This window comes from Solanum lycopersicum, chromosome 7 (assembly GCF_036512215.1).
Source record: "Solanum lycopersicum chromosome 7, SLM_r2.1".
In the NCBI taxonomy this organism is placed as follows: Eukaryota; Viridiplantae; Streptophyta; class Magnoliopsida; order Solanales; family Solanaceae; genus Solanum; species Solanum lycopersicum.
This window is the reverse complement of record NC_090806.1, coordinates 59,772,153-59,895,997: the sequence shown is the minus strand read 5'-3', so window position 1 is coordinate 59,895,997 and position 123,845 is coordinate 59,772,153. Positions and strand designations below refer to the sequence as shown.

Sequence of the window (123,845 nt, the reverse complement as noted above, 5' to 3'; positions counted from 1 at the left end):
CCAAAATTTGATCACGTTATTGCGGCTATCAAATAATCTAAGGATCTGTCAGTTTTTTCCTTTGATGAATTATGGGATCTCTACAAGCTTATGAGGTGAGAATCAATTGATCAGTAGAGAAGAACGAAGAAAAGACATTTCAAGTGAAAGAAGCAACCACTAAATATGGAGATAATAATGGTCCATCAAGTAGAGGATTTCGTGGTGGTCGAGATCGTGGTAATGGAAGAGGCAGAGGAATAAATAACGGCATAGACAGTCCAATTGTCACGACCCAAAATCACGAGTCGTGATGGCACCTATATTCCCAACCAATAGGTAAGCCAACCAACATATTTTAACAAACTTAACTAACAAAGAAGTGAAAAGACAACAATTTCCAAATCTCCAACACTGAGTTCTTATAAGTACGAATGCGGAAAACTGAAAAAAAGTACTACCCAAGAAATGGTGTCATGAGTACAAGAGCTTCTAAAATACGATGCAAGTCTGAAACTAAAAAGGCAAATCTAACATAAGGGATATCCTGTCTGAATACTGAATAACAGAATAAGTAAAAGATAGAGGGAGGTGTGGGCCACGGAACAGCCAAGCAGCTCACCACAACTCCAAGAACTTCAAGCCGGACTCAATTTGCTCCACGAGATGTGCTCCTACTCGGAATCGAATCTGCACCACAAAGAGTGCAACAAGCGTAGTATGAGTACGAAACCACGTGTACCCAGTATGTCTCATTGACCGACAACGAAGAAGTAGTGACGGGAGTTTATATAAGAAAATAAGTTCTTAAATTATACAAGTATATATATATATATTACACTCACTATTTAAGTTTCGTCAATAAAGGTAATCAAACATCAAGTATTTTCCAAACACCAAACAAAACACATAATCATCAAAATAAATGATGTGATGAAATGCAATGCAATATAACACCATGTAATGAATTGTCTCAGAATACCCAGTACACACTCAACCGTATATACATGATACTCCACGGAAATACATCGAGAGTTCATGACCCATGGTGGACTCGCGAGGTCCATATACCGACACAGACGATCTCCACGTGTCTGTGCGGGCGATCTCAACGCACTATCATAATATCAACAATTTTCGCACGGACGGTCTCCACGTGCCCAAATTACAATCTTAACATCTCACCATCCCCAGCACGGACGATCTCCACGTGCCCAACTTATACTCAGTCTCATGTCTATGCATGTGCACAATATTATTTCAATAGAGGGAATGATGATGCATCTCAATCAATCAATATGAATATAATACATAACCACCTCAATTATCTCAACTATACAGGTGAAATAAATAAAACACAATCACACGAGGAATTCAAGTCAATAATATATCAGCTAATGCCCATATGCTTTGGCATTCTCAAATTTCAATCCACATTCTATAATAGTATTTTCCTTTTTATAACACCGGTACTCGTACCAATGCCCGTCACACCATTGATACGAGACCACCATCTTTCCCCCTTACCCCTTTGTCTATTTTCATTTTTAATTTTTAATTAGGAAAACGTCCTTCAACAAGTCTAAAAAGTCTTAACATACCTTAGATGCCGAACTTGTGCCACGAATCTTTTAAGATTTTTCCTTTCCTTTTCGCAAGGTTTCGGAACGTTTCCAATCTACCAATTTTGCAATATTCGTAAGTAAGCAATTTTTGTAGACATTCAAATTATTATATGTCTATCATAGACGCTAAAACCCACTCATATTTTCAACCAAACTCCAAATCTTGATATAATTTATATGCCAATTTGTCAAATTTCAAGCCAAGAATTTAACCTTAATTTCTTAAATACACTAAATTTCAATGTTAGATCATATAATATATATCTAATAATTAATTACCTATCTCAATATATCAAAAACTAGTAAATTAATTTTGTAAATAAATAAAATAAGAATAATTTCACCCTAACGATGCACGACATCAGTCGCAAGCAGCCTGCAATTCTCCTCTAATTTGTCATTCTGTACAGTTGACAATTTGGCCTGTTTGTCACATGCCAATCATTGACAATCATTGCCCAATGATTGGATCAACATTCTTTCCCATCATTCTTATGCAACAATTAATTATACGGGAGGGAAATTTGCAGATCAAATTCCCAGATTTTCACAATACGTCTAGCGATTAGGATTTTATTAGACTATCACCTAATAACCACACTAACGTCCCTAGAAATCCCAATCCGTGATAATAAATAAATTCTCAACTCACTATACACTACATCTTACCCATGAAAAAAAACACCCTTAATAAACAACCTAAGAATATAATAATAACAACAATCTAATGCCCTCTGACAACCTATTTTAATATGTAGAACTGAGAAAGAATGAAAATTTCTTGCATTTACCTAAGCAATTCTTATTGTTTTTCCTCTCGTTCGTCGCTTACAGTAAGTTTCTGCCTCCACCCCTTTTATTTTCTGAACAAGAGTTTGTTAACCGTGAAACCCCACTAATCTATTATCTATATTACTTATTTAATAAAAGTTTCATCAATTGGGTACTCATAGTTATCTGATAGTTTAAAAATAACCCTTTAAATTTTCAAAAGGAGTCAAACTAGTCCTAGTTCTCAAAACGACCTAGCGGGTCGTTACATCACCTACCACTTAAACAAATGTTCGTCCTCGAACGTAAAAAGAAAAGAGCTAACCTGAACGCTCAAAAAGATGAGGATATTTACTCCTCATGTCTGCCTCTGTCTCCCATGTAGCCTCCTCCACTGGACGATGCTTCCACTGAACCTTTACTGAAGCAATCTCTTTGGACCTTAGCTTCCGAATTTGCCTATCCAAAATGGTGATCGGCTCCTCCTCAAAAATCAAATTCTGATCAAGTAACACTGAATCCCATTGAATCACGTGATCACCACCCTGATGATACTTCTTAAGCATTGAAATATGAAATACAGGATGGACACCTGACAACCCAGGTGGCAAAGTCAACTGATAGGCCACCTCACCAATACGCTCCACAACCTCGAAGGGACCAATGTACCTTGGACTCAACTTGCCCTTCTTTCCAAATCTCATCACACCCTTCATGGGTGAAACCTTAAGTAAAACCCTCTCTCCAATCATAAACTCCTAATCACGAACCTTCCTATCTGCGTAACTCTTTTGCCTACTCTGAGCCATGAGAAGTCTATCTTGGATCAACTTGACCTTGTCCAAGGACTCCCTCAACAAATCTGTCGATAATAACCTGCAAGGCCCAAGAAACTCCGAATCTCAGTAACTGAAGCAGGTCTGACCCAATCTCTAACCGCCTCAATCTTCTTAGGATCCACCATGATACCCTCCTTGGACACTACATGTCCCAAGAATGCTACCGAACTAAGCCAAAACTCACACTTTGAAAACTTTGCATAAAGATTCTTCTCCTTTAGAATCCCAAGAACAATCCTCAAATGATGCTCGTGTTCCTCCTTACTGCGTGAGTATATCAATATATCATCTATGAAGACAATAACAAAGGAATCTAAATATGGTCTGAACACTCCATTCATCAAGTCCATAAAAGCTGCTGGGGCATTAGTCAATCCGAAAGACATCACCAAAAACTCGTAATGACCATAACGTGTTCGAAAAGCCGTCTTAGGGATATCCTCCGCCCTAACCTTCAGCTGATGATAGCCAGATCTCAAGTCAATTTTGGAGAAAACTGAAGCACCCTGTAACTGATCAAATAAATCATCAATACGAGGTATCGGATACTTATTTCAATTGGTAAGAGGCGATCTCCTTGGGAGGGATGTAAAGGAGCCATAGGTCACGGGTTCGATTCTCCCTTGAGGCTGCGAGCCAATAAGAGGGGATTAAAAGAGCGAATGGCCGCCCATGGCAGAGACAATACCTGAGTATGTGGATCCCGAGGGGGTTGTCACACCAATAAGCAAGGCAACACAAAGAATGACATTCAATGTCATCACTGCCACCGCTATGAGCATATAAAGGATGATTGTTGGTTTAAAGACCAAAAAATGAATTTTGCAGCAGAACAAAAGGAGGAAGAAAATTATCTTTTGATGGCTTGCATTGATACAAACCATAAGCCAAGTGATATATGGTTCGTAGATAGTGATTGTTCAAATAATATGACAAGGGTCAAATTTATGTTCAAAGAGGTTGATGAGAAACAAAATAAGAAGGTGCAACTTGATAACATAAAAAAGATGTAAGTTGAAAGAAACGACAAGGTGACTGTAGACACTAGACACAACAAAGTAAAAATGTTGGATGATTTTCAATTCGTACTAGATTTAGGATTCAATCTATTTAGTGTTGGACAATTAATGGCTGACATATACTCTTTTGTTTAATGATGATGCTTGTGTCATTATAAACAAGAAGTCGGGCAAAAAGTTTCACATCACTAAGACACCAAACAATATGTTTTTGTTGGACGTCTCTAACATAGAAAAGTTTGCTCTCGCTGCAAGTGCAAAGGAAGACTCAAAGTTATGGCATTTGAGATATGGTCATCTCAATATAAAGGGTCTGAAATTGCTAGGTAATAAAGGTATTATTCTTTGATTACCAAAAATTAGCTCTCTTGATTTATGTGAATGGTGCATTTATTGGAAACAAACCAGGAAATCTTTTCCTATTAGAAAAGCATGGAGAGCTTCTAAATGTTTAAAATTAATATATGCCGACTTATGTGGTCCTATGTAGACTAAGTCCTTAGGTGGAATTCTTTTTTTGTTATTTACTGACGATTATAGTTGCATGAATTAGGGGTATTTTTTGGAAAAAAAGTCAGAAACTTTTGAAAAGTTTCAGGTGTTTAAAGTTTTGGTTGAGAATCAAAGTAGTTGCAGTATCATTGTTCTTCGCACATATAGAGGAAGAGAGTTCGTGTCCGACGAATTCAATTTGTTTTGTGAATAAAATGACATCCATAGGGATTTAACAACTCCATATACCTCATAGCAAAATGGTGTCGCTGAATGGAAGAACCAGACTGTGATGGAGATGGCAAGAAGCATAATACAAGCAAAGAAACTCACAAATCATTTCTGGGTAGAAGTTGTGGCACCACCTATTTACTTGCTGAATCTTTCACCAACAAAAGTTGTTATGAATAAAACTCGTTATGAAGCTGGACATTGTAGGAAACCAAATGTAAGTCATTTACGGGTTCTTAGATGTGCTACTTATGCGTTGGTAAACTCACAAGCTCGTCAAAAGCTTAACAACTACATTTTTCTTAGGTATTGTACTCAATCCAAAGTATATAGATTGTATAATAACTATTAATGAAAAGTGTTGAATGCTTTGAATCGGACCCGTTACAACAGAAAGGACGGGGGTCTCGCTGTATTGGGCCCTTAATTATCTGTCAATTCTGTATGTTGGGCCCAAGCCTGTTAGGGCTTAGCTTAGCACTATATATAGACGCTATGGCAAACCCTATTCTGTATTCTGTTTTTGCCTCTCTATAATAAAACTGCTCCCTCTCTTCCCCGTGGACGTAGCCAATTTATTGGTGAACCACGTAAATCTGTTGTCTTGTTTTTCGCATTTATATTTTCTCGTATTATCTCGAATTACGCACAACAGAAAGATCTCAGTCAGTCAGATGGAATGTAATATTTGATGAAAATACAAGCAGGAAATGTCGTAAAAAGTTGGTCCGACAAGATATTCCTATGCCTCTTGGAATCACTGAAGAAGAAGAAAAGGGTCAACCCCTACAAGTTCACTTTCACGCTCTTCTATGGAGTTACCAACCTCACCAATTTCAGCAACTCATGAAGAGTCTTCGGATGAGGTAGTTTCATTAAGAAGATCAACAAGACTTAGAACGTCAAATCCCAAATATGCTAATAAGCTTTATGCGACTTGTCAATTTGTTTTTTCTGTTTCAGGTCCCTTAGATTATAAAGAAGCTGCAGAAAAAGAAGAATGGAATAAATCAATAGTGGAGGAAATGAAATCAATTGAAAAGAATTAAACATGGGAAATGATCAAAAGGGAAAAACACAATTTGTTTGAAGTGGGTGTTTAAAATAAAATTTGTTGTAGATGGTAGCGTACAAAATCACAAAGCTCGTCTTATGGTAAAAGTCTATGCACAACAATTTGGTGTTGATTTTGAAGAAACATTTTCACTGGTAGCTCAATTTAAAACATTGAGGCTGGTTCTAGCATTGGCTGCATAGTTGCAATGGAAGTTTATAAATTTGATGTCAAGTAGGCATTCGTCAATGGAGACTTACAAGAAGAAGTCTATGTCATATAACCCGAAGGTTTCACAAAAGAAGGCGATGAAACAAAGGTGTACAAGCTTTTGACAAAGGAAGGTGATGAAAGAAAGGTGTACAAGCTGAAAAAGACGTTGTATGGCTTGAAGCAAGCCCCTCGAGCGTGGTATAGCAATATTGATGGATACTTACATAAAAATGGATACATAAGAAGTAAGAACGAACCCACCTTATATGTAAAGAAGGAATGTAACTGTCACATCTAAAAACCACAACCTAGAAGATATGACATTCTCGAAATGCAACCGACGAACTTGACCTCTCTGAGGTTTTGTACAAGCCCTTCCGTACATCGCATATAAACATATGGAAAGTAGTGCGGAATTAAATCTTTTCATAAACATTCTATTAAGTCTTTAAAAACTCTTTCATATAAAACTCATAAGGAATACTAAGTCTCATTTCATCAAATCTTAGACATGAGAATATTTTTGGACACGGCCCATACAATACGAATATAGAAATACTTAGTGTATTACAATACTTCAAAGGAAATAGAAGACATCTGTGTCCTCGAGTCAAATGAGGACATACTTCAACTTCACTTGAATGATGCTACGATTTAAGTCTTGCTTCCCAAATGCTCCTCACCTACAAACCACTATAGAGATAGATAAAAGAAAATTAACTCAGTCAAACCCTCTGTGGTTTATACATATGGTTTAAATAGTTTTTTTAATTTTTTTTTATATATAGTAGATGTTGAACCTTCGTGTTTTTAGTTCTTCATATTTTGAATCTTTTTAGTGAAAATCTTAGTTCCGTCACTGTTTTATTTGATATACTTTTCTCACTATTGATTCTATTATTAATGTCTAAAAATTATATTTTATATGTTTAGTTTTGTACTAAATGTCTCATGGTTCATGTTGACTATTTGTTGCAACTTAGTAAACTTTTACACAGAAATTTATGCTCAATATTTGAAGTTAACATGAATCAATCCTTGTTTGGATACACGTGCAATGCACGTACCCAAAAACTAGTTTATTAGAAATATGCATATTTTTCATTTAGATATCATATCATAATCATAAAAATAACATTTAACACATTAGAAACACATAAGATAACATTTAAGCAATTTAGTACATTTTTAAGGTCACTGTACAGTGAAGTGCCTTATCTTCACTTTAGACTGTTTCTAGCATGTAATTTCCTCACTAAAAGCTATCCTAAGATTCACTTAAGTAATATAAAGAGAGACCGCTCATACAACCTCTATAGGCACACCTAAATGATCTTTAAGACCATCTATAACGAGATCAATACAAACTTACAATGACATCGTACATATGAACATGAGATCCTTCTACCAAAGATGATTCTAAGTCTCATTTGAGTGAGTTCTGAAGCGACTACCCATACAATCCCTTACACACACATTTAAGAGATCCTATAGACTACCTAAGATAGAATCATTCTCACTTAATACATCAACATATAGATAAAAAGACATTCTCCTTCCAAAGGTTATTAAAAGACTTACTTAAGTAAATCAAGAAGATAACATCCATGATTGACCTGTTCAAGATTACCTAAATAATCCTTAAGACTACCTAAGGCTTAGATTATGTACACATAATCAACATCTTCCCTAACTAGAGTCATTCTTAAGACTTATCTAGGTAAGATACGAAGTGACCATTCCTATGCCCCCTTCACACCTTAACTAGACAACCCCCAACTACTCTAGATAAGTACTTATTCATTTAACATGCTTTCTTAACTTAAGTCATTACATTCATTAGTTCATTTAAGACTCATTCATCACACAAGGGCATTCAAGGAATGATCTTAGACAAGACCCAGGGACTCTAACTAACACCTTCAAAGCCTATTGTGCAATGTCTAGATAGCGTCCCATACCACCACCTAAACCTCATAGAACTTCTCTAATGCTAGTAGGTGTCCCAGATGATGAGAATAGGCAATAAATGACATAGACCATGATAGATAGACATGGAATTCGGAGTTCTAACCTACTCCGATGAGGGTATTCTACTTGCCATGAGTAGAACTAGGACACATCCCATGTAGGCACATGGTTAAGGAATATGAAGGGCTTTTATGCACTATAGTCTCATTCTCAAGTAGAGATACATCCTTCTCAAGTAGAGCTATTTCCCATGACATAGTCACTCAGTGCTAGACTTTGTTCTCATAGAGTAATTAACACTAAAGGTTCATATAAAGGGGTTACATATCTAGTTCATAACTCAATCACATTCACCCTACCAAAGAGGTCCACTGGGGCTACCTTTCAATGGCGACTAAGATAGCACATCATGAATTTACTAAGGATGATGTGATGCCGTTCCTGCCAATCAAACCTAAGTTCATCATCCTTTACATGAAGGATACCATTTCGGCTCTCGACTTCAAAGTTCATAACCTTACCACTAGGTTTAAAGTTCCACGTACATGACCTTCTTAACATCATATAAGGTCTCACATATCATTCATTCATACATGAAAATGGTTCACTAAGCCTAGTCAAGACATCTCGTATTCATATATCATCCATACATATATCAAGTAAGGACACAAGTCTACCAAAGCAAGACACAACATACTTTACTTTATTAGATATAACATATCATTCTTTGAAGCACTTAGGAATATGACCTTTATCATCTTTATGTCATCCTATAATTTACCATATCATCATTAATATAACATCATAACTCATATAGTCAAGTAGGAAAAATCATGCATCAACATCTAAGACTACACACATAAGCACATAAGTCATAGTCTAACATGATCTCCTAATATACATAGAAAGAACACATACTTTCACATTATTTAACATGTAGATAGATATGCTCATACTTCTCATAAATCAACTACACAAATCACCGTAATACTTCAAGTAGTGTCGACGAGGAAATGATCATCATAATGCATAAAGTAACGTCGATAAGGCCACATCAATTGCAAGTAAAACACATAGCACCACCACCATAAGTATACCATACCAATCACAATATAAATAAAGTTTAATTAACATAAAATAAAGAGAATTAGGGCAGCGTACCACCAATCCATTCTCTCAAATTCAATCCATGTCTAAATCATCCAATTCAATACCACAAGGCCCTTACCCATGGCCATAACCAATAATTCAATACATAAACTATGATATTCAATGAAACTAGGTCAATTCAAATAGATTAATCAATATAAGACAACCTATATATTAATTCAATACAATTATCTCATCAATCAATATCACATACAAAACTACACTAGAATTCATAAGCATTAGATCTATATCACTTAACCCATAGAGTAGTCAAAAACTAGGATTCATCAATTACATGGGTTCATAGGTTAATTGAGTTAAAATCATATAATTAACAACAATATATCAATATACAATGCTTTAAAACCTTTAATGTAAGAATCCATGGATAGATTAAAATTGGACAATTCATCTTTGAAAACATTAGAAAACGATGAATAGAGTTTCAAGGATCAGAAACCATACCTAAATAAATCTAATCCTCAAATTTTATGAAGAATATGCACTCAATTCTCCAATCCAAGCTCTTTCTTTGAGTTTTGGCTCCAATGGAGTTCTAGAGAATTTCTAAGGGACTTTGGGTTTTGATTTTTGAAGAATGAAATCTTCTAAGTGTTAAAGGCTTATAAACATGTTTAAAATACAGAAAAAAAATCTAATCAATCTCCCTTTATCTTATTTGTAAATGTGTTGAATTTAAAACTTCACCCCTAACTTAACAGTGAACTACACGCAGGAGACCAGTATTATCGATGACTAGCAGTTGACGGACTGTTTGTCCACAAATGGACCGTCCTGTCCTCTTGTCGTTTGGTTTAGTGACTTGCCTTTGGGAGCTTGATCTCCCTAGGATAAGTAATGACCCACGACACCCATCGATGGGGCTTCGATTGGTCCACAAGCGGTCGTTTGGGGCCTGGTCTAGACAGCCTTGGCTCTTGAGAAGGGTCCTTTCCTGAGGACCCTTGGTTGGTCCTTGGGGACTTTCACCCAGATGTTTCCAACATGAATATGTTTGTATACGAGATTAGGACCTTTCACGTGAATTTCATCCAAAACGAACATGTAAAACTCGATGAAACATGCCAAAATACACAAGTTCGTTTCAAGGGAAACCTTTCGAACGTCAAGGATGTTCTTGGATGTTTGACCTTTAATCTTCACAAAACTTGACACACTGCATATAAACACTATAGTAACTCATATAATGACCTTATTAACTCATAAAACACATATATAAGCATATAACCACATATGAGGCACATAGTTGACTTAGTCGTCGAACGTCTTGATCGTCCCTTGACGTTTGACTTCCAATGCACCTAAAGCTCTAGACACTGCCTCAATACCACATTTTAGATGACCTTATACTATAATGACAACTATGTTAGGCTCTAGATTCACCTAAGTCATTTTGAGGGGTGTTATAGTGATGATTTCATTATGGTTTGCCTTTATGTTGATAATATCATTTACACTAGTTCTTCACGTTCTCTTCTGGAAGAGTTTAAGTTTCAAATATTGAATGAGTTTGAGATTTCAGATATGGTTTATTACATTACTTATTCAATTCCATCAAACTGAAGAGGGAATATTTCTTTCACAAAGAAATATGCTAGAGACCTACTCAATAAATTTGGCATGCTTAATTGAAAGAATGTGGCTACTCTAATGAATATCAATGAGAATCGCAACAGGTAAGTGAAGAAGAATTGACAGATGCAAAGACGTTCAAAAGCTTAGTTGGAGGTTTAATCTATTTGACGCATATTAGACCCGATATTGCATATCATATTGGTGTTATATCTAGGTTTATGCACTAACCTTCAAAGGTACACTATGGGGAAGCAAAAAGAGTCTTGCGATACATTGTTGGAACTTTGACTTTGGTATTTGGTACTCCAACACTGATAATTTCAGATTGTGCGGGTACACAGATAGTGATTGGGAAAGTTCATTGGACGATAGACAGAGTGTTTCGGCAAATGTTTTTACTCTAGGTTCAGGTGTGGTGACTTGGAGTTCAACCAAGCAAGCTACAACATCATTGTCAACTTCAAAAGATGAGTACATTGCAACAACTTCAGCAGATTGTCAAGCCGTCTGACTAAGGAGAGTGTTAGCTGATCTTCAACAGGAGCAAAGAGGAGCAACAAAGATATTTTGTGACAATAAAACAAATATCTCCATGACAAAGAACCCAACATTTCACAGCAGGACAAAGCATATTGATATTCGTTATCATTTCATCTGTGACTTGGTAGCTAGGGAGGAAATATTATTGGAATATTGTAACACACAAGAGCAGTTGGATGATGTATTGACAAAGGCTTCATCGAAGGAGAAATCTGTTACTTCAGAGGATTGTTTGGTGTTTGTAGTTTTGAATCAAGAGGGAATGTTAAAAAGTAATTCCTCTGTACTTCTCTGTACTTCTTTTCCAACAATACGAAGGTAAAGTTGTGTGACTTTTGGTTAAAAAAATTGTTTAGTGATTTTCATAATAAGTTGAGTGTATCTCTTTTATTTCGTTCTAATGACTTTATGTGATACTTAGGTAAAGTTGTGTGACTTTTGGTTAGAAAAAATTGCTTAGTGACTTTCATAACAAATTGAATGATATTTTCATTTTAAAAAGTAATGAAGTGACTTCAGTGCAATAAAGTGAATGAAAAAAGGATAATTATTTTCTCGTATTATCGTAAATGATATTTAAGTATTCTTCGTTATATTTTTAGGATTCTAATGTACTTACCATCCAAGTTTTGTGGTTTATGTATCCTTTCTACTAACGATGGAATACATATCACAATATTAAACACCTGTGACCTATCCGATATTTATTTAGTTTTTATCCATGATTAAAAGACTCACCCGAATTAACTAAAATACCCACTCAAATAGAAGACTTGTTTTATTTTTTTCTATTTTTTCTCATAAAGACCATCTTTTGAAGGTTGCTATGAACATGAGAGACTAATAACCTTGTTTGGGTTATGATAATTGCTTGAATATTTTTGTATGAAATTAGAAATAGATTGTTTTGGTATCTATTGTCGTGCTATGGCTTATGTGGTTGTTTATTTAATCTTATGTGTAGTTATTCTTATAATGACCTGATCGGTCATTTTTGAAAATTTTAACAAAATTACTGTTTAACCCCTTTCAATATTGATCCCGAGTCGTTTTGAGTGAGTTTGTAATTAGTTTCAAGTTTTAAGTTAAAAAGTTATGAATTTTGAAATTTGAAAGGCTAATGTTGTTAAAAAGTGTTTTTTGATGTCTAATGAAATTTCGAGTGTCGAAATGAAATTTCATTGATTCCGTCAGTTTTTAGATGTGAGAATTGGTCCAAGAGAGTTGTAAGTTTCAAATTGGGAGTTTTTTTGGATTTTTGGTCCAAGTTAGAAGATTGTGGAGTTTTAGCTTTGGGTTGACTTTGGTCAACATTTGGGATTCGAATGCTCGGATCAAATTTTCAAGTGCTCCATTGAATTTGGGAATTATTTTAAGGCTCAAAAGAGGTCTTGGTTGAATTTTCAGAAGTCTTGAGCTTGTTTTAGATTTTTTAGACGTTATATTGGTTTCTTTTGACTTTCACGGATGTTGGGTCATGGAGACCTTCCTTAAATTTGTATTTTGATGGATCCATTGAATTTGAAACTTCGAGATTAGTCAAAGTGCATATATAGTTTCTGTGTATGAAGTTTCGAACAAATCCCAATGGTCTATTTGATGATTTTTGTGTTGATTGAATTGGGTTGAGGTCTGAGTTTGCTACACTTCGCGATCACGATAGGTTGTTTAGTTTCGTGAACCTCGTGATTGCGAGATACTAATCGCAAAAGTGAGGGAGGTGAGACCCCAGACCTTTGCGATAGTGTCTGGCCTTTTTGCGATGGTGACCTTCGTGTCAATGAAGGGTAGTTCGTAAAGTACAGGCCGAAATTTTTCGGGGTTTGCTTTTGCAAACCATAGGTCACTTTTGCTACATCTGAGACCCCCTTTGCCTGACACCCTTGGGGTTTTCTCCATTTTGAGCTTTGTAAAACCCTCGGAGGCGAGTTTGAAAAGAATTTTTCTGCTAAATCATTTTGGTAAGCTTTTGTGACCCTAAAATTTCAATTCCATTTGAATACTTATGAATTTTAACTACAAAACTTAGGATTTTGATTGACAAATGACAAGGTTTTTTAAGAATTTGAGTTCCAAAACAAAAATGGTAAATGTGAATTTTTCCTACATTTTCGAAGTTGTTTTCGCCAACGAGTTTTGAATGACCTAAGAAATACTTTTTAGTTAAGATTTTAAGATTTTCAGTTCAAACCTCATTTCAGAATTGAGGTTTTAAGTTGAGTTCATTTTAGAGAATGTATGATATATTTGTTGTTAATTCTGGAATCTTGTACAATTACCTAATTGGATTAGATTGCGTGACTCTGAAAATTGTTCGGATAGAAAAGACTCAAGTCTTGAATTGACTTTTGATTTAACATGAGGCAAGTGATCTTTTAAACCTTATAAAACTTGTAGATTCTTGTATTTCCATTCATTGCGATGTTGGGGAGTAATGAAAATGAGGTGATGAGTTCAATTAGCCCACTTAATTGTTAGGATCGAATTCACGCACACACACTAGATGAATGAAGAATACAAGAACTTTCAAGAGAAAAGAGATGAGAGATCTAGAGAGAGAAAGAGAAAACCCAATATTTTGTGGTAACACCCCGTGAGTAAACTTCCACGGCGGTGAAGTATATTTATATTAATAAATCAGAGTATTTTTGGTTACATATATTAATCAGGATCCACTACCTAACAATTCTCCCACTTGGAGACTGACTCAGTCATCCAAAAAATACATTCTAAAAAAAAAAATCTCTTCATCATCAACATCTTTACCGCACCGCATCATCTGTAGCAACAACTACAATTACCAACCGAGGTTTTACATAACCCCAGTTTCCCAACATCAAAACATTTCGTCAACATGTCTGCCGGGTTCTTTGCACCCTCTATCTTCTCCATGCACATATCACCATCCTCCACTGCCCTGCGAGTGAAATGGTATCGCCTTCTGATGTGCTTTGTCTTCGAATGATAGACTGGATTTTTCACCAACTGTATGACACTCTGGCTATCTGAGTAAAGAATCTTGTCGCTCTGCTTCTTGCCCAATTCCTCAAGATAATCTGCCAGCCATATCATCTCTTTCCCATCTTCAGCTATTGCCACATACTCAGCTTCAGTAGATGAAAGAGAAACACACTTCTGAAGCCTGGACATCCAACTCACTGCTGTTTCAACTATGGTGTAAATGTACCCGGATGTACTCTTGCTCGAGTCAACATCCCCACCAAGATCAGCATCCACAAAACTCTGTAGAGTCACATTGCCTTTGCCAAAACAAAGTGAAGTACTGGATGTACCTCTCAGATATCTCAGAAGCCACTTCACATCTTCCTAATGCTCTTTCCCAGGGTTCGCCATGTACCTGCTAACAACTCCCACTGCATGTGCTATATCAGGTCTAGTGCAGACCATATCATACATCAAAACTACCAACTGCTGAAGCATATGGAACAAGTGCCATGTGATCACGCTCCTCTGCAGTCATGGGTGACTGCTCCTTAGACAATTTAAAATTATTTGCCAATGGAGTAGTCCTGGGTTTAGCATCATTAACCCTGAATCTGCTCAGCACCTTCTCAATGTACAACTCCTGAGATAGATTTAAAGCGCCAACAAATCTATTCAGAGAAATCTTCATCCCCAAAATCTGCTTCGCTGGACCCAAATCTTTCATCTCAAATGCTGCAGACAACCTTGTCTTCAGATTGTTAATCTCCCTCATACTAGATCTTGCAATCAACATATCATCCACATACAAGAGTAGAAAGACATATGAATCAATGTATTTCTTGAAGTGACAACAAGGATCCTTTTCAGCTTTGCAGAATCCATTCTTGGTCATGAAGGAGTCAAACTTCTTGTACCACTGCCTTGGTGCTTGCTTTAGTCCATACAAGCTACTGGTGAGCTTGCACACCATGTGTTCTTTGCCTGGAACCAAAAATCCTTCCGGTTGCTGCATATAGATCTCTTTGTCCAGATCTCCATGTAAAAATGCTGTTTTTACATCCATTTGCTCTAGATGCAAATTTTCCGATGCAACAACACTCAACAGAATTTGAATAGAGGTTAAATTCACAACAGGAGAGAATATTTCAGCATAATCAATACCTTTCCTTTGTGAATATCCTTTAACCACTAAACGAGCCTTGAACCTTCTTTTGCCATCTGGTTCATCCTTGATTCTGAACACCCACTTGTTCAGCAAAGCTCTCTTCTCTGCAGGTAACTCAGTCAACACCCATGTGTCATTCTTCTCAAGTGACCTCATCTCATCATCCATGGCTTGCTTCCACTTGATCGAATCCTCCACCTGTAGGGCCTCATCAAAAGACTCTAGTTCCCCCTTATCAGTCAGCAATAGATAGTGTAATGAAGGTGAATACCTATCTTGTGCCCTGATGGATCTGGATGATCTCCTTAACACCTGCTCAGGTGTAACTTGATCCACTTCAGATTCTTCATTAGGAGTTGGTTGAGTATCTGCTTCGACATCTCTAGGGTTACTCTTCTCCAACTCAACCTCAACTCCCACTTGCTTTGTAATCCGCAGAACCTTCTGCTCTCTGTCCTTGTACAGGACAGACTCATCAAATGTCACGTCACAATGTCTTAGGATCTTTCTGTTCTTGTCATCCCAAAAAATCTGTAACCAAACAAATCAGAACCATAGCCTATGAAGTAACACTTCACAGCCTTGGCATCAAGTTTGTCTCTCTTTTCTAGATCAACATGAACATAAGCAGTGCAACCAAAAGTCCTCAAGTGTGAGTACTTGAGTTCTTTTCTTGTCCACACCTCCTCTGGAATCTTGAACCCTAAAGGATCTGATGGTCCCCTGTTGATCAAGTATGCAACTGTGCTCACAGCATCCGCCCAAAGTGTTTTGGGCAGCCCACAGTGTATCCTCATACTCCTTGCACACTCATTCAATGTTCTGTTCATCCTCTCAGTAATTCCATTCGGCCTTGCCTTACCAGGAACTGTTCTCATCAATCTGATTCCGTCAGCTGCACCGAATGTCTTGAACTCTGATTTTTCATACTCTCCTCCATTGTCAGACCTTAGGCATTTGACTTTCAAACTGGTCTGATTCTCAACTTCAGCTTTCCACTTCTTGAAAGTTGCAAACACATCTGACTTATGCTTCAAGAACTAAACCCATACCTTCCTGCTGAAATCATCAATGAAGGTAACATAGAATCTGGATCCTCCAAGTGATGATACTGGAGATGGTCCCCAAACATCTGTATGGACCATTTCCAACTGCACTTTCTTTGTCTCTCTAGGAGTCTTTGTGAAGCTTACTCTTTTCTGTTTGCCCATAACACAACTCTCGCAAAGACCCATGTCAACAGACGTCAGACCTCTAATGCTCCTTTTGCAACCAGCATCTTCATTCCTTTAGTACTCATGTGTCTAAGTCTTTTGTGCCACAGACATGAACCGGAAGCACCTTCAGCAACAACGACCATGTTTATACACCCTGCAGTGGTGTACAAGGTTCCAGATTTGGCGCCACGAGCTACTACCATAGCACCTTTCACGATTTTCCATGAACCTTTCCCAAACTCTGCTGCATATCCCGTGCTATCCAACTGACCAACAAAGATAAAAATTTTCTTGATCCGAGGAATATATCTGACATCCTCCAATGTCCACTGGTTTCCCGAGGTGGTCTTTATGCAAACATCCCCCTTTTCTTTAATCTCTAACGCTTTATTGTCAGCAAGATATACTCTTTCAATATTTCCAGATTTGAAATTTTTGAACAACTCTTGCTTGGAGACGAATGGAAATATGCACCAGAATCCAAAATCCATGATTTAACCGGGCTGTTCACAGTAAGGATTAGAGCATCCCCAATGTCCTTTGCTGAATTTACAAAATCATTGTCATATCCAAATTTCTGATTCTGTTTCTTCTTTGGCTTTGTACAGTTCGTCCGAAAGTTCCCTTTTTCTCCACAATTCCAACAAGTCACGTTTGATCTGTTCAGGGATTTTCCTCGATTCTTTATTTTGATCGACCATGTTGATTTTGGCCTTTCGTCTTACTTCTCCCCCTTCGATCAACGCTGACAGCACTGCCCGATGAATCTCCCATTTCTCGTTTGCGAATACTTTCGCTAAGAACAACATCATGAATCTCATCAAACTTCAGTTTCTCAGGTCCACGGGAACTGCTAATCGCAGCAACAACAATATCCCAAGACTCGGGCAGATATGACATCAAAATCAACACCTTAATTTCATCTTCGAAATTAATATCCACAAAATTGAGTTGACTCACAATCATATTGAACTCGTTTATATGATCAGAAACGGATCCATTCTCAGACATCTGTAAATTGAACAATCTACGCATCAAATATACCTTGTTCATAGCCGGTGATTTTTCATACATGTTTGACAGTGCCTTCAACAGGCCGGACGTAGTCTTCTCCTTCACGATGTTGAACGCCACGTTTTTTGACAAAGTAAACCAGATCAACCCTAGAGCCTGGCGATCCTCGAGTTTCCACTTCTCCTCCGTCATGGATTTCAACTTCACCCCGGTCAATGGTTCGTGAAGATCTTTCTGGTACAAGCTTTTCAAACTATCCATCTTCAGTGATCGTGTTGAATCTCCTTAGCTCTGATACCAGTTGTTAGGATCGAATTCACGCACACACACTAGATGAATGAAGAACACAAGAACTTTCAAGAGAAAAGAGATGAGAGATCTAGAGAGAGAAAGAGAAAACCTAATATTTCGTGGGAACACCCCGTGAGTAAACTTCCACGGCGGTGAGGTATATTTATATTAATAAATCAAAGTATTTTTTGTTACAGAGAATAAATAGAGAATAAATAGGAAAGCCTAAAATTTAGGTCGAGGCGCTGCCCCGAACCCCGCCTTCGGATGGGGGGATCCCGCCCCCCATAACCCCCTGGCAACCTCACCGCAGGGCTTAAACCGCGTAAACAATTATAAATATTAATCAGGCTCCACTACCTAACATTAATTAATCTTAATTATTGAAAATAAGATTACCAAAAAAGGCAACACATTGATTATAATGCTTTGTGAATTGCCTTGTTATGGACCCGTTACAATCCAAAAATGGACATCGATGTCACTTCTGTTTTTTCACCAAAACAAGTCATCCTCAACCAACGAAAACGAAAGAAAATCAAAATATAAAGCAAGAAAAAGACAAAGACAAAAAAAAAACTTATGCACTCTAAAAAATACCCCAAAACTTGATTGTCACGTGTACAAGCCACTATAGAAATATAAAATTTGAAAAATAAATACACTAATAACGTAAAAAAATATCGTCAAAATATTGCTGATAATTTAAATAGTCCTTCATCAAACTATTAAATATCCACTAGTAACTTGTGTTGCTGCACTAATTTTAGATAAAATAAGGTATGTTGTGGCAATAAACAATTTCCATTCAAATCTCCTTAAGTTTGCAGAAATCTCAGCTAATTTCCAATGAAAGGAATTTAATCTACTATTTACCAAATCAACAGTTTTTATTCTTTCAAGAAAAGCGTGACACATTTTTTTTTGTTTTAGAAACAAAACTGTCTATTTAAATAGTTTGTCCAAGAACATTTATGTATTATATAGTAAAACACTATAGAAAAGGGATTGGGTGGGGAGTGGAATGATCAAGAGATGGAATATCACTTATAATTTTTTTTTTTCAGTAGAAAATCAATTTTCCTCATTTTAAGAAATTCAAGCCAAGTGACATATAATTAATGTGGGGTACCAGTGTTCAAGGGCGTCATGGCCAAGTGTAAGGGGCTGATCTAAGAACATAAATAGTTCATTGATTTAACCCACTTTGGCAGCCATCAACTTTGTCTATTTCAGGCTTTCAACACTTAGCCAAATTTAGGACTATTTTGGTGTTTGATTGAAAAATAGGCAGCAACGTTTGTGAGACTAAATCTTGGACATTTTAAACAACATAAAACAGTAGACAACAATATGATTAATACACCAAAATATAAACTGAGACAAAGGCAACCAGCGTTATAGAAAACTTAATTTTCAACTTGTATTAATAAAGTGAATACAAGAACACTCCCATATCGTACCATCCTTGGCACTATAAGATTACCCTAGACCTTAACTTAGATTTGACACTCTAATTAGTATTGCCTAATACATAGAACAATCAAACCATAATTACACCATAAGGCAGCCTGCACATTTGTAATACTATGTGCAACAAACTACCGAAAGTGTCGTAATAAGAATGAAACACTTGTTGGATTTAGCCTAATCTTATCCTATGTATTTTACACCCCCACAACTACTTGATATATTCGAAATAATTCAAACAAGGCGCCAAAAACAAGTTCCATATGAAATGAGATAATGCTGCACTTTTTGTAACCGTCGGTCAGCTTTGACTTTGCTTGCCTTTTGGACAAGCTGCTTCCATGTTTAGCACTTCCATACTCATAATTTTCAGCCCTGAACTGCTACCACTCAATGCTTCGACGCCACAGTCATAAATCTATGTCATTGCTTCATCCCACGCTGGAATCAATATCCTTTCATTGTTGCCTTAGCCTTGCTGGTCGTTTGCCCTTGTTTTTTTCTTTGAATATCAATACTATGTCCATACAACATTGTTAAGCTTTCATCTGGTCAAGTCCTCACCAAGCTGCCTTGCCTTCAAGTTCTTGGTCCTCACTTGTTGCTTCAAAATCAGGCCATGGTGCCACTGTGCACACCTTAGCTTCGTCAATAGTCCGTCGTCAACTAAGCCTTGTATGTTTGTTTCCTTGGCTTATACAAGTGAAAATGTTAACATGCTTAATACATTGTCCATGCTGTCATTTAATTGAGTGACTTAGATCAGGGGTCTAACACCGAGCCACCGTTAATGGTCTGGTGGACACTCTTTCCTAAAAAATTATATGAGGTAAAAGATTAACTTTTAATTATCATAAATGCATATTTTGTTTTGCACATCATTCATTAACTTAATAACTCGAACCGCGAGTGACATATAATTGTGATAATAACTCACATCATATTTGGTCTGCAAAATATATAAATTCTATTTCTTTTTTAGTTAAGCAATGAGAATGTTTTTAAGTGTAAATAAATATCATCAAAATACGATTGATTATACACTAGTCCTCCATTACACTATTAAATTTCTCAAGGCGCGTTGCTAGACTAATTAGGAAAAATAGCTTTCCTCTTAAAAGTCCATATATGAAACTATTTTTTGAATAGAATAATGTATGTTGAGGCTATTAAATAACTGTTTTGATTGGCTTGATGTAATTAAGATCTTACAACTCTACTCTTAGAATGTGAATAGTTCATTGTGAATATATAAGTTTGAACTGCGTGATATATGTCCTTCTTTCTCACGTGTTTTAAGATCCTTTACATATTATAGCAACCGAACGTGATTTAGGGTCATAAGGAACCTATAACACCAAGCAAGCTTTAAAACCTTCCTATCACCTAATTTTTCATATTATTTCATGCAATGGTCAACGTTAAACAAACATATCTCTTAGCATATCATGAATTAGGGGACTCGTGGACTATTAAACTAAAGGTCTATATGACTTTGTTTCCAATGCCACTAAGTTTGCATCAATTATCCAGGATTTAGGGGTAAAAAGTTATGCCCACTTTACTAGACACTGTCTTGCCGCATGCACAAGGAATTTTCTAAGCACTAGCGCACGAACCGAGGCAAAAACTACTACCTTTTTCGTAGTTGAGCGCCTCTGGGTCTTTTAGTAACAATCAAAGACGTATTCACTCCCCTAGTTCATAATCTATCCTAAAAAAAGAAGTTTTCAAGAAACTAACTTCCTCCAAGGCCCATCCATCATCCAAGGGAAGATTTGACCATAGAACCTTGTAATTTCTTCTTCTTAACACAAATCAATATCTCCTACTTATGAAATTCATAGATTTTCAAGAAAGCTCCTCAAGAACTCATCTCCAAGTTTCAAGAAAAGTTTTGTCACTCTCTTTCTTCCAAGATCACACTTCTGTAATTAGATCGATTAACATATTTACGACTCTAATGAAGAATTCCTTTCATCTTTATGTATAAATTTCCTAAATTTTCAAGAATTCAATATTATGGTTAGGATTTATAAGTCCACTTTCAGATTCACTCTTTTTATTATTCAATTGCATGATTTCTTGAACTTATTCATGATTATAGATTTTGACTGTTATGTTTTTTTTTTATTTTTTATGTTGAGCAAGATTTTTTTCATTGTCATTCTTATTAGTTCTTGACATGATTTTTTCCATGATTCTTGAAGCTTATATATTAAAGCATGATTTTAGAGTCCTTAAATCATTATGAAAGCTCTTTTTGAAAATCCTCAAGTTCTACATTTTTTTCTCATGTTTCCAAAGATATGTTTCAAAAAGGGATTTCAACATATGATTTTAGAAAGAAAGATTTGAGGTCCGTCTCACAGATTTGAGCATAGTCACAAAGTCATATATGTTTTAGAAAAATATTTTAGAGCAAGATTCATTATAAGCTACTAGATTTGTTAATAGACGTGTTATGAACTACGTAAATAGTATGTTTTTGGAGTAGTATTTAGCATCAAGTGAATGAGGGTTTTAGATAGCTCAAAATTTCAAAACTATGGGCCATCGTAGAATTATGTTTCGCCGCTTTGGTAATTGACCATTTAGCCATTAGAGGCTCAGATTAGTGGATCACATTAGATAGACAAAATCTATATATTGACAAGGTATATGAAAACCCTCCCCCATTGGGATTGTAAGTTGATGCATCGTGAGCTCACACGATGTATGTCGGGCACGCTCTTACATAAAAGATTTACTTCATTTATTTTATGTCTTCTTGATATTATCATTATAAGATTTTAAGATAACATGATTTTTTAGATATGCATCCTTATAGACATAATTTCAGGAAATATGGTCTCAAATATACATTTTTGTTACTGTAATTTTATGTCATATGTCACAGTTTTGACTCTCACCTCTTTAGTTATGGTTGTGTATAGCTAATGTTCATATTTATAGTTCTTCCAATTTCTTGTATAATTGTTGATCTCACTCTTTACCTTACATACCAATACATTTTTTTTCTTGATGCTATTTTGCGCTACATCATTTTATAATGTAGATTTTAGCACCTTAATTTTGGATTTACTTGAAAGACATTCCACTAATTGAGTTCCTCTACCTTTAGCATTGTGGTGAGTCATCGTCGCATTCAGAGGACTTCAGTTATGAGTCACTATATTTTATTTACTTCAATTGTGTTAGTTTTCAAGCAATCCGGGGTCTTTACCAGGCTAATCGTTTTATTCAGTTTATAAACTTTACATTAATTAGAATTCAATTGTAAAAGACTTATTCTTGAACTTTACTTTATTTGTTCTTTCAGTTTCCAACATCCGCTTCAATTTTTTATATCATATGATATGTCAAGGTTTAGCTTGGGGACCACTCGTGATTTTAAATATTGTGTCTCGATTGGATTCTAGACTCGGATCATGACACTTGACATTGTTTCAAGAATTATGGATCCATCTTTAACCTTCTATATTTTTTAATTATCGTAAATGGTATCTCAATAATATTCTCTGTTATATTTCTAGGACATCGATGTCCTTACTGTCCACGTTTTGGGGTGTATATACCATTTCTATTAACGGTGCACACATGTCTCAATCTTAAATACATATTCAATATTTATTTAATTAGATCTACCCATAATTAAAAGACCCACTTGAATCAATTAAAAAACCCACTCAAATAATTTGTTAGACCTTTGTAGCATATAACTATCTTTTGAATGTTGCTATGAATATGAGAGGCTAATACCCTTGTTTTGTAGTAATTGCATGAATGTTGTTTTGGAATTTGATAAACTGTAAAATCAAGTTGCCATGAGATCAATATCTGACTACAAATCATTATATTATTTGGAGATCATATATACTTGCATATATGTTTTGGAACAAATAACTATATACTTTGTTGTATGTTACTAATAACAAAAAACAAGTTATACAAAGACACTTTCACGAGACGACACTGATCGTAGTGCCTTTTAACGTTCACTTGGTTGAGATGAGAATAGCTGGAATTTTTCATATTTTCCTCTCCACCTGTTAATTATTAGATCAAATATATGCAAGATTAATGGATATTAAATAATAATAATATATATATTGCAAAATCTATTGTTGGATAAAATGCAACTGATATATGATCACTCCAATATTCAAACCTGTATAATTCTTCTCCATCAACAGGAATTTGAAGTTCCAAGTCATGATTTTCAAATGGCTTGAATATTAAGTCAAGTTGATCATCATGCACTTTGTCAAGAGTTGAAGGGTTCCACTATATAAAAATGAAAGAGAAATATTTTGATAATAAAGCACATTATTAAATATTGATACATACTAAGTATTACTTATATACTAAGAAAAAAAGATGCATACCTTTGGAGACTTATCCTTGTCAATTATCTGAGCCCTTATGCCCTTCATATGTGAAAAATATTTCATGAACTTTAAATTAGTAATCGCAAATTAAGTGTGCTTCTACATATGATGTACATGATAAGATTGAGTTTACTAAAACGAATTTGTAAACTAATTACCTCATAAAAGTCACCAGATATTATGGTTCGTTGTATGTTCATTGAAATTCTAAATTCTCTCTTCAAACATTCAGATATAGTTTGTGTTCTTCCTTCTCGTATCTAAAAAAACATAGGAATAAAGGTAAGGTTATTTTTGTATGCTTATAAAGTTTTGAGCGCTTGATAAAGTTATTTTTCTAGTTCAATAAGCATAATAAAAGATTTATTACCGATCTCAATGTTATTTTTAATGATGTTGGAGATGCTCTCTTTAGTCTTTTAAGTACTGGCATAATCCAATCATTTCCTTTTTTGCTTGTCTCAGCTTCCTGTAAAGTTAGTGCACAAAATACATTAAAAAAAATTAAATATTTTTTCACTTAGCATGCAATGTGGTACAAAAATTTTAAAATCATGTAATTAGAAAAATGAATTCTTACAAATGACTCAATAATTTCCTCCACAGAATCCTTGGAGAAACACTCATTGATTATGGACAACCTACACATAAATTGGAAAAATAAAAATGTTACTCTCAATATTTCATTTTAAAGCAAAATTTCAAAATAATAATTTAATTATATGATACATTACTTGTTCAAGATACTTCTTTCATCAATGTGAATATTTGAGGAAAATTCATTGATGACTGATCTAATTGTATCCTCATCACCATTTTTTAGGCTCACCAAACGCTTCTCCAACTGAAATAATTTCTGGCATTTGAAAAAAAAAAATATGAGCAAAAGAGATAATTAAAGGCAGTAAACTATTTAGTGGCAATATAATATTTACGGTAATTCATGAGTCATATAAAGTGTTGGTTATAAATATATTCATATTATATTATTACCGCTAAATATAAATATTTCTGTATTTTTGTAGTGTATGGTGAATTTCTGAAGAAAAGGAAAAGCTTGGACTAACCTGTGAAGGAACAAAATGAGTGGCTAGTCCAGCAGCAACCACTTCTTTACCCCTTAGTTTTTCTCCTGTTAAGCCCAAGTATTCCCCTACATACATACATACATGTAATTAATTAATTAACATATTTTTAGAGAGGTACTTTCTCTTTAACATATATATTATTATTCGGTATTAATATACAAGGTAGGAGTCAAGTCTAGCGCTTATAATTACCTAGTCGGCCTGGAAGACGCGGAAGCATATATGAGAAGCCACAGTCTGGATGGAACCCTATATTTATTTCAGGAGTAGAACTAAACTGTAAAGTTACATCAACAAAAAGGTTAGACAACTTTAAATTAAATATCGATTGAATTCGTACAATCAAATCATCATTTTATAAGATAAGTATACCATATATGTACTGACCGCTTTCTCAGTAACGACAGAGAATTTCATTGGAGCCATCAAGGATGCACCCCCACCCACTGACATTCCATGAACAAGAGCAATATGTGGTTTCTTGTAAGTATGAATGTGGTAGCAAAGCCAATACATTCTATAAGTACCTTCAATGCAAGAATCCCCTAATTCAAACAATTAACATACTCATTAGTTTAAATGAATTGAACATGTAGTAATTAATTAATAATTTCAATAGTATAGTTCTAACATATATATAGTAACAAATGAAAAAAAATAGTTACTTGTGTTCCGTCCATCATAGAACATATGTAAGTCTCCACCACCAGAAAAAGTACGACCAGCCCCCTATATATGTGCAAATTAATGAGAATTAAATTGGCAAAACCAAAAGATATAATACATATAAATGTCTTTTAACTTGTCCTTATAACAGACAGTTATTGTCTTACAACAATTAAACAAATAGACATCTATGCACGTCGATCCTACATGATAATTTGTATATTACATGATGTCGTATGTGTGTCTATTTGTGCACATTCCAAGGTATAGATGTCAGCCAATGCCAAGTAAAAAGGACACTTTTATGCGTTATAAAAAAAAAAAAAGCAAAATAGATACTTCTTAATAAGTCCTTACCTTGATGATTACAAAATCAGCATTATCATCATTCTCATATTTCTCAAAGTTCTGCCCGAGTGCTAATGCCTAATTATATAAAAGAAATTTTATAATTAAGGTGAACATTGCAATAGCCATTTTATAACCATACATATATAGTATATAGTATAAATTATTAAATATATACCACTTTGGCTGATATATAATTTAAATTATCAGGCCGATTCAAGGTGAGCATTCTAGCGCAACCCATTTCCTCAGCCATAACAACCTAATAACAACCAAAAATATATTATGCTACATATATCGGACCAACAATTGATAATATCGAAGAATATTTTTGACATTAATAAGTTGTTTTAGTAACGTTGTAATTACCTCTTTATTTTGTCTCAATACTTGTTGAGGCATTGGAAACATTGTGGTTCTACTAGGAATAGATATTATTGCCATATCAATACTAGAGAAAACGAACAAGTAATTAATAACTCTAATTAAAAGGTTAAAATTCGCGATAACAAATAATCGGGTGATTGAATTCACTTACCAGATTAACCAAAATAGAATTCTCAAATTTGATTTTTGATAGTATGGAAGATGTGAAATAATAAGTTAGTTGCTCAAATTTGTGTATGGAAAAGGAACTCTATATATTGTTAAACGTGAACAATTATTAATAAAAATATATTTTCCCTCATTCTCTCTCTAATGTGAAAGAAATCATTCTAATAGTATTAAACTTAATGAGATCTATTAATTAAACTCCAGCTTAATTATAATAATTGGAAAAAAAAAAAACAGCTATAGAATCCTTGATAAGTGAATGATCTCAAATGTCAACTAATTAAACTTTGCATTCAATGCAACAAATGATCAAATCCTATTAAAAAATATAGAGAAAAAAGTTAACTAAAGTGATTGGGAATGAGAAGGCGGGGGGGGGGGGGGGTGGGATTGTCCGTTCGGGGTGGGATGGGGTCAAGAGGCCTCGGCGATTGGGATCGTGAGAAAGAGATAATGAATCTGAAATATAACTTATGATACTTGGACGCTACAGAGGAGGGAGACGAGCGAGACCTATATGTATCTCAAATACGTGCAAATCATACTAGATATATATATATTTTGAGTGATTCACATGTATCTGAGAGATATACCAGATATATGGATAAAGGCGATCAAAATTTATTATGTATTCACATACACATATAAAGAGTAACAATGACCGCTAAAAATACATATTGAAAGTTTGAGTTCCACATCTAAACTATCACTTTTTAGTATGAGAAATACACGTCTCATTTATACCACTCTCATCATGGTATGTGTAATACTCTCTCTCTTTTATTTTAAAGAATTTCTACATCACACTCCACATGGACAAAATATCCAACCTTGACAAAAAATAAATAAATTATTAGTATTAGCTAAAATTAAAAATTAAAAAACTATTATGAAAAAATAATATTTTCTTTACAAAATAAAATGTAAATTTTTTTTCTTACCCCACACTATTTTTTAAAGCCTTTTATTTTGCTTAAATTTCTTTTATAGAAGTATTTCATTTTTTACTTCATCTCCTCCCCCTCATGAAATACTAATTTAGATATTATTTTATTTTCATAAAAATATAATTCTACCCATCCCACTCAATCCTCTGCTTTAAATTTTTTTCCCAGAGTTTAGATATACATATCGAAAATATGTTTTACTTGCCGCCACAAGACTTTTTATATTTTTTAGTTGTTTGTGTTATATTCGATACACTAGTAGAATTTTTTTCTAAAACTATATGTACGTGCATGTCTAACACAAAATAAGAAAAACGTAAAAACATAAAAACTAGGAGCGAAAAATTAAATAAAATGGGATAGATTTTTTTTAAAATAAAATAACATCAATTTCTAATCGGGGGGGGGGGGGGGGGGGAGGGAGGATGAAATATGAAATTCTTACAAATATTTTATAAATGATTTATTTTTTTTAAAGAAAAATGATGGCGTTGTCGCCGGGGAGTGGGGTACATTGAGGAGGTGGTGGAGTAAGATAAGAAAAATAATTTAATTTTTTATATGAATAATAATGTTTAATTTTTAATTAATATTAATTTTTTATTATTTAATTTTTATATATAAAAAATATTTTATCTATGTGGAAAGCCACGTGTCAATGTTTTTTCATATAAAAGAGAGAGTGCACTACACACACCACTGAGGTGTGATCTCAAACTACAAAGTCATAGTTTAGGAATGAAACTCACGCTATCAATAGTTTAGGTATGAAACTAAAAAAAGTGAATAGTTTAAGTGTGTTTTCGACACTTATCTCCATATTTAAAAAAAATACACTAAAATTTGTCCCAATATATTCGAGCTACATAATGTTGGACGTATCTGAAAATAAAAAAATCTGATAACATAAGTAATATTGTAAATTAAAATATATTTAACTAACTCTTAAACTAGTGTAAGTTATAAATTCTCTATTAAATATTATGAATGTAAATTAATTATACAAATTCCAACTCCTCAAGTGATTGACATATACTTTGGGGCATGTTACATCATATTTGAGTTGATCAATGATTAGCTGGATGTATTTTAAGTGAAATTAAATATCATCAAAATATTGCTCATAATTAACAAATTAGTACAAATCATGTGCAACTTTAAAAAACAAGTATGTACAACTCATTGGATCGGTTGAGGAATCCCTACAACCCCATGTCCCCTTAGATTAATGTTGCACGTTTTGACAATTTCTTAATGTGTATTAAGAAAAAAATATCATCAAGATATTGCTTATAACAAAAATAATCCTTCATCAAATTATTAAATTTCTTAACGTGTGTTGCTGTATTAATTTTGGATAAAATAAGATATGTTAAGCAATTAACAATTTCGATTCAAATCTCCTAAGTTCAAAGAAATTCGATGTCAGCTAATTTTCAATGAAAGGGGTATAATTATATTTTATCAATTCAAACACATTTTCTTCATTCAAGAATATTGTGGCATAATATTTTTTGTTTTAAAAAAACAAATTTGTGTATTTAAATAGATTGAACAAGACCAAGAACATTTAAATATTGATTATTATAAATATATATTTTATTTTGCATATCATTCACTAAATTAATAACTCCATCCATGAATAACATATGATTTGTGATATGTCACGTCATATTTGGGGTGCAAAATACAAATTCTATTTTTTATTTTTGAGTTAAACAGTTATTAATTGGATATTTTCAAATGTAAGTAAATATCAGATATTATTGATTATTAAAATAGCCTTCTCCATTAGCAAACTATTGAATTTCTCAATGTGCGTTTGTTTGGACTAATTAGAAAAAATAGTTTTCCTATTTATATGTGTTCATGTTTCGAGGCAATTAACAATTTTGATTGGTTTGACATTGTTTCGAGAATTATAGATCTACCTTTAACCTTACATAACTAATTGAACAATAAAAGGGATAAAAGGATCTCAATATCTAAATCTTTTTAACTTAGAAATCTTCATAATCACCATTAATAATACACTTAAAAAAAACACCTAAATCGTGGGGTTTTTAAAGCGGAGGCTAGCTACAACTCCCATATATTATATTTAATAACGGGGGTTTAATAGCTGACAAAAAATAAAAATAAATAGCGAGATTTAAAACCCCTAGAGAAAAATTTAAGTAAATACCGGGAGTTTAAACACCTGCTATTTCAAAATACATTTTTTATTTCATAATATAAGACACATATTTTTTATTTATGAAATACAAATAACTCATAACTTTTGGAAATAGGTAATTTAATAAAAAAAAATTTTACTTTAATTGCAAAACACAAAATAAACACAACTTCAGGAAACTTCCAAATCATCTCTAACTGTCACACTTCTCTCACTACCGACAGAGCACTTCTCCGACGTCTACAACGGTACTTCTCCTTCGTCTCCATCACACTTCTCCGTCGTCTCCTCACAGCTCTATAAACTTCAGCTACTCACGAGATTCAAAATGGGATAGGTGTTGTAAGGTCATGTTTTCAATTTCTCACCTCTTTGAATAATGAACCGACCTCATATTTTTGGATTTTCTCATCTGAATCTTCACCAATTGTACAAATTATTGCTTGTATCTATGTGTGTTTGTTTTTTGCTGTTTGTATAGATGCATGAAGGTAAAATTAGGTTAATATTGTTGTATTAGTCTTGGAGGAAAAAATTCAAAATATTAAATTTGAACATTTATTTTATAGTAGAATTAGGTTTATTATGTTATAATTTTGGCAATTCTACAGACTCTTCGAGACATTTTGTGTCTATAGATTCTGTCTCAATCGTGTTGCTCAACAGGTGCCTTGTTTCTTTTTAAAATTTGTCTTCTATGTCAATCCTTGTTTATGCATAAGGTGTATATAGTTTCTCTTTGTTTAGATGCTACATATGTTAGGACCGAAAATAAGCAAGTGTAAACGCGAAAGCTAGCAAAACAAACTTCGAAAGATCACGAGTAAGAAGACAAACGAGAAATATATCAAAAGACACAATTTAACGTAGTTCGATCATTCGACCTACATCCACAAAGGAGATGAGCAATCCACTATAAACATGAGAGTACAAAATACAGAGAGAAACAACCTCAACCAATTCACTCAAAAATACATGGGAGGTTCACACAAGTGATAACGTATCAAACTTGTGACTCATAAATTCTCCCCCTGACCAAAACTCTCAAAGTCATTAAGACTACATTGTGAATGCTAATTAAATTAGAAGGAACATGTCTCTATTTATAGATTCCCTAAACCTTTTCGTACTAGAAAAATGATTAGTCAATCCAAAACCTTTTCCGAAAAGGAAAACCTACTTATGGTAAGAAATCAGGGCAAATAAAATCCAACAAATCTCCCCCTTAACCTGAATTTCTAACAAAATAAATTTGTCCGCCTTCTTGACTTAATCTTCAACAACTTGCTTCTCCTCTCCATAATCTCCTTTACAAAATTTATGTCTCAACACAGAGAACCTCTCTGAATTCTTCATTACTGTCAAAAAAGGTTGCGGATAGAACTGTTGGGTTTTAGCAAGTGTGAATGGGAAAAGAAAAGAGAAAATATCAAAAGTGATGGAACTACTTTGGAGAGAAAATGAAAAGTCATTTGCAAAGTGCAAATGAAAAGTCATTTCTTATAAATTTGCAGGTAACGGTAACATTCTGAAAAGTTGTTACTCTTTCCGAAAAGTCGTTACTTTTCGAAAAGTCGTTACTTTCCAAAAAGTAGTTATTTTCCTAACAGACACAATTTTTCGAAAAGTTGTTATTTTTTCCAAAAGACACAACTTTCTGGATAAAATGGGTCTGAACAGATTTCACTGAACAGACATGTTCCTTGCTGAAAATGGCTATAAAAGGAAGTCAATTTTTGATTTTTTAATCACTGAAAATTTTTTCTTTCTCTGCATTTATTTTTCTCTCAAATAAAATCAAAGTGTCGATCGACTGAGTCTGTGTGACTTGTTGCTGTTCTTCAGTTCGTTGAAGTTAAAGAAGTTTGAGGTACCGCTATTTCTTTAACAGGTTTAATCCGTTTTATCTTGGGAGAAATTAATCCATAACCTTGGGTACAGTGAGGGGCTTAAATTTCTTAAGGACACACAGTAGTTTCTGTGGACTCGGATTAATTCTTCTATTTTAAATTTTTTCTGCTTCATCTTGTTTCTGTTTCTGTTCATTAACTTCATAAATACAAGTTATTGTAAGAATAACAATCTTAAGAAATTTATCAGTTTCTGTATTTGAGGTTTCTGGAGATTAAAACCTTTATGGTTTTCTACTCTGCTTGAATTTTTAAAATTCATTCGATTAACGATTAAAAGAACATAAAAACTTTATCGTTAAATCAGAAACAGTTTGTGTAAAGATTTGTTCTTTACTGTTAGTATTTTAAATACTTAATTTATCTGCCATTTGTGACAGAAAAAAATGACTAATTCAAGTCAAACAAATGCTGGAACAGTAAGTGCTGCAACAACAACGGTTGCACATAATCGTTCAAATGCTGCCTTAGCACCGGCTGAGAAACCTGCAAAGTTTTCTGGAGTCGACTTTAAGAGATGGCAGCAAAAGATGTTCTTCTATCTCACTACGTTGAGTCTGCAGAAGTTCATCAATGAGAATGTTCCTGTTATGTCAGATGAAACTCCGGCTGATGAACGATTCTTGGTAACAGAAGCATGGACACACTCAGATTTTTTGTGTAAAAATTATATTTTGAGTGGTCTGCAAGATGATCTGTACAATGTGTACAGCAATGCAAAAACCTCAAAAGAACTCTGGGATGCTTTAGAAATGAGTACAAAACAGAAGATGCCGGAATGAAGAAATTCATTGTGGCAAAATTTCTGGACTTTAAGATGATAGACAGTAAGACTGTCATCACCCAAGTTCAAGAATTGCAGGTCATAATCCATGATCTCCTTGCTGAAGGTATAAATTTATTTAATGCCTATGTTAGAAATATTAAGTTTTCCCTTAATACTCACATAACCTTTAATGTAGGATTGATTGTGAATGATGCTTTTCAAGTGGCTGCAATTATTGAAAAGTTACCTCCATTGTGGAAGGACTTTAAAAACTACTTGAAACACAAACGCAAGGAGATGACTGTTGAAGATCTCATAGTAAGGTTGAGAATCGAAGAGGATAATAAGGCTGCAGAAAAGAGGTCACGTGGTAATTCAGCAATACCTGGAGTAAATTTTGTTGAAGAAGATTCCACAAAATTAAAGAAAAGAAAGAAAGCATCTGGTCCAAAAAGCAATCCTCCTAAGAAGAAATTCAATGGAAACTGCTTTAATTGTAGTAAACATGGTCATAGGGCTAATAAATGCCGGGGTCCTAAGAAGGACAAGAAAAATAAGGATCAAGCAAACTTGGCTGAATCCAAAGGAGAAATGGACGATCTCTGTGCAATGCTTTCAGAATGTAACTTGGTTGGAAATCCAAGAGAATGGTGGATAGATTCTGGTGCCTCATGCCATGTTTGTGCCAACAAAAAATTATTTTCATCATATACTCCAGCACTTACAGATGAAAAATTATTTATGGCAAACTCCGCTGTTGCAAAGGTTGAAGGAACTGGCAAAGTCCTATTAAAGATGACATCAGGCAAGGTGGTGACTTTGAATAGGGTCTCATATGTTCCAGAATTAAGAAAGAATTTAGTTTCAATTCCAGTTCTGACCAAGAATGGATTTAAATGTGTATTTGATTCTGATAAAGTAGTAGTAAGCAAAAATGATATGTATGTAGGAAAAGGCTACCTTAGTGATGGCCTTTTCAAACTCAATGTAATTGCAGTTGATATGAATAAAGATTTTGCTTCTTCTTACTTGCTTGAGTCTAATTGTTAATGGCATAAACGTTTGGGACACGTTAATAACAAAACCTTGCGAAAACTGATTAACTTAAATATTTTGCCAAAATTTGAGTGCAATAAATCAAAATGTCAAATTTGTGTTGAATCTAAGTATACTAAGAATTCTTATAAATCTGTTGAAAGGAATTCAAATCCTTTAGAATTTATTCACACTGATATTTGTGACATGAAGTCAACACCATCACGTGGTGGGAAAAAGTATTTCATAACTTTTATTGACGATTGCACTAGATATTGTTATGTCTATTTGCTAAATAGTAAGGATGAAGCAATAGATGCATTTAGGCAATATAAAACTGAAGTTGAAAATCAGTTAGATAAAAAGATCAAAATGATCAGAAGTTATAGAGGTGGAGAATATGAATCTCCATTTGCAGAAATATGTTTAGAAAATGGAATAATCCATCAAACTACTGCTCCCTACACTCCTCAGTCTAATGGAATTGCAGAAAGAAAAAATCGAACTTTAAAAGAAATGATGAATGTCTTACTTATAAGTTCAGGTTTACCACAGAATTTGTGGGGGGAAGCTATCCTTACAGCAAATCAGATACTTAATAGAGTGCCTCACTCAAAGACAAATGTAATTCCATATGAGAAATGGAAAGGTAGAAAACCCAATTTGAAATATTTCAAAGTGTGGGGGTGTCTAGCCAAAGTCCAAGTTCCTATACCTAAGAGGGTAAAAATAGGACCTAAGACTGTGGATTGTGTATTCATTGGATATGCCACAAACAGTAAGGCATGTCGTTTTTTGGTTCATAAGTCAGAACATCCGGATATTCATGATAATACGGTAATGGAATCAGATAGTGCTGAATTTTTTGAACATATCTATCCGTATAAAACTAGACTTGAGTCATCTAGTGGGGGATCTAAACAACCCAGAGAAGAACCAAAAGAGAATGAACAAAATGAAGAAAGTCCAAGACGCAGTAAACGTCAAAAGACATCTACTTCATTTGGATCAGATTTTGTAACATTTCTTCTTGAAAGTGAGCCTCAAACATTCAAGGAAGCAATGTTGTCTAGCGACTCAACCTCTTGGAAGGAGACTGTTAATAGTGAAATTGAATCAATCTTAAGCAATCATACTTGGGAGTTGGTTGATCTTCCTCCAGAGAACAAACCGTTGGGTTCAAAATGGATCTTTAAAAGGAAGATGAAAGACGATGGAACTATTGACAAATATAAAGCAAGACTTGTTGTCAAAGGTTTTAGACAAAAAGAAGGTCTTGATTATTTTGACACATATTCGCCAGTGACTAGGATTACATCAATTCGGATGTTAATTGCAATAGCTGCAGTATACGGTCTTGAAATTCATCAAATGGATGTGAAAACAGCCTTCTTAAATGGAGAGCTTGAAGAGGAAATTTAGATAGAACAACCTGAGGGTTTTGTAGTTCCTGGTAAAGAAAAGAAAGTGTGCAAACTTATTAAGTCACTTTATGGGCTAAAACAAGCACCAAAACAATGGCATGCAAAGTTTGATCAAACCATGTTGGCAAATGGATTTAAGATCAATGAATGTGATAAATGTGTTTACATTAAAGATACTCCAAATCAGGAAGTTATTTATGCCTATATGTAGATGATATGCTTATAATGAGCAAAGACATTGCTAATATAAAAGCTACAACGCGTATGCTTGCTAGTAAGTTTGATATGAAAGATTTAGGAGTTGCTGATGTGATATTAGGAATTAAAATTCTTAAAACTCCTAACGGTCTAGCATTGTCTCAAACTCATTATATTCAAAAGATACTTGAAAAATTCAAATTTTTGAATTTTAAAAGGGCAAAGACTCCAATTGATGTAAATCTTCATCTTGCAAAGAATAAAGGCGAAAGTCAGTCTCAATTGGACTATGCTAGCGTATTAGGAAGCTTAATGTATGTCATGAATTGTACACGACCAGACATAGCTTGCGCTATCAGTAAACTGAGTCGATACACAAGTAATCCTAATCATAATCATTGGTTAGCAATGAAGAGAGTTTTGGGATACTTAGATGACACTCAAAACTATGCTTTACATTACAACAGATATCCAGCCGTTCTTGAAGGATATAGTGATGCAAATTGGATTACTGGGTCAACTGAAACAAAATCCACAAGTGGATACGTTTTTACTATTGGCGGAGGAGCAATATCTTGGAAATCATCCAAACAAACATGTATAGCTCGCTCTACAATGGAGTCTGAATTCATTGCTTTAGACAAGGCAGGTGAAGAAGCTGAATGGCTTCGGAATTTCTTAGAAGATATTCCATTTTGGCCCAAACCAATGGCCCCCATATGCATACATTGTGATAGTCAAGCTGCAATAGGAAGGGCTGGAAGCATTATGTATAACGGCAAGTCTCGTCACATAAGACGAAGACATAACTCTGTGAGACAACTATTCTCTAGTGGAATTATCACAATTGACTATGTGAAGTCAAAAGATAATGTGTCGGATCCACTTACAAAAGGCCTAAATAGAGAGGGAGTTGAGAAATCATCGACGGGAATGGGACTATGGCCGAGAACTAGTCATCGTGGCGGTAACTCTACCTAGAAGACTGGAGATCCCAAAATCTAGGTCCAAGGAGATAAAACAAAGTCATTGATGACGGTTCAACATTGTCAAAGGAAAATAAAATAAAATATTATTATTATTTATGGTCCATTCTCATGATGAGACAATGTTTAGTAACTAGGATAAAGACATAAGGACTTTTTAATGGTTTCTAAGTTTGATACAAGGAATATCAAATGGTGTATCTATGGGATAACACATTTAGAAATCACCTATGTAAGTGTGAAGTGTAAGCCGCTTCAAGGAGAATCTGGTAAGGCCAGTTCTTTAAGCACTTACTATCCAAGATGTGTTCATGGCTGAAACGAACAAAACAATGAGAACTAAGAACAGTTCAAGGGTTGATTGTGCAACATATGTTGTCTAGGTATACACCAAAGCTCGACGGTTCAAAGATATCAAATCTACCGATTGACCGAGTATATCCGATATATGTTCACTACGGAAAGTTTAAAGGGAAACCTACTTATCTAGATGCGATTAACCTTTACCTACAAGACACACAAGTTTTTTCATGCATATGTTTTAACAATAGCCTTCCCCATTCATGTGGGGGATTGTTGGGTTTTAGCAAGTGTGAATGGGAAAAGAAAAGAGAAAATATCAAAAGTGAGGGAACTACTTTGGAGAGAAAATGAAAAGTCATTTGCAAAGTGCAAATGAAAAGTCATTTCTTATAAATTTGCAGGTAACGGTAACATTCCGAAAAGTTGTTACTCTTTCCGAAAAGTCGTTACTTTTTGAAAAGTCGTTACTTTCCAAAAAGTAGTTATTTTCTTAACAGACACAATTTTTCGAAAAGTTGTTATTTTTTCCAAAAGACACAACTTTCTGGATAAAATGGGTCTGAACAGATTTCACTGAACAGACATGTTCCTTGCTGAAAATGGCTATAAAAGGAAGTCAATTTTTGATTTTTTAATCACTGAAAATTTTTTCTTTCTCTGCATTTATTTTTCTCTCAAATAAAATCAAAGTGTCGATCGACTGAGTCTGTGTAACTTGTTGTTGTTCTTCAGTTCGTTGAAGTTAAAGAAGTTTGAGGTACCGCTATTTCTTTAACAGGTTTAATCCGTTTTATCTTGGGAGAAATTAATCCATAACCTTGGGTACAGTGAGGGGATTAAATTTCTTAAGGACACACAGTAGTTTCTGTGGACTCGGATTAATTCTTCTATTTTAAATTTTTTCTGCTTCATCTTGTTTCTGTTTCTGTTCATTAACTTCATAAATACAAGTTATTTTGTAAGAATAACAAGAACTACACCCTTCAAGATGAACACCTCTTTCTAACCTGATTCAATCATCGATTATCGAACCACTGAACCTAACTCCGTCATTGAATCTGGCTCTGATATCACTTGTTCGGACAAAAAAATAAGCAGGTGTAAATGCGAAAGCTAGCAAAGCAAACCTCGAAAGATCACGAGTAAAAATACAAACGAGAAATATATCAAAAGACACAATTTAACGTGGTTCGGTCAATCGACCTACATCCACAAAGGAGATGAGCAATCCACTATAAATATGAGAGTACAAAATACAGAGAAAAACAACCTCAACCAATTCACTCAGAATACATGGGAGGTCCACACATGTGATAACGTATCAAACTTGTGACCCATAAATTTCCCCTAACCAAAACTCTCAAAGTCATTAAGACTACATTGTGAATGCTAATAAGTTAGAAGGAACATGTCTCTATTTATAGATTCCTAAACCTTTTCCTACTAGAAAAGGATTAGTCAATCCAAAACATTTTCCTGAAAGGAAAACCTATTTATGGTAAGAAATCAGAGCAAATAAAATCCAACAACAATGCCCTCGATTTCACTTATCTCTGTATATTAGTATCCGTACATTATAAGGAACAAGTTGTAGAGTAGAGAAAACCACTTGAGATACTTAGAATCATGAGTTTCTTAGCAACCTAACAATGAAATATGATCTCCAACTGGTTTCTGTGATTTTATGGAAAGATATTTGTTGTTGACGTTGAATTATATATAAGATACTAAGAGGGCACTCCAAAAAGTTTTACTGTCTAAATGGAATGTAAAGTTCAACCTTGAGTTCCTGCATCAGAGTTTTTAAGTTGCACGTGTAGTTTTTACAAGATATATATCTAGGATGCATCATACTTCTGCTATATACTATATATTGGTCATGCTAAAAGTTTTGGAAAAATCAAGTTCCTAATCAGTTCTTGTTTATTTGACTCTTCCTATTACATTCAATTTCTATTAGAACTGAGCATATTCATGTTCCAGGTTAAAAGGTTAAAAGGATACTAATTGATTGACTTTCAGAAAGTAAATAATCTATCAGCACAAATTTGTGCTACTTGAATTAATAGGCATCCATGACACTCTGAATCAATAAAGTCAAGATATCCTCCCTAGGTTCAGATTAGAGCCATTAGGCACAAACCATGCAGTCATAACTTGGTCATGTATGCCCTCCTTCTTGTACATTGTTGTTGAGTTCAAGAATCCTAAATACTTACTATGATATGACAAATTACTCTGTTTCCCTAACCATGGTCATATTCGAGACAAATTACTCTGTTTCCCTAACCATGGTCATATTCGAGACAGAGGAACTAACTGATTAAACTAGAGAGTAAGAGGATTCAGGAACATATTTTACCATTTTTTGATGAATACTGACTTGAGTGACATGATTTCTAGTGATCTGGATAGTTCATTACTTGAGTTTTCATTGATAGATTCATAACTTAAGTTAGTCGTTCTATATAAGCAAATGTTGTGACATCATGACTGTTGTTTAGATATTCCTTTTGTAGAATCTTATAGAAAATATTTCTTTTGTTTAATTTATCAGGTCTGACCATCCTTTCAATATTTGCTTTATCTTGAACTGGAGATGGAACTGGAGAGCTGCTAGATCTTGTTTGTTTAAGGATAAAGAAAGTTGAGGTACTCTGACCCCCATTTGATATTTGTTGGTACTCTTTCATGATAGCTTGATGAAATTCCTGGTATCAAGTTCATTTGTTGATGCTGATGCTGAGCTTTCTCAATCTCACCTATCTGTTTTATTTTACTTACAAAATAAATCAATGAGTTTCTGCCGAATAAGTTAATACATACACAAATTGATTGAATATCGAGTACAAGCCTGTAAATAATTCAGGTGTGCTTACTACAGTAGTACTAAATAGAGAAAAAATAGACATTTTCTCTTAGATTGTTGTTCTGTAAATCCACATCCACTTCATGTGTTCATTATGTTACAATTTTGGCATGAAAATAGAAAACATTATGACCAAAAATAGATCGATTAACTTGAAATGAAAACTAATTAGATGAAAGATTGTACTATGACTTACCCTCTTCTGCATATACTTCATTTCTGCATTAGCTGGTACATAAAATTGTTAAATATCACTCTAACCTTATAATTTTCTCATGAAAATCTTATAGGTGATATTGTCTGCTAATCTTGTTTTTTCGATGGATAAATCTTTGATTAGAATTCCAAGGACCACAAAAGAATATCTGATTGGTTTGAATTAGTTTTTGGAATTTGCTTTTAAAAATGGAGCTATAGAAGATAGAATAAAATGCCTTTGTCCTCAATGTTGTTTTGGAAAATGGCAGACTAGAGAGGTAGTATTTGATTATTTGATTTGCAATTCATTTCCTCAAAATTATTTCATTTGGGTTATGCATGGAGAAACAAGTGTGTTGCAAAATTCTAAAAGCAGAGAGTTTACTTAGGATACACTGCCTCCATAAAGTACTATAGAATTATTGATGAACGAAGCATTTCATGGCTTTAGGCAAGAGAGCTTTGATGTAGGTCTGTCACAAGTAGTGGCAGAAGAAGAGATATTAAAGGATATGCCCACATCATATGACAAAGACTTTTTTGAGTTGCTCAAAGATGGAAGGGAAGAATTGTATGAAGGGTATAAGTACTCAAAATTAGAGTTTTTGTTAAAGTTCTATCACATAAAATGTTTGTCTAGTCTAAGTGACAAAGGAATGACTATGATATTGGATCTACTCAGGGATGCCTTTGAATTTGCTACGATCCCTGATTCTTTTTATGAGGCTAAGAAAACTATCAACAAGTTATGTCTTGATTATGTTAAGATTGATGCTTGTACAAATGATTGCATTTTGTATTGGGGAGATGATGTTAATGAGGAAACATGCAAGAATTTTCATACTTCGAGATGGAAGCTTGATGAGAAGAATACAAACAGTAAAGTGGTCGCTAGAGGTAAGATTAAAAAAAAGAGACCTGCGAAAATTTTGTGTTACTTCCCATTAAAACCAAGATTACGAAGATTGTTCATTTGCTCTAAGATGACAGAACATATGAGGTGGCATACGGAAGGTGGTAACAAAGATGGAATTTTAAGGCATCCTAGAGATGGTGAGGCATGGAAGAGATTTGATACAATTTATCCTGAATATGCTTTTGAATCTCGAAATGTTCGATTACAGTTAGCTAGTGATGGTTTCAATCCCTTTGGAGCGATGAGTACTAATAATAGCATTTGGACAATAATTTTGGTTCCATATAACCTACCACCTTGGTTGTGCATGAAACAACCAAATTCTATTCTATCAATGATCATTCCAGGTCCACAAATGGTGGGAAATAACATAGATGTATACTTACAACCACTTATTAAGGAGTTTAATGGGTTGTGGAGTGAAGGTGTAGCAACTTTTGATTCATCAAAGAATGAAATGTTTAGAATGCGGGCAGCTCTTATGTTACAAAAGTTTTGAGTTTGGATGAAGTCACTTACATGGTATTTTCCTTTGCAGCCAGGTGATGTTAGTGCTAGTAGTCATAGTGAACCCCGCTGAAGTTTTATGAACAGTTGTAGATCCTTTCTTGAGTTTGGATGCTAGCGATCTAAAGTTTAAGCAATTTTTTGTAGTGATTTGAAGTTCAAGCAAGTTTCTGTACTGATTGAAAGTTTCTTGTAATAATATGGTTGAAGTGAATAACATGTTCCAATTAAGTTTGCAGAACTAATAGTACACCTTATGACATGTTTTTGTGGTGAACTATTGTGTTATTTCATATACTAATATGCCCTTTTAGGTTTGTCTATGTTAATTAATTAGTTATTAATATTTAATTTCCTGCAAAATTTTAGAAAAAGATACATTTCATAAATAGCAGGGGTTAAAACTCTTGTTAGTTTTAATGTATAATTCATGAATCGTGGGGGGTTTTTGACTCCCAGAGCATATAAATTGTTGGGGTTCTGAATCCTAGAATTTGTGCAGTTATCAATTTGTGGGTTCAAAACCCCGTTAGTGAACCCCCGCTACTAGTACCAGGGGTTAAAAAAAAACCCTACGACTTAATTGTGGCACACCTAATTGTAGGAGTTTCTGCAACTGCCCTAAAACAAAGTTGCGGGGGTTACTGACCTCCGAAATATGTAATTTTAACCCCCAGATTTTAAGTTTTTTCTTCTCTTAGTCTACAAATGGAATTGAACATATTTTTATCACATATAAATGTTTTTCTTTTCAATATAACCTTCAAACTACAAAATTTTGACATACTATTATATCAAACAAAATTATGCATCTCATTTTGCAAACTAAAGAATTTTAAAGACAACACTATTTGCAAAGCAAAATCTATTCCACAACATATGGTTTGCGAATCTTTTTCCAAAGATACATATGATAAAAATTCAAAAATGTTCTCTTAGGAACTATTTTTCTCCTTAGATAAATAATAAGAAGGTTACATTGTATGATCTTTAATCGGAATACCACAATTTTTTTTGTTACATTCTCACTTCGACCTTGCTAAACAAAGCAATGAACTGGAGAAGTAATGCATTTATCTTCTACTTCCATGATCAAATTCTCAGAATAAGTAGAATACAAAAAATACTAACAGTATGTTAATTTTCTTAAGATTGTTGTTTATCTTGTATTCCTAAGATACTTAGAACATAACTTTGAAGAACTAGGTAAGACACAACAAAGATTAAGAACATTCAAAACTAGTAAAGAATAGAAACAGAAACATTTTAGAAAAAATATACGAAATGTCAATCTGTGTTTAAAAAATCTTACTGATTCCAACAAACTTTGCAGAAATACGAAGTTATCAAAGTTTAATGAACCAGTGAGACCAGAAGAACATAAATTAATTCACAAATCTAAAATCTGTAACACATACCAGAATCTGGAAAAATAGAAAGAAGATCAAGCTCGCCGAATGCACAATATCCCCTTAAGGAAATTATTCCCCTTTAGTATTCGAGATTTAATTTGGAATATGTCCTCCCAGGATAGAATGATCTAAATCACTAGTGTATTGATACCCAAAACGTTGGTGTCATACCCACTCAACGACAATAAATTACACTTAGAATAATAGATTTAGTAGTAGAAAAAGTCCAGAAAAATTCTATTTTTTAAAATGAGAGAAAATTCCTCAATTTATAGAAAACAAAGGGTAGTGCCAAAGGGTTGTTATTTTGTCACAAACCTTTAAAAAGGTCGTCATCTTTTATAAAAGTCAAAACTTTTCATAAAAGTCATAATTTTTCATAAAATTCGCAACTTTTCATAAAAGTCGCAACTTTTTCATAAAAGTTGCAATCTTTGATAAAAATCGCAATCTTTGATAAAAGTCGGAACTCTTCATTTTTCTTTCATACCTTTGAAACCCAACATAATTTACTAGCAAAATAAAGATAATTTCTTTTCACAATTCGATAAATATGATGCAATATCTTAATTAAAACCATCTTTTCACTAGTCCACTTGAAATGAGACTGATCATAAATTTACAGCTTTCTAAAACAATATCATCTTTATAGAACAACAATCCTTTTCACAAAATAATAAATTTTACCATACAGCACTAATACTTGAACATCATTTTTTGGTTTATATAAAACCTTAAGTATGTCAAAATCTGGGTTAACTAGTTTCCTCATACAGCAATAAGAAAATGCAAAGCATCTCGAGATTAATTTTATTTTTATTTTGGTTTCTGTTTGATATTCGCATTGAAACTCAATTATTTCAATTTGCACCGTGTAAGACTCCAGGAAAGCGCTCTCTACCATGTACTTTTGCATATTTAAACCAGAAACTTCTAATTTAGAAAGAAGCAATCTACAGCACCACATTTTTTTATGGTACTTTTTAATCTGATTTGATATTAAGTATAGTGAACGACTAGTCTTTTTTGATTTATTCATAGAAATGTATTGCTTATCATTAGGAGCTTGCCTTAAATTTTGTTCAAGATTAAACCCAAAGTGCGTCCCAAAAAAGCCTTTGACAATATTCTATACTATATCATATTGAACACTATTTTTCTTTGACCTACTAAGCTTTTACCAGCAACTATGTATTCACATGTACCAAATATATCATCAATCTTAATATTCAAATTAACTAACCCATTCATATCGACATTGAACATAAAATATAGCCAATTTCAACCCCCACCCACGCACCCATAAAAAAAAAGCCATACTACAAGTTTTTGATAAATAAATTCTAATATTGATGATGATAACTAGTATAGTCATTTCGTGATTTTTTGGGGTAATGGTGGCTGATGGTGATTATAAATGATAGCTCTAAATAATTAAGATTAAGGTTTATCACAAATGAGGTGTTGTATACCATATGCACCTTAATTGTTCGATCAAAATTTCCTAAACTCGCATCAACATGATCTAATTAGTCTCGTCCCATTGTCATTCCTAATAGTGATTTGATCAAAATTTCTAAACTCGCATCGACCTAATTAATTTGAGTTTGAATTAAGTAGAATAGCAAGAGGTTGTTGCAACGTGCATCATTCTTAGGGGACGTGAAGTTGTAGGGATCCCTCAACTCTTTTTTCTTTTTAGTTATAACATAATTATAAAATCCAATGAGCTGTACTTAGTTATTTTAAGTTAGCACAAGATTTGTACTCAATTGGCAAATCTATTTAAATACACAAAATTTGTTATTTAAAACAAAAACAAAAAAAATGTGCCAAAACATAGATACATTCTTGAATGAAGAAAGTGCTGAATTTCCTAATAATGATTGACATTGATAAATTTAATAGTTTGATGAAGGATTATTTTAACTATCAGCAATATTTTGATGATATTTGTTTACACTTAAAATATCCCACTAATCACTAATTAACTCAATAAAAAAAATAGAATATATATGTTTTGCACCCCAAATATGATGCCACACATTTTTTCTCATTATTTTTTAAAAGTATTCAATCGTTTCGTTCCATTCACGTCTAAGTTTTGTTGACATTTTATATCATTAACTAATCAAGATCCTATAGCTGATTTTTTTCAATTATTATAATTCAGCTGGAATATGAAATTCATCACGTTTAATACTATAACAATGATTCTTTCAGATTACAGAGAGAAGAGAAAGGAAAAATATTTTAATTAATCATAATTAGAGCGTGTAAAATTCAATATATAAAGTCCTATAATTTCTTATGCACAAATAATATCTCCATTAATACTTTTGATCAAGCTCAGTGTTCCTTTTTTCTCCAGTACTAAATCAACCTAATTAAGTTGCTATGACAATAATATCTATTCCTAGTAGCACCACAATGTTTCCAATGCCTCAACAAGTATTCAGAAAAAATAAAGAGGTAATTACAACGTTACTAAAACAACTTATTAATGTCAAAAATATTCTTCGATATTATGGATCTTCGGTCCGATATATGTAGCTTAATATATTTTTGGTTGTCATTAGGTTGTTATGGCTGAGGAAATGGGTTGCGCTAGAATGCTCACCTTGAATCGGCCTGATAATTTAAATTATATATCAGCCAAAGTGGTATATATTTAATAATTTATACTATATACTATATATGTATGGCTATAAAATGGCTATTGCAATGTTCACCTTAATTTTAATATTTTTTTTTATATAATTAGGCATTAGCACTCGGGCAGAACTTTGAGAAATATGAGAATGATGATAATGCTGATTTTGTAATCATCAAGGTAAGGACTTATTAAGAAGTATTTTTTTTATAACGCATAAACGTGTCCTTTTTACTTGGTATTGGCTGACATCTATACCTTTGAATGTGTACAAATAGACACACATACGACGTCACGTAATATGCAAATTATCATGTAGGATCGACATGCATGGGTGTCTATTTGTTTAATTGTTGAAAGGCGATAACTATCTTTTATAAGGCCAAGTTAAAAGACATTTATATGTATTATATCTTTTGATTTTGCCAATTTAATTCTCATTAATTTGCACATATATAGGGGGCTGGTCGTACTTTTTCTGCTGGTGGAGACTTACATATGTTCTATGATGGACGAAACACAAGTAACTGTTTTTTTTTCCATTTGTTACTATATATATGTTAGAACTATACTATTGACATTATTAATTAATTACTACATGTTCTATTCATTTAAACTAATGAGTATATTAATTGTTTGAATTAGGGGATTCTGGCATTGAATGTATTTATAGAATGTATTGGCTTTGCTACCACATTCATACTTACAAGAAACCGCATATTGCTCTTGTTCATGGAATGTCAGTGGGTGGGGGTGCATCCTTGATGACTCCAATGAAATTCTCTGTCGTCACTGAGAAAGCGGTCAGTACATATATCGTATACTTATCTTATAAATGATGATCTGATTGTACGAATTCAACCGATATTTAATTTCAAGTCGTCTAACCTTTTTGTTGATGTAACTTTACAGTTTAGTTCTACTCCTGAAATAAATATAGGGTTCCATCCAGATTGTGGCTTCTCATATATGCTTCCGCGTCTTCCAGGCCGACTAGGTAATTAAGCACAAGACTTGACTCCTACCTTGTATTTTAATACCCAATAATAATATATATGTAAAAGAGAAAGTACCTCTCCAAAAATATGTTAATTAATTAATTACATGTATGTATGTAGGGGAATACGTGGGCTTAACAGGAGAAAAACTAAGGGGTAAAGAAATTGTTGCTGCTGGACTAGCCACTCATTTTGTTCCTTCACAGGTTAGTCCAAGCTTTTCCTTTTCTTCAGAAATTCACCATACACTACAACAAATATTATATTGCCGCTAAAAAGTTTTACTGCCTTTAATTATCTCTTTTGCTCATATTTTTTATTTCAAATGCCAGAAATTATTTCAGTTGGAGAAGCGTTTGGTGAGCCTAAAAAATGGAGATGAGGATACAATTAGATCAGTCATCAATGAATTTTCCTCAAATATTCACATTGATGAAAGAAGTATCTTGAACAAGTAATGTCTCATATAATTAAATTATTATTTTGAAATTTTGCTTTGAAACGAAATATTGAGAGTAACATTTTTATTTTTCAAATTTATGTGTAGGTTGTCCATAATCAATAAGTGTTTCTCCAAGAATTCTGTGGAGGAAATTATCGAGTCATTTGTAAGAATTCATTTTTCTAATTACATGATATTTTTAAATTTTCTACCACATTGCATACTAAGTGAAAAAATATTCAATTTTTTTTAAATGTATTTTCTGCACTAACTTTTTCAGGAAGCTGAGGGAAGTAGAAAAGGAAATGATTGGATTATGCCAGTACTTAAAAGACTAAAGAGAGCATCTCCAACATCATTAAAAATAACATTGAGATCGGTAATAAATCTTTTATTATGTTTATTGAACTAGAAAAATAACTTTATCAAGCGCTCAAAACTTTATAAGCATTCAAAAATAACCTTACCTTTATTCCTATGTTTTTTTAGATACGAGAAGGAAGAACACAAACTATATCTGAATGTTTGAGGAGAGAATTTAGAATTTCAATGAACATACAACGAACCATAATATCTGGTGACTTTTATGAGGTAATTAGTTTACAAATTCGTTTAAGTAAACTCAATCTTATCATGTACATCATATGTAGAAGAACACTTAATTTGCGATTACTAATTTAAAGTTCATGAAATATTTTTCACATATGAAGGGCATAAGGGCTCAGGTAATTGACAAGGATAAGTCTCCAAAGGTATGCACCTTTTTTTCTTAGTATATAAGTAATACTTAGTATTTATCAATATTGAATCATGTGCTTTATTATTAAAATATTTCTCTTTCATTTTATATAGTGGAACCCTTCAACTCTTGACAAAGTGCATGATGATCAACTTGACTTAATCTTCAAGCCATTTGAAGATCATGACTTGGAACTTCAAATTCCTGTTGATGAAGAAGAATTATACAGGTTTGAATATTGGAGTGATCATATATCAGTTGCATTTTATCCAACAATAGATTTTGCAATATATTATTATTATTATTATTATTATTATTATTATTATTATTATTATTATTATTATTATTAGTTAATAGTCATTAATCTTGCATATATTTGATCTAATAATTAACAGGTGGAGAGGAAAATATGAATAATTCCAGCTATTCTCATCTCAACCAAGTGAACGTTCAAAAGGCATTCCCATCAGTGTCGTCTCGTGAAAGTGTCTTTGTATAACTTGTTTTTTGTTATTAGTAACATACAACAAAGTATATATTTATTTGTTCCAAAACATATATGCAAGTATACGTGATCTCCAAATAATATAATGGTTTGCAGTCAGATATTGATCTCATGGCAACTTGATTTTATAGTTTATCAAATTCCAAAACAACATTCATGCAATTGAGTGGGTTTTTTAATTGATTCAAGTGGGTCTTTTAATTATGGATAGAATTAATTAAATAAATATTGAATATGTATTTAAGATTGAGACATGTGTGCACCGTTAATACACCGCAAAACGTGGACAGTAAGGACATCGATGTCCTAGAAATATAACAGAGAATATTATTGAGATACCATTCACGATAATTAAAAAATATAGAAGGTTAAAGTTGGATCCATAATTCTTGAAACAATGTCAAGTGTCATGATCCGACTCTACAATCCAACCGAGACACAGTATTTAAAATCACGAGTGATCCCCAAGCTAAACCTTGGAATATCATATAATATAAAAATTGAAGCAGATGTTGTAAACTGAAAGAATAATTATAGTAAAGTTCAAGAATAATCTTTTACAATTGAATACTAATTAATGTAAAGTTTCTAAACTGAATAAAATGATTAGCCTGGTAAAGGCTCCGAAATTGTCTAATAACTAACACAATTGAAGTGAATAAAATATAGTGACTCATAACTGAAGTCCTCTGAATGCGACGATGACTCGCCACAATGCTAAAGGTAGAGGAACTCAATTAGAGTCAAAACTGTGACATATGACATAAAATTTAGAGTAACAAAAATGTATATTTGAGACCATATTTCCTGAAATTATGTCTATAAGGATGCATATCTAAAAATCATTTTATCTTAAAATCTTATAATGATAATATCAAGAAGACATAAAATAAATGAAGTAAATCTTTAATGTGAGAGCGTGCTCGATATACATTGTGTGAGCTCACGATGCACCAATTTACAATCCCAATGGGGGAGGGTTTCATATACCTTGTCAGTATATAGATTCTTTCTATCTAATGTAGATCCGCTAATCTGAGCCTCTCATGGCTAAATGGTCAAATGCCAGAGCGGTGAAACATAATTCTACGATAGCCCATAGTTTTAAAATTTTGAGCTATCTAATACCCTCGATGCTAAACTACTCCAAAAACGTACTATCTACATAGTTCATAACATGTCTATTAACTTATCTAGTAGCTTATAATGAATCTTGCTCTAAGATATTTTTCTAAAACATATATGACTTTGTTACTATGCTCAAATCTGTTAGACGGACCTCAAATCTTTCTTTCTAAAATCATATGTTGAAATCCCTTTCTGAAACATATCTTTCGAATCATGAGAAAAAAATGTAGAACTTGTGGATTTTCAAAAAGAGCTTTCATAATAATTTAAGGACTCTAAAATCATGCTTTAATATATAAGCTTCAAGAATCATGGAAAAAATCACGTCAAGAACTAATAAGAATGACAATGAAAAAAATCTTGCTCAACATTAAAAAGGCTGAAGTCGACAAAGTTATTGACTTCCAAAGTGGGTTAAATCAGTGAACTATTTATGTTCTTAGATCAGCCCCTTACACTTGGCCATGAAGACCTTGAACACTGGTACCCCACATTAATTATACTTGGCTAGAATTTCTTAAAATGAGGAAAATGAATTTTCTAATGAAAATAAAAAAAATAAATTATAAGTGATATTCCATCTCTTGACCATCCCACTCCCCACCCGATCCCTTTCCTATAGTGTTTTACTAGATAATACATAAATGTTCTTGGACAAATTATTTAAATAAAAAGGTTTATTTCTAAAACAAAAACAATGTGTCACGCTATTCTTGAAAGAATAAAAACTGTTGATTTGGTAAATAGTAGATTAAATCCCTGTCATTGGAAATTAGCTGAGATTTCTGCAAACTTAAGGAGATTTGAATGGAAACTGTTAATTGCCACAATATACCTTATTTTATCTAAAATTAGTGCAGCAACACAAGCTACTAGTGGATATTTAATAGTTTGATGAAGGACTATTTAAATTATCAGCAATATTTTGACGATATTTTTTTACGTTATTCGTCTTTCGTATTTTATATTTTTATAGTTACTTTTACTCAGGTTTTGGGGTATTTTTTAGAGTGAATAAGTTTTTTTTGTCTGTCTTTTTCTTGCTTTATATTTTTTATTTTCTTTCGTTTTCGTTGGTTGAGGCTGACTTATCTTGGTGAGAAACAGAAGTGACATTAATGTCCATTTTTGGATCGTAATGGGTCCATAACAAGGCAATTCACAAAGCATTATAATCAACGTGTTGCCTTTTTTGGTAATCCTATTTTCATTCATTAAGATTAATTAAGTGGGCTAATTGAACTCATCACCTTATTTTCATTACTCCCCAACACTAGTAATGAATGGGATTACAAAATTGTATAAGTTTATAAGGTTTAGAAGAACACTTGCCTCAAGTTCAATCAAAAGTCAATTCAAGACTTGAGCCTTTTCTTTCCGAACAATTTTCAGAGCCACACAATCTAATCCAATCACGTAATTATATAAGATTCCAGAATTAACAACACATAATTATATGAGGTTTGAACTCAAAATCTTAACTAGAAAGTATTGCTTAGGTCATTTGAAACTCGTTGTCGCAGACAATTTCGAAAATGTAGGAAAAATTCACATTTACCATTTTTGTTTTGAAACTCAAGTTCGTGAAAAGCCTTGTCATTTGTCAATCAAAATCCTATGTTTTGTAGTTAAAATTCATAAGTATTCGAAGGGAATTGAAATTTTAGGGTCACAAAAGCTTAATTTAGCACAAAAGATCTTTTCAAACTCGCCTCCGAGGGTTTTACAAAGCTCAAAATGGAGAAAAATGGATAAAATCCCAAGGGTGTCAGGCAAAGGGGGTCTCATATGTAGCAAAAGTGACCTATGGTTTGCAAAAGCAAACCCCAAAAAATTCCGGCCTGCACTTTACGAATTAACCGTCATTGCCGCGAAGGTCACGATCGCGAAAAGGCCAGACACTATCGCAAAGGTCTGGGGTCTCACCTCCCACACTTTTGTGATTAGTATCTCTCAATCACGAGGTTCACGAAACTAAACACCCTATCGCGATCGCGAAGTGTAACAAACTCATACCTGATCCCAATTCAGTCAACAAAAAAATTATCGAATGAACCATTGGGATTCGTTCGAATATGCACATTGACTAATCTCGAAGTTTCAAACTCAATGGATCCATCAAAATACAAATTTGAGGAAGGTCTCCTTGACCCAACATCCATGAAAGTCACAAGAAACTAATATGACGTCTAAAAAACCTAAAACAAGCTCAAGACTTCTGAAAATTCAACCAAGACCTCTTTTGAGCCTAAAATAATCCCCAAATTCAATGGAGCACTTGAAAATTTGATTCGAGCATTCGAATCCCAAATGTTGACCAAAGTCAACCCAAGGCTAAAACTGCACAATTTTCTAACTTGGGACCAGAAATCCAAAAAAAACTCCAAATTTGAAACTTACAACTCTCTTAAACCAATTCTCACATCTAAAAATTGACGGAATTAACGAATTTCATTCCGACACTCGAAATTTTATTAGACACCAAAAAACACTTTTTAACAACATTAGCCTTTCAAATTTCAAAATTCCCAAAATTCATAACTTTTTAACTTAAAACCTGAAACTAGTTTCAAAACTCACTCAAAACGAGTTGGGATCAATATTTTGTAATTTTGTAAAAATTTTGAATGGTAATTTTGTAAAAATTTTCAAAAATGACCGACAACACGACAATAGATACCAAAACAATCTATTTTTAATTTCATACAAAAATATTCAAGCAATTATCATATCCCAAACATGGGTATTAGTCTCTGATGTTCATAGCAACCTACAAAAGATTTATTATGAGAAAAAAATAGAAAAAATAAAACAAGTCTTTTATTTGAGTGGGTATTTTAGTTAATTCGGGTGAGTCTTTTAATTATGGATATAAACTAAATAAATATAGGATAGGTCATAGGTGTTTAATATTGTCATATGTATTCCATCGTTAGTAGAAAGGATACATATACCCCAAAACTTGGATGGTAAGGACATTAGAATCCTAAAAATATAACGAAGAGTATTTAAATATCATTTACGATAATACTAGAATATAACTATCCTTTTTTGATTCACTTTATTGCACTAAAGTCACTTTATTACTTTTTAAAATGAAGATATCATTCAATTTATTATAAAAGTCACTAAGCAATTTTTTGTAACCAAAATTCATTCAACTTTACCTAAGTATCACATAAAGTCATTAGGACGAAATAAAAGAGATACACTCAACTTATAATGAAAATCACTAAACAATTTTTTTAAACCAAAAGTCACACAACTTTACCTTCATATTGTTGGAAATGAAGTACAGAGAAATATGGAAATAATAAAAAAGGAGAAACAAAATTGCGACGGCGTTTTAGTTTTAGATTAATTGGAAGTACTCAAATAACAAAATATGCCCACGTGATATATAGGCTAAGAGATAAATAATTAATCTAAAAATATAGATCATGTAACCCACTATGACACTTAAATAACAATACTAATAAAATTAGAGTAAATATAGGAAACTACTTAACAAAGACCCAAAGACTAGTTCTACTAAATTACCCATGTCCCAATTTAGTCAATCTTTTTGAATCACTTTTTAACATTCCCTCTTGATTCAAAACTACAAACACCAAAAAATCCTCTGAAGTATCAGAATTTCTCCTCCGATGAAGCCTTTGTCAATACATGAGCCAACTGCTCTTGTGTGCTACAATATTCCAATAATATTTCCTCTTTTGCTACCAAGTCGCAGATGAAATGATAACGAATATCAATATGCTTTGTCTTGCTGTGAAATGTTGAGTTCTTTGTCATGGAGATAGTTGTTTTATTGTCACAAAATATCACTGTTGCTCCTCTTTGCTCCGGTTGAAGATCAGCTAACACTCTGCTTACCCAGACGGCTTGACAATCTGCTGAAGTTGTTGCAAAGTACTCAGTTTTTGAAGCTGACAATGATGTTGTAGCTTGCTTCGTTGAACTCCAACTAACCACACTTGAACCTAAAGTAAAAACATTCGCCGAAAAAGTACGTCTATGATCCAATGAACTTTCCCAATCACTATGTGTGTACCCACACAATCTGAAATTATCAATTTTTGAGTACCAAATACCAAAGTCAAAAGTTCCAACAATGTAGTGCAAGACTCTTTTTGTTGCTCCATAGTGTACCTTTGAAGGTTAATGCATAAACCTAGTTATAACACCAATATGATATGCAATATCGGGTTTAATATGCGTCAAATATATTAAACCTCCAACTAAGCTTTTGAACCTCTTTGCATCCGTCAATTCTTGTTCACTTACATATTGCGATTCTCATTGATATTCATTGGAGTATCCACATGCTTGCAATTAAGCATGTCAAATTTATTGAGTAGGTGTCTAGTATATTTCTTTGTGAAAGAAATATTCCCTCTTCAGTTTGATGGAATTGAATAAGTAATGTAATAAACCATATCTGACGTCTCAAACTCATTCATCATTTTAAACTTAAACTCTTCCAGAAGACAACGAGAAGAACTAGTGTAAATGATATCATCAACATAAAGGCAAACTATAATGAAATCATTACTATAACACCCCTCAAATAACTTAGGTGAATCTAGAATATAAAATGATTGTCATGATTGTCTAAGGTCCTAAAATGGTCCAAAATGTGGTATTGAGGCAGTTTCTAGAGCTTTAGATGCATTGGAAGTCAAACGTCAAAGGACGACCAAGACGTTCGACGACTAAGTCACCTATGTGCATCATATGTGATTATATGCTTGTATGTGTGTTTCCTAAGTTAATAAGGTCATTATATGAGTTATTATAGCATTTATAGGCAGTGTGTCAAGTTTCGTGAAGTTTGGAAGTCAAACTCTAAGAATGTCCATGACGTCGAATGATTTGCCTTGAAATGACCTTGTGTGTCTTGACATGTTTCGTCAAGTTTCACGTATTCGTTTTGGATTAAATTCATGTAAGAGGTCCTAAACTCGTACACAAACATATTTGGATTGGAAATGTCCAGGTGAAAGTCCCCATGGACCAACCAAGGGTCCTTGAGGAAGGACCCTTCTCAAGAGCCAAGGTTGTCTAGACCAGGCCCCAAACGACTGAGGCAAACGACGGCTCGTGGGCCAGTCGACGCCCCATCGTTGAATGTCATGGGTCAATACTTAGCCTAGGACCTCAATATCCCAAAGGCAAGTCCCTAAACCAAACGACGAGAGGACAGGACGGTCTGTCTGTTGGCAAACGGTCCGTCAATTGCCAGTCGTCGATGGTACTGGTCTCCTGCGTGAAGTTCACTGTTAAGTTAGCGGCGACGTTGTAAATTCGCCCCATCCAAATAAGAGAAAGTACGGTTAATTAGAGGTCTTTTGGGTATTTTAAACATGTTTATAAACCTTTAACAATTTGAAGATTTCATTCTTCAAAAATCAAAACCCAAATTCCCTTAGAAATTCTTTAGAAACCCATTGGAGCGAAAACTCAAGAAAGGGCTTGGATTGGAGAATTGAGTGGATATTCTTCATCATATTGGAGTATTAGCTTTATTGAGGTATGGTTTTTGATCCTTGAAACTCTATTCATCAAGGATCCCAACTTTCAAAGAAGTTTTCTAAAGTTTTCAAAGATGAATTATCCAATTTTATGATCTATCCATGGGTTCTTGCATTAAAGGTTTTAAAGCATTGTATATTGATCGAATTTTTGTTAATTATATGATTTTAACTCAATTAACCTATGAACCCATGTAGTTGATGAACCCTAGTTTTTGACTACTTTATGGGTTAAGTGATATTGATCTAATGTTTATGAATTCTAGTGTAGTTTTCTATAGGCTAATGATTGGTGTGATAATTGTGTTGAGTTAGTACCTAGGTTGTCTTAGATTGATTAATCTATATTGAATTGACCTATTTTCACTGAATATCATAGTGTATGTAATGAATTATTGGTTATGGCCATGGGTAACGACCTTATGGTATTGAATTGGATGATATAGACATGGATTCAAGTAGAAAGAATGGATTGGTAGTACTCTGCCCTAATCCTCTTTATTTTATGTTAATTACACTTGATTTATATTGTGATTAGCATGGTCCCCTTATGGTGGTGGTTCTATGTCTTTTACTTGCAATTGATGTGGCCTTGTCGGCATTACTTTATGTATTATGATGATCATGGCCTTATTGGCACTACTGAAGTATTATGATGATTTGTTGAGTTGATTTATGTGAAGTATGAGCATATATATATATATATATATATATACATGTGAAGTAATGTGAAAGTATGTGTCATTTCTATATATATTAGGAGATCATGTTAGACTATGACTATGTGCTTATGTGTGTAGTCTTAGATGTTGATGCATGATTGTTCCTACTTAACGATATTAGTTGTGATGGTTATATTTATGATGATACGGTAATATATAGGATGACATAAAGATGATAAAAGTCATTCCTAAGTGCTTCAAAGAATGATATGTTATATGTAATAAAGTAAAGTATGTTGTGTCTTGCTTTAGTAGACTTGTGTCCCTTACTTGATACATGTAGGATGATATGTGAATACGAGATGTCTTGACTAGGAAGGTTTAGTGCACCCTTGTCATGTGTGAATGAATGATTTGTGAGACCCTAGATGGTGTTAAGAAGGTCATGAACGTGGAACCTTAAAGCTAGTGGTAAGGTTATGAACATTAAAGTCGAGAGCCAAAATAGTATCATTAATGTAAAGGATGATGGACTTAGGTTGATTGTCTGGAAAGGCATCATATCATCCTTAGGAAAGTCATGATGATCTATCTTATTCGCCATTGAAAGGTAACCCCAGTGGACCTCTTTGGTAGGGTGAATGTGATTGGGTCATGAACTAGATATGGAACCCCTTTGTATGAAACTTTAGTGTCAATTACTCTATGAGAACAAAGGCTAGCACCGAGTGATTATGTCATGGGAAGTATCTATACTTGAGAAGGAGACTAGAGTGCAATATAGCTCTACTTGAGAATGAAACTAGAGTGCATAAAAATCCTTCATATCCCTTAACCATGTGCCTATATGGGATGTGTCCTATTTCTACCCATGGCAAGTAGAACACCCTTATAGGAGTAGGTTAGAACTTCGGATTCCATGTCTAGCAATTATGGTCTATGTCGGTTATTGTCTATTCTCATCATGTGGGATACCTACTTGCATTAGAGAAGTTCTATGAGATTTAGGTGGTGGTATGGGACACTATGTAGACACTACACAATAGGCTTTGAAGGTGTTAGTTAGAGTTCCTAGGTCTTGTCCAAGACCATTACTTGAATGTCCTTATGTGATGAATGAGTCTTAAATGAACTAATGAAAGTAATTACTTAAGTTAAGAAAGCATGTTAAATGAATAAGTATTTATCTAGAGTAGTTAAGGGTTGTCTAGTTAAGGTGTGAAGGGGGCATAGGAATGGTTACTTCGTATCTTACCTAGATAAGTCTTTAGAATGACTCTAGTTAGAGAAGATGTTGATTATGTGGACATGATATAAGCCTTAAGTAGTCTTAAGGATTATTTAGGTAATCTTGAAGAGGTCAATCATGGATGTTATCTTCTTGATTTACTTAAGTAAGTCTTTTGATAACCTTTGGAAGGAGAATGTCTTATTATCTATATGTTGATGTATTAAGTGAGAATGATTCTGTCTTGGGTAGTCTACAAGATTTCTTAAGTGTGTGTAAGGGATTGTATGGGTGGTTGCTTCACAACTCACTCAAGTGAGACTTAGAATCGCCATTGGTAGAAGGATCTCATGTTCATGTGTACGGTGTCATTGTAAGTGTGTGTTGATCTCATTATAGATGGTCTTAAGGATCATTTAGGTGTGCCTAGGAGGTTGTATGGGCGGTCTCCTTTTGTATTACTTAAGTGAGTTTTAGGATAGATTTTAGTGAGGGGATTACATGCTAGGAAGTGTCTAAAGTGAAGATAAGGCACTTCACTATACAGTGAATGAACTTCACAATAACAGTGAAATGATTCATTGTAAAGTGACCTTAAAAATGTACTAAATTGCTTAAATGTTATCTTATGTGTTTCTAAGATATTAAATGTTATTCTTATGATTATGATATGATATTTAAATGAAAAAGATGCAAAATTCTAATAAATGTTCATTTTCATGTTTTTAATGCCACACTTAGTACATGTGTTTGTACTAATTCCATGCTTTTATCTATCTCTATAGTTTTTGGTAGGTGAAGAGCATTTGGGAAGCATAACTTGGATCGTGGCATCATTCAAGTGAAGTTGAAGTATGTCCTCATTTGACTCGAGAGCATAGATGTCTTTTATTTCCTTTGAAGTATTGTAATAGACTAAGTATTTGTATATTCATATTGTATAGGTCATGTCCCAAAGTATTCTCGTGTCTAAGATTTGATGAAATGAGACTTAGTATTCCCTATGAGTTTTATATGAAAGAATTTTTAAAGACTTATATAATGTTTATGAAAATTTTTAATTCCGCACTACTTTTCATATGTTTATATGCGATGAACCATACGGAAGGGCTTGTACAAGACCTCCGAGAGGTCAAGTACGCCGTGTGCATTACGAGAATGTCATATCTTCTAGGGTGTGGTTTTGAGATGTGACAATTACCTTCCTTCTTCACATATAAGGTGGATTCGTTCTTACTCCTTATGTATCCATTTTTATTTAAGTATCCATCAATCTTGCTATACCACGCTCAAGGGGATTGCTTGAAGTCATACAACATCTTTTTCAGCTCGTACACCTTTATTTCATTGCCTTCCTTTGTCAAAAGCTTGTACACCTTTGTTTCATCGCCTTCTTTTGTGAAACCTTCGAGTTGTGTGACATAGACTTCTTCTTGTAAGTCTCCATTAAGGAATGCCTACTTGACATCAAATTTATAAACTGCCCATTGCAACTGTGCAGCCAATGATAGAACCAGCCTCAATATTTTAAATTGAGCTACCAGTGAAAATGTTTCTTCAAAATCAACACCATATTGCTGTGCATAGCCTTTTGCCACAAGACGAGCTTTGTGATTTTGTACGTTACCATCTACAACAAATTTTATTTAAACACCCACTTTAGACAAATTGCATTTTTCCCTTTTGGTAATTCCATCATCCCATGTTCCATTCTTTTCAATGAATTTCATTTTCTCCACCATTGATTTATTCCATTCTTGTTTTTCTGCAGCTTCTTCATAATCTAAGGAACCTAAAACGGAAAAAACAAATTGATAAGTCGCATAAAGGTTATTAGCATACTTGGGATTTGATGTTCTAAGTCTTATTGATCTTCTTAATGAAACTATCTCATTTGAAGACTCTTCATGAGTTGCTGAGATTGGTGAGGTTGGTAACTCCATAAAAGAACGTGAAAGTGAACTTGCAGGGGTTGACCCTTTTCTTCTTCTTCAGTTATTCCAAGAGGCATAGGAATATCTTGTCGGACCAACTTTTTACGACATTACCAGCTTGTATTTTCATCAAATATTACATCCCTTCTGACTGACTGAGATCTTTCCATTAAGAGTTATTATACAATTTATTTGCTTTGGATTGAGTACAATAGCCAACAAAAATGTAGTTGTTAAGCTTTTGACGAGCTTGTGAGTTTACCATCGCATAAGTAGCACATATAAGAACCCGTAAATGACTTATATTTGGTTTCCTACAATGCCAAGCTTCATAACGAGATTTATTCATAACAACTTTTGTTGGTGAAAGATTCAGCAAGTAAATAGATTGTGCCACAGCTTCTGCCCAGAATTGATTTGTGAGTTTCTTTGCTTGTAACATGCTTCTTGTCATCTCCATCATAGTTCGGTTCTTCCATTCAGCGACATCATTTTGCTCTGAGGTATATGGAGTTGTTAAATCCCTATGGATGTCATTTTATTCACAAAACGAATTGAATTCGTCGAACATGAACTCTCCTCCTCTATATATGCGAAGAACAATGATACTCAAGCTACTTTGATTCTCAACCAAAACTTTAAACACCTGAAACTTTTCAAAAGTTTCCGACTTGTTTTCTAGAAAATACACCTAATTTATGTGACTATAATCATTGTAAACAACAAGAAACAACGAATTCCACCTAAGGACTTAGTCTACATAGGACCACATAAGTCGGGATATATTAATTTTAAACATTTAGAACTCTCCATGCTTTTCTAACAGGAAAAGATTTCCTAATTTGTTTCCCATAAATGCACCATTCACATAAATTAAGAGAGCTAATTTTCGGTAATTCAAGAACCATACCTTTATTACCTATCAATTCAGACCCTTTATATTGAGATGACCATATCTCAAATGCCATAGCTTCGAGTCTTCCTTTGCACTTGCAGCGAGAGCAAACTTTTCCATGTTAGAGACGTCCAACAAAAACATATTGTTTAGTGTCTTAGTGATGTGAAACTTTTTGCCGGACTTTTTATTTGTAATGACACAAGTATCATCATCAAACAAAAGAGAATATACATCAGTCATTAATTTTCCAACGCTAAACAAATTGAATCCTAAATCTAGTACGAATTGAAAATCATCCAACATTTTACTTTGTCGTGTTTAGTGTCTACAACCACCTTGTCGTTTCTTTCAACTTGCATCTCTTTTGTGTTGTCAAGTTGCACCTTCTTATTTTGTTTCTCATCAAGCTCTCTGAACATAGATTTGGCCCCTGTCATATAATTTGAACAATCACTATCTACGAACCATATATTACTTGTCTTATGGTTTGTATCAATGCAAGCCATTAAAAAGATAATTTTCTTCCTCCTTTTCTTCTGCTGCAAAATTCATTTTTTGGTCTTTAAACCAACAATCAGAGTTTATATGCTCATAGTGGTGGCAGTGATGACATTGAATGTCATTATTTGTGTTGCCTTGCTTATTGAACTGCCTATGCCCATTATTTGTTCCTCTACCTTTTGCATAACCACAACCTCGACCACCACGGAATCCTCTACTTGCTGGACCATTATTATCTCCATATTTAGTGGTTGCGTCTTTCACTTGAAATGTCTTTTCTTCGTTCTTCTATACTGATCAATTGATTCTCTCCTTATAAGCTTGAAGAGATTCCATCAATTCATCAAAGGAAAAAATTGATAGATCCTTAGATTCTTCGATAGCCGCAACAACGTGACCAAATTTTGGATTCAAGCTTCTCAATACCTTATCAACAATAATCTAATCAGTAACCTTCTCTCCGAATGATCGCACTTGACTGACAATTTTCATTGCTCATGACATAAAACTTGCAATAGATTCACCATTTTTCGTCATCAAGGTTGCAAAGTCACATTGAAGTGATTGCAGTCTCACCACAATAAATTTTGAATCTCCTTAAAACTCTTTCTGCAGAATGGATCATACTTGCTTCAATGTAGTTTTTGTTGCGATTAGTGAAAAAATGTTGTCATAGATAGCCTACTGGTTAAGCACCAGCGCCTTAGCATCTTTTTTCTTGTTGTCTCGCAACCTATTTTCTTCATCGAGATATGTATATCCACGTTCTTCTAAGTCCCAAAGATCTTGAGTCTTGAGCATAGTTTTTATACGTGTACTCCAGAATTCGTAGCTTTCTCCCTTGAAGACAGGAATGAGTATTGTGTCACACTCAATGAACTATCGTTAGTTGACATGACTAGCTCTAATACCAAATTTGTTGGAGAAGAAGTACAGAGAAATCTGGAAATAATAAAAAAGAGAAAGAAAACTGCGACTGCATTTTAATTCAGATTAATTGAAAGTACTTACATAACAAAATATGCACACATGATATATAGGCTAAGAGATAAACAACTAATCCTAAAATATAGGTCATGTAACCCACTATGACACTTAATCCGCAACACTAATAAAACTAAAATAAATATAGGAAACTACTTAACAAAGACCCAAAGACTAGTTCTATTAAACTACCCATGTCCCAATTCAGTTAATCTTTTTGAACCACTTTTTAACAAATATTACTGAAAATCATAAGGACGAAACAAAAGAGATATGATCTTGTATGATACTTAGACAAAGTTGAATACATTTTATTTACAAACAAATTGCTCAATGATTTTTCAGCATTCTTCAACAAATAGCATTGGTAAAATAAAATAAAATTTGAGTGAACAATCGAGAAATCATCAATCTAATGAAGGACATAGATTAGGGTGCGAAATGGAATTTGGATGAAATTACGTGCCAATATAGTTTCAGATTCTATATCTTTTTTTTAGTGATGATCGTGTCCAAGCTAACTCACATGCACTTTTATTTTTTTACTGGATATCTCTTACCCAAATTCCATATCTGATTATCACTACAAAAAAATAACTTTTATAATTTTGTACTCCTTGTGAATTTGATTATGTCTGATTGTTGTGGATTAAAAACTTTTATAGTTTTCTACTCTAAATAAATTAGACTATGCAATTCAGTTGAAGAATATGAAAACTTCACCTACTAAGTATATGTTGTACTTTTGATTTTCTATAAATTTCACTGTTATATAGAAACATCCTAAATATTAAGTTGTATGTCTATTTATGATAGAGAAAAAAAATTAGTGACTTAGAGTATAATGATTGTCAAAGAGAATTCAAACTCTATAATTCTTCCATAAAATAATATTTTCAAAAGTGGTTTCATAATGCCAATTTCGATAGTCTGGGAAAATGTGTGGAAAAACTATTTTCAAATACTTGAAAAATACTTTTGAGATCACATTTAAAATGTGTTTTTTTTTTTGCTTATGATAAAAATAAAATTAGACTTGGTGTCTAATTTAATTTTGGAGCAAAAGAAATATATGAAATTTAATGATACTTTTGTATTATGTTAGACCCACAAAATTCTTGGAGTATATTTAGTATTGTGGTTGTTGAGTTTCTCTATTACTAGTATTTGGTGTTACTAGTATGAAACTACCAAATTATATGTATATTTGTTCAAAATAATTGAGTTCTTTTATGTAAAAGTGTCACTTAAAATGTTGTGATTTTTCATGTAATAATATGTCTATGTTATATAATTATTTGTATGGACATGAATGTCGGTGAATAGTCAGTTGTCATGTTTTATAAAAGAATCACTTGGACTATATCCCTTTATTGGACCCGATGAGACTTTGTTCATGGGTAGTTCTATAACAATCAAATCGAAAGTTATGGAAAGGTCCTTATAAAATGATATTTGACAAGGTGTTGACTCTAAACAATATTTGTATCACATAAAATTGTAAGAAGTTGGAACAAAATATTTTAGAAAAAAGCTATCTCGCGAAAAACTTTTCAAAATCAATATTTTATTTGTTCTTACTTGCTTGAGTCAAAGTTGGTGACATGAACACTTGGTGCACGTCAATTAAAAAAAGAACTTGTAAGAAAAACTTATCAAATTAGAAGTTTTGTCTAACTTTGAGTGCATTAAATAAAAATTTCAAATTTGTGTGAAATCTAAGTATGCTGAGCATTCTTATAAATTCGTTGAAAGGAATTCTAATTCCTTATGATTGATTTACATCTAACATTTGTGATATGAAGTTAATACCATCTCGTGGTGGGAAAAAGTATCTCGTTGTTGTATCGAAAAATATTATTTTATAAGTTATCGACTTTTTAGAGTCGCCACTTAATTTTTAAAGAAAATAAAAAAAAACTGTGGGTTTCAAAAGACTTAAATAAAAAAATCATTTGAAAACTTTAAAGGGGGTTCGGGGATTCAAATTTACGTCTTAGGAAGGTTTTTAAGGCATCTAAAACATCCGCTTACTTGCGGTTTTTCGATAACTTACTTAGTTTGGCTAGGACTTAAATTGCGATAAAAGAATCCTAACTTTTCACCCAAGTGAAATACCTAACTTGAAGAAATTATTTTTGAAAACTACTTGATCTTGATTCACTTTTAAGTTGTTAAAACAAAACAACTTTAGCGGGGATTTGAAAGTTTCTTAACTTAAAAATCAATAACATATACAGCAAGTAAATAAACAAGAAATAAGAGAGAGGGAAGATATTTGGGTCCAAATCCGAATTATGTTCGCCTTGATCGTTTTGGACCCATTTGTTTTGGGTTTTTGACCCATTACTCTTTTATGGGTTTTCGACCCATTTCTTTCTTTCGCACCTGTCCTAGACTAAGCAAATAATAATACCAACTAAATATAGAAAAGTAAAAGACGACAAGAACTTAGGCCCATTACAAATAAAAATACAAAAATCAGAAAATAAAGGGGTCTCCTAATCCAACTCCTTCGACTTCCTTCAATTCTTTTAAACTTGGGGATCCGTCCGTCACTTTCATGGCTTGACTCAGGAATAACAATGTGAGTAAAGGCTCAACAAGGGAATGCGAATAGAGGAAGTGAGGTCCATGGGGAACCGATCCGAGTTCATGTATAGAAAGAGGGGACAAAAACAATAGGAAATTATTGTCGGGTCATATACGAAACTATATCATGCAAACGAAAAAAGGGGCAAAATAGAAATAGAAAATAAACAAAGTGAGGTAGAAGGCACGTGATTAGTTTATCAAACCAATGCATGCTAAGATTTGTAAAAGAGGACAAAAAACCCATTAACTTTAAACTTATGGTAGCCTTCACATGAAAAATAAAGCCACTTAGTGGAGGCAAACAAATTATAAAGGCAACCCATGATTAAAAGAAACAATAAATAAATAAATAAAACAATGTCAAGAATATTAAGGCATAATAGGAAATGAAACATGATGAATCTATATCTAGAACAAAATAAATACTTCATCTCTATACCGAATTATGAAGGGACTGAAATGATCGGGAGTAGGATTTAAGCGCAAATGTTGGAATACAGCCGAATTTTAACATTGAGCTCGCCTACATATCCTTGAACCTCAGGAATCAGACTGCTTGTAGTTCGACCCGATCGGTTGAAAAGAAAATCTATTATGCTAGATAACTTTTGGTTCTGAACAAGTGACAAATTAGGTCGAGTATGAAAAGGGGGCTTGTAACCTCTTAGTCATTAATGTAATGCACTTCACACCCATAATTAAGAACTTATACGACATAATTTCCAAAACCCTTGGCGCATTGTCATTCATATTGGAAACTTGCTTTCGGTAAATATCAAAATTTCCAGATGCAAGACCAAAACTGTCAAAAGCCAAAGAAAAACCCACATGTCTTCGGATAGGGGTGTGGTTTGGTTGTGGTGGAAGTTGCTCATATGCTCGCGCCCTAAGAGTTTGACACTCCTTTTTGGACTATGTCCCAGTTCACTGCTAAGAAAAGGTTCCACGTTGTGCTGCATCCTTTTTGATGTCGTCCGCACCTATGGTTTGTTTTTGGAGAATTCATCCTTTTGGATGCTCTCGACAAAGGCTGAGATAAAACTCGTCAGCATAAAAATGAAATTAAAATGGAAGACAATGTCTTTTACCGTGTCGACACTTAATTGTTCTCCTTGACATTTAACGTCAACTCGATCGGTTAGGCGTAAATGAAATAAAGCTTATGTCTTGTGTTTGCAATATAATATTCTATTTATTCTCCATTTGATGTGAACATAAAGGAAGTTGATACAGTGTGCCAGTATTTTTCTTGATGTCATCTTCGATGCTCTTCTTGAAGTTTACTTTTATCAAAATAAAAGAATGTAGTTTGTCGCGCCCCATTTTTCATAAAAACGAGTTTTGTGCACGACCTAGCAACTCTTTTGTGATTTTGAGTTTGGAGTCGCCACCTAATGAATTAAGGCGCATTAGAGCACCTATCTAACCTAACTAAGTCTAGCTAATGTCAACGAACCAGAGATCAGGGTAAGGTTCAAATTACCTCGAGGGGAAGGTGTTAGGCATCCCTTAAGGTCCACAAATGTGGGTTCCGGCCATATCTCATACAATCTATGTGGGGGTTACAAGTAGCAATTAAGGTCACTTCATTTATTAGTTTATTTAAATAGCATGCTTGCTAGGTGATACGAAGTATGAAACAAATAAGACCATTTTATTTTTAATTTAAACATGCAAGACTAATTGATATCAATAAATAAGCAATCAAGTTTATTTTTATTTATTTTAACATACGAGACTAGGTGTTAAACAAATCGAACAAATAACTCATATTATTATTTTAATTAATCTTTAAATATGCGAGACTAAATGATAACAATAAAATAGGTATACTAAACAATTAAAAAAGAGATAAGCGAGAGGATAGAAAAGAGAAAAATAAATAAGCAAAACAATTTTATTATTTTTTTATTTTAACCTACCCCAAATAAATATAATTTAAAATAAACAAGTAAAGGGATAAAAGGGAAGAGAGACTCTAAGAGACTTTTGGATCAACACTCGAATTTTCTTTTATTTTTCGATAGGCTGCTGTATAGGGACAGACAAAATCAAATTTTGTCTTTCAAGCCTGAGTCGATGTCATCATCTCCGTAGGGTCAACTACCCCTACCCAACTACCGCATGCATAACGTACCTAAAAGGTGTCTAATCGTCCCAACTTAATGTCCAAGAGGCATTGGACTCTTAAAGGATGGGTTTAGACGAAAATAGAATATCAGACCCTCCTAGACACCAAGTCAAACAAACAAGGCAAACAAGACGGTCATTTTAGCAATGCAAGTCTCAATTTAGCCTCTGAAAATCAATTAGACATGCTTGCAAGCAACACATAATGGTGAAGGTAGGTTCTCATGCTATGAATGTGAGCATACAAAGTGATAATAACAAAACAAAGATTAATTATGAAGGCAAAAAATATAGGGAAAATGCACAAGTACCCCCTCAATCTATGCCCGAAATTGCAGAGACACACTTATACTATAGTAAGGTCATATTACTTCCTGAACTTATTTTATAAGTAATTTTCTACCCCTTTTTAGCCTACGTGACAGTAGTTTGAAAAAAAAGTCAACCATCGTTGGGCCCACAAGTTAGTGCCACGTATGCCAAAAAGGGGTAAAAATTATTAATAAAATAGGTTCAGGGGGGTAATAGGACCTTAGTATAGTATAAGTGTGTCTCTGAGATTTCGGCCATAGGTTGAGGGGGTACTTGGGCATTATACATGAAGTACATTTTAGTGTTGAACTAATATTAGAGTGATCGATTATTAGTGACATAAAAGATTTTTTATTTTTATTTTCAAGTAGCAACGAGTATGATCTACATACACATATATTTAAAACAATAGAGAATTTAATTATTAATGCAAAACATAACTTAGGACAACAAATTTTATTTATTTAGGCAAAAAATTTATTTTGAGAACAACAATAGATTTAATACGGAAAATTATTTTTAGAAAAGAAGCAGTAGCAAAAATATTATGAGTACGGAAAATTATTTTAAACAATGTTTGCCTCAGTCGTTTGGGGTCTGGTCTAGACAGCCTTGGCTCTTGAGAAGGGTCCTTCCTCAAGGACCCTTGGTTGGTCCATGGGGACTTTCACCTGGACGTTTCTAATCCAAATATGTTTGTATACGAGTTTAGGACCTCTTACATGAATTTCATCCAAAACGAATACGTGAAACTCGACGAAACATGTCAAGACACACAAGGTCGTTTCAAGGCAAATCTTTCGACGTCATGGACGTTCTTGGAAGTTTGACTTTCAAACTTCACGAAACTTGACACACTGCCTATAAATGCTATAATAACTCATATAATGACTTTATTAACTTAAGCAACACACATATAAGCATATAACCACATATGAGGCACATAGGTGACTTAGTCGTCGAACGTCTTGGTCGTCCTTTGACGTTTGACTTCCAATGCATCTAAAGCTCTAGAAATTGCCTCAGTACCACATTTTGGACCATTTTAGGACCTTAGACAGTCATGACAACCATTTTATATTCTAGATTCACCTAAGTTATTTGAGGGGTGTTATAGTAATGATTTCATTATAGTTTGCCTTTATGTTGATGATATCATTTATACTAGTTCTTCTCGTTCTCTTCTGGAAGAGTTTAAGTTTCAAATGATGAATGAGTTTGAGACGTTAGATATGGTTTATTACATTAATTATTCAATTCCATCAAACTGAAGAGGGAATATTTCTTTCACAAAGAAAATATACTAGAGACCTACTCAATAAATTTGACATGCTTAATTGCAAGCATGTGGATACTCCAATGAATAAACATGTAAGTGAAGAAGAATTGACGGATGCAAAGAGGTTCAAAAGCTTAGTTGGAGGTTTAATATATTTGACGCATATTAGACCCGATATTGCATATCATATTGGTGTTATAACTAGGTTTATGCATTAACCTTCAAAGGTACACTATGGAGCAGCAAAAAGAGTCTTGCGCTACATGGTTGGAACTTTGGACTTTTGTATTTGGTACTCCAAAATTGATAATTTCAGATTGTGCGGGTACACAAATAGTGCTTGGGCAAGTTCATTGGACGATAGACGTACTTTTTCGGCGAATGTTTTTACTCTAGGTTCAAGTGTGGTTAATTGGAGTTCAACGAAGTAAGCTACAACATCATTGTCAACTTCAAAAACTGAGTACATTGCAACAACTTCAGCAGATTGTCAAGCCGTCTGGCTAAGCAGAGTGTTAGCTGATCTTCAACAGGAGCAAAGAGGAGCAACAGAGATATTTTGTGACAATAAAACAACTATCTCCATGACAAATAACTCAACATTTCACAGTAGGACAAAGCATATTGATATGCGTTATCATTTCATCTGTGACATGGTAGCAAAGGAGGAAATATTATTGGAATATTGCAGCACACAAGAGAAGTTGGCTGATGTATTGACAAAGGCTTCATCGGAGGAGAAATTCTGTTACTTCAGAGGATTTTTTGGTGTTTGTAGTTTTGAATCAAGAGGGAATGTTAAAAAGTGATTCAAAAAGATTGACTAAATAGGGACATGAGTAATTAAGTAGAACTAGTCTTTGGGTCTTTGTTAAGTAGTTTCCTATATTTCTCTAGTTTTATTAGTATTGTTATTTAAGTGTCATAGTGGGTTACATGATCTATATTTTTGGATTAATTATTTATCTCTTAGCCTATATATCACGTGGGCATATTTTGTAATTTGAGTACTTCCGATTAATCTAAAACTAAAACGCAGTCGCAATTTTGTTTCTCCTTTATTTTTATTTCCATATTTCTCTGTACTTCTTTTCCAACAATATGAAGGTAAAGTTGTGTGACTTTTGGTTTAAAAAAATTGTTTAGTGATTTTCATAATAAGTTGAGTGTATCTCTTTTATTTCGTCCTAATGGCTTTATGTGATACTTAGGTAAAGTTGCAGGACTTTTGGTTACAAAAATTGCTTAGTGAAATAAATTGAATGATATCTTCATTTTAAAAAGTAATAAAGTGACTTTAGTGCAATAAAGTGAATGAAAAAAGGATAATTATATTTTAGTATTATCGTAAATGATATTTAAATACTCTTCGTTATATTTTTAGGATTCTAATGTCCTTACCATCCAAGTTTTTGGATATATGTATCCTTTCTACTAACGATGGAATACATATGACAATATTAAACACCTGTGACCTATCCTATATTTATTTAGTTTATATCCATAATTAAAAGACTCACCCGAATTAACTAAAATACCCACTCAAATAAAAGACTTGCTTTATTTTTTTTTTATTTTTTTCTCATAATAAATCTTTTGAAGGTTGCTATGAACATCAGAGACTAATACCCTTGTTTGGGTTATGATAATTGCTTGAATATTTTTGTATGAAATTAGAAATAGATTTTTTTTGGTATCTATTGTCGTGTTGTCGGTCATTTTTGAAATTTTTTACAAAATTACGTTGAATTTTTTTACAAAATTACAAAATATTGATCCCAAGTCGTTATGAGTGAGTTTTGAAATTAGTTTCAAGTTTTAAGTTAAAAAGTTTAGATGTGAGAATTGGTTTAAGAGAGTTGTAAGTTTCAAATTTTGAGTTTTTTTTTTTGGATTTCTGGTCCCAAGTTAGAAAATTATGGAGTTTTAGCATTGGGTTGACTTTGGTTAACATTTGAGATCCGAATGCTCGAATCAAACTTTCAAGTGCTTCATTGAATTTGGGGATTATTTTAGGCTCAAAAGAGGTCTTGGTTGAATTTTCAGAAGTCTTGAGCTTGTTTTAGGTTTTTTAGACGTCATATTAGTTTCTTGTGACTTTCACGGATGTTGGGTCAAGAAGACCTTCCTCAAATTTGTATTTTGATGGATCCATTGAGTTTGAAACTTTGAGATTAGTCAAAGTGCATATTCGAACGAATCCCAATGGTTCATTCAATGATTTTTTGGTTGACTGAATTGGGTTGAGGTATGAGTTTGTTACACTTCGCGATCGCGATAGGGTGTTTAGTTTCGTGAACCTCGTAATTGCGAGATACTAATCACAAAAGTGAGGGAGGTGAGATCCCAGACATTTGTGATAGTGTCTGGCCTTTTCGTGATCGTGACCTTCGCGGCAATGAAGGTTAATTCGTAAAGTGCAGGCCGAAATTTTTTGGGGTTTGCTTTTGCAAACCATAGGTCACTTTTGCTACATCCGAGACCCCCTTTGCCTGACACCCTTGGGATTTTATCCATTTTTCTCCATTTTGAGCTTTGTAAAACCCTCGGAGGCGAGTTTGAAAAGATCTTTTGTGCTAAATCATTTTGGTAAGCTTCTGTGACCCTAAAATTTCAATTCCCTTTGAATACTTATGAAATTTAACTACAAAACTTAGGATTTTGATTGACAAATGACAAGGTTTTTCACGAACTTGAGTTTCAAAACAAAAATGGTAAATGTGAATTTTTCCTACATTTTCAAAATTGTTTGCGACAACGAGTTTCAAATGACCTAAGCAATACTTTCTAGTTAAGATTTTGAGTTCAAACCTCATATAATTACGTGTTGTTAATTCTGGAACCTTATATAATTACGTGATTGGATTAGATTGTCTTGCTCTGAAAATTGTTCGGAAAGAAAAGGCTCAAGTCTTGAATTGACTTTTGATTGAACTTGAGGCAAGTGTTCTTCTAAACCTTATAAAACTTATAGAATTTTGTAATCCCATTCATTACTAGTGTTGGGGAGTAATGAAAATGAGGTGATGAGTTCAATTATCCCACTTAATTAATCTTAATGAATGAAAATAGGATTACCAAAAAAGGAAACACGTTGATTATAATGCTTTGTGAATTGCCTTGTTATGGACCCGTTATGATAAAAAAAAAATGGACATTAATTTCTCTTCTGTTTCTCACCAAGATGAGTCAGCCTCAACCAACGAAAACGAAAGAAAATCAAAAATATAAAGCAGCAAAAAGACAGACAAAAACAACTTATTCACTCTAAAAATACCCCAAAACCTGATTGTTACGTGTACAAGCCACTATAAAATTATAAAATTCGAAAGACGAATAACGTAAAAAATATCGTCAAAATATTGCTGATAATTTAAATAGTCCTTCATCAAACTATTAAATATTCACTAGTAACTTGTGTTGCTGCACTAAGTTTAAATAAAATAAGGTATGTTGTGGCAATTAATAATTTCCATTCAAATCTCCTTAAGTTTGCAGAAATCTCAGCTAATTTCCAATAAAAGGGATTTAATCTACTATTTACCAAATCAACAGTTTTTATTCTTTCAAGAATAGCGTGACACATTTTTTTTGTTTTATAAATAAACCTGTTTATTTAAATAATTTGTCCAAGAACATTTATGTATTATCTAGTAAAACACTATAGGAAAGGGATCGGGCGGGGAGTGGGATGGTCAAGAGATGGAATATCACTTATAAAATTTGTTTTTTTTATTTTCATTAGAAAGTTCATTTTCCTCATTTTAAGAAATTCAAGCCAAGTATTATTCATGTGGGGTACCAGTGTTCAAGGTCTTCATGGCCAAGTGTAAGGGGCTGATTTAAGAACATAAATAGTTCACTGATTTAACCCACTTAGCCTTGCATGTTTGTTTCCTTGGATTATACAAGTGACATTGTTAACATGCTTTATACATTGTCCATGATGCCATTTAATTGAGTGACTTAGATCAGGGGTCTAACACCAAGCCACCTTTAATGGTCTGGTGCACACTCTTCCCTGAAAAATTATATGAGGTAAAAGATTAAATTTTAATTTTCATAAGTTTATATTTTGTTTTGCACATCATTCATTAAATTAATAACTCGAACCGCGAGTGACATATAATTGTGATAATAACTCACATCATATTTGGTCTGCAAAATATAAAAATTCTATTTCTTTTTAGTTAAGCACTGAGAATGTTTTTAAGTGTAAATAAATATCATCAAAATACTATTGATTATACACTAGTCTTGCATCAAACTATTAAATTTCTCTAGTCGCGTTGCTAGACTAATTAGGAAAAATAGCTTTCCTACTTAAAAGTCCATATATAAAACTATTTTTTTGACTAGAATAATGTATGTTGAGTCTATTAATTAATTGGTGTGATTGGATTGATGTAATTAAGACCTCACAACTCTACTCTTAGAATGTGAAAAGTTCATTGTGAATATATAAGTTTGAACTGCGTAATATATGTCCTATGTCATAAGGAACCTATAACACCAAGCAAGCTTTAAAACCTTTATACTACCTAAGTTTTCACATTAGTTAATGCAAGGGTCAACTTCAAACAAGCACATCTCTTAGCATATCATGAATTTGGTGACTCGTGGACTATTAAACTAAAGGTCTATATGATTTTGTTTCCAATGCCATTAAGTTTGCATTAATTATCCAGGATTAGGGGTAAAAAGTTGTGCCCACTTTACTAGACACTTTCTTGCCGCATGCACAAGGCATTTTCTAAGCACTAGCACACGCACCGAGGCAAAAACTTCTACATTTTTCGTAGTTGCACGCCTCTGGGTATTTTAGTACACTCAAAGACGTATTCACTCCCCTAGTTCATAATCTACCCTAAAAAGAGAAGTTTTCAAAACATTAACTTCCTTCAAGGACCATCCATCATCCAATGGAAGATTTGACCATAGAACCTTGTAATTTCTTCATCTTAACACAAATAAATATCTCCTACTCATGAAATTCTTAGATTTTCAAGAAAGCTCCTCAAGAACTCATCTCCAAGGTTCAAGAAAAGTTGTCACTCTCCTTCTTCCAAGATCACACTTTTGTAATCAGATCGATTAAGGTATTTACGACTCTAATGAAGAATTCCTTTCATCTTCATGTATAAATTTCCTAAATTTTAAAGAATTCAATTTTATGGTTAGGATTTATAAGTCCACTTTCAGATTCACTTTTTTTATGATTCAATTGCATAATTTCTTGAACTTATTCATGATTATAGATTTTGACTGTTATGTTTATTTTATTTTTATGTTGAGCAAGATTTTTTTCATTGTCATTCTTATTAGTTCTTGACATGATTTTTTCCATGATTCTTGAAGCTTATATATTAAAGCATGATTTTAGAGTCCTTAAATTATTACGAAAGCTCTTTTTGAAAATCCAGAAGTTCTACATTTTCTTCTCATGATTCGAAAGATATGTTTCAGAAAGGGATTTCAACATATGATTTTAGAAAGAAAGATTTGAGGTCCGTCTCACAGATTTGAGCATAGTAGCAAAGTCATATATGTTTTAGAAAAATATCTTAGAGCAAGATTCATTATAAGCTACTAGATAAGTTAATAGACATGTTATGAACTACATAGATAGTATGTTTTTGGAGTAGTGTTTAGCATCGAGGGTATTAGATAGCTCAAAATTTCAAAACTATGGGCCATCGTAGAATTATGTTTCACCGCTTTGGCATTTGACCATTTAGCCATGAGAGGCTCAGATTAGCGGATCTACATTAGATAGACAGAATCTATATACTGACAAGGTATATGAAACCCTCCCCCATTGGGATTGTAAGTTGGTGCATCGTGAGCTCACACAATGTATATCGGGCACGCTCTCACATTAAAGATTTACTTCATTTATTTTATGTCTTCTTGATATTATCATTATAAGATATTAAGATAACATGATTTTTAGATATGCATCCTTATTGACATAATTTCTGGAAATATAGTCTCAAATATACATTTTTGTTACTCTAAATTTTATGTCATATGTCACAGTTTTGACTCAGTTCTTTAGTTATGGTTGTGTATAACTAATGTTCATATTTATAGTTATTCCAATTTCTTGTATAATTATTGATCTCACTCTTTACCTTACATATCAATACATTTTTTTTGTCTTGATGCTACTTTGCGCTATATCATTTTATAATGTAAATTTTAGCACCCTAATTTAGATTTACTTGAAAGACGTTCCACTAATTGAGTTTCTCTACCTTTAGCATTATGGCGAGTCATCGTCGCATTCAGAGGACTTCAGTTATGAGTCACTATATTTTATTCACTTCAATTGTGTTAGTTTTCAGGCAATCCGGAGTCTTTACCAGGCTAATCATTTTATTCAAATTAAAAACTTCACATTAATTAGTATTCAATTGTAAATGACTTATTCTTGTACTTTACTTTATTTGTTCTTTCAGTTTACAACATCCACTTCAATTTTTATATCATATGATATGCCAAGGTTTAGCTTGGGGATCACTCGTGATTTTAAATACGGTGTATCGGTTGGATTGTAGACTCGGATCATGACACTTGACATTGTTTAAAGAATTATGGATCCAACTTTAACCTTCTATATTTTTTAATTATCGTAAATGGTATCTCAATAATATTCTCTGTTATATTTCTAGGACATCGATGTCCTTACTGTCCACGTTTTGCGGTGTATATACCATTTCTATTAACGGTGCACACATGGCTCAATCTTAACTACATATTCAATATTTATTTAATTAATTCTATCCATAATAAAAAGACCCACTTAAATCAATTAAAAAACCCACTTAAATAATTTGTTAGACCTTTGTAGCATATAACTATCTTTTGAATGTTGCTATGAATATGAGAGGCTAATACCCTTTGAAGAAACCTATCCCCTAGTACAAGAACCAGGTTCTTGTAAGTTGCTTTTAAGTAAAGACACAAACACTTATTAAATTAAAAATCTTCCTCACTCAAGGAAGGAAAAATCTCGTTTTATTAATTCAATTATAAGATTTTGTGATTACAACTCAATAATAAAAAATCCTTACAACTACTACTTCTCTCGATTGACTACAATCAACTTCTACTCTCAAAAGGTGAAACCCACCTTTTGTTACAACCCTTACAGAAACTCAACCCTACAAGAAGCCAAACCCAGTCCTTGTACAATAACTCGTAACTTACAATCAAGAACGAAACAAGAAGATAGTCTTACACGTTTAAAACTTTCTCACTCAAGAACTTTTTAAACTTAGCAAACCTATCGATCTTGAAGACTTCTACTCGATGAATAAATTTCACTTTTTTCTCTATATGAAGTCGTGATCTTCTTCATCTGAGATTGTCCTCTTCTTATAGAGTTTCTTTTGCCTTGAATCCTTATCAGATAAGGTAAGGAAATTATAGTTAAACAAGGATTACCTTTTATAGTACAATCCTTATTATATACAACTTCCTTCCTTAATAATACATTTAAGGTTTCCTTATTTGTATCAACTCATACCTTCAATTTATTATTTTTGGCTTTGACAAATAACTCTATTTCTTGACTACGTGGCTGCGACATTTTGCTACTTTATTTTGTATCGCTTTGGCTGCTGCTTTGCTGCATTAACTATTTTGCATTTCTTGTCTATCATCAAAACATCGATTTCGATTAACTCTAATTCTTGAAATAGAATTATCGGTTCTATCAAATTCCCCCTTTTTGATGAAGACCAATCTATCTGTGTGATGCAATGCAAACCTTCTTCCCCCTTTTTACAAATCAAAAAGAGTCCAATAGCAGCTAAACAAAACCAAATAACATCCATAGCAACAATTGAAGCTCAGCCAGTTGAGCATAATAAAATGTTGGCAACAAAAAGAAGAGTAACAACACAGACTTAAACATTCACAAGAACCAGGTTCAAACAAGATGCTTTTCAAGTTGAAGTTTGACTAGGCTTGGTTGAAGTAGAAGCAAGCATATCCAGAACTCTGTCAACCCTTGCATTGTTAGCAAGTTGCTGCTGCACCAACTGATCTTTCAACCTGTGAATTTCAGCATTTGAAGTATGAAGTTCAGCACGTAAATTCTGGTTTTCTAACTCAAGGGTGGCATATTTTTCTTCAGCCACTTTGAGTTCCCTGAGTAACAGAGCAACAGGACCAGATGTACGTGGAGAAGCATATGCAACCTGCTCCGACTCCATGGGAATGCCACAATCAGCAAGAATTGTTTGAGTGAACATATCTGCACGAGTCAAAATCCTATCTTCTCCCAATGGTACTTCAAATGCATCAAACACTCTAGTTAACAGATTTCCAAAAGCTAATTGATGAGAACCTAGTTTAGGATCAACAATTCTAGCAAGATGTTTGATAATCAGTGTGGGCCAGTCAATGCGTTCTTTGCACTCAAGAGCATTCATAAGTCCCATGTCTCTTATGGAGGCAATGTGACGTTGGTGACCTCGAGGCAGTATCACCTTATGTACTATCTCAAAGAGAAGCTTATGCAATGATCTCATAATGCCCTTTAAAACAGTTTGTGCCCTAGAATTGACTCTACCTTGAGAGAACTTAGCTGACAAGCTAGAATGTTCATCAAAACCCCAATGATACATATTAATCCCCACTGATGGTATATGCAAGATTTCCCCAAGTTTAGTTGCATCAAATACAATGTCAACTCCCTTCACATTAGACGATACCACATCTCCTTCCAAGATTACAAAATTTGTATAGAAATCTACCACTTCTTGTTCATAAATCAGATTAGGTTCAAGAAATAACTCCTCCCACCCCTGAGACCTTAGTAGTTCACAAATCTGCTTGACTATATCCATTGATAGTATATCAGGGTGAAACGTTCTACCCCTAAGCACTGACTTGGTTTGAAAATACTTTTTCTTTCCCACTTTGAGAAATTTATCTACATTTTTTTTTGCAGATTTTGATTTTGACTGAGGAGTTTCAGAATGTTTACCCTCAGAGACATCATCAGTTTCAGAATGAAGATTCATTGGAGAAACAGATGAGTGAACAGGAGACTTACCCAGAAGACGACGCTTCACACTAGATGTTGCATCATCAGTTGATTTGACCACATTGGCACTCCGAGTCACTGGTCTGTGTGGACGAACCTGTTTAACTGTAATGTGCTTTCTTGGCCGTCTTGGTTTTTTAGGGTGAAGTGTACTCAGAAGAATGTCATCATTGATTGGAGAATGTGGAGATGGTGGTGGATTTTGAGGAGTGGTTTTGTGAGATGGGGAAGTAGAGGGATTTTTTGGGACAGTGGTTATGGGAGTTTCTGGATTTGGTGGTAATGGGGTTTCTTGGGCTGGTGGTGGTGGTGATTCTATGACGGGTGGTGGTGGAGATTCTGCAACTGGAGGTGGAGGTGTTTCTTTAACTGGTGATGGTAGAGATGTAACTTTTGGTGGTGGAGATGTAGACGGATCTGATTTGGGTGAGGATATAGATTATTTGGTTGGGAGTTGGCTTTCTTCCCCTTGATTAAGCACAATATCAACGACGGGGTTCTCTTCCCCCTGAGAAGATGCACTGTTAGATGAATTTTCGTCATCTGAGTAAGCAACGAGTGGATTAACCATGGTGATGGAGAGGATTTTGTTTTTTTCTTTTTCTGAAGAATGAAGATGAGAAAGAGTTGGTTGCTTGTTTAGAGAGAGTGCTTTATTTGGGAACAGTTTTGATGTTGTATTCGAGGGGTTTGAGTAATTATGGGGGATTGACATTGAGGAGACGTGTGCTTTGACGGTTGCACCTACTTTTCAGAGACGTGACATAGGAGAGAGAAGATGAAATTATTTTCCCCCTTTTTTTTTATTTTTTTTTAATTTTTGACAGCTAAGTGTAAAGAAGTTGTAGAACCAACTTGACTGAACCTGGTTCATATCTCCTTAGAACTTGGTTGGACAGAATTCAATCTAAAAAGATGAGCCCTAACTCAAGTCTATTTTTCTAAAATGATTCTCTTCCTAGTGCCTTGGTGAAAATATCAGCAACTTGATCCTCAGTTTTGCAGATCTTCATTACTATGTTTCCTTTTTCAACATTATCACGAAGAAAGTGATGTCTAACATCTATGTGTTTGGTGCGTTTGTGTTGAACTGGGTTTTTGGTCATGTTCATAGCACTTGTATTATCACATAGAATAGGAATACAACCTGTTTCTATGCCAAAATCTTTAAGCTGCTATTTTATCCAAAGAAGTTGGGCACAACATGAAGCAGCTGCAACATACTCAGCCTCAGCAGTAGATAGAGCCACTGAATTTTGTTTTCTAGTTGCCCAAGATATTAAACATGGTCCTAAAAAGTGTACCATCCCAGAGGTACTTTTTCTATCAACCATATGTCCTGCATAATCTGCATCAACAAATCCTCTTAAATCAAAAGATTCCCCAGTTGGATACCACAGAACCAGGTTCATTGTGTCTTTTAAATATTTCAGGATTCTTTTGACAGCTTTTAGATGTGATTCCTTGGGACAGGACTGAAACCCTGCACATAGACCAACACTGAACACTATATCAGGTCTACTGGCAGTAAGGTATAGGAGTGATCCAATCATACCTCTATATTTAGTGTCATTTACTGGTGAACCTGGTTCATCTTTATCAAGCTTTGTTGTTGTCCCAATAGGTGTGTCATTTGACTTAGCTTCATTCATATCATACTTCTTTAGTAATTCCTTGATGTACTTTTGTTGATGAATTGATGTTCCAACTTGAGTTTGCTTAATTTGGAGTCACAAAAAGAAGTTTAACTCTCCCATCATACTCATCTCAAACTCACTATTCATTAGCTGAGCAAATTCTACCCCCAGTGCGTCATTGGTTCCTCCAAATATGATATCATCTACATATACTTGGACTATGAACAGATCTTCACCTTGTTTTCGAAGGAACAATGTATTATCAATTTTTCCTCTTGTGTATCCATGTGTGAGAAGAAAAGTGGACAATCGATCATACCATGCTCTAGGTGCTTGTTTTAGCCCATAGAGTGCTTTGTCCAGTTTATATACATGATCAGGATACATGGTATTCTCAAAACCTGGGGGTTGTTTCACATACACTTTTTCTTGCAGATAACCGTTTAAGAAGACACTTTTGACATCCATTTAATAGATTTTAAACTCCATGTGAGCAGCATATGCGACCAATATTCTGATTGCCTCAATTCTTGCTACTGGTGCAAAGGTTTCATCATAGTCTATACCTTCTTCTTGGTTGTATCATTGTACAACTAGCCTAGCTTTGTTGCGTACTATTTGACCTTGCTCATCGAGCTTGTTTCTAAACACCCACCTTGTTCCTATTACCGTCCTATTTTGAGGTTTTGGAATCAGGTTCCATACTCTACTTCTTTCAAACTGATTGAGTTCTTCTTGAATGGCACTAATCCAATCAGAGTCTAGTAGTGCTTCCTTTATATTTTTTGGCTCAATTAGGGACACATAGGCAGAGAATGCACACATGCTCCGTAATTTGGATCTTGTAGAGATGTCTGAGTTAAGAGGAGTAAGAATGTTTTGCAAAGGGTGAGAGTTTTGATGTTTCCAACTGTGAGTTGGAATGTTTACTGGCTCTTGAGGTGCACAAAAACCAGTTTCATTAGTAGACTTATCTCCTATTTCATGTGTTTTATGCGAGGGTGTAGATTATTCTCCCCATATTTTTGGTTCTGATGGCTTGGAGCAGGTTTCCTCATTCTGTTCATCCTCTGAATTTCCTTCAACTTCACTACTATTTTCATTAAAGACAACATGAACACTTTCTTCTACACGGTTTGTTCTTTTATTCAGTACATTGTAGGCTTTGCTTTGTGACGAGTAGCCCAGAAAAATTCCTTCATCACTCTTGGCATCAAATTTTCCCAAATTGTCCTTGTCATTGTTGTGTATAAAGCATACACACCAAAAGGCCCTAAGATGTGCCAAATTTGGTTTTTTTCCTTTTATCAGCTCATATGGTGTTTTGTTTAACACTGATCTGATCATACATCTGTTTATTAGATAGCATCATGTGTTCACTGCTTCAGCCCAATAGAATTTTGGAAGTTTGCTTGAGATTAACATTGTTCTTGCAATATCTTCCAGTGTTCTATTTTTCCTCTCAACTACACCGTTTTGTTGTGGTGTTCTAGGTGCTGAGAAGTTATGCTCAATCCCATTTGTAGTACAAAATTGTAGGAATTGTGAGTTCTCAAACTCCAGCCCATGATCAGATCTGATGCAACTATTTCTTTGTTGAATTTTTTCTGAACCAGCTTTGCAAAGATTTCAAACATAGTGAATGTCTCATCCTTTGTTGCAAGAAACAATGTCCAAGTGAATCTTGAGTAGTCATCAACTATTACAAACACATATCTTTTTCCACCCCTGCTTTGTACACGCATTGGTCCACACAAATCCATGTGAAGCAGTTCTAGTGGCTTGGTAGTACTCACTGTCAACTTTGGTTTGAAGGATGATCTAACCTATTTTCCTTGAATGCAGGTTCCACATACTTGGTTGTCCCTGAAACTTTTGGTTGGCAGTCCCCTAACCAGGTCTTTAGATATGAGTTTATTTATAGTTGTCATGCTAATGTGTCCCATTCTTTTGTGCCATAGCATGGAGCAATCAGAGACTGCACTTAGACATTTAAAAGTATCTTCCTTGGAGTCAACAATCTTGGCTTCGTACACATTCTTGTGTCTCTTACCTAGTAGAACCAGGTTCCCAGTCACTGAGTTTGTTACTCTGCATTCCTTTTCTGTAAAGAGAACATTGTTTCCTTTATCGCATATTTGAGATACGCTCAATAGATTATGTTGTAGGCCATTCACATAGTATATGTTCTCAATTGCATGAGTATCCATTGGTCCAACCTTTCCAATTCCCTGAATTTCATCACTTTTTCCATTACCAAAAGCAACGTTTCCTCCTTTGATGTTCTTGAGTGAGAGGAAGCTGCTTTTATCTCCAGTCATGTGTCTGGAACATGCACTATCCAAGTACCATTGTTGTTGCTTCCTCGTAACTGATCCCTGAAGTTTAATTTTGGGGATTAGATTTTGGTACCCAAATCCACTTTGATTTATGCTTAGAGAATGGATGAATAAGATTTCTTCTGGACCATGTAGGAAGAGATTTGACTGTAGGAATTTGTTTTTGCTCATTGGTTTTCTCATGATGAGGTTTTCTCAAAGATTTCAAGTTTTTGTTATGAGCAGTTTGTTTTCTTTGACAATCATGACTTTTACGCCCTACCAGCCCACAGTGCATGCATAGACAAGATTCTTGTTTTCTTCTCTTAGTGATGCATAGTCTTCCATTATCAATTCCCTTTTTGATTATATGGTTTTATATGCATCAATTAGAGTGTAGAGTAAAGATTCTAGCTCCCATTTTATGTATATTGTCTTGTATGTGATGAAGACTAACCTTTTCATTCATATCTTCTTCTTCTTCATCCTCTTCAGAATCTGATCCAGCCATGAGTGCTAGTATGGTTTCTTGTGATCCGCATATTTCCTTTTCTTCCTTGGTTTCCACTACTACAAGAGCAAGAAAGTCATAGTCATCTTCTTGTTCTAGTGCAAGAAAGGACTTGTTTTCTGTCTCATCACCCTCAGACTCTTCATCAGATGAATTCCCCATTCCTGCAAAGGCCTTTTTCATTGAGATATCTGCCTCTTGAGTTGTCATTCTTTTGTTTGAGGGGACAAACTTATGTTTCTTGATGTTTTTGCCCTTCTCAAAGTTTGCCTTTTTCTGCTCTAAAGCCCAAAGTGGACAAAATTTGATGAAGTGATCCGGGCTCCCACACTTATGACAAACCAGGTCTTTAGTGTTTTCAGATGGTTTTTGAGGAGTTTTTTTTTGAAAGGCCTGCCCTCTCTTTGGCATTCTGGTGAACCTTTTGGTTATGAGGGCAATATTTTCATCTTCAAAATCATCTGATGTAGTAGCCTTTAGAACCAGGTTCCTTTCCTTCCTTTTTCCTCCAATTTCCTTTTCTTGGTTTTTCTTGAGTTCGTATGTGATGAGATTACCAATTAACTCATCCATGGCCAGTGAATCTAGGTCGCGGGCTTTAGTGATAGCCTCGACTTTGCTTTCCCAAGTTTTAGGAAGGACACTCAAGAGTTTCCTTACTGCCTTTCCATTAGGAACTATCTCTCCCAAGGAGTACATCTCATTGATGATGGAAGTGAACCTGGTGTGCATATCTTGAATAGTCTCCCCTTCTACCATCCTGAACGGCTCATATTGCCTGTTCAAGTTATCAATTTTGGACTTCTTGACTTGCATTGTTCCTTCATGAGCGCTTTGTAGTGTTTTCCATATGGCTTTGGCATCTTGACAAGACGAGATTCGATTGTATTCGTCTGGTCTTATGCCACAGATCAAAATTTTCTTGGCTTTGGCATTTTTTGGATTGCAAGCTTGTCTTCAGCATTCCATTCTTTTCTTTCCTTTGGGATTTTTGTGATTCCATCAGTTGCAGTTTTCATAGGTATAGTTGGTCCATCTAGAATTACTCCCCATAGATCAGGGTTTTCGCCAATAAGATGGTCCATCATATGATTTTTCCACCATCCATAGTATTTGTCATTGAACAGTGGTGGTCGTGTTTGTGAAGCTCCTTCTTGTGGGGTAGGTGGTGCTGCCATTGAGTCTTTTCAAGGTGTGAATCTTTTATTGAAAAGACCTGCTCTGATACCAATTGAAGAAACCTATCCCCTAGAACAAGAACCAGGTTCTTGTAAGTTGCTTTTGAGTAAAGACACAAACACTTATTAAATTAAAAATCTTCCTCACTCAAGGAAGGAAAAACCTCATTTTAGTAATTCAACTATAAGATTTTGTGGTTACAACTCAATAATCAAAAAGCCTTACAACTACTACCGCTCTCGATTGACTACAATCGACTTTTACTCTCAAAAGGTCAAACTCACATTTTGTTACAACCCTCACAGAAACTCAACCCTACAAGAAGCCAAACCCACTCCTTGTACAATAACTCATAACTTACAATCAAGAACGAAACAAGAAGATAGTCTTACACGTTTAAAACTTTCTCACTTAAGAACTTTTTAAACTTAGCAAACTTATCGATCTTGAAGACTTCTACTCGATGAAGAAATCTCACTTTTCTCTCTATGTGAAGTCGTGATCTTCTTCATCTGAGATTGTCCTCTTCTTATATAGTTCTTTTGCCTTGAATCCTTATCAGATAAGGTAAGGAAATTATAGTTAAACAAGGATTACCTTTTATAGTACAATCCTTATTATATACAACTTCCTTCCTTAATAATATATTTAAGGTTTCCTTATTTGTATCAACTTTTACCTTCAATATATTATTTTTGGCTTTGACAAATAACTCTATTTCTTGACTACGTGGCTGCGACATTTTGCTACTTTATTTTGTATCGCTTTGGCTGCTGCTTTGCTGCATTAACTATTTTACATTTCTTGCCTATCATCAAAACATCTATTTCGATTAACTCTAATTCTTGAAGTAGAATTATCGGTTCTATCACCCTTGTTTTGGAGTTATGGTAATTGCATGAATGTTGTTTTGGAATTTGATAAACTATAAAATCAAGTTGCCATGAGATTAATATCTGACTGCAAATCATTATATTATTTGGAGATCACGTATACTTGCATATATGTTTTGGAACAAATAACTATATACTTTGTTGTATGTTACTTATAACAAAAAACAAGTTATACAAAGACACTTTCACGAGACTACACTGATGGGAATGCCTTTTGAACGTTCACTTGGTTGAGATGAGAATAGCTGGAATTATTCATATTTTCCTCTCCACCTGTTAATTATTAGATCAAATATATGCAAGATTAATGACTATTAACTAATAATAATAATAATAATAATAATAATAATAATAATAATAATAATAATAATAATAATAATAATAATATATTGCAAAATCTATTGTTGGATAAAATGCAACTGATATATGATCACTCCAATATTCAAACCTGTATAATTCTTCTTCATCAACGGGAATTTGAAGTTCCAAGTCATGATCTTCAAATGGCTTGAAGATTAAGTCAAGTTGATCATCATGCACTTTGTCAAGAGTTGAAGGGTTCCACTATATAAAAATGAAAGAGAAATATTTTAATAATAAAGCACATGATTCAATATTGATAAATACTAAGTATTACATATATACTAAGAAAAAAAGGTTCATACCTTTGGAGACTTATCCTTGTCAATTACCTGAGCCCTTATGCCCTTCATATGTGAAAAATATTTCATGAACTTTAAATTAGTAATCGCAAATTAAGTGTGCTTCTACATATGATGTACATGATAAGATTGAGTTTACTTAAACGAATTAATTACCTCATAAAAGTCACCAGATATTATGGCTCGTTGTATGTTCATTGAAATTCTAAATTCTCTCCTCAAACATTCAAATATAGTTTGTGTCCTTCCTTCTCGTATCTAAAAAAACATAGGAATAAAGGTAAGGTTCTTTTTGTATGCTTATAAAGTTTTGAGCGCTTGATAAAGTTATTTTTCTAGTTCAATAAGCATAATCAAAGATTTATTACCGATCTCAATGTTATTTTTAATGATGTTGGAGATGCTCTCTTTAGTCTTTTAAGTACTGGCATAATCCAATCATTTCCTTTTCTGCTTCCCTCAGCTTCCTGAAAAAGTTAGTGCAGAAAATACATTTTAAAAAAATTGAATATTTTTTCACTTGGTATGCAATGTGGTACAAAAATTTATAAATATCATGTAATTAGAAAAATGAATTCTTACAAATGACTCGATAATTTCCTCCACAGAATTCTTGGAGAAACACTCATTGATTATGGACAACCTACACATAAATTGGAAAAATAAAAATGTTACTCTCAATATTTCATTTCAAAATAACAATTTAATTATATGATACATTACTTGTTCAAGATACTTCTTTCATCAATGTGAATATTTGAGGAAAATTCATTGATGACTGATCTAATTGTACCCTCATCACCATTTTTTAGGCTCATCAAACGCTTCTCTAACTGAAATAATTTCTGGCATTTGAAAGAAAAAAAATATAAGCAAAAGAGATATTTAAAGGCAGTAAATCTTTTTAGTGGCAATATAATATTTACGATAATTCATGAGCCATATAAAGTGTTGGTTATGAATATATTCATATTATATTATTACCGCTAAATATAAATATTTCTGTATTTATTGTAGTGTATGGTGAATTTCTGAAGAAACGGAAAAGCTTGGACTAACCTGTGAAGGAACAAAATGAGTGGCTAGTCCAGCAGCAACAATTTCTTTACCCCTTAGTTTTTCTCCTGTTAAGCCCACGTATTCCCCTACATACATACATGTAATTAATTAATTAACATATTTTTGGAGAGGTACTTTCTCTTTTACATATATATTATTATTCGGTATTAATATACAAGGTAGGAGTCAAGTCTAGGCTTAATTACCTAGTCGGCCTGGAAGACGCGGAAGCATATATGAGAAGCCACAGTCTGGATGGAACCCTATATTTATTTCAGGAGTAGAACTAAACTGTAAAGTTACATCAACAAAAAGGTTAGACGACTTGAAATTAAATATCGATTGAATTCGCACAATCAGATCATCATTTATTAGATAAGTATATGATATATGTACTGACCGCTTTCTCAGTGACGACAGAGAATTTCATTGGAGTCATCAAGGATGCACCCCCACCCACTGACATTCCATGAACAAGAGCAATATGTGGTTTCTTATAAGTATGAATGTGGTAGCAAAGCCAATACATTCTATAAATACATTCAATGCCAGAATCCCCTAATTCAAACAATTAATATAATCATTAGTTTAAATGAATTGAACATGTAGTAATTAATTAATAATTTCAATAGTATTGTTCTAACATATATATAGTAACAAATGAAAAAAAATAGTTACATGTGTTTCGTCCATCATAGAACATATGTAAGTCTCCACCAGCAGAAAAAGTACGGCCAGCCCCCTATATATGTGCAAATTAATGAGAATTAAATTGGCAAAACCAAAAGATATAATGCATATAAATGTCTTTTAACTTGTCCTTATAATAGACAATTATTGCCTTCCAACAATTAAACAAATAGACACCCATGCACGTCGATCCTACATGATAATTTGCATATTACATGACGTCGTATGTGTGTCTATTTGTGCACATTCCAAGATATAGATGTCAGCCAATACCAGGTAAAAAGGACACGTTTATGCGTTATAAAAAAAAATACTTCTTAATAAGTCCTTACCTTGATGATTACAAAATCAGCATTATCATCATTCTCATATTTCTCAAAGTTCTGCCCGAGTGCTAATGCCTAATTATATATAAAAAAAAAAATTAAAATTAAGGTGAACATTGCAATAGCCATTTTATAACCATACATATATAGTATATAGTATAAATTATTAAATATATACCACTTTGGCTGATATATAATTTAAATTATCAGGCCGATTCAAGGTGAGCATTCTAGCGCAACCCATTTCCTCAGCCATAACAACCTAATGACAACCAAAAATATATTAAGCTACATATATCGGACCGAAGATCCATAATATCGAAGAATATTTTTGACATTAATAAGTTGTTTTAGTAACGTTGTAATTACCTCTTTATTTTTTCTGAATACTTGTTGAGGCATTGGAAACATTGTGGTGCTACTAGGAATAGATATTATTGTCATAGCAACTTAATTAGGTTGATTTAGTACTGGAGAAAAAAGGAACACTGAGCTTGATCAAAAGTATTAATGGAGATATTATTTGTGCATAAGAAATTATAGGACTTTATATATTGAATTTTACACGCTCTAATTATGATTAATTAAAATATTTTTCCTTTCTCTTCTCTCTGTAATCTGAAAGAATCATTGTTATAGTATTAAACGTGATGAATTTCATATTCCAGCTGAATTATAATAATTGAAAAAAATCAGCTATAGGATCTTGATTAGTTAATGATATAAAATGTCAACAAAACTTAGACGTGAATGGAACGAAACGATTGAATACTTTTAAAAAATAATGAGAAAAAATGTGTGGCATCATATTTGGGGTGCAAAACATATATATTCTATTTTTTTTATTGAGTTAATTAGTGATTAGTGGGATATTTTAAGTGTAAACAAATATCATCAAAATATTGCTGATAGTTAAAATAATCCTTCATCAAACTATTAAATTTATCAATGTCAATCATTATTAGGAAATTCAGCACTTTCTTCATTCAAGAATGTATCTATGTTTTGGCACATTTTTTTTGTTTTTGTTTTAAATAACAAATTTTGTGTATTTAAATAGATTTGCCAATTGAGTACAAATCTTGTGCTAACTTAAAATAACTAAGTACAGCTCATTGGATTTTATAATTATGTTATAACTAAAAAGAAAAAAGAGTTGAGGGATCCCTACAACTTCACGTCCCCTAAGAATGATGCACGTTGCAACAACCTCTTGCTATTCTACTTAATTCAAACTCAAATTAATTAGGTCGATGCGAGTTTAGAAATTTTGATCAAATCACTATTAGGAATGACAATGGGACGAGACTAATTAGATCATGTTGATGCGAGTTTAGGAAATTTTGATCGAACAATTAAGGTGCATATGGTATACAACACCTCATTTGTTATAAACCTTAATCTTAATTATTTAGAGCTATCATTTATAATCACCATCAGCCACCATTACCCCAAAAAATCACGAAATGACTATACTAGTTATCCTCATCAATATTAGAATTTATTTATCAAAAACTTGTAGTATGGCTTTTTTTTTATGGGTGCGTGGGTGGGGGTTGAAATTGGCTATATTTTATGTTCAATGTCGATATGAATGGGTTAGTTAATTTGAATATTAAGATTGATGATATATTTGGTACATGTGAATACATAGTTGCTGGTAAAAGCTTAGTAGGTCAAAGAAAAATAGTGTTCAATATGATATAGTATAGAATATTGTCAAAGGCTTTTTTGGGACGCACTTTGGGTTTAATCTTGAACAAAATTTAAGGCAAGCTCCTAATGATAAGCAATACATTTCTATGAATAAATCAAAAAAGACTAGTCGTTCACTATACTTAATATCAAATCAGATTAAAAAGTACCATAAAAAAATGTGGTGCTGTAGATTGCTTCTTTCTAAATTAGAAGTTTCAGGTTTAAATATGCAAAAGTACATGGTAGAGAGCGCTTTCCTGGAGTCTTACACGGTGCAAATTGAAATAATTGAGTTTCAATGCGAATATCAAACAGAAACCAAAATAAAAATAAAATTAATCTCGAGATGCTTTGCATTTTCTTATTGCTGTATGAGGAAACTAGTTAACCCAGATTTTGACATACTTAAGGTTTTATATAAACCAAAAAATAATGTTCAAGTATTAGTGCTGTATGGTAAAATTTATTATTTTGTGAAAAGGATTGTTGTTCTATAAAGATGATATTGTTTTAGAAAGCTGTAAATTTATGATCAGTCTCATTTCAAGTGGACTAGTGAAAAGATGGTTTTAATTAAGATATTGCATCATATTTATCGAATTGTGAAAAGAAATTATCTTTATTTTGCTAGTAAATTATGTTGGGTTTCAAAGGTATGAAAGAAAAATGAAGAGTTCCGACTTTTATCAAAGATTGCGATTTTTATCAAAGATTGCAACTTTTATGAAAAAGTTGCGACTTTTATGAAAAGTTGCGAATTTTATGAAAAATTATGACTTTTATGGAAAGTTTTGACTTTTATAAAAGATGACGACCTTTTTAAAGGTTTGTGACAAAATAACAACCCTTTGGCACTACCCTTTGTTTTCTATAAATTGAGGAATTTTCTCTCATTTTAAAAAATAGAATTTTTCTGGACTTTTTCTACTACTAAATCTATTATTCTAAGTGTAATTTATCATCGTTGAGTGGGTCGCTGACACCAACGTTTTGGGTATCAACACACTGGTGATTTAGATCATTCTATCCTGGGAGGACATATTCCAAATTAAATCTCGAATACTAAAGGGGAATAATTTCCTTAAGGGGATATTGTGCATTCGGTGAGCTTGATCTTCTTTCTATTTTTCCAGATTCTGGTATGTGTTACAGATTTTAGATTTGTGAATTAATTTATGTTCTTCTGGTCTCACTGGTTCATTAAACTTTGATAACTTCGTATTTCTGCAAAGTTTGTTGGAATCAGTAAGAATCAATAGGCTGCTTTATAGGGACAGACAAAACCAAAGTTTGTCTTTCAAGCCTGAGTCGATGTCATCATCTCCGTAGGGTCAACTACCCCTACCCAACTACAGCATGCATAACGTACCTAAAAGGTGCCTAATCGTCCCAACTTAATGTCCAAGAGGCATTGGACTCTTAAAGGATGAGTTAAGACGAAAATAGAATATCAGACCCTCCTAGACACCAAGTCAAACAAACAAGGCAAACAAGACGGTCATTTTAGCAATACAAGTCTCAATTTGGCCTCTAAAAATCAATTAGACATGCTTGCAAACAACACATAATGGTGAAGGTAGGTTCTCATGCTAAGATTGTGAGCATACAAAGTGATAATAACAAAGCAAAGATTAATTATGAAGGCAAAAAATATAACATGAAGTACATTTTAGTGTTGAACTAATATTAGAGTGATCGATTATTAGTGACATAAAAGATTTTTTATTTTTATTTCAAGTAGCAACGAGTATGATCTACATACACATATATTTAAAACAATAGAGAATTTAATTATTAATGCAAAACATAACTTAGGACAACAAATTTATTTATTTAGGCAAAAAATTTATTTTGAGAACAACAATAGATTTAATACGGAAAATTATTTTTAGAAAAGAAGCAGTAGCAAAAATATTATGAGTACGGAAAATTATTTTAAACAATGTTTGCCTCAGTCGTTTGGGGCCTGGTCTAGACAACCTTGGCTCTTAAGAAGGGTCCTTCCTCAAGGACCCTTGGTTGGTCCATGGGGACTTTCACCTAGATGTTTCCAATCCAAATATGTTTGTACACGAGTTTAGGACCTCTTACATGAATTTCATCCAAAACGAATACGTGAAACTCGACGAAACATGTCAAGACACACAAGGTCGTTTCAAGGAAAATCTTTCGACGTCATTGACGTTCTAGGATGTTTGACTTCCAAACTTCACGAAACTTGACACACTGCCAATAAATGCTATAATAACTCATATAATGACCTTATTAACTTAGATATAACCACATATGAGGCAAATAGGTAACTTAGTCGTCGAACGTCTTGGTCGTCCTTTGACGTTTGACTTCCAATGCATCTAAAGCTCTAGAAACTGCCTCAATACCACATTTTGGACCATTTTAGGACCTTAGACAGTCATGACAACCATTTTATATTCTACATTCACCTAAGTTATTTGAGGGGTGTTATAGTAATGATTTCATTATAGTTTGTCTTTATATTGATGGTATCATTTACACTTGTTCTTCTCCTTCTCTTCTGGAAGAGTTTAAGTTTAAAATGATGAATGAGTTTGAGACGTTACATATGGTTTATTACAGTACTTATTCAATTCCATCAAACTGAAGAGGGAATATTTCCAAAGAAAATATACTAGAGACCTACTCAATAAATTTGACATGCTTAATTGCAAGCATGTGGATATTCCAATGAATATCAATGAGAATCGAAACATGTAAGTGAAGAAGAATTGACGGATGCAAAGAGGTTCAAAAGCTTAGTTGGAGGTTTAATATATTTGACGCATATTAGACCCAATATTGCATATCATATTGATGTTATAACTAGGTTTATGCATTAACCTTCAAAGGTACACTATGGAGCAGCAAAAAGAGTCTTACGCTACATTGTTGGAACTTTGGACTTTGGTATTTGGTACTCCAAAATTGATAATTTCATATTGTGCGGGTACACAAATAGTGATTGGGCAAGTTCATTTACTCTAGGTTCAAGTGTGGTTAGTTGGAGTTCAACGAAGCAAGCTACAACATCATTGTCAACTTTAAAAACTGAGTACATTGCAAAAACTTCAGTAGATTGTCAAGCCGTCTGGCTAAGCAGAGTGTTAGCTGATCTTCAACAGGAGCAAAGAGGAGAAACAGAGATATTTTGTGACAATAACACAATTATCTCCATGACAAAGAACTCAACATTTCACAGCAGGACAAAGCATATTGATATTCGTTATCATTTCATCTGCGACATGGTTGCAAAGGAGGAAATATTATTGGAATATTGTAGCACACAAGAGCAGTTGGCTGATGTATTGACAAAGGCTTCATCGGAGGAGAAATTCTGTTACTTCAGAGGATTTTTTGTTGTTTGTAGTTTTGAATCAAGAGGAGTGTTAAAAAAGTGATTCAAAAAGATTGACTTAATAGGGACATGGGTAAATTAGTAGAACTAGTCTTTGGGTCTTTGTTAAGTAGTTTCCTATATTTACTCTAGTTTTATTAGAATTGTTATTTAAGTGTCATAGTGGGTTACATGATCTATATTTTTGGATAAATTATTTATCTCTTAGCCTATATATCACGTAAGCGTATTTTGTTATTTGAGTATTTCCAATTAATCTAAAACTAAAACGCAGTCGCAATTTTGTTTCTCCTTTTTTATTATTTCCATATTTCTCTGTACTTCTTTTCCAACATTATGAAGGTAAAGTTGTGTGACTTTTGGTTTAAAAAAATTGTTTAGTGATTTTCATAATAAATTGAGTGTATCTCTTTTATTTCGTCCTAATGACTTTATGTGATACTTAGGTAAAGTTGCATGACTTTTGGTTACAAAAAATTGCTTAAAGACTTTCATAATAAATTGAATGATATCTTCATTTTAAAAAGTAATAAAGTGACTTTAGTGCAATAAAGTGAATGAAAAAAGGATAATTATATTCTAGTATTATCGTAAATGATATTTAAATACTCTTCGTTATATTTTTAGGATTCTAATGTCCTTACCATCCAAGTTTTTGGGGTATATGTATCCTTTCTACTAACTATGTAATACATATGACAATATTAAACACCTGTGACCTATCCTATATTTATTTAGTTTATATCCATAATTAAAAGACTCACCCGAATTAACTAAAATACCCACTCAAATAAAAGACTTGTTTTATTTTTTTCTATTTTTTTCTCATAATAAATCTTTTGAAGGTTGCTATGAACATCAGAGACTAATACCCTTGTTTGGGTTATGATAATTGCTTGAATATTTTTGTATGAAATTAGAAATAGATTGTTTTGGTATCTACTGTCGTGTTGTCAGTCATTTTTGAAAATTTTTACAAAATTACCATTCAAATTTTTACAAAATTACAAATTATTGATCCCAAGTCGTTTTGAGTGAGTTTTGAAATTAGTTTCAAGTTTTAAGTTAAAAAGTTATGAATTTTGGGAATTTTGAAATTTGAAAGGCTAATGTTGTTAAAAAGTGTTTTTTGGTGTCTAATAAAATTTCGAGTGTCGGAATGAAATTTCGTTAATTTTTAGATGTGAGAATTGGTTTAAGAGAGTTGTAAGTTTCAAATTTGGAGTTTTTTTTGGATTTCTGGTCCCAAGTTAGAAAATTGTGGAGTTTTAGCCTTGCGTTGACTTTGGTCAACATTTGGGATTCGAATGCTCGAATCAAATTTTCAAGTGCTCCATTGAATTTGGGGATTATTTTAGGCTCAAAAGAGGTCTTGGTTGAATTTTCAGAAGTCTTGAGCTTGTTTTAGGTTTTTTACACGTCATATTAGTTTCTTGTGACTTTCACGGATGTTGGGTCAAGGAGACCTTCCTCAAATTTGTATTTTGATGGATCCATTGAGTTTGAAACTTCGAGATTAGTCAAAGTGCATATTCGAACGAATCCCACTGGTTCATTCTATGATTTTTTTGTTGACTGAATTGGGTTGAGGTATGAGTTTGTTACACTTCGCGATCGCGATAGGATGTTTAGTTTCGTGAACCTCGTGATTGCGAGATACTAATCACAAAAGTGAGGGAGGTGAGACCCCAGACCTCTGCGATAGTGTCTGCCCTTTTCGCGTTCGTGACCTTTGCGGCAATGAAGGTTAATTCGTAAAGTGCAGGCCGGAATTTTTCTGGGTTTGCTTTTGCAAACCATAGGTCACTTTTGCTAAATCTGAGACCCCCTTTGCCCGACACCCTTGAGATTTTATCCATTTTGAGCTTTGTAAAACCCTCGGAGGCGAGTTTGAAAAGATCTTTAGTGCTAAATCATTTTGGTAGGCTTTTTGTGACCCTAAAATTTCAATTCCCTTTGAATACTTATGAATTTTAACTACAAAACATAGGATTTTGATTGACAAATGACAAGGCTTTTTACGAACTTGAGTTTCAAAACAAAAATGGTAAATGTGAATTTTTCCTACATTTTCGAAATTGTTTGCGAAACGAATTTCAAATGACCTAAGCAATACTTTCTAGTTAAGATTTTGAGTTCAAACCTCATATAATTACGTGTTGTTAATTCTGGAATCTTATATAATTACGTGATTGGATTAGATTGTGTGGCTCTGAAAATTGTTCGGAAAGAAAAGACTCAAGTCTTGAATTGACTTTTGATTGAACTTGAGGCAAGTGTTCTTCTAAACCTTATAAAACTTATAGAATTTTGTAATCCCATTCATTACTAGTGTTGGGGAGTAATGAAAATGAGGTGATGAGTTCAATTAGCCCACTTAATTAATTTTAATGAATGAAAATAGGATTACCAAAAAAGGCAATACGTAGTTTATAATGCTTTGTGAATTGCCTTGTTATGGACCTGTTACGATCCAAAAATTGACATTAATGTCACTTCTGTTTCTCACCAAGATAAGTCAGCCTCAACCAACGAAAACCAAAGAAAATAAAAAATATAAAGCAAGAAAAAGACAGACAAAACAAACTTATTCACTCAAAAAAATACCCAAAAACCTGAGTACAAGTACTATAAAAATATAAAATTCGAAAGACGAATAATGTAAAAAAATATCGTCAAAATATTGCCGATAATTTAAATAGTCCTTCATCAAACTATTAAATATCCACTAGTAACTTGTGTTACTGCACTAATTTTAGATAAAATAAGGTATGTTTTGGCAATTAACAGTTTCCATTCAAATCTCCTTAAGTTTGCAGAAATCTCAGCTAATTTCCAATGAAAGGGATTTAATCTACTATTTATCAAATCAACAGTTTTTATTCTTTCAAGAATAGCGTGACACATTTTTTTTGTTTTAGAAATAAACCCGTCTATTTAAATAACTTGTCCAAGAACATATATGTATTATCTAATAAAACACTATAGGAAAGGGATCGGGTGGGGAGTGGGATGGTCAAGAGATGGAATATCACTTATAAATTTATTTATTTATTTTTCATTAGAAAATTCATTTTCCTCATTTTAAAAAATTCAAGCCAAGTATAATTAATGCGGGGTACCAGTGTTCAAGGTCTTTATGGCCAAGTGTAAGGGGCTGATCTAAGAACATAAATAGTTCACTGATTTAACCCAATTTGGCAGTCAATAACTTTGTCGACTTCAGCCTTTCAACACTTAACCAAATTTAGGACTGTTTTGGTATTTACTCGAAAAATAGGTAGCAACGTTTTTAAGACTAAATCTTGGACATTTTAAACAACATAAAACAGTAGACAACAATATGATTAAGCCACCAAAATATAAACCGAGACAAAGGCAACCAACTTTACATAAAACTTAATTTTCAACTTTTATTAATAAAGTGAATACAAGAACATTCCCATATCGTACCAATATTGGCACTATAAGATCACCCTAGACCTTAAGTTAGTTTTGAAACTCTAATAAGTATTCCCTAATACATAGAACAATCAAACCCTAGTTACACCATAAGACAACCTGTACATTTATAATACTATGTGCAGCAAACTACCGACAAGTGACGTAATAAAAATAAAACACATGTTGGATTTAGCCTAATCTTATACACTGTATTTGACACCCCCAAAACTACTTGATATATTTAAAATAATTCAAACAAGGCGCAAAAAACAAGTTCCACACGAAATGAGATAATGTTGCACTTTTTGTAACCGTCGGCCAGCTTTGACTTTGCTTGCCTTTTGGACGAGCTACTCCCATGTTTAACACTTCCACACTCATACTTTTCAGCCTTGCACTGCTACCACTCAATGCTTCCACGCCACAGTCATAAATCTATGTCATTGCTTCATCCCACGTTGTCATCAATATCCTTTCATTGTTGCCTTAGCCTTGTTGGTCGTTTGCCCTTGTTTTTTCTTTGAATATCAATGATAGGTCCTTACAACATTGTTAAGCTTTCATCTGGTTAAGTTCTTACCAACCTGCCTTGCCTTTAAGTCCTTGGTCCTCACTGATTGCTTGGAAATCACGCTATGGTGGCACTGTGCACACCTTAGCTTCGTCAATAGTCCGTCGTCAACTAAGCCTTGCATGTTTATTTCCTTGGATTATACAAGTGACATGTTAACATGCTTTATACATTGTCCATGTTGCCATTTAATTGAGTGACTTAGATCAGGGGTCTAACACCAAGCCACCTTTAATGGTTTGGTGCATACTCTTCCCTGAAAAATTATACGAGGTAAAAGATTAAATTTTAATTATCATATGTTTATATTTTGTTTTGCACATCATTCATTAAATTAATAACTCGAACCGCGAGTGACATATAATTGTGATAATAACTCACATCATATTTGGTCTGCAAAATATATAAATTCTATTTCTTTTTTAGTTAAGCACTGAGAATGTTTTTAAGTGTAAATAAATATCATCAAAATACTATTGATTATACACTAGTCCTCCATCAAACTATTAAATTTCTCAAGTCGCGTTGCTAGACTAATTAGGAAAAATAGCTTTCCTACTTAAAAGTCCATATATGAAACTATTTTTTGAATAGAATAATATATTTTGAGTCTATTAATTAATTGTTGTGATTGGATTGATGTAATTAATACCTCACAACTCTACTCTTAGAATGTGAATAGTTCATTGTAAATATATATGTTTGAACTGCGTAATATATGTCCTACTTTCTCACGTTTTTTAAGATCCTTTATTGAGTGTAGCAATCAAAAGTGATTTAGGGTCATAAGGAACCTATAACACCAAGCAAGCTTTAAAACCTTCCTACCACCTAAGTTTTCACATTAGTTCATGCAAGGGTCAACTTCAAACAAGCACATCTCTTAGCATATCATGAATTAGGTGACTCGTGGACTATTAAACTAAAGGTCTATATGATTTTGTTTTCAATGCCACCAAATTTGCATTAATTATCCAGGATTAGGGGTAAAAAGTTGTGCCCACTTTACTAGACACTGTCTTGCCGCATGCACAAGGCATTTTCTAAGCACTAGCACACGTACGGAGGCAAAAACTTCTACATTTTTCGTAGTTGCACGCCTCTGGGTCTTTTAGTAACACTCAAAGATGTATTCACTCCCCTAGTTCATAATCTACCCTAAAAAGACAAGTTTTCAAGAAACTAACTTCCTTCAAGGACCATCCATCATCCAAGGGAAGATTTAGCCATAGAACCTTGTAATTTTTTCATCTTAACACAAATCAATTTCTCCTACTCATGAAATTCATAGATTTTCAAGAAAGCTCCGCAAGAACTCATCTCCAAGATTCAAGAAAAGTTTTGTCACTCTCCTTCTTCCAAGATCACACTTTTGTAATCAGATCGATTAAAGTATTTACGACTCTAATGAAGAATTCCTTTCATCTTCATGTATAAATTTCTAAATTTTCAAGAATTCAATTTTATGGTTAGGATTTATAAGTCTACTTTCAGATTCACTCTTTTTATGATTCAATTGCATGATTTCTTGAACTTATTCATGATTATAGATTTTGACTGTTATGTTTTTTTTTTTATGTTGAGCAAGATTTTTTTCATTGTCATTCTTATTAGTTCTTGACATGATTTTTTCCATGATTCTTGAAGCTTATATATTAAAGCATGACTTTAGAGTCCTTAAATTATTATGAAAGCTCTTTTTGAATATCCACAAGTTCTACATTTTTTTCTCATGATTCGAAAGATATGTTTCAGAAAGGGATTTCAACATATGATTTTAGATAGAAAGATTTGACGTCCGTCTCACAGATTTGAGCATAGTCACAAAGTCATATAAGTTTTAGAAAAATATTTTAGAGCAAGATTCATTATAAGCTACTAGATAAGTTAATAGACATGTTATGAACTACGTAGATAGTATGTTTTTGGAGTAGTGTTTAGCATCGAGGGTATTAGATAGCTCAAAATTTCAAAACTATGGGCCATAGTAGAATTATGTTTCACCGCTTTGGCAATAGACCATTTAGCCATGAGAGGCTCAGATTAGCGGATCTACATTAGATAGACAGAATCTATATACTGACAAGGTATATGAAACCCTCCCCCATTGGGATTGTAAGTTGGTGCATCGTGAGCTCACACAATGAATATCGGGCACGGTCTCACATAAAAGATCTACTTCTTTTATTTTATGTCTTCTTGATATTATCATTGTAAGATTTTAAGATAATATATTTTTAAATATGCATCCTTATAGACATAATTTCAGGAAATATAGTCTCAAATATACATTTTTGTTACTCTAAATTTTATGTCATATGTCACAGTTTTGACTCTCAGTTCTTTAGTTATGGTTGTGTATAACTAATGTTCATATTTATAGTTCTTCCAATTTCTTGTATAATTGTTGATCTCACTCTTTACATTACATACCAGTACATTTTTTGTCTTGATGCTACTTTGCGCTACATCATTTTATATTGTAAATTTTAGCACCCTAATTTAGATTTACTTGAAAGACGTTCCACTAATTGAGTTCCTCTACCTTTAGCATTGTGGTGATTCATCGTCGCATTCAGAGGACTTCACTTATGAGTCACTATATTTTATTCAATTAAATTATGTTAGTTTTCAGGCAATCCAGGGTCTTTACCAGGCTAATCGTTTTATTCAGTTTAAAAACTCTACATTAATTAGTATTCAATTGTAAAAGACTTATTCTTGAACTTAACTTTATTTGTTCTTTCAGTTTACAACATCCTCTTCAATTTTTATATCATATGATATGCCAAGGTTTATCTTGGGGATCACTCGTGGTTTTAAATACCGTGTCTCGGTTGGATTATAGACTCGGATCATGACACTTGACATTGTTTCAAGAATTATGGATCCAACTTTAACCTTCTATATTTTTTAATTATCGTAAATGGTATCTCAATAATATTCTCTGTTATATTTCTAGGACATCGATGTCCTTACTGTCCACGTTATGCGGTGTATATACCATTTCTATTAACGGTGCACACATGTCTCAATCATAAATACATATTCAATATTTATTTAATCAATTCTATCCATAATTAAAAGACCCACTTGAATCAATTAAAAAACCCACTCAAATAATTTGTTATACCTTTGTAGCATATAACTATCTTTTGAATGTTGCTATGAATATGAGAGGATAATACCCTTGTTTTGGAGTAATTGCATGAATGTTGTTTTGGAATTTGATAAACTGTAAAATCAAGTTGCCATGAGATCAATATCTGACTACAAATCATTATATTATTTGGAGATCACGTATACTTGCATATATGTTTTGGAACAAATAACTATATACTTTGTTGTATGTCACTAATAACAAAAAACAAGTTATACAAAGACACTTTCACGAGACGACACTGATGGGAATGCCTTTTGAACGTTCACTTGGTTGAGATGAGAATAGCTGGAATTATTCATATTTTCCTCTCCACCTGTTAATTATTAGATCAAATATATGCAAGATTAATGACTATTAACTAATAATAGTAGTAATAATAATAATAATAATAATAATAATAATAATAATAATAATAATAATAATAATAATAATATATTGCAAAATCTATTGTTGGATAAAATGCAACTGTTATATGATCACTCCAATATTCAAACCTGTATAATTCTTCTTCATCAACAGGAATTTGAAGTTCCAAGTCATGATCTTCAAATGGCTTGAAGATTAAGTCAAGTTGATCATCATGCACTTTGTCAAGAGTTGAAGGGTTCCACTATATAAAATGAAAGAGAAATATTTTAATAATAAAGCACATGATTCAATATTGATAAATACTAAGTATTACTTATATACTAAGAAAAAAAGGTGCATACCTTTGGAGACTTATCCTTGTCAATTACCTGAGCCCTTATGCCCTTCATATGTGAAAAATATTTCATGAACTTTAAATTAGTAATCGCAAATTAAGTGTTCTTCTACATATGATGTACATGATAAGATTGAGTTTACTTAAACGAATTTGTAAACTAATTACCTCATAAAAGTCACCAGATATTATGGTTCGTTGTATGTTCATTGAAATTCTAAATTCTCTCCTCAAACATTCAGATATAGTTTGTGTTCTTCCTTCTCGTATCTAAAAAAACATAGGAATAAAGGTAAGGTTATTTTTGAATGCTTATAAAGTTTTGAGCGCTTGATAAAGTTATTTTTCTAGTTCAATAAACATAATAAAAGATTTATTACCGATCTCAATGTTATTTTTAATGATGTTGGAGATGCTCTCTTTAGTCTTTTAAGTACTGGCATAATCCAATCATTTCCTTTTCTACTTCCCTCAGCTTCCTGAAAAAGTTAGTGCAGAAAATACATTTAAAAAAAATTGAATATTTTTTCACTTAGTATGCAATGTGGTAGAAAATTTAAAAATATCATGTAATTAGAAAAATGAATTCTTACAAATGACTCGATAATTTCCTCCACAGAATTCTTGGAGAAACACTTATTGATTATGGACAACCTACACATAAATTTGAAAAATAAAAATGTTACTCTCAATATTTCGTTTCAAAGCAAAATTTCAAAATAATAATTTAATTATATGAGACATTACTTGTTCAAGATACTTCTTTCATCAATGTGAATATTTGAGGAAAATTCATTGATGACTGATCTAATTGTATCCTCATCTCCATTTTTTAGGCTCACCAAACGCTTCTCCAACTGAAATAATTTCTGGCATTTGAAATAAAAAATATGAGCAAAAGAGATAATTAAAGGCAGTAAAACTTTTTAGCGGCAATATAATATTTGTTGTAGTGTATGGTGAATTTCTGAAGAAAAGGAAAAGCTTGGACTAACCTGTGAAGGAACAAAATGAGTGGCTAGTCCAGCAGCAACAATTTCTTTACCCCTTAGTTTTTCTCCTGTTAAGCCCACGTATTCCCCTACATACATACATGTAATTAATTAATTAACATATTTTTGGAGAGGTACTTTCTCTTTTACATATATATTATTATTGGGTATTAAAATACAAGGTAGGAGTCAAGTCTTGTGCTTAATTACCTAGTCGGCCTGGAAGACGCGGAAGCATATATGAGAAGCCACAATCTGGATGGAACCCTATATTTATTTCAGGAGTAGAACTAAACTGTAAAGTTACATCAACAAAAAGGTTAGACGACTTGAAATTAAATATCGGTTGAATTCGTACAATCAGATCATCATTTATAAGATAAGTATACGATATATGTACTGACCGCTTTCTCAGTGACGACAGAGAATTTCATTGGAGTCATCAAGGATGCACCCCCACCCACTGACATTCCATGAACAAGAGCAATATGCGGTTTCTTGTAAGTATGAATGTGGTAGCAAAGCCAATACATTCTATAAATACATTCAATGCCAGAATCCCCTAATTCAAACAATTAATATACTCATTAGTTTAAATGAATAGAACATGTAGTAATTAATTAATAATGTCAATAGTATAGTTCTAACATATATATAGTAACAAATGAAAAAAAAAACAGTTACTTGTGTTTCGTCCATCATAGAACATATGTAAGTCTCCACCAGCAGAAAAAGTACGACCAGCCCCCTATATATGTGCAAATTAATGAGAATTAAATTGGCAAAATCAAAAGATATAATACATATAAATGTCTTTTAACTTGGCCTTATAAAAGATAGTTATCGCCTTTCAACAATTAAACAAATAGACACCCATGCATGTCGATCCTACATGATAATTTGCATATTACGTGACGTCGTATGTGTGTCTATTTGTACACATTCCAAGGTATAGATGTCAGCCAATACCAAGTAAAAAGGACACGTTTATGCGTTATAAAAAAAATACTTCTTAATAAGTCCTTACCTTGATGATTACAAAATCAGCATTATCATCATTCTCATATTTCTCAAAGTTCTGCCCGAGTGCTAATGCCTAATTATATAAAAAAAAAATATTAAAATTAAGGTGAACATTGCAATAGCCATTTTATAGCCATACATATATAGTATATAGTATAAATTATTAAATATATACCACTTTGGCTGATATATAATTTAAATTATCAGGCCGATTCAAGGTGAGCATTCTAGCGCAACCCATTTCCTCAGCCATAACAACCTAATGACAACCAAAAATATATTAAGCTACATATATCGGACCGAAGATCCATAATATCGAAGAATATTTTTGACATTAATAAGTTGTTTTAGTAACGTTGTAATTACCTCTTTATTTTTTCTGAATACTTGTTGAGGCATTGGAAACATTGTGGTGCTACTAGGAATAGATATTATTGTCATAGCAACTTAATTAGGTTGATTTAGTACTGGAGAAAAAAGGAACACTGAGCTTGATCAAAAGTATTAATGGAGATATTATTTGTGCATAAGAAATTATAGGACTTTATATATTGAATTTTACACGCTCTAATTATGATTAATTAAAATATTTTTCCTTTCTCTTCTCTCTGTAATCTGAAAGAATCATTGTTATAGTATTAAACGTGATGAATTTCATATTCCAGCTGAATTATAATAATTGAAAAAAATCAGCTATAGGATCTTGATTAGTTAATGATATAAAATGTCAACAAAACTTAGACGTGAATGGAACGAAACGATTGAATACTTTTAAAAAATAATGAGAAAAAATGTGTGGCATCATATTTGGGGTGCAAAACATATATATTCTATTTTTTTTATTGAGTTAATTAGTGATTAGTGGGATATTTTAAGTGTAAACAAATATCATCAAAATATTGCTGATAGTTAAAATAATCCTTCATCAAACTATTAAATTTATCAATGTCAATCATTATTAGGAAATTCAGCACTTTCTTCATTCAAGAATGTATCTATGTTTTGGCACATTTTTTTTGTTTTTGTTTTAAATAACAAATTTTGTGTATTTAAATAGATTTGCCAATTGAGTACAAATCTTGTGCTAACTTAAAATAACTAAGTACAGCTCATTGGATTTTATAATTATGTTATAACTAAAAAGAAAAAAGAGTTGAGGGATCCCTACAACTTCACGTCCCCTAAGAATGATGCACGTTGCAACAACCTCTTGCTATTCTACTTAATTCAAACTCAAATTAATTAGGTCGATGCGAGTTTAGAAATTTTGATCAAATCACTATTAGGAATGACAATGGGACGAGACTAATTAGATCATGTTGATGCGAGTTTAGGAAATTTTGATCGAACAATTAAGGTGCATATGGTATACAACACCTCATTTGTTATAAACCTTAATCTTAATTATTTAGAGCTATCATTTATAATCACCATCAGCCACCATTACCCCAAAAATATAGTATAGAATATTGTCAAAGGCTTTTTTGGGACGCACTTTGGGTTTAATCTTGAACAAAATTTAAGGCAAGCTCCTAATGATAAGCAATACATTTCTATGAATAAATCAAAAAAGACTAGTCGTTCACTATACTTAATATCAAATCAGATTAAAAAGTACCATAAAAAAATGTGGTGCTGTAGATTGCTTCTTTCTAAATTAGAAGTTTCAGGTTTAAATATGCAAAAGTACATGGTAGAGAGCGCTTTCCTGGAGTCTTACACGGTGCAAATTGAAATAATTGAGTTTCAATGCGAATATCAAACAGAAACCAAAATAAAAATAAAATTAATCTCGAGATGCTTTGCATTTTCTTATTGCTGTATGAGGAAACTAGTTAACCCAGATTTTGACATACTTAAGGTTTTATATAAACCAAAAAATGATGTTCAAGTATTAGTGCTGTATGGTAAAATTTATTATTTTGTGAAAAGGATTGTTGTTCTATAAAGATGATATTGTTTTAGAAAGCTGTAAATTTATGATCAGTCTCATTTCAAGTGGACTAGTGAAAAGATGGTTTTAATTAAGATATTGCATCATATTTATCGAATTGTGAAAAGAAATTATCTTTATTTTGCTAGTAAATTATGTTGGGTTTCAAAGGTATGAAAGAAAAATGAAGAGTTCCGACTTTTATCAAAGATTGCGATTTTTATCAAAGATTGCAACTTTTATGAAAAAGTTGCGACTTTTATGAAAAGTTGCGAATTTTATGAAAAATTATGACTTTTATGGAAAGTTTTGACTTTTATAAAAGATGACGACCTTTTTAAAGGTTTGTGACAAAATAACAACCCTTTGGCACTACCCTTTGTTTTCTATAAATTGAGGAATTTTCTCTCATTTTAAAAAATAGAATTTTTCTGGACTTTTTCTACTACTAAATCTATTATTCTAAGTGTAATTTATTGTCGTTGAGTGGGTATGACACCAACGTTTTGGGTATCAATACACTAGTGATTTAGATCATTCTATCCTGGGAGGACATATTCCAAATTAAATCTCGAATACTAAAGGGGAATAATTTCCTTAAGGGGATATTGTGCATTCGGTGAGCTTGATCTTCTTTCTATTTTTCCAGATTCTGGTATGTGTTACAGATTTTAGATTTGTGAATTAATTTATGTTCTTCTGGTCTCACTGGTTCATTAAACTTTGATAACTTCGTATTTCTGCAAAGTTTGTTGGAATCAGTAAGATTTTTTAAACACAGATTGACATTTCGTATATTTTTTCTAAAATGTTTCTGTTTCTATTCTTTACTAGTTTTGAATGTTCTTAATCTTTGTTGTGTCTTACCTAGTTCTTCAAAGTTATGTTCTAAGTATCTTAGGAATACAAGATAAACAACAATCTTAAGAAAATTAACATACTGTTAGTATTTTTTGTATTCTACTTATTCTGAGAATTTGATCATGGAAGTAGAAGATAAATGCATTACTTCTCCAGTTCATTGCTTTGTTTAGCAAGGTCGAAGTGAGAATGTAACAAAAAAAATTGTGGTATTCCGATTAAAGATCATACAATGTAACCTTCTTATTATTTATCTAAGGAGAAAAATAGTTCCTAAGAGAACATTTTTGAATTTTTATCATATGTATCTTTGGAAAAAGATTCGCAAACCATATGTTGTGGAATAGATTTTGCTTTGCAAATAGTGTTGTCTTTAAAATTCTTTAGTTTGCAAAATGAGATGCATAATTTTGTTTGATATAATAGTATGTCAAAATTTTGTAGTTTGAAGGTTATATTGAAAAGAAAAACATTTATATGTGATAAAAATATGTTCAATTCCATTTGTAGACTAAGAGAAGAAAAAACTTAAAATCTGGGGGTTAAAATTACATATTTCGGAGGTCAGTAACCCCCGCAACTTTGTTTTAGGGCAGTTGCAGAAACTCCTACAATTAGGTGTGCCACAATTAAGTCGTAGGGTTTTTTTTCTAACCCCTGGTACTAGTAGCGGGGGTTTACTAACGGGGTTTTGAACCCACAAATTGATAACTGCACAAATTCTAGGATTCAGAACCCCAACAATTTATATGCTCTGGGAGTCAAAAACCCCCCACGATTCATAAATTATACATTAAAACTAACAAGAGTTTTAACCCCTGCTATTTATGAAATGTATCTTTTTCTAAAATTTTGCAGGAAATTAAATATTAATAACTAATTAATTAACATAGACAAACCTAAAAGGGCATATTAGTATATGAAATAACACAATAGTTCACCACAAAAACATGTCATAAGGTGTACTATTAGTTCTGCAAACTTAATTGGAACATGTTATTCACTTCAACCATATTATTACAAGAAACTTTCAATCAGTACAGAAACTTGCTTGAACTTCAAATCACTACAAAAAATTGCTTAAACTTTAGATCGCTAGCATCCAAACTCAAGAAAGGATCTACAACTGTTCATAAAACTTCAGCGGGGTTCACTATGACTACTAGCACTAACATCACCTGGCTGCAAAGGAAAATACCATGTAAGTGACTTCATCCAAACTCAAAACTTTTGTAACATAAGAGCTGCCCGCATTCTAAACATTTCATTCTTTGATGAATCAAAAGTTGCTACACCTTCACTCCACAACCCATTAAACTCCTTAATAAGTGGTTGTAAGTATACATCTATGTTATTTCCCACCATTTGTGGACCTGGAATGATCATTGATAGAATAGAATTTGGTTGTTTCATGCACAACCAAGGTGGTAGGTTATATGGAACCAAAATTATTGTCCAAATGCTATTATTAGTACTCATCGCTCCAAAGGGATTGAAACCATCACTAGCTAACTGTAATCGAACATTTCGAGATTCAAAAGCATATTCAGGATAAATTGTATCAAATCTCTTCCATGCCTCACCATCTCTAGGATGCCTTAAAATTCCATCTTTGTTACCACCTTCCGTATGCCACCTCATATGTTCTGTCATCTTAGAGCAAATGAACAATCTTCGTAATCTTGGTTTTAATGGGAAGTAACACAAAATTTTCGCAGGTCTCTTTTTTTTAATCTTACCTCTAGCGACCACTTTACTGTTTGTATTCTTCTCATCAAGCTTCCATCTCGAAGTATGAAAATTCTTGCATGTTTCCTCATTAACATCATCTCCCCAATACAAAATGCAATCATTTGTACAAGCATAAATCTTAACATAATCAAGACATAACTTGTTGATAGTTTTCTTAGCCTCATAAAAAGAATCAGGGATCGTAGCAAATTCAAAGGCATCCCTGAGTAGATCCAATATCATAGTCATTCCTTTGTCACTTAGACTAGACAAACATTTTATGTGATAGAACTTTAACAAAAACTCTAATTTTGAGTACTTATACCCTTCATACAATTCTTCCCTTCCATCTTTGAGCAACTCAAAAAAGTCTTTGTCATATGATGTGGGCATATCCTTTAATATCTCTTCTTCTGCCACTACTTGTGACAGACCTACATCAAAGCTCTCTTGCCTAAAGCCATGAAATGCTTCGTTCATCAATAATTCTATAGTACTTTATGGAGGCAGTGTATCCTAAGTAAACTCTCTGCTTTTAGAATTTTGCAACACACTTGTTTCTCCATGCATAACCCAAATGAAATAATTTTGAGGAAATGAATTGCAAATCAAATAATCAAATACTACCTCTCTAGTCTGCCATTTTCCAAAACAACATTGAGGACAAAGGCATTTTATTCTATCTTCTATAGCTCCATTTTTAAAAGCAAATTCCAAAAACTAATTCAAACCAATCAGATATTCTTTTGTGGTCCTTGGAATTCTAATCAAAGATTTATCCATCGAAAAAACAAGATTAGCAGACAATATCACCTATAAGATTTTCATGAGAAAATTATAAGGTTAGAGTGATATTTAACAATTTTATGTACCAGCTAATGCAGAAATGAAGTATATGCAGAAGAGGGTAAGTCATAGTACAATCTTTCATCTAATTAGTTTTCATTTCAAGTTAATCGATCTATTTTTGGTCATAATGTTTTCTATTTTCATGCCAAAATTGTAACATAATGAACACATGAAGTGGATGTGGATTTACAGAACAACAATCTAAGAGAAAATGTCTATTTTTTCTCTATTTAGTACTACTGTAGTAAGCGCACCTGAATTATTTACAGGCTTGTATTCGATATTCAATCAATTTGTGTATGTATTAACTTATTCGGCAGAAACTCATTGATTTATTTTGTAAGTAAAATAAAACAGATAGGTGAGATTGAGAAAGCTCAGCATCAGCATCAACAAATGAACTTGATACCAGGAATTTCATCAAGCTATCATGAAAGAGTACCAACAAATATCAAATGGGGGTCAGAGTACCTCAACTTTCTTTATCCTTAAACAAACAAGATCTAGCAGCTCTCCAGTTCCATCTCCAGTTCAAGATAAAGCAAATATTGAAAGGATGGTCAGACCTGATAAATTAAACAAAAGAAATATTTTCTATAAGATTCTACAAAAGGAATATCTAAACAACAGTCATGATGTCACAACATTTGCTTATATAGAACGACTAACTTAAGTTATGAATCTATCAATGAAAACTCAAGTAATGAACTATCCAGATCACTAGAAATCATGTCACTCAAGTCAGTATTCATCAAAAAATGGTAAAATATGTTCCTGAATCCTCTTACTCTCTAGTTTAATCAGTTAGTTCCTCTGTCTCGAATATGACCATGGTTAGGGAAACAGAGTAATTTGTCTCGAATATGACCATGGTTAGGGAAACAGAGTAATTTGTCATATCATAGTAAGTATTTAGGATTCTTGAACTCAACAACAATGTACAAGAAGGAGGGCATACATGACCAAGTTATGACTGCATGGTTTGTGCCTAATGGCTCTAATCTGAACCTAGGGAGGATATCTTGACTTTATTGATTCAGAGTGTCATGGATGCCTATTAATTCAAGTAGCACAAATTTGTGCTGATAGATTATTTACTTTCTGAAAGTCAATCAATTAGTATCCTTTTAACCTTTTAACCTGGAACATGAATATGCTCAGTTCTAATAGAAATTGAATGTAATAGGAAGAGTCAAATAAACAAGAACTGATTAGGAACTTGATTTTTCCAAAACTTTTAGCATGACCAATATATAGTATATAGCAGAAGTATGATGCATCCTAGATACATATCTTGTAAAAACTACACGTGCAACTTAAAAACTCTGATGCAGGAACTCAAGGTTGAACTTTACATTCCATTTAGACAGTAAAACTTTTTGGAGTGCCCTCTTAGTATCTTATATATAATTCAACGTCAACAACAAATATCTTTCCATAAAATCACAGAAACCAGTTGGAGATCATATTTCATTGTTAGGTTGCTAAGAAACTCATGATTCTAAGTATCTCAAGTGGTTTTCTCTACTCTACAACTTGTTCCTTATAATGTACGGATACTAATATACAGAGATAAGTGAAATCGAGGGCATTGTTGTTGGATTTTATTTGCTCTGATTTCTTACCATAAATAGGTTTTCCTTTCAGGAAAATGTTTTGGATTGACTAATCCTTTTCTAGTAGGAAAAGGTTTAGGAATCTATAAATAGAGACATGTTCCTTCTAACTTATTAGCATTCACAATGTAGTCTTAATGACTTTGAGAGTTTTGGTTAGGGGAAATTTATGGGTCACAAGTTTGATACGTTATCACATGTGTGGACCTCCCATGTATTCTGAGTGAATTGGTTGAGGTTGTTTTTCTCTGTATTTTGTACTCTCATATTTATAGTGGATTGCTCATCTCCTTTGTGGATGTAGGTCGATTGACCGAACCACGTTAAATTGTGTCTTTTGATATATTTCTCGTTTGTATTTTTACTCGTGATCTTTCGAGGTTTGCTTTGCTAGCTTTCGCATTTACACCTGCTTATTTTTTTGTCCGAACAAGTGATATCAGAGCCAGATTCAATGACGGAGTTAGGTTCAGTGGTTCGATAATCGATGATTGAATCAGGTTAGAAAGAGGTGTTCATCTTGAAGGGTGTAGTTCTTGTTATTCTTACAAAATAACTTGTATTTATGAAGTTAATGAACAGAAACAGAAACAAGATGAAGCAGAAAAAATTTAAAATAGAAGAATTAATCCGAGTCCACAGAAACTACTTTGTGTCCTTAAGAAATTTAATCCCCTCACTGTACCCAAGGTTATGGATTAATTTCTCCCAAGATAAAACGGATTAAACCTGTTAAAGAAATAGCGGTACCTCAAACTTCTTTAACTTCAACGAACTGAAGAACAACAACAAGTTACACAGACTCAGTCGATCGACACTTTGATTTTATTTGAGAGAAAAATAAATGCAGAGAAAGAAAAAATTTTCAGTGATTAAAAAATCAAAAATTGACTTCCTTTTATAGCCATTTTCAGCAAGGAACATGTCTGTTCAGTGAAATCTGTTCAGACCCATTTTATCCAGAAAGTTGTGTCTTTTGGAAAAAATAACAACTTTTCGAAAAATTGTGTCTGTTAAGAAAATAACTACTTTTTGGAAAGTAACGACTTTTCAAAAAGTAACGACTTTTCGGAAAGAGTAACAACTTTTCGGAATGTTACCGTTACCTGCAAATTTATAAGAAATGACTTTTCATTTGCACTTTGCAAATGACTTTTCATTTTCTCTCCAAAGTAGTTCCCTCACTTTTGATATTTTCTCTTTTCTTTTCCCATTCACACTTGCTAAAACCCAACAATCCCCCACATGAATGGGGAAGGCTATTGTTAAAACATATGCATGAAAAAACTTGTGTGTCTTGTAGGTAAAGGTTAATCGCATCTAGATAAGTAGGTTTCCCTTTAAACTTTCCGTAGTGAACATATATCGGATATACTCGGTCAATCGGTAGATTTGATATCTTTGAACCGTCGAGCTTTGGTGTATACCTAGACAACATATGTCGCACAATCAACCCTTGAACTGTTCTTAGTTCTCATTGTTTTGTTCGTTTCAGCCATGAACACATCTTGGATAGTAATTGCTTAAAGAACTGGCCTTACCAGATTCTCCTTGAAGCGGCTTACACTTCACACTTACATAGGTGATTTCTAAATGTGTTATCCCATAGATACACCATTTGATATTCCTTGTATCAAACTTAGAAACCATTAAAAAGTCCTTATGTCTTTATCCTAGTTACTAAACATTGTCTCATCATGAGAATGGACCATAAATAATAATAATATTTTATTTTATTTTCCTTTGACAATGTTGAACCGTCATCAATGACTTTGTTTTATCTCCTTGGACCTAGATTTTGGGATCTCCAGTCTTCTAGGTAGAGTTACCGCCACGATGACTAGTTCTCGGCCATAGTCCCATTCCCGTCGATGATTTCTCAACTCCCTCTCTATTTAGGCCTTTTTTAAGTGGATCCGACACATTATCTTTTGACTTCACATAGTCAATTGTGATAATTCCACTAGAGAATAGTTGTCTCACAGAGTTATGTCTTCGTCTTATGTGACGAGACTTGCCGTTATACATAATGCTTCCAGCCCTTCCTATTGCAGCTTGACTATCACAATGTATGCATATGGGGGCCATTGGTTTGGGCCAAAATGGAATATCTTCTAAGAAATTCCTAAGCCATTCAGCTTCTTCACCTGCCTTGTCTAAAGCAATGAATTCAGACTCCATTGTAGAGCGAGCTATACATGTTTGTTTGGATGATTTCCAAGATATTGCTCCTCCGCCAATAGTAAAAACGTATCCACTTGTGGATTTTGTTTCAGTTGACCCAGTAATCCAATTTGCATCACTATATCCTTCAAGAAGGGCTGGATATCTGTTGTAATGTAAAGCATAGTTTTGAGTGTCATCTAAGTATCCCAAAACTCTCTTCATTGCTAACCAATGATTATGATTAGGATTACTTGTGTATCGACTCAGTTTACTGATAGCGCAAGCTATGTCTGGTCGTGTACAATTCATGACATACATTAAGCTTCCTAATACGCTAGCATAGTCCATTGAAGTTGTTAAAAAAAACTGCGTTAACGGGGATTTGGAAGTTTCTTAACATAAAACTCAATAACATATACAACAAGTAAATAAACAAGAAATAATAGAGAGGTAAGAGATTTGGGTCCAAAATCGAATTTTGTTCGCCTTGACCAGTTTTGGACCCACTTATTTTGGGTTTTTGACCCATTGCTCTTTTTTGGATTTTCGATCCATTTTATTTCTTTCGCACCTGTCCTAGACTAAGCAAATAATAATACAAAGTAAATATAGAAAAGTAAAAGACGACAATGGCTTAGGCCCGTTACAAATAAAAATACAAAAATCGGAAAATAAAAGGGTTTCTTAATCCAATTCCTTCGACTTCCTTCAATTCTTTTAAACTTGGGGATCCGTCCGTCAATTTCATGGCTTGACTCAATGATAAAAAGGCTCAACAAGAGAGTGCGAATAGATGAAGTGAGGTCCCTGGGGAACCAATCCGAGTTCATGTATAGAAAATGGGGACAAAAACAAACGGAAATGATTGTCGGGTCATATTCGAAACTATATCATGCAAACGAGACAAGGGGCAAAATAGTAATAGAAAATAAACAAAGTGAGGTAGAAGGGACGTGATTAGTTTATCATACGAATGCATGCTAAGATTTGTAAAAGAGGACAAAAACCCATTATCTTTAAACTTATGGTAGCCTTCACATGAAAAATAAAGCCACCTAATGGAGGCAAACAAATTATAAAGGCAACCCATGACTAAAAGAAACAATAAATAAATAAATAAATAAAAGGGATAATGCCCAAGTACCCCCTCAATCTATGCCCGAAATCTCAGAGACACACTTATACTATACTAAGGTCCTATTACCCCACCTGAACTTATTTTATTAATAATATTTTACCCCTTTTCGACCTACGTGGCACTATCTTGTGGGTCCAACGATGGTTGACTTTTTTTTTCAAACTAGTGCCACGTAGGCTAAAAAGGGGTAGAAAATTACTTATAAAATAAGTTCTGGGGTAATAGGACCTTAGTATAGTATAAGTGTGTCTCTGAGATTTCGGGCATAGATTGAGGGGGTACTTGTGCATTTTCTCTAAATAAAACAATGTCAAGAATACTAAGGCATAACAGGAAATGAAACAAGGATAATGATGAATCTATATCTAGAACAAAATAAATACTTCAAGCATGGCAAAGGAGTAAACGGAGGTGGCGAAAAATGAGACATGAGAATAAAGGGGGGAACCCCATTTTTATATACTTTTAGCATTTTCCCAACTTCAAGAAAGAAAGGGCAAAAGAAGGTTTAACAAATGTTCAGACAGACGGATATGCATTTGAAGCCAAAACTAAATGGGTAAAGCCAACCTTTTAAGATTATGAGCCTTCTGAAGTTCAGGCAGTTAAACAATAGTAACAACTCTAACCATTCTTAACATCGTAAGGAAGTGAAATATAAAATGAACAAAATATATCAACATGCCTATTGTTTGGGAGTATCATTACATTTAAAGCGACTAAATAAGCAAATTATCTCTGCTAAAGAGAAAAAACGAGACCAGAATGATTAACGAAGAAACAAAAAAGAATTTAAAATGAAGACAACAACAAAGATCTAACAAGGCTACCAACAGAGAAATCATATTCACAACAAACATTGTACCCCAAATAAGACCATTTTATTTTTAATTTAAACATGCAAGACTAGGTTATATCAATAAATAAGCTATCAAGTTTATTTTTATTTATTTTAATATACGAGACTAGGTGTTAAACAAATAGAACAAATATTATTATTTTAATTAATATTTAAATATGCGAGACTAAATGATAACAATAAAATAGGTATACTAAACAATTAATAAAGAGATAAGCGAGACGATAGAAAAGAGAGAAATAAATAAGCAAAACAATTTTATTATTTTTTTTATTTTAATCTACCCCAAATAAATATAATTTAAAACAAACAAGTAAAGGGATAAAAGGGAAGAGAGACTCTAAGAGACTTTTGGATCAGCACTCGACTTTTCTTTTATTTTTCAATAGGCTGCTGTATAGGGACAGACAAAACCAAAGTTTGTCTTTCAAGCCTGAGTCGATGTCATCATCTCCGTAGGGTCAACTACCCCTACCCAACTACAGCATGCATAACGTACCTAAAAGGTGCCTAATCGTCCCAACTTAATGTCCAAGAGGCATTGGACTCCTAAAGGATGAGTTAAGACGAAAATAGAATATTAGACCCTCCTAGACACCAAGTCAAACAAACAAGGCAAACAAGACGGTCATTTTAGCAATACAAGTCTCAATTTGGCCTCTAAAAATCAATTAGACATGCTTGCAAACAACACATAATGGTGAAGGTAGGTTCTCATGCTAAGATTGTGAGCATACAAAGTGATAATAACAAAGCAAAGATTAATTATGAAGGCAAAAAATATAACATGAAGTACATTTTAGTGTTGAACTAATATTAGAGTGATCGATTATTAGTGACATAAAAGATTTTTTATTTTTATTTCAAGTAGCAACGAGTATGATCTACATACACATATATTTAAAACAATAGAGAATTTAATTATTAATGCAAAACATAACTTAGGACAACAAATTTATTTATTTAGGCAAAAAATTTATTTTGAGAACAACAATAGATTTAATACGGAAAATTATTTTTAGAAAAGAAGCAGTAGCAAAAATATTATGAGTACGGAAAATTATTTTAAACAATGTTTGCCTCAGTCGTTTGGGGCCTGGTCTAGACAACCTTGGCTCTTAAGAAGGGTCCTTCCTCAAGGACCCTTGGTTGGTCCATGGGGACTTTCACCTGGACGTTTCCAATCCAAATATGTTTGTACACGAGTTTAGGACCTCTTACATGAATTTCATCCAAAACGAATACGTGAAACTCGACGAAACATGTCAAGACACACAAGGTCGTTTCAAGGCAAATCTTTCGACGTCATTGACGTTCTTGGATGTTTGACTTCCAAACTTCACGAAACTTGACACACTGCCTATAAATGCTATAATAACTCATATAATGACCTTATTAACTTAGATATAACCACATATGAGGCAAATAGATGACTTAGTCATCGAACGTCTTGTTCGTCCTTTGACGTTTGACTTTCAATGCATCTAAAGCTCTAGAAACTTCCTCAATACCACATTTTGGACCATTTTAGGACCTTAGACAGTCATGACAACCATTTTATATTCTACATTCACCTAAGTTATTTGAGGGGTGTTATAGTAATGATTTCATTATAGTTTGTCTTTATATTGATGGTATCATTTACACTTGTTCTTCTCGTTCTCTTCTTGAAGAGTTTAAGTTTAAAATGATGAATGAGTTTGAGACGTTAGATATGATTTATTACATTACTTATTCAATTCCATCAAACTGAAGAGGGAATATTTCTTTAACAAAGAAAATATACTAGAGACCTACTCAATAAATTTGACATGCTTAATTGCAAGCATGTGGATATTCCAATGAATATCAATGAGAATCGAAACATGTAAGTGAAGAAGAATTGACGGATGCAAAGAGGTTCAAAAGCTTAGTTGGAGGTTTAATATATTTGACGCATATTAGACCCGATATTGCATATCATATTGATGTTATAACTAGGTTTATGCATTAACCTTCAAAGGTACACTATGGAGCAGCAAAAAGAGTCTTACGCTACATTGTTGGAACTTTGGACTTTGGTATTTGGTACTTCAAAATTGATAATTTCAGATTGTGCGGGTACACAAATAGTGATTGGGCAAGTTCATTTACTCTAGGTTCAAGTGTGGTTAGTTGGAGTTCAACGAAGCAAGCTACAACATCATTGTCAACTTTAAAAACTGAGTAAATTGCAACAACTTCAGCAGATTGTCAAGCCGTCTGGCTAAGCAGAGTGTTAGCTGATCTTCAACAGGAGCAAAGAGGAGAAACAGAGATATTTTGTGACAATAACACAACTATCTCCATGACAAAGAACTCAACATTTCACAGCAGGACAAAGTATATTGATATTCGTTATCATTTCATCTGCGACATGGTTGCAAAGGAGGAAATATTATTGGAATATTGTAGCACACAAGAGCAGTTGGCTGATGTATTGACAAAGGCTTCATCGGAGGAGAAATTCTGTTACTTCAGAGGATTTTTTGTTGTTTGTAGTTTTGAATCAAGAGGAGTGTTAAAAAAGTGATTCAAAAAGATTGACTAAATAGGGACATGGGTAATTTAGTAGAACTAGTCTTTGGGTCTTTGTTAAGTAGTTTCCTATATTTACTCTAGTTTTATTAGAATTGTTATTTAAGTGTCATAGTGGGTTACATGATCTATATTTTTGTATAAATTATTTATCTCTTAGCCTATATATCACGTGGGCGTATTTTGTTATTTGAGTATTTCCAATTAATCTAAAACTAAAACACAGTCGCAATTTTGTTTCTCCTTTTTTATTATTTCCATATTTCTCTGTACTTCTTTTCCAACATTATGAAGGTAAAGTTGTGTGACTTTTGGTTAAAAAATTTTTTTTAGTGATTTTCATAATAAGTTGAGTGTATCTCTTTTATTTCGTCCTAATGACTTTATGTGATACTTAAGTAAAGTTGCATGACTTTTGGTTACAAAAAATTGCTTAAAGACTTTCATAATAAATTGAATGATATCTTCATTTTAAAAAGTAATAAAGTGACTTTAGTGCAATAAAGTGAATGAAAAAAGGATATTTATATTCTAGTTTTATCGTAAATGATATTTAAATACTCTTCGTTATATTTTTAGGATTCTAATGTCCTTACCATCCAAGTTTTGGGGTATATGTATCCTTTCTACTAACGATGTAATTCATATGACAATATTAAACACCTGTGACCTATCCTATATTTATTTAGTTTATATCCATAATTAAAAGACTCACCCGAATTAACTAAAATACCCACTCAAATAAAAGACTTGTTTTATTTTTTTTCTATTTTTTTCTCATAATAAATCTTTTGAAGGTTGCTATGAACATCAGAGACTAATACCGTTGTTTGGGTTATGATAATTGCTTGAATATTTTTGTATGAAATTAGAAATAGATTGTTTTGGTATCTATTGTCGTGTTGTCAGTCATTTTTGAAAATTTTTACAAAATTACCGTCCAAAATTTTTACAAAATTACAAATTATTGATCCCAAGTCGTTTTGAGTGAGTTTTGAAATTAGTTTCAAGTTTTAAGTTAAAAAGTTATGAATTTTGGGAATTTTGAAATTTGAAAGGCTAATGTTGTTAAAAAGTGTTTTTTGGTGTCTAATAAAATTTCGAGTGTCGGAATGAAATTTCGTTAATTCCGTCAATTTTTAGATGTGAGAATTGGTTTAAGAGAGTTGTAAGTTTCAAATTTGGAGTTTTTTTTTGGATTTCTGGTCCCAAGTTAGAAAATTGTGGAGTTTTAGCCTTGGGTTGACTTTGGTCAACATTTGGGATTCGAATGCTCGAATCAAATTTTCAAGTGCTCCATTGAATTTGGGGATTATTTTAGGCTCAAAAGAGGTCTTGGTTGAATTTTCAGAAGTCTTGAGCTTGTTTTAGGTTTTTTAGACGTCATATTAGTTTCTTGTGACTTTCACGGATGTTGGGTCAAGGAGACCTTCCTCAAATTTGTATTTTGATGGATCCATTGAGTTTGAAACTTTGAGATTAGTCAAAGTGCATATTCGAACGAATCCCACTGGTTCATTCTATGATTTTTTTGTTGACTGAATTGGGTTGAGGTATGAGTTTGTTACACTTCGCGATCGCGATAGGGTGTTTAGTTTCGTGAACCTCGTGATTGCGAGATACTAATCACAAAAGTGAGGGAGGTGAGACCCCAGACCTTTGCGAAAATAGGATTACCAAAAAAGGCAATATGTAGTTTATAATGCTTTGTGAATTGCCTTGTTATGGACCCGTTACGATCCAAAAATTGACATTAATGTCACTTCTGTTTCTCACCAAGATAAGTCAGCCTCAACCAACGAAAACCAAAGAAAATAAAAAATATAAAGCAAGAAAAAGACAGACAAAACAAACTTATTCACTCAAAAAAATACCCAAAAACCTGAGTACAAGCCACTATAAAAATATAAAATTCGAAAGACGAATAACGTAAAAAAATATCGTCAAAATATTGCTGATAATTTAAATAGTCCTTCATCAAACTATTAAATAATCACTAGTAACTTGTGTTACTGCACTAATTTTAGATAAAATAAGGTATGTTTTGGCAATTAACAGTTTTCATTCAAATCTCCTTAAGTTTGCAGAAATCTCAGCTAATTTCCAATGAAAGGGATTTAATCTACTATTTACCAAATCAACAGTTTTTATTCTTTCAAGAATAGCGTGACACATTTTTTTTGTTTTAGAAATAAACCCGTCTATTTAAATAATTTGTCCAAGGACATATATGTATTATCTAATAAAACACTATAGGAAAGGGATCGGGTGGGGAGTGGGATGGTCAAGAGATGGAATATCAATTTATTTATTTTTTTTTTCATTAGAAAATTCATTTTCCTCATTTTAAGAAATTCAAGCCAAGTATAATTAATGCGGGTTGCCAGTGTTCAAGGTCTTTATGGCCAAGTGTAAGGGCCTGATCTAAGAACATAAATAGTTCACTGATTTAACCCAATTTGGCAGTCAATAACTTTGTCGACTTCAGCCTTTCAACACTTAACCAAATTTAGGACTGTTTTGGTATTTACTCGAAAAATAGGTAGCAACGTTTTTAAGACTAAATCTTGGACATTTTAAACAACATAAAACAGTAGACAATAATATGATTAAGCCACCAAAATATTAACCGAGACAAAGGCAACCAACTTTACATAAAACTTAATTTTCAACTTTTATTAATAAAGTGAATACAAGAACACTCCCATATCGTACCAATATTGGCACTATAAGATCACCCTAGACCTTAACTTAGTTTTGAAACTCTAATAAGTATTCCCTAATACATAGAACAATCAAACCCTAGTTACACCATAAGACAACCTATACATTTATAATACTATGTGCAACAAACTACCGACAAGTGACGTAATAAAAATAAAACACATGTTGGATTTAGCCTAATCTTATACAATGTATTTGACACCCCCAAAACTACTTGATATATTTAAAATAATTCAAACAAGGCGCAAAAAACAAGTTCCACACGAAATGAGATAATGTTGCACTTTTTGTAACCATCGGCCAGCTTTGACTTTGCTTGCCTTTTGGACGAGCTACTCCCATGTTTAACACATCCACACTCATACTTTTCAGCCTTGCACTGCTACCACTCAATGCTTCCACGCCACAGTCATAAATCTATGTCATTGCTTCATCCCACGTTGGCATCAATATCCTTTCATTGTTGCCTTAGCCTTGTTGGTCGTTTGCCCTTGTTTTTTCTTTGAATATCAATGATAGGTCCTTAAAACATTGTTAAGCTTTCATATGGTTAAGTTCTTACCAACCTGCCTTGCCTTCAAGTCCTTGGTCCTCACTGATTGCTTCGAAATCACGCTATGGTGGCACTGTGCACACCTTAGCTTCGTCAATAGTCCGTCGTCAACTTAGCCTTGCATGTTTATTTCCTTGGATTATACAAGTGAGATTGTTAACATGCTTTATACATTGTCCATGTTGCCATTTAATTGAGTGACTTAGATCAGGGGTCTAACACCAAGCCACCTTTAATGGTCTGGTGCATACTCTTCCCTGAAAAATTATACGAGGTAAAAGATTAAATTTTAATTATCATAAGTTTATATTTTGTTTTGCACATCATTCATTAAATTAATAACTCGAACCGCGAGTGACATATAATTGTGATAATAACTCACATCATATTTGGTCTGCAAAATATATAAATTCTATTTCTTTTTTAGTTAAGCACTGAGAATGTTTTTAAGTGTAAATAAATATCATCAAAATACTATTGATTATACACTAGTCCTCCATCAAACTATTAAATTTCTCAAGTCGCATTGCTAGACTAATTAGGTAAAGTTGCATGAATTTTGGTTACAAAAAATTGCTTAGTGACTTTCATAATAAATTGAATGATATCTTCATTTTAAAAAGTAATAAAGTGACTTTAGTGCAATAAAGTGAATGAAAAAAGGATAAATATATTCTAGTATTATCGTAAATGATATTTAAATACTCTTCGTTATATTTTTAGGATTCTAATGTCCTTACCATCCAAGTTTTGGGGTATATGTATCCTTTCTACTAACGATGTAATACATATGACAATATTAAACACCTGTGACCTATCCTATATTTATTTAGTTTATATCCATAATTAAAAGACTCACCCGAATTAACTAAAATACCCACTCAAATAAAAGACTTGTTTTATTTTTTTCTATTTTTATTCTCATAATAAATCTTTTGAAGGTTGCTATGAACATCAGAGACTAATACCCTTGTTTCGGTTATGATAATTGCTTGAATATTTCTGTATGAAATTAGAAATAGATTGTTTTGGTATCTATTGTCGTGTTGTCAGTCATTTTTGAAATTTTTTACAAAATTACCGTTGAAAATTTTTACAAAATAACAAAATATTGATCCCAAGTTGTTTTGAGTGAGTTTTGAAATTAGTTTCAAGTTTTAAGTTAAAAAGTTATGAATTTTGGGAATTTTGAAATTTGAAAGGCTAATGTTGTTAAAAAGTGTTTTTTGGTGTCTAATAAAATTTCGAGTGTCGGAATGAAATTTCGTTAATTCCGTCAATTTTTAGATGTGAGAATTGGTTTAAGAGAGTTGTAAGTTTCAAATTTGGAGTTTTTTTTGGATTTCTGGTCCCAAGTTAGAAAGTTGTGGAGATTTAGCCTTGGGTTGACTTTTGTCAACATTTGGGATTCGAATGCTCGAATCAAATTTTCAAGTGCTCCATTGAATTTGGGGATTATTTTAGGCTCAAAAGAGGTCTTGGTTGAATTTTTAGAAGTCTTGAGCTTGTTTTAGGTTTTTTAGACGTCATATTAGTTTCTTGTGACTTTCACGGATGTTGTGTCAAGGAGGCCTTCCTCAAATTTGTATTTTGATGGATCCATTGAGTTTGAAACTTCGAGATTAGTCAAAGTGCATATTCGAACGAATCCCAATGGTTCATTCGATGATTTTTTTGTTGACTGAATCGGGTTGAGGTATGAGTTTGTTACACTTCGCGATCGCTATAGGGTGTTTAGTTTCGTGAACCTCGTGATTGCGAGATACTAATCACAAAAGTGAGGGTGGTGAGACCCCAGACCTTTGCGATAGTGTCTGGCCTTTTCGCATTCGTGACCTTCGCGGTAACGAAGGTTAATTCGTAAAGTGCAGGCCGGAATTTTTCGGGGTTTGCTTTTTCAAACCATAGGTCACTTTTGCTAAATCTGAGACCCCCTTTGCCTGACACCCTTTAGATTTTATCCATTTTTCTCCATTTTGAGCTTTGTAAAACCCTCGGTGGCGAGTTTGAAAAGATCTTTTGTGCTAAATCATTTTGGTAGGCTTTTGTGACCCTAAAATTTCAATTCCCTTTGAATACTTATGAATTTTAACTACAAAACTTAGGATTTTGATTGACAAATGACAAGGCTTTTCACGAACTTGAGTTTCAAAACAAAAATGGTAAATGTGAATTTTTCCTACATTTTCGAAATTGTTTGCGACAACGAGTTTCAAATGACCTAAGCAATACTTTCTAGTTAAGATTTTGAGTTCAAACCTCATATAATTACGTGTTGTTAATTCTGGAATCTTATATAATTACGTGATTGGATTAGATTGTGTGGCTCTGAAAATTGTTCAGAAAGAAAAGGCTCAAGTCTTGAATTGACTTTTGATTGAACTTGTGGCAAGTGTTCTTCTAAACCTTATAAAACTTATAGAATTTTGTAATCCCATTCATTATTAGTGTTGGGGAGTAATGAAAATGAGGTGATGAGTTCAATTATCCCACTTAATTAATCTTAATGAATGAATATAGGATTACCAAAAAAGGCAATACGTTGATTATAATGCTTTGTGAATTGCCTTGTTATGGACCCGTTATGATCCAAAAATGGACATTAATGTCACTTCTGTTTCTCATCAAGATATGTCAGCCTCTACCAATGAAAACCAAAGAAAATCAAAAATATAAAGCAAGAAAAAGACAGACAAAACAAACTTATTCACTCTAAAAAATACCCCAAAACCTGAGTACAAGCCACTATAAAAATATAAAATTCGAAAGACGAATAACATAAAAAAATATCGTGAAAATATTGCTGATAATTTAAATAGTCCTTTATCAAACTATTAAATATCCACTAGTAACTTGTGTTGCTGCACTAATTTTAGATAAAATAAGGTATGTTGTGGCAATTAACAGTTTCCATTCAAATCTCCTTAAGTTTGCAGAAATCTCAGCTAATTTCCAATGAAAGGGATTTAATCTACTATTTACCAAATCAACAGTTTTTATTCTTTCAAGAATAGCGTGACACATTTTTTTTGTTTTAGAAATAAACCTGTCTATTTAAATAATTTGTCCAAGAGCATTTATGTATTATCTAGTAAAACACTATAGGAAAGGGATCGGGTGGGGAGTGGGATGGTCAAGAGATGGAATATCACTTATAAATTTTATTTTATTTTCATTAGAAAATTCATTTTCCTTATTTTAAGAAATTCAGGCCAAGTATAATTAATGCGGGGTACAAGTGTTCAAGGTCTTCATTGCCAAGTGTAAGGGGCAGATCTAAGAACATAAATAGTTCACTGATTTAACCCACTTTGGCAGTCAATAACTTTGTCGACTTCAGCCTTTCAACACTTAACAAAATTTAGGACTGTTTTGGTATTTACTCGAAAAATAGGTAGCAACGTTTTTTAGACTAAATCTTGGACATTTTAAACAACATAAAACAGTAGACAACAATATGATTAAGCCACCAAAATATAAACCGAGACAAAGGCAACCGACTTTACATAAAACTTAATTTTAACCTTGTATTAATAAAGTGAATACAAGAACACTCTCATATTTGGCACTATAAGATCACCCTAGACCTTAACTTAGTTTTGACACTCTAATTAGTATTCCCTAATACATAGAACAATCAAACCCTAGTTACACCATAAGACAACCTGTACATTTATAATACTATGTGCAGCAATCTTATACAATGTATTTGAAACCCCCACAACTACTTGATAGATTTAAAATAATTTAAACAAGGCGCAAAAAACAAGTTCCACACGAAATGAGATAATGTTGCACTTTTGTAACCGTTGGTCAGCTTTGACTTTGCTTGCCTTTTGGACGAGCTACTCCCATGTTTAACACTTCCACACTCATACTTTTCAGCCTTGCACTGCTACCACTCAATGCTTCCACGCCACAGTCATAAATCTATGTCATTGCTTCATCCCATGTTGGCATCAATATCCTTTCATTGTTGCCTTAGCCTTGTTGGTCGTTTGCCCTTGTTTTTTCTTTGAATATCAATGATAAGTCCTTACAACATTGTTAAGCTTTCATCTGGTAAAGTTCTTACCAACCTGCCTTGCCTTCAAGTCCTTGGTCCTCACTGGTTGCTTCGAAATCACGCTATGGTGGCACTGTGCACACCTTAGCATCGTCAATAGTCCGTCGTCAACTTAGCCTTGCATGTTTGTTTCCTTGGATTATACAAATTACATTGTTAACATGCTTTATACATTGTCCATGTTGCCATTTAATTGAGTGACTTAGATCAGGGGTCTAACACCAAGCCACCTTTAATGGTCTGGTGCACACTCTTCCCTGAAAAATTATATGAGGTAAAAGATTAAATTTTAATTATCATAAGTTTATATTTTGTTTTACACATAATTCATTAAATTAATAACTCGAACCGCGAGTGACATATAATGGTGATGATAACTCACATCATATTTGGTCTGCAAAATATATAAATTCTATTTCTTTTTTAGTTAAGCACTGAGAATGTATTTAAGTGTAAATAAATATCATCAAAATACTATTGATTATACACTAGTCCTCCATCAAACTATTAAATTTCTCAAGTCGCGTTGCTAGACTAATTAGGAAAAATAGCTTTCATACTTAAAAGTCCATATATGAAACTATTGTTTGAATAGAATAATGTATTTTGAGTCTATTAATTAATTTTTGTGATTGGATTGATTTAATTAAGACCTCACAACTCTGCTCTTAGAATGTGAATAGTTCATTGTGAATATATATGTTTGAACTGCGTAATATATGTCCCACTTTCTCACGTGTTTTAAGATCCTTTATCGAGTGTAGCAATCGAAAGTGATTTAGGGTCATAAGGAACCTATAACACCAAGCAATCTTTAAAACCTTCCTACCACCTAAGTTTTCACATTAGTTCATGCAAGGGTCAACTTCAAACAAGCACATCTCTTAGCATATCATGAATTAGGTGACTCGTGGACTATTAAACTAAAGGTCTATATGATTTTGTTTTCAATGCCACCAAGTTTGCATTAATTATCCAGGATTAGGGGTAAAAAGTTGTGCCCACTTTACTAGACACTGTCTTGCCGAATGAACAAGGCATTTTCTAAGCACTAGCACATGTACCGAGGCAAAAACTTCTACATTTTTCGTAGTTGCGCACCTCTGGGTCTTTTAGTAACACTCAAAGATGTATTCACTCCCCTAGTTCATAATCTACCCTAAAAAGAGAAGTTTTCAAGAAACTAACTTCCTTCAAGGACCATCCATCATCCAAGGGAAGATTTGGCCATAGAACCTTGTAATTTCTTCATCTTAACACAAATCAATATCTCCTACTCATGAAATTCATAGATTTTCAAGAAAGCTCCGCAAGAACTCATCTCCAAGATTCAAGAAAAGTTTTGTCACTCTCCTTCTTCCAAGATCACACTTTTGTAATCAGATAAATTAAAGTATTTACGACTCCAATGAAGAATTCTTTCATCTTCATGTATAAATTTCCTAAATTTTCAAGAATTCAATTTTATGGTTAGGATTTATAAGTCCACTTTCAGATTCACTCTTTTTATGATTCAATTGCATGATTTCTGGAACTTATTCATGATTATAGATTTTGACTGTTATGTTTTTTTTTTTTATGTTGAGCAAGATTTTTTTCATTGTCATTCTTATTAGTTCTTGACATGATTTTTTCCATGATTCTTGAAGCTTATATATTAAAGCATGATTTTAGAGTCCTTAAATTATTATGAAAGCTCTTTTTGAAAATCCACAAGTTCTACATTTTTTTCTCATGATTCGAAAGATATGTTTCAGAAAGGGATTTCAACATATGATTTTAGAAAGAAAGATTTGAGGTCCGTCTCACAGATTTGAGCATAGTCACAAACTCATATAAGTTTGAGAAAAATATTTTAGAGCAAGATTCATTATATGCTACTAGATAAGTTAATAGACATGTTATGAACTATGTAGATAGTATGTTTTTCGAGTAGTGTTTAGCATCGAGGGTATTAGATAGCTCAAAATTTCAAAACTATGGGCCATAGTAGAATTATGTTTCACCGCTTTGGCAATTGACCATTTAGCCATGAGAGGCTCAGATTAGCGGATCTACATTAGATAGATTGAATCTATATACTGACAAGGTATATGAAACCCTCCCCCATTGGGATTGTAAGTTGGTGCGCCGTGAGCTCACACAATGTATATCGGGCACGGTCTCACATAAAAGATATACTTCATTTATTTTATGCCTTCTTGATATTATCATTGTAAGATTTTAAGATAACATATTTTTAGATATGCATCCTTATAGACATAATTTCAGGAAATATGGTCTCAAATATACATTTTTGTTACTCTAAATTTTATGTCATATGTCACAGTTTTGACTCTCAGTTCTTTAGTTATGGTTGTGTATAACTAATGTTCATATTTATAGTTCTTCCAATTTCTTGTATAATTGTTGATCTCACTCTTTACCTTACATACCAGTACATTTTTTGTCTTGATGCTACTTTGCGCTACATCATTTTCTATTGTAAATTTTAGCACCCTAATTTAGATTTACTTGAAAGACGTTCCACTAATTGAGTTCCTCTACCTTTAGCATTGTGGTGAGTCATCGTCGCATTCAGAGGACTTCACTTATGAGTCACTATATTTTATTCACTTCAATTATGTTAGTTTTCAGGCAATCCGAGGTCTTTACCAGGCTAATCATTTTATTCAGTTTAAAAACTTTACATTA

General features: G+C 33.2%; 7 protein-coding genes across 8 annotated transcripts; 1 reads left to right on the top strand and 6 right to left on the bottom strand.

Moving 5' to 3' along the window:
• Nucleotides 1–1,949: 1,949 nt before the first annotated feature.
• On the bottom strand, nt 1,950–3,091 carry LOC138337539 (uncharacterized). Its single transcript, XM_069287455.1, has 2 exons — nt 2,792–3,091; nt 1,950–2,027 (listed from the first exon to the last, which is right to left on the bottom strand). The coding sequence occupies exons 1-2, from the start codon at nt 3,089–3,091 to the stop codon at nt 1,950–1,952; spliced, it is 378 nt and encodes a 125-aa protein (XP_069143556.1).
• A 20,332-nt stretch (nt 3,092–23,423) lies between these two features.
• On the bottom strand, nt 23,424–26,688 carry LOC101244504 (3-hydroxyisobutyryl-CoA hydrolase-like protein 5). 2 transcript variants are annotated; one of them, XM_069286712.1, is made up of 15 exons: nt 26,614–26,688; nt 26,445–26,526; nt 26,254–26,337; nt 26,085–26,153; nt 25,727–25,790; nt 25,449–25,606; nt 25,254–25,338; nt 25,041–25,126; nt 24,708–24,829; nt 24,554–24,614; nt 24,344–24,442; nt 24,132–24,233; nt 23,971–24,012; nt 23,754–23,869; nt 23,424–23,631 (listed from the first exon to the last, which is right to left on the bottom strand). In XM_069286712.1, the coding sequence occupies exons 2-15, from the start codon at nt 26,517–26,519 to the stop codon at nt 23,574–23,576; spliced, it is 1,221 nt and encodes a 406-aa protein (XP_069142813.1). In that variant the 5' UTR covers nt 26,520–26,526; nt 26,614–26,688; the 3' UTR covers nt 23,424–23,573. The 2 variants fall into 2 exon arrangements, with proteins under 2 accessions (XP_069142813.1, XP_069142812.1); XM_069286711.1 differs by having other exon boundaries at nt 23,460–23,869.
• A 17,907-nt stretch (nt 26,689–44,595) lies between these two features.
• LOC138337104 (3-hydroxyisobutyryl-CoA hydrolase-like protein 5) lies at nt 44,596–47,700 on the top strand. Its single transcript, XM_069286986.1, has 14 exons — nt 44,596–44,749; nt 44,857–44,940; nt 45,042–45,110; nt 45,390–45,453; nt 45,576–45,733; nt 45,843–45,927; nt 46,049–46,134; nt 46,261–46,382; nt 46,476–46,536; nt 46,651–46,749; nt 46,860–46,961; nt 47,081–47,122; nt 47,223–47,338; nt 47,505–47,700. Exons 1-14 carry the CDS (start codon nt 44,675–44,677, stop codon nt 47,524–47,526), a joined length of 1,185 nt encoding a protein of 394 aa, XP_069143087.1. The 5' UTR covers nt 44,596–44,674; the 3' UTR covers nt 47,527–47,700.
• Nucleotides 47,701–59,395: 11,695 nt separating this feature from the next.
• On the bottom strand, nt 59,396–106,061 carry LOC138337236 (uncharacterized). The gene is made up of 2 exons (XM_069286985.1): nt 103,422–106,061; nt 59,396–61,080 (listed from the first exon to the last, which is right to left on the bottom strand). The coding sequence occupies exon 1, from the start codon at nt 105,102–105,104 to the stop codon at nt 104,115–104,117; it is 990 nt and encodes a 329-aa protein (XP_069143086.1). The 5' UTR covers nt 105,105–106,061; the 3' UTR covers nt 59,396–61,080; nt 103,422–104,114.
• LOC138337538 (uncharacterized) lies at nt 78,503–81,139 on the bottom strand. The gene is made up of 4 exons (XM_069287454.1): nt 80,270–81,139; nt 79,548–79,872; nt 78,918–79,101; nt 78,503–78,845 (listed from the first exon to the last, which is right to left on the bottom strand). The coding sequence occupies exons 1-4, from the start codon at nt 81,137–81,139 to the stop codon at nt 78,503–78,505; spliced, it is 1,722 nt and encodes a 573-aa protein (XP_069143555.1).
• Nucleotides 82,460–85,388, bottom strand: LOC138337537 (3-hydroxyisobutyryl-CoA hydrolase-like protein 5). Its single transcript, XM_069287453.1, has 13 exons — nt 85,311–85,388; nt 85,139–85,207; nt 84,795–84,858; nt 84,517–84,674; nt 84,323–84,407; nt 84,117–84,202; nt 83,781–83,902; nt 83,640–83,700; nt 83,426–83,524; nt 83,214–83,315; nt 83,061–83,102; nt 82,844–82,959; nt 82,460–82,668 (listed from the first exon to the last, which is right to left on the bottom strand). The coding sequence occupies exons 1-13, from the start codon at nt 85,386–85,388 to the stop codon at nt 82,647–82,649; spliced, it is 1,104 nt and encodes a 367-aa protein (XP_069143554.1). The 3' UTR covers nt 82,460–82,646.
• On the bottom strand, nt 97,486–100,619 carry LOC101250524 (3-hydroxyisobutyryl-CoA hydrolase-like protein 5). The gene is made up of 14 exons (XM_004243577.5): nt 100,466–100,619; nt 100,275–100,358; nt 100,104–100,172; nt 99,761–99,824; nt 99,481–99,638; nt 99,287–99,371; nt 99,080–99,165; nt 98,832–98,953; nt 98,678–98,738; nt 98,465–98,563; nt 98,253–98,354; nt 98,092–98,133; nt 97,876–97,991; nt 97,486–97,694 (listed from the first exon to the last, which is right to left on the bottom strand). The coding sequence occupies exons 1-14, from the start codon at nt 100,538–100,540 to the stop codon at nt 97,673–97,675; spliced, it is 1,185 nt and encodes a 394-aa protein (XP_004243625.2). The 5' UTR covers nt 100,541–100,619; the 3' UTR covers nt 97,486–97,672.
• Nucleotides 106,062–123,845: the final 17,784 nt, after the last annotated feature.

Coding starts and splice junctions, on each gene's coding strand:
- LOC138337539 (XM_069287455.1), bottom strand. CDS start 3,091: ATGAAGGGTGTGATGAGATTTGGAAAGAAGGGCAAGTTGAGTCCAAGG. Junction 2,028..2,791: donor AAGAGATTGCTTCAGTAAAG/GTTCAGTGGAAG, acceptor TGTGACAAACAG/GCCAAATTGTCAACTGTACA.
- LOC138337538 (XM_069287454.1), bottom strand. CDS start 81,139: ATGCAAGTCAAGAAGTCCAAAATTGATAACTTGAACAGGCAATATGAG. Junction 79,873..80,269: donor AAGAAGATATGAATGAAAAG/GTTAGTCTTCAT, acceptor ATTAAACTTCAG/GGATCAGTTACGAGGAAGCA. Junction 78,846..78,917: donor GAAGATATTGCAAGAACAAT/GTTAATCTCAAG, acceptor TCTAATAAACAG/ATGTATGATCAGATCAGTGT.
- LOC138337537 (XM_069287453.1), bottom strand. CDS start 85,388: ATGGCTGAGGAAATGGGTTGCGCTAGAATGCTCACCTTGAATCGGCCT. Junction 84,203..84,322: donor GCGTCTTCCAGGCCGACTAG/GTAATTAAGCCT, acceptor GTATGTATGTAG/GGGAATACGTGGGCTTAACA. Junction 83,903..84,116: donor CTCATTTTGTTCCTTCACAG/GTTAGTCCAAGC, acceptor TTCAAATGCCAG/AAATTATTTCAGTTAGAGAA.
- LOC101244504 (XM_069286711.1), bottom strand. CDS start 26,519: ATGGCAATAATATCTATTCCTAGTAGAACCACAATGTTTCCAATGCCT. Junction 24,234..24,343: donor TAAAAATAACATTGAGATCG/GTAATAAATCTT, acceptor ATGTTTTTTTAG/ATACGAGAAGGAAGAACACA. Junction 24,013..24,131: donor TATCTGGTGACTTTTATGAG/GTAATTAGTTTA, acceptor TCACATATGAAG/GGCATAAGGGCTCAGATAAT.
- LOC138337236 (XM_069286985.1), bottom strand. CDS start 105,104: ATGAACGAAGCATTTCATGGCTTTAGGCAAGAGAGCTTTGATGTAGGT.
- LOC101250524 (XM_004243577.5), bottom strand. CDS start 100,540: ATGACAATAATATCTATTCCTAGTAGCACCACAATGTTTCCAATGCCT. Junction 98,954..99,079: donor CTCATTTTGTTCCTTCACAG/GTTAGTCCAAGC, acceptor TTCAAATGCCAG/AAATTATTTCAGTTGGAGAA. Junction 97,695..97,875: donor GATGAAGAAGAATTATACAG/GTTTGAATATTG, acceptor AATAATTAACAG/GTGGAGAGGAAAATATGAAT.
- LOC138337104 (XM_069286986.1), top strand. CDS start 44,675: ATGACAATAATATCTATTCCTAGTAGCACCACAATGTTTCCAATGCCT. Junction 46,750..46,859: donor TAAAAATAACATTGAGATCG/GTAATAAATCTT, acceptor ATGTTTTTTTAG/ATACGAGAAGGAAGAACACA. Junction 47,339..47,504: donor GATGAAGAAGAATTATACAG/GTTTGAATATTG, acceptor AATAATTAACAG/GTGGAGAGGAAAATATGAAT.